The 144,179-nt window shown below is 45.1% G+C and overlaps 1 protein-coding gene and 1 long non-coding RNA gene across 2 annotated transcripts; both read right to left on the reverse strand.

The window, feature by feature from the left end:
- Positions 1-7,505: 7,505 nt before the first annotated feature.
- KLF7 (Kruppel like factor 7) lies at positions 7,506-93,002 on the reverse strand. Its single transcript, XM_033170178.1, has 4 exons — positions 92,722-93,002; positions 38,085-38,694; positions 17,858-17,981; positions 7,506-7,866 (listed from the first exon to the last, which is right to left on the reverse strand). Exons 1-4 carry the CDS (start codon positions 92,935-92,937, stop codon positions 7,815-7,817), a joined length of 1,002 nt encoding a protein of 333 aa, XP_033026069.1. The 5' UTR covers positions 92,938-93,002; the 3' UTR covers positions 7,506-7,814.
- A 15,136-nt stretch (positions 93,003-108,138) lies between these two features.
- Positions 108,139-109,132, reverse strand: LOC117061372. The gene is made up of 3 exons (XR_004428081.1): positions 109,034-109,132; positions 108,798-108,799; positions 108,139-108,168 (listed from the first exon to the last, which is right to left on the reverse strand). It is a non-coding gene; the product is annotated as an uncharacterized LOC117061372 (long non-coding RNA).
- Positions 109,133-144,179: the final 35,047 nt, after the last annotated feature.

The raw sequence follows: 144,179 nt of genomic DNA on the forward strand, positions 1-144,179 counted from the left end.
AGACATGGGGGCAGGGTCCAAGATGCTCAGATCACTGTTACCAGACCCTCCCAATTTGTGATGTAATTGTAATGTATGGAGGGGTGGTCTTGAGCTGGGGGGGGGGGGCAATTTCAAAAGTCTATATAGGAGCTTGCGCGCCTTTGTTTGTGGTCTTTTGCTTGCAAAACACCCTGCTGCAGCAGTTTCTAATAAACAAGGCCTTGCTTTGGGAGATTCTGTATCGTCTCTATTTATTCATAAGTGCTCTTGAGAGGAGGGGAGCCCTACTAAGGCTCTCCCCCGGGTTCGTGGACTCCCTTCTGGGGTTGAACCTAATTTTTATAACAATGGCAGTTAGGACCAGGGTCATCCCGGCAACTAGCAGTTACTGAAACAGGGACCTTCTGCACCCAAAGCAAGTGCTCTTATCGCTGAGGTAAAGCTTCTACCCTAAGGAAAAAGAGGCTAGGTGTGGTCTCTTGCCTTGTTGCTGCTGTCATGCAGGGTTGACCACCATTTTGCTCCCTGAGGCAGAGCAGCAAATGGCCTGCCCCCCCCCCCTCAAAAAAGCCTAGGTTTATAGTATCAAAGCCTGGTCATGCTATTGTGACTCTTGAGGCAGAATATCTCACAAACTTTCCCTCTCCTTTGCTGTGAAAAAAAATGCAGCGATAAATAAATATGTAAGATAATTTGCTGCACTGAAAAGTTGCTTTCTGGGGCACAGTAGAGACCACCACAAAAATGGCTGGCTCTACTATTAGGAAAGGAGGAAGTCAGTGCTTTTAATCTTCCAGAAGCTTCCGCTTGTGGTCTGAGCAGACATATCCCTGAATATAGGGCAGCAACTGCACACCTTTAGAAACGGTGCAACTTTTTCTTGTACTAAGAAATAAAAGGGTGGCAGGGATCCGGCCCTCTAATAAAAGTCTCAAGGAGTTTTATTTGAAAATGAATAAGGAGGGCTGCCTCTGAAATTCTGAATCAGCCTCCGAAGAAAATGTGAGGATGGTTGCTGCTAGGGCAAAACATCTGACAATTTTTGAGGCAAAAGGGTTTGGATAAGGTGACTGAAAATTTGTTAGGGCAGGTATTGTACATTCCTAGATTGTCATGGTATTTCAATTAAGAGTGAAATCTGAAGCAAAGTGGGGTGTTCTTGCTCAAACAAGCCACCCCAAAAAATTCTGGGAAGCAAAGTGGGACTACTGAGCTGCCCAAGGAGAGTTGAATTAGGGATGGCCAAATTCATATTCTCCTGGGTCCATATCACATGTTCCTTCACGAGTTCGTTTCCAACTCATTTCTGTATTAATCTGAATTTGTTGGCTTTTAATGGAAACTCCACGCGAAACCCTGCGTGTAAATACTTTGTGTGGACAGGACCTCACGCTATAGAGAATTTCTGGATTTGCCACCATGCATGTAGAAAGTTTGCATTCAGTTGGGCTTCACACTAGCACAAAGTTTGTAGCAGGGTGCCTGGCTCCCATTGGTCTACTTTTTGCATCCCAAGGATCTCCTGTTCCCCATACTCCCATGACAGCTGCAGCTGAGATTTGAGGGAATCACCTGTACTACTGTATTTTTCGCTCCATGGGGCGCACCTCATTTTTAGAGGAGGAAACAAGAAAAAAAAATATTTTTCTGGTTTTCCTCCTCTAAAAGCCCTGTTTTTTTTTTTGAGGGTCAGCTAAAAGTTTTGCAGCTATTTTTGCAAAGGGAAAAGCCCTGTTTTTTTTTGAGGATGAGCTAAAAGTTTTGCAGCTTTTTTGCAAAGGGAAAAGCCCTGTTTTTTTGAGGATGAGCTAAACGTTTTGCAGCTTTTTGCAAAGGGGGGAAAAGCCCCATTTTTATGGGGTTCAACTCACATTTCTGCAGCTTCTAAAGGAAAGGGAGCCTTTTCTACAGTTTCCAGACAGATAATCTAATCAGCCAGTCACATGTCGCTGGGGAAACAACCAACCTCCCTCTGCAGCACATTCAACAATGGAGGGCGGGGCTGAAAGGGAGCCGGGGACTCTTATCTCTCTCCCAATCTCTTGCTGTTCAGCTGCTGAGCGGGGTCCTTTCAACACCCCCTTTTCTCTTTGTAAAATAAAAAAGCATGATCCTCTTTTGGCCCCTGGGCAATTCAGCTCCAGGGACCACCATTTGCTCCATAAGATGCACACATATTTCCCCTTACTTTTTAGGAGGAAAAAAGTGCCTCTTATGGAGCGAAAAATACGGGAATAGGCATTTGGGGCTCAGCCAGCTGCCATTAAATGGTAGTGAAATGGTGAAATTCAAACGCTTAATCCTGTGTATATGAGTTTCTGCTACTTCACAGCTACCACCAAGATGCAACCTAGAAAACTGTACAGCATCACTCTTGTGTGACGTGGCCCCCACATCCTCTATTTCTATTTCCATCAGTTTTCTTTATGTCCCCAAAGGAGATTTCCAGCACACCTTAAGCCATTTCCAGGCCAAACACATTCTACTTTTTATTACACATATTACATTCTTAAATAAAAATGCGTCACATAACTTTTTTTTTTTTGCATAGATATCTTACAATATACCAATTTAAAAAAGAATTATGAAACAGACCAGTAACAAAAATAAATCTTCTTCATTAATAATCTTGGAACATTAACATACCACCATCATATAATACAAATAATATTTTTTTTAAATCTTAAGACTTTTGTACAGCCAAAAAAATTGACAAAGTAATATATTCATATATATATATTTATATATAAAAAGCTTAAAAAAAATAAAATGTCAACCGAAAAAAGGCAGAACCAAGGGCTACAGGATTGGGTACTTCCGCGATATACTAGAAATACCAGAGAAGGCCTGAGAGAACGAGACGGAAGGGTTCTCCAAATGCACTTGGCAAACTGGCGCAAGGGAAGCTGTAGTGCAAAATGAAAGTCCTTCAAGTGTTGTTGGTTGTTATGTGGGCATTGTTTCTCTTCTTCTTCTTTAAATGAATGACCAAGTTGGAACACACACGCAAAAAAGAAATTATATATAGATATAAGTATATACAAACGCACAGACACACACCCCCTTTATAACAAAACAGGGACTCAGGCGGGTTTACATGATTGCTAAAGGTGATGTGCAAAGCCTTTGCTTAGGAGAGAAATTGCTGGGGGGTGGGATACGCATATGCACCTTCTGATTTCTGGCTTGGTGCCTTCTAACATTATTCTTAAAATAAAAATATCCAAGGCCAGGAAATTGTCCCGGGAGATCAACTGATCCTAGCAGGCTCCTGAAATCTCAAAACCCATGTTGCTGTAGCTTAGGAGGCAACAGATCGTAAAGAACAGGCAAGTCAAACCCAATTATTATGACTCACTTGCTCTGACCCATTCCTGTTGCATGGAAGGAAAGCTGTTGGGGACACCAGTGTGTAGCAAAGGTAGTTGGGTGCAGAAATTTGGCCCCAATTCAAAATGCAGCAGGACGGGCACCCATTGCTTACATTCATGAAGCTCCCTCTGCGCTAAATCAATGCATGGAACACCCCCCACCCACCCAGAGTTGCCTGTCATCTCTATGGCAGGACAGCTGGCTTGTGGGGAAGCTTTGGGGAATCGCAGAGATCAGGGCCTGCAAATGCAAAATGGATAGTATGCTGGTCCTTAATTTGCTTGGGGTTTCACCAGCTTGTGCAATCTGGCGGTATGCACAATTAAAAATGCCAACGTAGTTTTAATTAAAAAACGAAACGACCAGGCCAATCTTACATTTCTGAATCGAAAAATGCCACGTATAAGCATTTAAAAGAAAGAAAACACAACACTACCTCCTGCATTTGCTATCAGAACAGGTAATAAATACATTCTTGATATGTTCTTCCTTCCATCCTGTTGGTTTTTTTTTGGGGGGGGGAGGGATGAAATTGCTCTTCTCCTCTTAAAAAGAAAAAAGAAAATAAAGAGAGAGAATGCCAGATTCTAAGTGGTAAAGGAAAAAATACGGTACAGGGAACCTCACTGTGCCCACTATAGGTTGGGAGGGAAAATAGAGAGTTGTCTTTCAAGTCAATTTTAACATGGGATCCACCAGAGACCAGCGGTCTTGCATACTGGCACACTGAGAATTGAGAGGCAGAAGCAATGAGAATGCTGCTGCCCCTTCTCCCAGCCTTGCTGCTCCTTAACTGTGTGCCTCTCTCTACCAGTGTGATTCAGGCAGTGCTCTGAAATATTGATGGCCAACCAGAATGCCATGAGTCCTCGCCTCAGCTGGGCCCTTCCTGTGTTTTTGCCTCCCATGCCTACTTGTGCCGGATCAGGAGACCAGGCGATGCCCAGCTCCTTCTCGTATTGAGAGCACTGCACAAAGAGCAGCCCCAGGACTAAAGACACCCACCATTGCCAACGAAGCAAGAAAGCCCTCTCCTTAAAGGAATAAATAAATAAATCCCAACTTCTACAGGACAGCGAAGCGAAGGTGAAATGGGGGCAAGTGTCGAAGTCAAGTTCTCAAACTATTTACAAACTCTCCGTTTCGATTTCTTCAGGATTTGTAATATGGAAAAAAGGGGACCCCCTCAAAAGCATGGTGAACTGTTGTGATGGCACAACCATCAGGCATGGTTCACAGGTGAAAAGGTCAGGGGTTGCAGCACCTAAGTGATGACCAAGGGGAGGGAGCAACCAGGTAGCCTCTGTGGCGGTGGTGGTGGTTGCAAAGTGATGGTGACGGCACGGGGCTCAGCTTCTGACTGACCAGCAGTAGTGTTTGAGCCACTGATGCCATGGGCCCATGTTGGGTGCAGTCTGCCAATTAACAGTTGCATGGGTGGAACCTAGAATCCCTCTTCCCTATCTTGTGATCCCCGCCATTCAAGTCACCCGGTTGCTCTTCTTTTTTTAAGTCACTGCCGAAGAGCAGCGACCACTTTCTTCCTTGCCCAACACTTGGGCTGGCTCTACATATTTACTCGGAAGCACATCTTGTTTATTTGAAGCAGGTCATACTCTCCAACGCGTGTGCTTTTTCAGACCACTGACTTTGTGAAGCCATTAGACAGGGGACCAGTTTAGGGTTCTGATCTGCTGCAAAAGGAAGGGGGTTGAAGATTTCACATTCTGAAGCAGAGATGTTAAGCGAAACCACAAATGACACCAGGGAAGTAAATCAACATTGTTCTTTTCCATACCCTTATTCATCCCCCCCCACCCACTCCCACCCACATTAAATTATTTAAAATACAGGCTTATATTAAATTTGTCATCAACTCTTATAGATGATCTCTAAGAATTCTAGAGGCAATAGGATTTAACAACATTTCCAGATGACGACAAGTCATGGATATTGGTACCCAATGATTACTGTGATGACAGATATGTGTGCAGATTATGTAGGATGCTACAAGAATAAATTTCTTGGGCAGTATAGATTTTTCAGCTAACACACTGTCTGGATGTTCTGTCATCCACCTCAGCCGATAGTCTAAAACTGCCGTACAATATTCAAATAACGAGCTACAGGGCTCTCAAATGCCCTGGGTGGAATAGAAAATATGTGAACACAGATACAGAGAACTACAAGATTGTCAGCAAGCAGTGCTCCAATATTTTCTAAATCATAGCTAACCATAAATCTTTGGAATAAAACTTAGATCTCTCCTCCCTCCATCCTTAAATGCTTTCGTTCTTTGCCCTCACACAGATGGTTAGGTTTTGGTCCTTTTCACATCCCGTCGCTAAAGGGCTGGGCCTTGTATCTGCACTGACAGCCACAGCGATGCAAAGAGAGTATTATTTGAAAACTCAGTTAAGTCTGACGAAATCAAACATGGAAAGAAAGCCAAGAAGGCCAAGTGCTAAGAATCCCTGTTGTCTGTACTTACATTATACAATTTTAGATATTCTGTATATAAAAAAGAACTTTTAAAGTTTTTGCATCCTAAACATAAATTAGGAAATTACTGAACAGTCGGCAAGTCAAAGAAACAGTCAAAAGGGAGGGCAGTGAGCTAGTTTAGAGAGTGGAAGAGCAGCAACCAAGGGAGACTCAACATGCCCATTTCATTTCTCGGCACATCTTGCATGGGTGGTCCTGCATTATTAACTACAGTATACACAACCATTCCCAATGACTAACTCTCCACCTGCATGAGAGATAGTTTGAAAAGGCAGTCTTTGGAATCAGTGCCAGCTCCAACTAACTAGAAGTAGACATCATGTATATATAGAATAGGGTGTGTATGTGTGTGTGTAAAGTACAGGGAAATTAATCCACTTTGAGTCACAACCATCAAATTATCTACAAGATTCAAAAGGTGAGCCTGATACCTCCCATTGATCACTAAATGGTTCAGCCACTGGTCAGTGTGTACCCATGTGTTTTCTATTTGCTATTTTTGCTTACACTTGTCATTTGGTAGGAAGTCAGTGCTCACCAAAAAGCCAATCCCTTTCATTTAACCTTATCATGTCAGAAGAGTGGGAAAGTTACATCACCTTGATAAACGGGAAAGGAGAACCTTAAGTAGGTTTCATCTTCAGAGCAAAAATGTTGCGTGGGCTTATTTTAACCTGAAGAGGTTCTCACTTTTCCATTCATGGTGATCATCGTATTTCTACAAATCTGCTCAACCCAAAATATACCTTTTTGCAGGTGCCAGACACACAAATCAGTAACCAGGCTTTTGACCGGGTAAAAGGGTCAAAACCGGCCAGAGCTGCTAACCAACCACCGTGGGTTGCAGCAAGCATGCTCCCCACGGTGCAGAAGGAAAATCTGAAGTCGTGCCTGAGTGACAGAATCCAAGACAGATATCCAGGTGAGTAAATGAGTTCTGATGAACATGGAGGAAAAAGGTTCAAAGCTTCCAGAGAAGCTGTTGTTCAAGTTTTCATTAGGCAATTAAATAGGAAGTCCAAACTATGGCAATGTGGTGGAGGCTCCAAAGATATACTGTGGTGCTGCTCAGGGACATTGCTGGCCAACCACTGTGAAGTAACATCAGTAGTTTTCACAGTCCCCTAGTGCACATGATGTGCAATAACAAAATATCGAAATTTAAGGAACGAAAAGCAAAGCCCAAACAAAAGAAAATATCCTTGACGGAGTCTATACCGTCTCAAGCGGGAAAAGTAGGCGTGTCCCAGGTGTCACTGCACAGTCTACTGCCAATTAAGGCCATTGGTATTGACTCGAAGGGATCTTGACAGCTCGGTTCTATAAAGAAGAACCATAACCAGAGCAGGTCAAAGTGTTTGTGAGGAGCCTTGACGCATCGTTGTACATAAGGGAGTCTCGAAAACAAAAAACAGAAAGGAACCAAGACATGAACGTTTTGGCTACCAAACTGGGATTTGGTTTTTCTAGGTCATTAGTTCCCCCTCCAAAATCCATTTAAAAAGAAAAAGTTAGTGCTACAAATATGCAACTCCAAAAGTCATGTTCCCCATGTTCAGTTGCGTCGAGAAGCAAGTTACATTTTCTTCTCTTGCCGCTGTTCATACCGGCAGGGAATCCTTCCCCATTTGCTTTCAATTCCATTGGCAATTAACAGGGAACAAAAATCCTACGGTCCTGAAGTGCTGAATGCACCATCGGTGTCTTGCTGACATCTTCTCGCACCCCCTTCCTCCTCCTCCTCCTCAGGTGTCACCTGCCTTCCAGTTGGGCAAGGTGTAGAGAACACACATATGTGATTAAGTATAGCTGGGTGCATGACAGCATTTAGTGCATGGTCGCGTACAGGTGATCAAGTTCTCTTCTTCTGAAAGGCAGCAAGAGACAGGCAGCTCCCCCTTCCCCCAGGATGCTTAGGTCTGACTGCATCTGGGCCATGCTGAGCGATCTGTTATTTAGATGTGTCTCTTCATATGCAGGGCAAGGTGATCAGATCTTGAAAAACACCTGCAGAAATAAATACAGAAATATATATATATATATATCAGGGTTGGACAATAGAAAACTTTTTCTCTACATACCAGATCATCGTCAAACAGGATGGAAAACTCTCCGCTTACAGCTGCACCATAAAAAGGCAGAATTTGCAAAGCACCTGGTACGTGTTGAACGCTCTAGAAATAATGTATGACTGTGAATCTTCCATGCACGCTTAAGCTCAGACTTAGCAAATAAAACAACAATCATGGATTTTGATGTGGGTGTCTTTCTGAAACTCACAAATATACATAGCTATGAGAAAAGGAATATAAGGGTTACTTCATTATATGGGATGTAACAAGCTGTGTTTGTCCTAAATATGCCAACTCCTTTGGCCTCAAAGTGGAGATGAGCGCCACACCCCATAGTTGAATTCGACTGGACTTAACCATCCAGGGGTCCTTTACCTTTTCACCTTTATATATGTTTTTAATTTTTTTAGTATATTTATAGTAATTAAAACATAGAGCACCAGAGGTGCAACCTTTTTATTGGGTCAGTAAACAGGAGTCCAGTATGCTTTCATATTCCAAGAACAGGAAGTACACCGCCTTCTTTGGCAGGAAGCAACAAAGCTGCATTATAACTCATGTTCTGGAGTAACTCGCTGTAGCTAGAATTTTCTATTAGCAGCAGCGTATCAAATAAGGCTAGGAGAAGCAATGCACCATGACCCGGTCTGTAAAATCCCGACAAAGCAACACAGTCTAGCTATTAGCAATGCCACAACAAACAGCAGTTTTGAATGGGTGCCAGGAAGACAGGTCCTAGTTGGCATTTCGGTACGACAATCCTGATGCAGAACTCCCTCCGCAAAATACAGCCTCTCATGTGCATAGCAGGAGGTGCTGCCTCTTCATACTAATCAAGTAAAGGCAATAAACAGCAGCGTTTTGAAAGCTCCCTTAGTATTGGCAGCCTAGTGTTAACAAACCACTCATTTTAGAGCTAAACTTTACTCCTCAGAAATAACATACTTGATTTTTCAATAGAGGCTAGTCATATTTATATCGGGTGGGTGGGGTGTGACCTTTGGCGCTCCCGAGGAGTCTGAACTACAACTCCCATCAGGCCTAGCCAACGGCAGGAGATTATGGGAGTTGTAGTTCAGCAACATCTGGAGGGCCCAGAGCTTCCCTACACCTGATTCATATGAAGAAGAGGAGTTTGGACTTGATATCCCACCTTTCACTCCCCTTAAGGAGTCTCAAAGTGGCTAACAATCTCCCTTTTCTCTTGCTCCCCCACAACAAACACTCTGTGATGTGAGTGAGGCTGAGAGACTTCAGAGAAGTGTGACTAGCCCAAGGTCACCCAGCAGCTGCATGTGGAGGAGCGGGGAAGCGAACCCGGTTCACCAGATTACAAGTCCACCGCTCTTAACCACTACACCACGCTGGCTCTCTTTTAAGGGGAAAATCCTGCTGTGTTTATGAATTTTATACTCATTCAGTCATTTTCATAGACCCATATAAGGCAGGAAACCTAAAAAAGGTAGACCCACACCTTTATTTCCAACAACAAGGCGCCATTTCTCAGTAAAATTGTAGTGCAGATCCCTGTAGGAAGTAGGTCTTTGGAACAGTCCAAATCCATCACAGTCCCCTGCAAACCAGTGTGATTTCAACAAGAATGTCAGGCTTGCTAAATCCCTGCAGCCCTGCACCTGCTCCTTGATCAGTAAGGAACAACCGAAAACTAGACTGCAGTCCATGGAGCATCTGCCTCAAAGGTTGGCTTGCAGCTCAACCGCTTGAACCCCGAACACACTGGCTGAGCACAAGCCCTGTGCCACAATCCATGCAGCTCCTGTGTTCCTTCCAATACAGCAGCTGACCTACTTCAACAGAAATACCAAGGGAAAGCTAGAAGCCAGCTTATTGAAAGGGCACCCAAGGGGTTCTCTTTTAGTCCCCTCTGGGGTCCACCTCTGCTCCCTTTCCTCTCAACCTAGCTGCCAAAACACACACACACACACACACACACCCATTTGCAGTACATATGCTGATGTTGCTAATCAGCATGACACTTTGCCAGCTTCCATCAATATGCCTCACCTGAGATGCAAGACACAGCTGGAACAACGAATTGGGGGCTGGGGCGAGCTGTGTGGGATTCTCTTTTTTCCCATTAGGAATAGGCAGTGCTATGAAGAATCACAGCACACAAACTGTGTGCTTGTGTGTATTACATACTCAAAGGTTAAAATTCTGGGGAAATAACATGCACCGGGCAAGAAAACTCCAGAAGCAGAGCGTTCAGGCGATGTGCTGGACCAATGTCTTGCCTCTGTAATGAACTGGGTTTGGTTTTTTTTAAAACGCATTTTATTGATTTCCCAAAGATAATAAAAAACACAAAAAACAAAAATGTATACATTCACAAAAATAATTTTTAAAAACCAAAACCAAAATACATTTGTGGGATTCCTAGAATCCCTTGACTTCACTCTAATCCCTTCCTTGGTTCTACTGTTTATCAACTTACTGCATGTCCGCCGTTAGATTTATCTCATATTTAAATCACCCCCTATCCATTCACGATAAAATTACAAGTGATCTTAAAACCCTACTAATGTATTAACCTGCGTACATTGCTTCTGTATATATGCAATTAAACATATTCCATTCTTACTTGAATTCATTGTCGTCCCTTCCTCTCGGTTTCATCGTCAATCTTGCCATTTCGGCATATTCCATCAATTTAACTGTAATGGATTGGATGAGAGCCAACAAACTGAATCTCAATCCAGATAAGACTGAGGCGCTTGTTTGTGGGTGGTTCCCTAGACCAGATGACCGGGAGGTTGCCTGCTCTTGAAGAAGTTACACTCCCACTGAAGGAGCAGGTATGTAGCTTGGAGGCACTCCGGAATCCTTTGCTGTTGGCTTGAGGCTCAGGTAGCCTTAGTGGTGCAAAGAACCTTCCGCCAGCTTTGACTGACTGGCCCAGCTGCACCCCATCTGGACCGCAATAGCCCAACTTCTGTTGTCTATGCTCTGGCAATCTCTAGGTTCTACCTGAAAGAGCATCAACACCCCCAGATGTTTTGAGACTACAACTCCCATCATTCCTGACCACTGGCCCTGTTAGCTAGGGATGATGGGAGTTGTAGTCCCAAAACATCTGGAGGACCGAGTTTGCCTATGCCTGCTATATACTCTTTTCAGTGCCTGCTAAGAACATTCTGCTTAGACAAGCCTTCCCAGATATTTAAAATGTTGATGCATGTTTAATCTGTCTTTAGTTTATTGTTGATTTACATTTTAAAAAATGTTTTAAATTACTATTGCTATTTTATTGAGAACTGTACTGGTTTTTTTTGGGGGGGGGTTGTAAATGGTTTGGAGGTGGTTTTATATATACACAATCAAGCCATGTATAAATTTTATGAAATTAATAAATATTTCATCTGCCTGTTCACTTAAGATGCACACCTTTACTGTATTCCAACGAGGAGGAAAACTACCAAGGTCATAGGCTCTCTGGTACAACCTGCTGGATGCCAATTTGCTGCATTGCACGGACAGGCAGAGTCCCCCAACCCCTAGGCGACCCCCGAGCGGAATAATGACACAAGACAACGTGCTATGGGATTAAAATTGGCCACAACTTTATTAAGATTCAGATGTAGGGAGACCTTGGCTCAGGCATTGGGCGTTTATCCTTCCCAGCCCCCAGCAGGGGGATCTGGGAAACTTCATGGTTATCCAGAATGTGTGGGGATTGGGCTAGCTCTGGAGAACATATGTTCAAGCAGATAGCCCGCCCTGCCCCCCGTTTCCTGCCATTGGTGGGGGAGAGCAATGACAATCTCTTGGCGTATGGCCAATGCCTCCCCCAATACCCCTTTAACGGGGAACCCTGGTATCGCTGCCGCACTGGGGGCGTGGAGTCACCGCCCCACGCACCCCCCCAGCTCCCATCAGCTATCATGGCCAAAGATCTGGTGTGGGAATACGTTTTAAGGTGCTCCTGCACCTGTTTTCTTTAAGGTAATCTTCCGCGCATAGCAAGTAAGGTAAAAGGATCCGGCAGAGGTTTGCTGCCTGGATCCCTCCGCGCTGGGGGCAAAGCGCGCCAATTTAGCCTCATTAATGATCAGTTGACAGTTTCCCGCCCAGAAACTAGCCTAGAAACAACGTTGTGATTGGTTGTTGATAATGTTATGACGATGTTTAATTTCCTAATAAATAGCCCCTGCTCTCTGTAGCGGGTGTGGAGAGCGCGCGAGACAAGCCAGAGAGAACATCAGTGCGAGACAAGCCAGAGAGAAACCGAAAGCAAACCAGCCGCACAGAGCAGTGGAGCGCTTCTTCACCATTGACTGCAGTCTCTTAGTATTTATTTCTTTTATTTCAAAAACGTTTATTTGGCCTTCTAAGTTTTGGCCACTATTTAGCCTTGCCTATCTTTCCTATCCGGAAACCTCCGGAATCTCCGGAACCTTCAGAAACCTTTGGAAACCTTCAGAACTCACGACAACTACCTTCAGGTTCATAGCCAGCGGACCCTTTCACGGCCAGTGGGAGCAGGAACTCTGGGATTACTGGTCGTCCCAGATGCTGGCTATCCCCACAATCTGGAATTATGGGAGCTGCAGTCCAACAACTTGTTGGGGGGGGGGCACAGGATCTCTATTCCTTGAATCCCTCCCATTTTGTCCTCACAACAACCCTTTGACTTTGGTTAGGCCAAGAGAGTGGCCGGCCCAGCTTCAAAGGGCGGCTTTGTGGCCAAGTGGAGATTTTTACAGCACTCCCTGTAACCATTACCGCACAATGACCCTGAGGCACAACACAAGGAGGACTCACTCAAAAAGCATCTTATAGCACGGAGCTGAAGCAAACCTCCTCCATTCTACTCTCTGAAGATGGACTGAAACTGTAGTGTGTATGTTTGTGTGTGTGTGTGTGTGTGTGTGTGTGAGAAAGGAAAAGGGAGAGAGACAGAAGCAATTCCAACCCCCCCCCCCAATCCCTCACATACATCAGGCTGAGTACTTCTGACACCCAAATCCAAAGAGACCACTATACCCAAAAAGCGACTTTAGGCAAGCCCAAGGCACTATGGAAAGCTCACACACCCGTTCTGTATCGTGTCCTCTCAGTTTCAAATGCAACTTGCCACAAGCCATGGGAGGGCTTCTGCTCAGGAAAGACAACCCTGTATCTGTCTTGGGCACGAAGGGCTAGTTGCGTTCGTCTTTGGAAACAAGCCAGGAGAAAACAGAGACATCAGCCTGTTCAATGGGCGGAATAATATTACGACAAGAGCCAAGCTGAAATTTCTCAGAACGCTTTTCTTCTGAAAAGATGAGGCATTTCCCCTCACCCTCTTATGAGGAGGCCAATTTGAAGAATTTCCCCATTTGGGGGGGGGGGCTACCATTTCCCCTTCACAATGTCATGGAACAATGCTAGTTAGATGATGCTAAATGATGGACAGATGATGCAAAACAGTTTTTGCTGCTGCAAGCTGTACACACATACAGGTGAAACTCGAAAAATTAGAATCTCGTCGAAATTTCAGTAATTCAGCTTAAAAGATGAAACTAATATATGAGATAGACTCATGACGTGCAAAGCGAGATATGCCAAGCCTTTATTTGTTATAATTGTGATGATTATGACGTACAGCTGATGAGAACCCCAAATTAACAATCTCAACTTTGGGGTTTTCATCAGCTGTACGCCATAATCATCGCAATTATAACAAACAAAGGCTTGACACATCTCGCTTTGCATGTCATGAGTCTATCTCCTATATTAAACTCCAGTAGCTAATGAAAACAATTGCTTACATAAATGGACTTTCCCACGATATTCTAATTTGTCGAGTTTCACCTGTACACACACTCTTAGGGGGGAAAGGAACGTCTTGGTTCTGCTCCTTCCGCTGCTAATGACGAGCCTCACCCCTGAGAAACCATTGGAAAATTCTTCCTCCCCCTGGGGAGATCTTGTGAAACGGTTCCTCCCAATTTCTCTGCCCACACAAATAATAAGGGCCGTTTGTGCACAGCTCTAAGCAAGACAAATAGCTAAGGTTGGGGGAAAGAGAGTTAAACTGCTGTACAGCACGAGACTCAACGCTGAAATGAAACGAACTGCTTCAGCCCAAGGTCAGAAACTTGTCAACTTCTCCTTAAAGATTACAAGAAAGCAGCAGTCTCACTCCAAGAAGACTCCAAGAAGACAATTTCCCCGACTGCGAAGAACTAAGCTAGTTCCAGTGACATCAATAGAACAACAATTGTTTCAGGAGTCTCCCACTTCCACCCAAGAATAGAGAACGCATCTTCCTTCGGTTGTCAAAAGGAACGCACAGGAAAGGCAAGACTCCAGAGATCTCCCTCTAAGTTATGTTATCCCGCATTCTGAAGAAACTAAAGCACAGCCAAATGTTCAGAAATAGAAAGGAAGGCAGCGCTGTCAGAGGAAAAACCAACTTGGTGGGATGAATGAGCGCAGCAGGAAGACAGAATGTGAAAAATGATAACATTTCTTCCCCATTAGAGAACAGGTATCCTCTTCTCTATACGTGAACCCCAGCAATCTAAATGTGTTCAGGAACTAGAGAGATATTTGACTGCATTAAAAGCATTTCCTTATTGCAACAGAAGTCCTGAGGGCTGCTTTAAAAGGACGGGTAATTTTCCAAAACCTGCTCTCAAAGTTACATGTATAAATAGGATTTCAGAAGATGGCATGGCCAGATGTAAGGATATTATTTGGTTATTGCCCCGGCAAGATCTCAGCTTTAGACTGCGCATGGCCAGTCTCTCAAATTAGGTGGTTTACTGCTTGGCAATGACAGTGCTATTTGGTTTTATTACTGGGAAGTGTGTTCATCTAAGATTTTATTTTGCCAATGCTATGCTAACAGTCAGATAGTCTAAAGAACACTGAGCCAAGTATTCCAGTCTGTAAAGGTAAAAGGACCCCTGACCATTAGGTCCAGTTGCGGACGACTCTGGGGTTGTGGCGCTCATCTCGCGTTAATGGTCAAGGGAGCCGGCGTACAGTTTCTGGGTCATGTGGCCAGCATGACTAAGCCGCTTCTGGCAAACCAGAACAGCGCACGGAAACGCCATTTACCTTCCCGTTGGAGCGGTACCTATTTATCTACTTGCATTTTGATGTGCTTTTGAACTGCTAGGTGGGCGGGAGCAGGGACTGAACAACAGGAGCTCAGCCCGTCGCGGGGATTCGAACCGCCGGCCTTCTGATCGGCAAGCCTTAGGCTCTGCGTCCCTATTCCAATCTGTAAGATCTGTTAAATCTTACAGCAAGTTTTCAAAAGTAACTAAGAGCTCCCATTAACTTCTAAGGAAGCTGATCGTAAAAAGCAACCACAAATAACGGCTGCCTATAAAGGTAAAAAGTGACTGTGCAGTTATGTGCCTTTATACAAATACACTGTAAGGAGGCTAAATAGCTTTAAAGTGCATTTTAGCTGCGCTTCCTTTAAGGCTGTGGTGACTACAGAAATCTTCATAAGCCCAACATAGAAGAATAAGAAGAAGAGTTTGGATTTGATATCCCGCTTTTCACTACCCGAAGGAGTCTCAAAGCGGCTACCATTCTCCTTTCCCTTCCTCCCCCCAACAAACACTCTGTGAGGTGAGTGGGGCTGAGAGATTTCAAAGAAGTGTGACTAGCCCAAGGTCACCCAGCAGCTGCATGTGGAGGAGCGGAGACGCGAACCCGGTTCACCAGATTACGAGTCTACTGCTCTTAACCACTACACCACACTGGCTCTCAATACCTGCAGTCCTCTCTGTTGCGTTTTATTTTTTACGTTTTATTTATTAGATGTGGGTGCTTTGTGACTTAACTATTCATTTTAGGCATGCTTTATGTTCTTCAAGCCGTTATTATTTTGTATTAATGGCTTAGAGTTGTTTTCATTCATGCTTTTATTTTTGTGATTGTGAATAACGACGATATAAAAAACTTTATGCCAAATATTTTGAAATGTGGTTTGCTCTTTTCTTCTTAAATGTATTTTTATTGTTATTTTCAAACAAAAACCGGGGGCGGGGGGCAGGGGCGGACCTCGCAGGCAATTGCAAGTATAAGAACAAGGACAGTGGCAGGAATTAGAAGGTTACATTGTAAAATCATCCATGTCCAAGCGTGACTATGCATGGCCAGTGGTTGCCACCATCTGTGCTAGTGAACTGGACAAAAGGGTAGCTGGGCCCTTGATGAGCATGAAAACCAAAACCAATAGCCCTCTTACATGTCTAATTAAATTGTCCTTATCTTAACACTGTTTAGAGGCTTGGCCTCTCTCTCTCTCTCTCTCTCTCTCTCTCCTTTTTCTTTTTTTCTTTGCTGACTCTCCAAAGACCCTCGCATGTCACCTTCTCAGGGTCATCCTAGGCAATATATATATGACAGGGGAGCCATGTTTGTTCTGTCTGGTGGCCCTCAGTTATGGACCTCCCTCCCCTCAGAGTTGCTCCTGGCACATTCGTCATATTCCCCCCCCCCAACAGGTAGCCAAGATAACACTTCTTTGCGCAGGCTTTGGGGAGCAGCCGAGTTATTTAAAACCGGGCTGGTCCTTCCCTGCTTCTGCACGGTAATAAACTTTGTATTTTAATTTTGGTTTTAAGGTTATTCAACATGTTTCATTGAATGTAGGCTCCCTGGTATGGTTCTTTGTCCGACAGCACCTGGTCGTTATCGGGTCCCAAGTCCCGCCCACCTGGCCTGGCCAGGTTTTCCAGGATTCAAATAAGCAGATGGTGGGGAAGCCCAGTGGCCGGCCTAGGAATTCCACAATGGCTGTGGTGTTACTTCCCAGCGGCAGGGTTTTGGTGTGGCGGGCCGCAATCGCTGCCCGCCCCGTGACCGGGCAAGCAGCCAATTTTGAACCTTGCGGTGGAGCTCAGGTAACAAATTCAAACAACCAAGCAAGCCTGCCCTACTCATGGGGTGTTTTTAAACAAAAATATGTGCTCAGATTGGGGGTGAAGGCCAGCCCCCCTCCCAATATCTCCCCTTTCCTCCTACTGCTCCCTTGTTTGTTTGTTTTTTGCTTCCAGTCTGTCTCTCATAATGGAAGCAAGCTGGGCTGGGAGGAAAAGTATGTCAAGCAATAGCAAACAGAGAGGAAGACGGGGGGAAAGTTTCATTTCCCTTACAGCACACATGCGTTCTATTGCAAATATTAACCCAGGCTCCAGCTTTAGACATGAGTAAGGAAGGGGGAAGGGGGAAAAACCACACATGGCTGTCCTCACCAAGCATCCGTGTTTGCTTATGAAAGAGGGCCGGCTGGCACCATTGCATTTCATCTGTACCTGTGCATTTTGCTGATGGTCTGCAGCAAATACCAAGAGATTGCCTAGCATGCACTTCCTGTAAATGAAAGCGTGTTCCACTTCCTTGGACTCCGGACAGATGCCCACCCTTACCCAGTGGGGTAAGCCAGTCTTGCTTAATAGGGAAAAAAATAAAATATTCACATCTGCGCGAGTAAAATATTTATATCTGCAACGGAATTATGGGCTTTTGAAATGCACACTCTGTTAATGTATCAGCAGTGAACAAGCCAAGCCACACGACTGTCTAAGCCAGTATTATCTGTGCTGATTGGCAGCAACTTTTGAATGTCTCCGGAAGAGATTTTTTTCCAGCTGTTAATATCCGAGACTGTTTCAACTGGAGATTCCAGAGACTGAACTGGAAACCTTGTTTGCTTACTGGGCAGGGCCTGTTTCCCTTTCTGTCCAAGGAAGTGGAATCAACATTGAAAGGTCTGGAGATGCGCGGCTGAAAGGTAACCCTGCAGCTCAATCACGGGGGCTCTTGTGTGACCGATTCCCCTTCCTCCAAAATAAGCAGCCAGCGTTGCATTAAGCAGTTTTTTTTAAAAAAGAAAATATTTCCCTCCAAGTTGCCTCGAGGGCAGCTCTTGAACCAATAGGTGGGATGCAAGTTACCTGTCGCAGTGGTTACACTTGAAAGGCTTTGCCCCCGTGTGTTTCCTGTAGTGTCGCGTGAGCTCGTCGCTTCGTGCAAAACGCCACTCGCACCCTTCCCACGAACACTTGTAAGGCTTCTCACCTGCAAAGAAGAGGAAAGAAGTTGTGTCAGTGTCAACCCAAAGCTGGAGTGTGGGGTCACCCATATCTCACACTCCAAAGAGGGAGGGTTGTGTTGCTGCCAGGGTATCGTGTCCTCTCCAAGTTGTCTATGTACCCTGAACAAAGCAGGAGATTTCAATTTCCAAGACCTCCTGATATCATCTCTCCTTCTGGGATCAAGGGATTGGGGGGGTGGGGTGCGATTGTGGTGGAGTTGGGCGGATTTTTTGGTGTGTGTCTTTTTTCAAAAAAAGCATTTTTCAAGGGCTTCCAGAAGTTTAGAGGGTATTTGCAGGCTTTTTCAATGGCGTTCCCAATATACGCAATTTCACTTAAATGCACAGCGCCGCAGAACACGACCCATGCATAAATAGGGAGTTGCCTGTAATAGGAAACTAGTGCAGGAACCAAGATATTCTGTAGCAGACCCTTAAAGCTGCCTTTGAAATCTGACACTGTGAAACTCTTACGACACTTATGAAAGTGGCTCATTTACTACAGGAAGCATTGCTTCCATTTTCAACGATTAGCACTGTAATTGATTTCTTCTTCTTCTTTTTTTACAAAAATAAAAAATCTGAACAACAGCCCAGTTTCATCTACTCTGGATGGGCCCATTCACACATCAAAGTTGCATTCACCTAGTACCCTATTTTTCGCTCCATAAGGCGCACCGGACCATAGGGCGCACCTCGTTTTTAGAGGAGGAAACAAGAAAAAAATTTTTTTTTCTGGTTTTCCTCCTCTAAATGCCCTTTTTTTTGAGGATCAGCTAAAACTTTTGCAGCTTTTTTTTGCAAAGGGAAAAGCCCTGGTTTTTTGAGGATCAGCTAAAAGTTTTGCAGCTTTTTTGCAAAGGGAAAAGCCCTGGGTTTTTTTGAAGATCAACTAAATGTTTTGCAGCTTTTTTGCAAAGGGGGAAAAGCAAAGCTCCTTTTGCAAAGGGGGAAAAGCAAAGAGGAAAAGCCCGTTGTTATCGAGTTCAACTCACATTTCTGCAGCTTCTAAAGGAAAGGGAGCCTTTTCTACTGTTTCCAGACAGGTAATCTAATCAGCCAGTCACATGTCTCGCTGAAGAGTCCTGGCTCCCTTTGGCCCCGCCCCCTTGCCCAGGCCTCCTTTGTTGAATGTGCTGCAGAGGGAGGTTGCTTGTTTCCCCAGCAACTGGTTGATTAGATTATCTGTCTGGAAACTGTAGAAATGGCTGTAGGACTAGAAGCTGCAGAACTGTGAGTTGGACCCCATAAAAACAGGGCTTTTCCTCTTTGCAAAAAAAGCTGCACCACTTTCAGCTGATCCTCAAAAAAGCAGGGCTATGTTCGTAGAACAAGGAGCAAATACAAATGTTGTAATGGGGAGGCTGAGAAGCAACCGGGGGGGGGGGGAATCTCCCAGGGAGGGGGGAAAGGGGAGTGAGTGTAAAAAGGATGTGAGTTGTATGTTTTTGTCTTTGTCTATGTAATTTTTGTATATTTTTTTTCCTATTTTTGACTCTGTAAGACTAAAAATAAAATAAAAGGTTTTTTTAAAAAACAAACCAACAACAAATATATAATTATTTGCACTAATATTTGAGCAGGTGGAATGGATTAGTAGACAGTCAACAGTACAGTGCTGATAACATGTATTTTTCTTTATTAATATGTACTGTGCAACATGTATTAAAATTGTCAATAATTCATTTCCAAAAAAGTAGGGCTTTTCCCCTTACAAAAAAAAAGCTGCACCACTTTGAGCTGATCCTCAAAAAAACAGGACTTTCCCCCCTTTCCTCCTCTAAAAACTAGGTGCATCTTATGTTCAGGTGCGTCTTATGGAGCGAAAAATATGGTAGGTCTTCTCCCTCCAATCTAGTTGTCATTCAGACAGCACCTAGTTGCAGACAGAGGACGGCTCCAATATCTGCGTATTTTAACACGAGAAAGAATCCCGATATTGAAACCAAACACACATAGTATTCAATGCGCAGCTACACATTCAGTATGCAGCTCAGCAAGAGCAAAATGTGGGCACAAGAGCAAAAGAGAGCACACAGTAAAAGAACAACAACAGTCTTCATTGTTGCTTCCTTAATAAGGAATTCTAAGCACCAGGGAAGAGGAAAATATTTTTTTAAATACTGGAAATCACCTTAAAGATGCCCTTTAAAGTTCATTGACAGCCACTGCCTTCAAGTGACAAGCTTCTTGAATCCTTAACACTGGTGTGTCTTCTGTGTTATTTATTATTAGCAAGAGCAAGGAGAGAAATGGAGATCTTGATTGCTTTACAGCCCAAATCTAGGAGAAACCACATGTTCAAGGAGGGGGCAAATGAAGACGGGAGAAAAGCTGAAACGGGCCCAAGTTAATCTCCAGTTTAGGCCCCCCAATTATAATGAAACTAACATAAGCATCACTCATCAGGGCCCAAGGAAGGCAAAAAAATAAAAGAGAGGCTTCTCTGTGGTTCGTCATTTACTAAACATTACTGATTGCAAGCTAGGCTCTGCTACTCCAAAGATAAAGTGGAAATCTGGCACAGGCAGATGAGGAGAATGGGCAGAGATATCTCCTACAGTTCAGCAACCAGAGCCTTTTATCCTCAGCTCAGATGGGTTTCCAAATGAAAAAGGGGAGAGAGTGATCTAAAACTGAAAGGCAGAGCAATGCAGAAAGGAAACTCTATATACAAAATTGAAGCAGGTGTAGCAAAGCCAAACACCCATTGATCCACCAGCCCATCAGTCAAGTCATCTTGTCTCTCAAGGCAATAAATGATAAAAGCAGGGTAGCCCGGACGTGAAGAGGAATGGGGGTCCTGCGCCTTCAAAGTTGTGGGGGACGTGGGGATTTCAGCAGGTGTAGCTTGTGACTCCAGCTGCACCTGCTGAAACCCTCACCCTTCCACACAACAGTTGATGATGCAGGAACCCTGTTCCATTTTGCATCCAGCTACCTTAAGGGAAGGGACACGGGTGGCACTGTGGGTTAAACCACAGAGCTTAGGGCTTCCTGATCAGAAGGTCGGCGGTTCGAATCCCCGCGACGGGGTGAGCTCCCGTTGCTCGGTCCCTGCTCCTGCCCACCTAGCAGTTCAAAAGAACGTCAAAGTGCAAGTAGATAAATAGGTACCATCCAGCGGGAAGGTAAACGGCGTTTCTGTGTGCTGCTCTGGTTCGCCAGAAGCGGCTTTGTCATGCTGGCCACATGACCCGGAAGCTGTACGCCAGCTCCCTCGGCCAGTAACGCGAGATGAGCGCCACAACCCCAGAGTCGGACACGACTGGACCTAATGGTCGGGGGTCCCTTTACCTTTACCTTAGGGGAAAGTGAGGGGGAAAGTGGGAGCGGGGGTTAGAGTTGGAGGTGTGTTGTTTTTTGTTTTAAAAGTGCAGTGTTTCATTTTGTATAACCTCTTGCAGCTCTCTCGAATTCAAGAGTTCCCAATGGCTCAAAACCGCTAAGACATGACAATACATATATGCTCATGAGTGCCTTTGAGCACGAGAAGGATGCCCTCCGCTCTGTACGGTAAAAGGCAGGTGTCTTAATGCGATTTAAAATAAAGCAGAGCAGCGAGGGCAAACAGATCACTCATTTCTAGGCCAGGCTTCACACCTTCCCAAATGTTGCGACACAGTTTTCATCTCAAAACACACTTTGAAATGCACATTTTAAGACAGAATATTCATTCATTCATTTATATTATTATTATTATTATTATTATTATTATTATTATTATTATTATTATTACCACCCTACCCACATCTGGCTGGGTTTCCAGTATTTTAAAATAGGTTTAAAAGTACACATAAGAATGCCAACTTTCATATCGGTTGAATAAAAAAGTAGCAGAATAATGTGGAAGTGGGGCACAAAGTGGAAACATCCCTACATGTGGGTAGAGGAGGAGGGCACAAATACAATTAGTAATACTATTTCCCCAGACCATTGTCACACCTAGTCCCATTTTTGGTAGAAATGCTCCATCCCTACTCTGCCAGAAGTCATTTCTCTCATAACTGGGCATGTGGCAGAATTCATTTGTTAGTCCCCATAGTTTATCTACTTGTGGTGGGACTCAGAGTGGCCAAGTACCTGTTTGCTCTCCCTTCCATTGCTCATGATCCCAACAATAAGGGCTGATGAAAAATCGATAAAAATGTCTGGGGAGAAACCCGGACGTATGTCAATCCATATCAGAAGTGTTGGGTTTTCTTTAGCGAACCTTTTTTTTTGGGGGGGGGGAGATTTTGCAAAGAAAAACCCTCAACAACTTTGTACCCCACCCCCCTCCAAGTTATATACCTTGCACAGCAAACACAACTGCTCCAGCAACAAGTTATTTGCTCCGGTGCCTTGTGCAACAAATGACCTGGCCAGGTGGCTCTCTGACACTTGTTTATAAAAGACTAGTACATTAACCCCGTTAAATTAACGGGCGCTAGAACATATGTGGTCAAACTGTTGCCCTAGCAACGTCGGGGACATGCGCAGAGCCGACTGAGCGGCTCTCGCTTATCTCGGTTTTTTTTCTAACAACGCGAGAGCCGCATGGCGTAGCCAGCTCTGCGCATAGCGTCCCTGTTGCCCTAGCAACATCGGGAACACGCGCAGAGCATCTCTGCGCTCCAACTCCCAACGGCTGTCTGTGGGGCACATGCGCAGTAGCGCAATCCCATGGACACAGGGACTGGACGCAGAGACACTTGCACTTTATTATAGGGGATGCACCTATTATGTAAACTAGATTTTATGCAGAAAACACCTGCTTAACTCCATGTATCCAGTAACAGCATCAGCTCCATGAAGCATGGACCTCCCTTTCAACTGCAAACCTGTGGAAGCAGGGAGATGCATGGCTTTATACCCTACTGTTCCCTGACCTGTTGGGATTGAGGACAGGCCACCCGTCAAAATAACAGAATGCATACCTATTCTCATGAAGACATGAATAAAAGCATCAGCTTTCATAAAGGGAAGGCGCTGGAGATAGCATTGTGTAGTTCCTGATGTTGTAAGAAAAAATCTGCCCTTATTCCCTTATGGGGTACACAAGAGCCCTTGCAAAGTCCTTTGCAGGTTCTCCATTGGTAGGAGTAAAAAACAGAGGCCAACCAGAGAAGATTGAGAAGCAAAGCAGCTAGTAAGCTTGATCTTTATTGAATATATATATATATATATATATATATATATATATATATATGAGAAAGACCTTAAAATTCTTATAACACTGACTAGGCCAGCTTAACAGACCCCATCTTATCAAGAAACTGAATCAACCCGGCTCCTAGCCATCTTCCTTCTAGGATAAAAGGATCCATCGTTTTCTACAGCAACTTGAGACTTTCCAACACTGATTTGCCACGGAAGTGAATAATTCCCTTGGTACCCAATTCAACGATCCAAGATCTAACGTAACAAACAAAATATCTTGCAGCCACTAATTGGGGTGGCCTTCAGCGATACCAGCTGAAAAATATGACCCAAGATGGATAGTCTTGACAGTGTACAGTAGTGCTGCATGAAAACCATTGCACAGAGGCTGTTGAAGCCTTCTGGAGTGTATTCTGACTTATCTCAGTGTCAGATATCCCTCTAACATCTATGATAGCTGAGCTCCGGGGGCATTCCAGAGTGGCTTTGCCAAGCACTGAGACCAGCCTTCTTTTCAGATTCTTTTCTTTTGTAACATGAGCTGCCTTGCTGCCAAATGTCAGACAGTGTCTCTTTGTGTTCCCAGGCACTGCACGCTTGCTTACTGTATGCAGTGCAGAGGACAAAACAGAAAGACAAAGGGAAACGTGACCTTTAAAAGCCACTGCCTTGACCCTCAGACCTCAGCCAAGATTCGGCTGCTCCCCTGCCCCTCTTGACAGCTAGTCAAAAACTTCAAAGCAAAATGCAGGGGAAGGGAACAGTGACCACCTCATTACATGAGAAAAAGAACACAAGAATACCTCGTTAATGCTTTCCTTTCCCTGCAAACAATTAAAGAAAGCATCACTTGGCTATCTCATCCTCTGTTAAGTGCAATGGCCTCAAGGAAAAAATAATAATCTAAATTTAAATTTCTTACGGCAAGGATTGCTTTTTCAAAGGCATGTTACAGTTGCATTCCACAGACTGCAATCTGGGTTTCGGAAGTGCTAAATCTTTCCCCATCACCAAAACAGAGAAGGTGGGACCTTCTCACATCATGCTGTGTTTTACAGTCAGGGAGCAGAAGAGATAAACATTTAAGGAACGAGTGCAGAAAACGGATTCTGAGAGGTAGCTTTATTGTATAGTCACAATACAGCCATTCTGTAGCATCTTGCAAAAGAAGCAGAAGGGCCTAGGTTGGATTCAAACTAGGAGCTGAACGTTCAACATCTATTCTTGCTTTTTCACATAGGTAAAGGTAAAGGTAAAGGTCCAGTTGCGGACGACTCTGGGGTTGCAGCGCTCATCTCGCTTTATTGGCCGAGGGAGCTGGCGTACAGCTTCCGGGTCATGTGGCCAGCATGACTAAGCCGCTTCTGGCGAACCAGTGCAGTGCACGGAAACGCCGTTTACCTTCCCGCCGGAGCGGTACCTATTTATCTACTTGCACTTTCATGTGCTTTCGAACTGCTAGCTTGGCAGAAACATACTGTACTACTTTTCTGAGATGTTGCGGGATAAAATCAGGAAGCTAAAAGAGGGCAAGTTACTTTCATGTAATACCCACCTACAGCCACCTGTTTAGAACTGAAGCGGCTCTGATCTATTTATAATTTCTGTGCTTTCAATTGAAAAAGAGCTTTGAAGATTGCGTTTGCCATCCCAACAACTCTGTAAAAGCAAGCTCGCCATTACTGCTATTCTACAGGTATTTTTTTTTCTAACTAACTGCCTGCTCAGCTTTCCACCTCTGCATGAGCGCAGCAGGACAAGCAAGGACACAAGTTTCCAAAAATCCAAGTCTCTTTGGGTATTTATTTAACAAAATTAAACAAATTATTTAAAAAGGGGGGAACCCTCTAAGTGGTTGTTTTCTATCCACATCCATACACAATCTGTAGTTTTCTGGTAGTAGTAGTAATAATAATAATAATAATAATAATAATAATAATAATAATAATAATAATAATAATAATAATAATAATAATTTATTTATACCCCGCCCTTGCCCGCCAAACCGGGCTCAGGGCGGCTAACACCAATAAAATCACAACAAAAACATAAAACAATTCATTAAAATACAGATTAAAATACAATTTAAAATTTAATCTAGACTGCAGCCTCATTTTTAAGTAGCCCACCAACCACACCAAAAGAATGAAGCATCAGGGTTAAACTGAAACCAACCCAAAGGCCAGGCGGAACAGCTCCGTCTTGCAGGCCCTGCGGAAAGATGCCAAATCCCGCAGGGCCCTGGTCTCTTGTGACAGACCGTTCCACCAAGTCGGGGCCAGTACTGAGAAGGCCCTGGCCCTAGTTGAAGCCAACCTAGTATCCTTGTGGCTCGGGACCTCCAAAAAGTTATTACAGTTATTAAAGTTATTAAGAACTTTAAGTTCAGAGCATATGCCTAGATTCAATCTCAGGTGTCTCCAGTTAGTCCGTAGGTAGCAGGTATGCTAGGAAAGACCCCCCCAACTAGATTTCTTGTACAGCCACTGCCGGTGCGAAAAATACTGAATTTGATGGTCTGATTCTGTATAAGGCAGCTCCATTCGTTCACAATTCAAGATTAATGCTGCTTTTTTTTCTAGCAGACAGTAAAGTGCCATGGAGACTCTGTGTTAAATAGCTCTTCCTTCTCCTCCACTCACCAGGCCAGACTCTATTTGGTGACAGATCAAGGGCACTTTTCAGATCAAAGTGATCTCGTAGCCTGGCCTGTAGGACTGAGTATCACACACACCTAAAAAAACCCACTATTTAGTCATTTATTTGCTACTGCTTTTGTTCAAGATAGTGAACAAAATACACCAACAAAGGTCACAAAAATAGCTAACATGTATACAAACAATCAATTAAAAGGAGGCATTAAAGAAGAGATAAAGTAACAGCAGAGATACAGAACGCCCCTCGTGATTCACTGTGATCTCAGCCGAGCATCACGTGGTGAAGTGTAACAGCAAAGACACTCAGCCAGCTAAGGCAATCTCAGTTTGAATCTCACTCAAGAACCCAACACAGCCCCTCTACCTGCAATGCAGAAATAAGACTGACCTACCTAATCGGTAAGAGTCGTGTTCATACATAGCAATAAACCAAAGTTTGTAATAAACCATAGTTTAATCATGAATGTGACCGCCCGCACAGTCCTTCGAATTCTTGGTTTATTTCTGGCTTTCTAGGTTTTGAAGCAAACCACAGTCCACTTTTGGATTACACAACAAGCCAAACTATGGCTTGTTTGAAGCATATACGTGCTACGTAGGCGTGGAGGGAAGCCTGCCTTTCAAATGTAACAAAATGGAAGCCCTACAAATTAAAATTGCTCCAAATTATCTTGAAGTATTAAGGTTCTTCTAGTTTGATGTGTCCCAGAATATACTTAACATTCATACTCATGACAGATTTGTATCTTGGCCCAAACCCTCTGAAGTGAGTTTTTGCCATAAATGGATTTCTAAACAAATTCACCAAACAGCTGAGTATTTAAAAATCTGGATGTATGCAGTTATAACCTTAGTGTTTTCCATTTCCAAAAGCTAGAAATGGAAATAATTTCACCTTTTCATAGTACTAGTAAATTAATGATTTACGATGCAATTATTCCCTCTAATATCCTGGATGTGAAATCCTCTGGGACCTGCATTTAATCTTAAAACACATTACAGTATGTAAAAGTAGGATTCAAAGATGGAATAAAACAAATTGTTGTGACAAAGAGAGAAAGAGTAAACAACCAACCAACCAAACAAACAAACAAACAAACAGATACAGCTGTTTAAAAGAGAGATTTTGGAGATAAAAAATCTAACCCAAGCATAAATTATGTGTGTCATTCTTGAACCAGTCGCAGTGAAACTAACAGAAAAATCTGTTTCTGTTTCTTTTAAGATTCTTTCATTTTTGAATGTGCCTCTAGTTGATTTCATCAGGTAAGAAAAAGTGCAATTCATTACTAAGGTGGCTGGGGTATTGCACCATTCCTATTTAGAGAGAGAAATGGTGCAAGGTACCATTTTGGCAAACACCATCAAAAGCAATCCACGCAAGCACATTAATTTGAAAAATGAAGAAGAGAAACATGGCAGAAGTGTGAGATGAAAAGCAGCACACCCCCACTGCAACCATCCTTTCTGTCAACCTATTTGCTCCCACACAGTTTTGTAGAATCAGAATGCCTACCTGAGATGGAATATCACACAGCCTGTATTTGAGAGACTTGACGGGCAGATCAATGGCACCTAAAGCCACAAAAATGCCCATTGCAGGCAGATTTAGCACCAACATCCCATGCTTAACACTGGCCTGAAAGGCTGTTGTGAATTCAAAGTTCCCAATGAATGGTATGGAGGGAATGACTATAAAACAGGAATGGTAATAACTCTGCATCATCCTGCATTATGAATCGAGCCCTCTGAATTCTGCTCCAGAAAATGCCTTTTCTCCTTTCAAGCATGCTACTTTGTGGAATCTTGCAATTTATACATGTGGCAGGAACATTGTAACCATAGAAAGCCAGGACTCCTTTTGGGGATGGGGGCAGGATCCCTATATAGTGGTACCTCGGGTTAAGAACTTAATTCGTTCTGGAGGTCCGTTCTTAACCTGAAACTGTTCTTAACCTAGTTCCAGTTACAGGTGGGTAGCCATGTTGGTCTGCCATAGTCGAAACAAAATAGAAAATTATTTCCAGTAGCACCTTAGAGACCAACTGAGTTTGTTCTTGGTATGAGCTTTCGTGTGCATGCAGTGTATCTGTGTATCTGAAGAAGTGTGCATGCACACGAAAGCTCATACCAAGAACAAACTCAGTTGGTCTCTAAGGTGCTACTGGAAATAATTTTCTATTTTGTTCTTAACCTGAGGTACCACTTTAGCTAATGGGGCCTCCCGCAGCCGCCACACGATTTCTGTTCTTATCCTGAAGCAAAGTTCTTAACCCGAGGTACTATTTCTGGGTTAGCGGAGTCTGTAACCTGAAGCGTCTGTAACCCGAGGTTCCACTGTGCAACACCTTCTCTGAGCCCTCAACACGGGTATGAAGCCTCGCTGCAGCCAATCTCGCCTTGACGTTTGGGGTTAATTCACACATTACTTGATTACCCAACATTTCAATGAATCAACTCCACTGAAAAACTCTACATAAGGGGACGGAATGTTATCCTTTCTGTGGGAATTGGATCTGTGAGACCTCGCAACACGCAAATCACTGCTTCGTGCATTTCTGAGTGGAGGCAGCAGGCGACCCCTTTTGTGGCAGCTACCGGTCATTCCCATTTAAGGAATGAAAAGGAGCTGCTTCAATCAATTTACCTACATCAACGGCGAATCACATCCCAAGTGGCTCTGCCATTAAAGCGTCCGTGACAACCTTCACATGTCATTCTGCATGTAATGTGAAGCATGAAAATAAGGGAAAATAGACTCTTCCCTCAACATCGGCAAAGAACGCTTCTTAGAAAGAGTAAAATGTCTCAGAGGGCTTAAGCTAGCCGCACTCAATTATCACACACCCTCGCAAGCCCATGTGCAGGAAAGCAACGATTCGTCGCATCTAGCCCACTGACACAACACATACTGAGAAAAGGTACATTATCCTTCCCCTGCTAGTCACTTCATGAAAGGGGCAAAGCTTCCTCAATTCCAATTCCGTTTTACAGCCTGTTCTTTTAAGCTTAGCAGAAAAAAAGAAGCTTGAGGCACCTGATGTGCGTTAAGAACAGAAGGATTTTGTTGGGGGGTGTGTGTGGAGGGAGAATTGGGAGACACAGGTGCCAGGCCTTCTGTAGAATGTGCACTTCTGCTCCATTAATTGCTGACATATCCTCTCCCCCCCCCCCACCCTCCAACTCAGCCCCTCGGGAGAACAGCAGAGCAGCAGGCCCAGACTGGTACCCGGCAGCAACACCAGCAGCAAAAGTAGACAATTAGGTGCCAGAAGAAAAGGGATGGGGGAGAGAAGATGCAGTTGCCTAGCAACCAGACAGCAGAAGCAGCTGTGTAGCAGGCCCAGGCTGGTACCCAGGCACTGACAAGCTAGCCAATTAGCACACTGTATTTAATGCTGATGTGGTTTCCTAGCAACAGGATGCAAAAGTCTGTCTGCGACACAATCTTTCCTCACATTTCTCTCCCCCCCCCCCAATCCCTCATTCAAACCATTACTTTCTTTTCTTTTTGCCCTAATTGACAACTCTCTGCTGCTTTAAATTGCCATTATTATTTTTTCTGTCCCTGGAGAGGTTAGGAGAACTTAAAAAAAGAAGAAGTAATAAGAGCTTTTAGTTTCGACTTCACTTTGGCACTAAGAGCTCCGGATATATGACAAGCCAACAGCTGCAAAACCAGCAAATAAGGAGCAGGGAGGCGTCAATATTTCAACCCACTGTATAAGCTTTTCTTAGAATATCATTCACAATATGGTAACGGCTAGCTTGGACCACCCCTCTTGCATTGTTTCGCTGTATGGCAAAAAACCTTCCTGTTTAGGCAAGCATCAGTTTTATTGGATAGTCAGTTGTCTCCCCAATTTCATTATAACACATTTGGGGAGGAATTTTATGGTATGTTGTGATGGGTTTCAATTGTTGTTAACTGCCCTGAGTAGCACCTAGGCACAAAAAAGGCCAGAATATAGATTTTTATATGATTTTGCATTTTTTAAATATTTTATCTAACAGAAATCTATTTACGACCTTGTCTGTTAGTACACAGTGCAGATACCAATATTTTGTGGATCTGTGTATTTTTTGGGGTGTGTGTGTGTGCAATCATCAGACCGAACACAAAAGACTAAATATTACCAATATGGTGAGGTGAGCTTGTATCCACTGTCACATATTGAACAGGCTAGATTGATCCACAGAATAATACACATAGCAGTAAACCTGTACAAATGTGGCTTCCCTAAAACATGAAGCGACTGTACGCTCCTCACCAGAGGAATCTTGACGCACTGCAGTTCAGAATCTTTGCCCCATTATTCTTGGCAGCCACTGGTATTCCCCAAGAGCTGGTTTTGGCCACATGTTTATATTCTCCCCAATCCAAAACTCTTGATCAGCTTTATTTGCCTAACACGGTCAGAGTAGGGTGCAATCTACACACAAATAAAAAAACGTTCTGAAAATGCTTCTTCTTTTTAAGTGTTATCTTTTAAAAAAACAAAAACAAATTTTCCATAAGACTCACCATCGCTATCTAACGTCACATTGTATATATTGTATTCAAAACACACTTTAAATGTTTTATTTGCAGCTGTGTAGCTGAGTCCTAGTTGTCTTTCTAGTCCAGTATTGTTTACTCAGCTCTCTAGGGTCTTGGGCAGAGAGAGCGCTCTCCCATCATCTGCTTTGTGCGCCTTTAAAAAAACTGGGGATGCCAAGAATTTAAGGTGAGGCCTTATGCACATGAAAGGTAAGCCCTACCAACAATGGTCCCTTCAAACCCCCCCCCCCCTCATTTTTGATGGACGTTTTGTTGGTGTGACCACCAACACATGCCCCTCTGAGCACTTAAGGAGGCAAGTGCCCTAGTGCAAAGATAAGGGTTTGCAGTGCATAAAATCCGCACAATGATTCTGCGTCGTTTTCCTGCATCCCATCAGTGATGCCTTTTCCTCGCAGCCATTTCAAAAGTGCATTGCGTTTGCACCAAAGTTTATTCGAATTAGTTATGCCGCTTGAGCCGCTGTGTGAGTTAAAATGAAGCAAAAAACCAAAACAACTCCAAGCCCCTTTCATCTTCAAGGAATCATAGATGTTGGCAACTGAGCCCAAGGCCTGGTTCCTTTGCATAATTTATGCTATTAATGTTTGTTACCACCCCTTTACTCTCTCTCTCTCTCTCTCTCTCTCTCTCATTTTACATCTTCAGGCGCCCATCCCCTGCTAGGACTCCCTAGGTGGCCACTCTGGATTCCAGATCCCAACAGGATAAGGCTCCTCATCAGCCATCTTGACAGGCGTGCCTCACCTGGGGCTCAGCTGACTGCTCTCCCCTGCCTGCCCCTCCTTGCTGCCATTAACTCTTTCTTGACCCAGTGTTTCTTCCCTGTTGCATCAGTCACACCACTCTTCCATCACATCGTGCTGTTTCTGAATAGCTGGAGTCTGTGCCCTAAGCTGGCTCCCCGTTCCATTTGTTTCTGCAACAAAAGCACGACAAGTCTCTACAAGGTGCTGGTCTAAGCATCATTTCAGGTTCGCATTGAGGCTCGAGCCAAACTAACCCTTCCATAGAAGGGTTTTCATCTAATTTTTAGGGCATTTGTTGTTGTTGTTGTTGTTGAGTCATTTAGTCGTGTCCGACTCTTCGTGACCCCATGGACCAGAGCACGCCAGGCACTCCTGTCTTCCACTGCCTCCCGCAGTTTGCTCAGACTCATGCCAGTCGCTTCAAGAACACTGTCCAACCATCTCATCCTCTGTCGTCCCCTTCTCCTTGTGCCCTCCACCTTTCCCAACATCAGGGTCTTTTCTAGGGAGTCTTCTCTTCTCATGAGGTGGCCAAAGTACTGGAGCCTCAGCTTCAGGATCTGTCCTTCCAGTGAGCACTCAGGGCTGATTTCCTTCAGAATGGATAGGTTTGTTCTTCTTGCAGTCCATGGGACTCTCAAGAGTCTCCTCCAGCACCATAATTCAAAAGCATCAATTCTTCGGCGATCAGCCTTCTTGATGGTCCAGCTCTCACTTCCATACATCACTACTGGGAAAACCATAGCTTGAACTATACAGACCTTTGTCGGCAAGGTGATGTCTCTGCTTTTTAAGATGCTGTCTAGGTTTGCCATTGCTTTTCTCCCAAGAAGCAGGCATCTTCTAATTTTGATATTTTCTAATTTTTTCCCATAAAAATACCTTGCTTCCCTTCTTAGACAATGGCACATTTATACTCTGTGAATTCCTTTTTTTTTTTGCTTTTGTTCAACCTAAATTAGCTCTCCTTCTGTCACTTGCTTCACTGGCATTTGCAGAGATGGAACTGGAAAATTCTCTCCCCCCCCCCGCACCCTCTAGAAGCCAAACTGTCACTGCTTGCAGAAGTATCTGCCATGCAATTAAAACAGGGGACAAATGTGTTAAAGCTAGATTTATGCCCCCAGTCAATTAAGCACCAGTTCTATTTCAGCTCCTCACACCCATGAAATAGGTGCTCTTTCTTCCAACTGCAGGCCTCACCTTCCCCTGCCACCCAGAGTGCTCTTTCGCACATATTTTCCCATATGACAAGCGACTTCTCCATTTTACTCCAGGCCAAAATCCGGTTCCACCTTTTTGCACGTTTGTCCTTAGCAACGTCTCCTTGGCGCAACATAAATTAGCACCACCACTTAAAAAAAAAAAAAAAACCCTTCAGTTTACTGAGACCAAAAAAATAATAATTAAAAAGAGGGATCTGTTTCTTGTTCTGCTCAGCTGAATTGAACTATTTTCCCTACACAGTGGCTCAACCAAACAGTTGCATTCCAAACTCTTCATATGCCAGAAATTACAATATTCAGAGGGAACTGCGCCTCGTGCCAAAGTCAGACCATGGATCCATCTGGCCCGTAGTGATTGGTAGTGGCACACCACAGTTTCAGACGTGAACCACTCGGAGCCCTGCCTGGCGGAATCAAGGACCTTGGACCCTTGGTTTGCAAAACATGATCTACCGTTGAGCTATGTGTGCCTGTGTTTTAACAGAGTGGAAGATTACGAGTCATGGGGGTGTGGAGAGGGCGTGTATGAACTTAACAGCGCTGAGTTTATGTTCTGATTGCTATTTCCTGAATGTTAACATTGCTTTATCTATATATATAAAAATGTTCCCATTGCGTGTGTGCGTGCGCGACACCACCTTGCTCCGTAACCACTGCACCAAACAGCATCAAATTAGGACAAAGCGTAACATGACCATCGAGGAAGGATCTAGCATAATAAAAATTAAAAACACACACGCCTGTCATGCCTAAAATATAGAATAAAGGCAAAAAAAATTGGCGCACACATTACGTGTCACCAGCAACAGAACTGAAGACTCCAACAGCATCCAATAGAAAGGCGGATTGCCTGTTGACGTCGTCAGACCTGCGCCCAAAAGAAAACCCCGTCCACCATTTAATAACTGCCATCTGTAAGCACCCAAGGACTTTCTGACACAAAACTGCTTAGTGGAAATGTGGAAAAAAGACGGAGCAGGAGGCAGGGCAGTTGCGGAAGAGAGGGGGGAGAGAAAAAATGCGGGAGCAAAATAAGGCTGCCTGAGAGGTCACAGTGAGTAAGACCGGCTCTGAGGGGATTTTGTCGCTGGGGTGCGTAATTTTGGGACTGGGGTGAGGGAGAATGCTCTTTTTAATGGCGTAGAGATGGGGCCAGTTAATTGTGAGGAGGGGGGTGTTTGTGTGTGGGGGGTGCGCTTTTACAGTAAAAAAAAAAAACAGAGCAAGGCCCGCAGTAGGCCTCCATAAAATGGCCAGTGCCCTCACTTAAAATGGCCGCCACAACTTCGCATGATGAACACACAGTCCCAAGTGATCAATACCACCGGACCAGCCCCTTGCTGACCCCTACTCTACAGGGACAGGGAAGAACGAAAACAGGAGCTTCCAGAATACTTTCGGGGTCATAATTTAAAAAAGAAAAAGAAAAAAAAACCACAGCAACGCGTGGCCGGGCAGCTAGTAGATTATAAATGCTGTGTTGGTTTGTTAAATCATATAATATGACTTTGGCTTTAATTGTGACGTTTAGCTTATTTTTTTAAAAAAAAATGTTAAGTGTTTTACAGATCGTTGTTGTTTCATTCCATATGGTTTATGCTGTATTTGCGATGTTTTACTGTTATCGTTCTTTGCTGTCAGTAAGCCGCTTTGAGATTCATTTGAACGAAAAGCGGCACAGAAATATAATGAATCAAATGAAATGAAAAACCCTCCCTTCTCCCTGTCCTCTCCCCTCTCCTTCTGCTTGCCTCAGTCCCCTCGACAGCTAGAGACCAGGTGTTTTGTGCTTTGGTTTGCTTTTTTTTTCCTGCACAGGGATTGTCAACTTTGCAGTCAGCGGAACGCATATGGATCTTCACGGGAAACACCAGGGTGCATTCTGTGGTCACCCCCAAGGCCGCCCCCTACAGCAAATCTCATCTGTCCACCAGAGTTTGCAACATGATGATTGCTTGAGACGCACCCGTTCCACTGAGTGGCTACTGCAAGAGACACTGCATGGGAGAAGAAACCCATCCACTAATGTTCAAGGAGAGAGAAGCCTTTGTCTTTCTGTTTTATTGTAGAGATGCGGAGCAATTACGCCACACAGAGCCTCCTCTTCTCCTGCACATGAGAGCGCTACCAGCAGCCAAAGGGGAAAATAATATCTCACAATCTTTTCAGACCTTCAGTTCAGCTGTCAACTGAGCCAAGTGGCTGGCAGCCATTGGCGCTGCCAAGCATGTTCACAATTGACAGTGTATTACGCTGATGATGGTTCCAAGAAGCCACGGCTGCGTGGAAAGACAAAGGGCCCGGCAAAATAACTGCTCCGCGGCTGTAATCTTGGGTACGTGCGCTTGGGATCCTTACAATACACCCCAAAATTTCCAAACCACACCCCTTTAATACTTCCTATTTTGGTTTTGGAGGCAATTTAGCTCTCTTCCTGCATAAGTAATGCTAGCCTTATTGTTAAGAGGGATCAGACAGTGCAGATTGAGAAAGGCAAGCCGTGTAAACATAAGCACAGCTGTTCTGGGTCAGACTTCTGGGCCCACCCAGCCCAGTATCTCATTTGCAATAGCGATCAGGTCCAGAAATGTAACTACACAAGAGAGGTGAGAGTGTGCTTCATTCTCCGTATCTAGCATGTGAAGGTGTCAGGGACAACACAGGTATAGGAGGGCTATATCCTGCACATAGCCACTGACCTTCTTTCTCTTTCCGATGAATTTGTTCAAGAGCTGGGGGAGTCAGAAGGTAGATTGGGATTCACTGGTAGATCTCTGGGTCATGTGCATTTGAATGTCAAGGGAAAATTCCCAACTGAAAGCTACACAAAAATCTCCCCTCGCTAAATTTAAAGAAGAAAGCTTAGAACAGGACCAGGAAAGATGGAGTTCAGTTCTGAAACTAAATACCAATTCTACATCTGAGTACAAGCTCAGTAGGAATCATGCCAGAACCTTAATTTCAAGGGTGTGTCCGCTCCCCGGTGTCATTCTTTTACACCTGGTTTCACCTTTTGTTCAAATAAGTTCTAGTCCTGCATGTCTGAAGTCTGCCAGCTGATGACCTAGAGCACGACACATATAAACTTTCTGCTGCTAGTCGACTGCTGCTAGGAAGTATCAATCTGACCAGTATCAGGTTTGAAAACTAGACTCACTGAGAGTCACCGACACGTGGACCAAATGTCCATGAAACCCAAGGCCCTTGCTCTTCCCACACCAGACCATTCAAATACCAGCCTAAGCTGATGGACAAAAGTGTGCCACAATCAGATAACAATGCTCATCTACACCTTATGATTAAACTCCTGCCAATGGCAGGAGAAGCACTAATACTAAACATGGATTATATAGCACTTTAGGGACTTTACGTTAGGAACACAGGAAGCTGCCTTTTATGGATTCAGACCATCGGTCCATCTAGTTCAGTCATCTACACCAGGGCTGAGGAACCTATAGCCCTTAGATGCTGTTGGACTACAACTCCCATAATGCCACCAACTCCCAGCTCCGTGATGAGCACTTTGATGTGATGTCCAAACTGACAAAACATAGTTATGAGCATCATTTTGCTAATAGTTTGGATTTTAAATTATTATTAAAGCAAACCATGGTTTGGTGTGCTGCTGGAACGGAACCCACAGTTTGCCCAGCACTGCATGGAAAGCATGTGGCCAAGGTGATCCTTGAACAAGGGATGATTTTAAGCCAGTAACAATGCAAAAACTCAACGGCACAGAGAATAGTTCAGTCTTTGAAAATCCTCCGCATAATATTAATTTCTACTGGTCCAGGAAATTTATCTTTATAAGGGTGGAAACCTATCTCTAGGAACTCTCTTTTATAAAGACATGTTAATGGCATAGTGGCATTATCATCAAAGACGGCATGTTCAACAGCAAAATTGAGGAAACTGACTCAGCAGTTCCTTTAGAAGCAAAAAATAGCACAGCAGCCATGGAGCTGCATCATCCTCATGAGGAAAGCTGAGAAAGAGAGCAGAGACATTAATCAATTGCAGAATTATTATTTTGAGAAATGTTCTGAGAGTAGAGAGAGTGTAGAGAAAGAAGACGGGAATAGCTCAACTCATGTAATCCGAATATTTAGATGGGAAAGAGCTTATGGAGTACTGGCTGTTTAAAAGCTCACTCATTTCAATTTTGACACGAGAGCTTTTGCAATCCACATTGTGCATACTAAGACTGTAGAGTTCAACTAGAGGTTTATACCGTGGGCCTCCTTGAATGTCTAAAATCATTTCTAACGTGATGTAGTTCACACAGCGAAAAGCTCTACAGGAAGAGAATACAATTTGCTAGAGAGAAAACTAAACTTTGACTGGGACACCTGGAATCAAACTTGCGGTCAGCCATAGATATCTGTGGCCTTGGGCAAAACACCTACGTCAGCTGCCACATCTGAGCATGGGAAAAAGCAACAACCTTGGCAAGATTACCCTGGAAAGAATTAAGGGGGTGGTAAGTGTGATGGCATGTTAACGATGATGATGCAAAACCAACAGCGCTCAACAAAATTATTCCCAGGAAAGGAAGTTTTGGGGTGTTTCTCTGCAATTATTTGAAACATTTTTTTAAAAAAAAGACTCTTAAGATACTGAGAGGAAGCGCCAGCTCATAGGCGTAGAAACACCACCGCCCAGAAAAAATTACTGTGTCATTTCAACTACCAGCCTAAGCACATATATGCACCTTTATAAATAATCACTATACAGTAGTTTAAACAGAAATACAGTATGTCTCAGCACAGTGGGAAATTCTGTGACCTGTATGTTTGCTCAGTCTGCTGTCCAGATGTCAACTGTTTGTGGGATGGGAACTAGGGTGCAGGGAAGGTCTTTTGAAGTTTACATTTCTTTTGACAATAGGACTAAAGCCGTTTCCTTCAAGGTTTTTTTTTTACAGAATCCTATTAGTTCAGACTTCACCGCTTGAAATGCATGCGACCATTACAAAGCTAAACTGATTAGAATCCAGCCCACTCTTCTGTCCACAACTCATTCCATCAAAGAACTGCCAGACTCATAAACCAGGTGTGAAAGAAAGGCAATTCACTCAACACCCCCCCCCCCCCCGAGCTAATAGCATTGACAGTGCATTAATCCAGCTACATTAATCCACATCATTCACGGAGAGAATATAAGATATACTTGGAGGTGCTTTCTGTGACCAAAATACCGGTATACAAATCTAGATGGTTCAAACAAATAGCAAAAAGCTTTTCACATCCGATGACCTGTGCATCACATTGGCCGTATTTGCATGTAACAAGTAATCCAGATTTCACAAAAATGTGCTCCCAACATGCTCTCACTTTGCCCCTCCCCTGGCACGAACGGGGTAAACAAACCAGTAAACCTTGGCTTTCCATTACCTACAAACTCAGGATCATGGTTGAAGCCCTGGTTGCTTTGTACGCTTGCGGATCGTGTCTTGCAAATGCTGCTTGCTCACAGTAAACCAGAAGATGTGGCATATACATGTGAGCACAGGCTTTGCATCTCCAATGTTTTGGGGGAATTCTGAAATGCGTACCAAATGCAGGGAAACCTGAGACTCTTTCAGGGGTCTTCCAGGCGAGTAAGGTCATCCTCAGATAGAAAATTCCCACCCCCACTTCAGAAACACATGGAAGACATTGCTCCAAGCCAACTCTCATCTAGGGACTTCAACTCTGAACGCAACAAACAAACAAAGGAGCAAGCATGAGACCCAAGCATCCAACATAAGTACCTGTGTGAGTCCTCTGGTGCGCTTTTAAGTGTGAGCTCTTTGTATAAACCTTCCGGCACCCATTAAACTGACAGCGATGAACCCTCTTCTTGTTTTCCGGCAAAGCATCTGTCCCTGTCCCTCCTTGCTCGCTGTCACTGAGCGCACACTTTGTCGTGCTAGCCGGTGCTACCACACCGACTTTTATAGAGCTGAGGGAGGTCTTCTTTGCAATTAACTTCAGCGTAACTGTGCCATCCACCGCGGAGACAGTCTGTGAGGTTTTTACAAGATGGCGACTGAGCTCAGGGGAGGAGGGAGGCGTTAGTGAGGTCACTGCGTTGAGTTGGGCCTGGTTAACGGCAGTATAGCCCTCTGTGGAGGAGCTGGTAGGCTGCAAGCTGAGGCAAGTCTCAGACAAGAGTTTGTCCCGCGAGACGATAACGTCCATGTTGGAACTCTTGTCGCAAGGACTCATGTCTACAGGTAACAAGAGGGGGTCCAGCTGCTGGATGCTGTCTTCTGTGTCTTGAGCCGAGGCAGTGTGGAGGAAACAGTCCAAATCATCACCAAAGCTCTCCGATATCTTCCTGGGTTCCGTCTGAAGGTAGCGTTCCAGCTCAAGGCATGTCTGCAGACAGAGAAGGAAGACGTCATTAGACCACCCAATCCAACAGTTGCCACTGCCGAGAAACAGAAGACACACACAGGGATAGGGAACCCATGGCCCTCCAGGTGCTGGTTGATTCCCATCATTGGCAAGGCCAATGGGAATGATGGGAAGTGTAGCTCAGCAATATCTGGAGGGCCACAGCTGCCCCATCCCTTCCCTAATGGGCGGAAACATATGGATAGGCCAAAACAGTCATAAGAAAAGAAAGGAGAAATAAATTGTCTGCTGTGCTATAGCTCAGTCTGTAGAGCATGAGACCTTTCGTCTCACGGTGGTTGGTTCAAAGACCCATGTTGGGTGAGAGATTCCTGCATTGCAGAGAGTTGGAGATGACCCTCAAGGTCCCTTCCAACTCCACAATTCTATGAATTTCCCCACAGAATAACAGCTACAAATGCCACTTCTCCTCCATGCTGGGAGGAAGACGGAGGCCCTTTTCCAGTTGCCGAGCAACCCCAGGAGCCACCACTTGTGAATCAGCCCCCAAACGTTAGGAGGCCGGGCCACAATCAGTCAAACTCCTTCCCCTCCCCGATCCACCCGAAATGTTTTCTTAGCACACAAGTAGACTATTTGCAGGCCGCAGTTGCAGTTTCTCTGGGGCACAAATACCAAACAAGGGAAGCTTTAGTTTTTGTGGGGTGGGAAGGCACAGGAACCGCTCCTCTGCAGTGCAAAACCAGGTTGGTTTCGGCCCAGTGGCTCATAGCTCCATTCAGCAGGGCAAGAGGAACCAGCACGGAAAGCTCCTTGAGGCTCTGCTCAGAACCGTTGGCTGTTGGTGTAAATGCCAGGCCACCGGGACAGAAAAGTGGGGTGTCTAAAGTGCTGTAACCATCCATTTATATAGGCCAGCCTTCTACATTTTAGCCTTTCCATGCAATGCTGAGGGTTCAATGAAAAACACCCAGAGAACAGGAGTTGCCAGGGGCGTAGCAAGGTAAATTGGTACCCGGGGGCAAAAAAAAATTGTCGCCCCCCCCCCAGGCATGGGAAGGTCAGGTGGTACCTGGTGCGGAAAATTTCCTGTCAACCCCCCCCCCATTGATTCCCCCCCGCAAAAAATGGTTTTACATTATTTCATATTTCTTACAAAAGAATAATAACTAATAATAATAATAATAATAATAATAATAATAAAACAACTTTTATTTATATCCCACCCTCCCTGGCCAAAGTCGGGCTCAGGGTGGCTAACATCAGATACATAACATTGGTATAAAATCAAATAATAATTAAATTACCTCCTAAAAACATCTCAAAATCAAATTAAAGTCTAATTAGATGGCTTTCCACAGGGTTAGGGTTGGGAACAACAGTAAAGTGTTCTCTGAACTGAAATTTCAGCCTTCACGACATAGGAAAACAGGCAAGTGAACAGCTATTTTGGTGGAGGAGGGTCAAGATATTAACCGATATGCATGAAATTTCATATATAGCTATATAATCCCTAGTATAGTAAGATAAGACCTTTGGAGCAGGCATTTTTAAAAAAATTCAAATTCCCCCCCCCCCAAAAAAATTCCCTTCATAATTTGTCACCCCCTCCATTATGGAACCCGGGGCGGCCCACCCCCCCTTTGCTACGCCCCTGGGAGTTGCTGTAACATACAAACAAGTGTAAGGTCCACTCCCCCCTGTAGAATTCAGTAAGTAACTGGTGCACATTTAACTTGTGGGCATTCAGCTTTACACGCTTGGCAAACAAAACAAAACAAAATTTAAAAGGGGGGAATGAGCTCAGGAGGGGGGGGGAGTCTTTGGCAATCCCACCCGCCATTGCACTCAATAGGGTTTGACTACACTTGATTTTGGCTTTAGGCGCAATCCCTGGAACGTAACCCCTGTGTAAGTTGAGGGCTTACTGAATTAGGAAGAGGAAGAAGAAGAAGAAGAAGAAGAAGAAGAAGAAGAAGAAGAAGAAGAAGAAGAGTTTGGATTTGATATCCCGCTTTATCACTACCCGAAGGAGTCTCAAAGCGGCTAACATTCTCCTTTCCCTTCCTCCCCCACGACAAACACTCTGTGAGGTGAGTGGGGCTGAGAGACTTCAAAGGAGTGTGACTAGCCCAAGGTCACCCAGCAGCTGCATGTGGAGGAGCGGGGACGCGAACCCGGTTCACCAGATTACGAGTCTGCCGCTCTTAACCACTACACCACACTGGGTGTTTCTTCTTTCTATCACAGGGCTGAAATATTTGCCTCTCTCTCTCTCTCACTTCCTGGCCTCGGTTTACTCTCTGCTGCTCAGAAAACCCTTAAGAGCACGTAATCCCTAGGTTAGCAAGCGTGGAGGCTGCTATGTCTACCGCCACTCGTATGAATTCTCCACTGCCTGGACATTAAAAGGATGGGTTCGGTCTCCGAACTTCCTGTGGAGCGGGGGGGGGGGGAAGAGCTGTCCCTTTAAGGCATTACTCCCCTTATGACAACCACAGTGGTCCTGACAGACTTCGAGCCTTGTCATTAATTTTCCATAAAGAACAGTTCTCCGCAAGCCCCCTTTGAGGAAAGGCCTGATGCTTCAGAAACCCGTAATTATTCTTGTCTCCCACCCCCTGTGGTCTTTGCACCTGTGTCCGTTCAAGATACCAGCTGGTCAAGCCTTGCCTTCTGCCTCTGAAACACAAAACCACCTCATCAAGGCCACCTCCCTTTAAAAGAAATAATAATTTTTTAAAAAATGGGGTGGTGGTGAGGGGGAGAGAACTCAAAATGTTGGACGGGTGGGGAGGAAAAAGGAAGGGGACAGAGTGAAAAAGATACAGCTTTCAACAACAGGAACCAAACCCCAACACACTCCATGGCTAGACAAGGTTCCGATAAGGCTGAGCGATAGATGGGTCTATTTTCAGGATACAGAAAGTACTGTATCCATTTTAAAATAAGTTTGTAAGAGGTTGCTTACATTTTAAAGCACAATGATAATCAAGCGGAGTTAGGAACGAAAGAAACCATTTGTTGCATTTTGATTGCTATGATTTCGAAGCTCATATATCAGTATTTTTTCCCCCAGGTGATGCCTGCGGCCTGTCCAGCTTTGGGGGAGAAGCTGCTATTTATTTATTTATTTTTTTATTTTTGGTGCAAATTATTATTATTTATTAAATTTGTATACTGTACTGCCCTTCACTCACAGAACTCAGGGTGGTTCGCATTATAAAACTGTAGCACAGGGGTTCCTGAACTAAGGCCCGGGGGCCGGATGCGGCCCAATCGCCTTCTAAATGCGGCCCGTGGACGGTCCGGGAATCAGCGTGTTTTTACATGAGTAGGATGTGTGCTTTTATTTAAAATGCATCTCTGGGTTATTTGTGGGGCATAGGAATCCGTTCATATATTATTATTTTTTCAAAATATAGTCCGGCCCCCCACAAGGTCTGCGGGACAGTGGACCGGCCCCCTGCTGAAAAAGTTTGCTGACCCTTGCTGTAGCATAAAAGCAAAAAATACACGGACTGAAACCCACTGAACACAGCAAGACAAAATTCTGAGTAAACCTGTGTGGGATTGTGCTGTAAGACTGTTGTGGAAGCAGCACAACCTGCCTGCCACATTCCCAAGGGTCACCTGCAAATTAATTATATGAAGCCAAACATGCGTTGTTATCTTTAGCCTTCCAGTTCCCAGAATTCTTCTGTCTTTAACACTTCGTCTGCGCCATTAGAGAAGAACTACAGATAAAATATTTGCAAAACAAAATGAGGAAGGGCCGTCCTCCTTTGAACCCCGATTCTCATCTGCCCGCTCTTTGCTACAAGTTGACGCTTTTTCATGCATTACAAGGATTCTTTCTTCACATGCAATTTTGCTGCTCCGGAAAACATCAAATACCTTACATAACCTTCTTCCTTCTCAGTCCGACATCATAAGCAAAAAAAAAAACAACACACAAAAACAGGATCTCCGGTTGCCAAGCTTATGTTATAAAACAAAATAAAAAAATAAAAAAATAAAATATGTCAACAACAAATATGTAAAACAAATACCAGATAAAGAGAGAAACGATCTAAATAATCCCACCACCATTGAAGAACGACATGATGCAATTAGTCGAAACAAAATAGAAAATTCCTTCCAGTAGCACCTTAGAGACCAACTAAGTTTGTTCTTGGTATGAGCTTTCGTGTGCATGCACACTTCTTCAGATACACTGAAACAGAAGTCACCAGACCCTTATATTTAGTGAGAGGGTGGGGAGGGGTATGACTCAGATGGGTGGTGGGAATGGGGGAGGGCAGAAGTGACCACAAAGGGGTATTAAAAAATGTAGGGCCTCCTTGAAGGTAATCCGGCCCCAAGTTGTTCAGAGTCCCAAATATGCTAATAGGAAGACCTTAAACCTGACGCACCATCTTACCCAGACCCTGTGGGACTCATGCATCTTTTTGGCTTGGTGATTTAATTTAACATGCTGCTATTATTTTCTGCAGTGTGTGTGTGTGAGAGATAGAGATAGAGAGAGATAGAGATAGAGAGAGATAGAGAGAGAGAGAGATAGAGAGAGAGAGAGAGAGATCTGTATTTTGCTTTATTCCTGGTGATTGCTACTCATTATTTTGTGTTTGCATTGCTTCATGCTATTATTAGTATTAAAAATATATATTCTCTCTCTCTCTCTCTCTCTCTCTCTCACACACACACACACACACACACACACACACACGAGATCCACCAGCATACTGGCAACCGGTGAAGCTCTTTCGGAACAAGTGTTAGTCACCTCCTTGAGCAGCCTTGCTGCCGTATTCTGTACTAGAAACTTTCTATTCTGCTGTAGAAACTTGCATTGCACAAAACATTCAGAAATGCATTAAGAATCACCTGTCCAGTTATACTCGTACCCAGTTGGCTTTGCCTGTTGCATTTCACTGCGCTATTCAAGAGGCCCACCTTTTTTGGGGTGTGCTAGTTAGCAATGTGGGGCAATTATCCCCCACCCCACCCCAGAAAACATTACTTGTAAAGCGTGCTTTATTTGTTTTTACGTGGAAATTTTTACTTCGTAAATTCATTAGTCACAATTAATGCATGCCAACTATAACATTAGACAAGCTTCAACATTCTAGCTCTGCTTGCTAAATACATGTAAACTGACACACAGCAAATTAAAGCACTCTTGGGCACCAGAAAGCTTTCCTATGCAAAGTATCCTAATTTGCATAGGAAAAATTTCCAAATCCCATTTTCCTAGGAAACCTGCTAGTGTTATAGGCCATATTCTCTCCATAACCACCAAAGCTATAAGCCTGTTATGAGTAGGGGAGCTGCTGATATGCTCAGGAAATGTATATTCCGTGCTAGATACTAGAACCAACATGGCTGTGCTCAGAAAACAGAAAGGTCCTGGTGATGGAATACAAGGATAAGTTCTGCCTAACAGATATTCACTGTGTCTGGAATGGGTTCGAAAGCACTAATGTATACCAGTGATCTGCACAAACAAAGTAACCTGGAATGGCGCAAAGTTCTTGGTCACTTTTCTTGCAGGTCTCTACGGGTGAAACTCGAAAAATTAGAATATCGCAGAAAGGTTCATTTCTTTCAGTAATTCAACTTAAAAGATGAAACTAATACATGAGATAGACTCATGTCATGCCAAGTGAGATATGTCAAGCCTTTTATTTGTTATAATTGTGATGATTATAACGTACAGCTGATGAGAACCCCAAAATAACAATCTCAACTTTGGGCTTTTCATCAGCTGAACGCCAAAATCATCGTAATTATAACAAGCAAAAAGCTTGACATATCTCGCTTTGCATGTCACGAGTCTATCTCATATATTGAACCCCAGTAGCTAATGAAAACAGTTGCTTACATAAATGGACTTTTCCATGATATTCTAATTTTTCGAGTTTCACCTGTATTACGCCAGTTCCTGCAATCTACTTGGAATTGCTGCCGGCAGCAACACCCAAGATAGTTAAGAGATTAGCCATATTTTTGGAGAAGGTTTTGTGGCTCGGTGCTTCAAAACAAAAGCCTTACTTAAAAAATACACTAAATCCAACTTGAGCCTTGGCTTTTTCCTAGCGAATATCACTGGTACCTCATACCAGTTAGATGGTGGGGAGGAAACACGGACAGCCTCTAGTAAAAAAAAAACAACCAAACCCTAGCTCCAGTTTACACTAGCACGCAGCAAGCTAAAAGAGGAGACGGATTTGTACTGTGAAGATTGATACCGAACAAAAGACACCTAAAGACAAATGATGTGGCACAGCTGCTACAAGATAAAGAGAAGTTGATAGATGTTATTCGTTGCCAGAGTCACTGCATGAAGTGATGGACAGGGTTTGAAGAAGAATGTGGTTCCTTAAAGAGAAATGTGAAGGAGGCACCTGATGGTTCCAGCTTACGGGAGGTGGGTAGAGATCCTATCTCTCTGAGGGAACCCTCGCCCAATTCCCCCTCTTCCCAGAAGTTAAAACTCAGTATCTTTGTAAAGGTAAAGGGACCCCTGACCATTAGGTCCAGTCGTGGACGACTCTGGGGTTGCGGCGCTCATCTCGCGTTACTGGCCGAGGGAGCCGGCGTACAGCTTCCGGGTCATGTGGCCAGCATGACTAAGCCGCTTCTGGCAAACCAGAGCAGCGCACGGAAACGCCGTTTACCTTCCCGCCGGAACGGTACCTATTTATCTACTTCCACTTTTGACGTGCTTTCGAACTGCTAGGTGGGCAGGAGCTGGGACCGAGCAACGGGAGCTCACCCCATCGCGGGGATTCGAACCGCCAACCTTCTGATCAGCAAGCCCTAGGCTCTGTGGTTTAGACCACAGCGCCACCCGCGCCCCGCCAGTATCTTTGAGGAAGATCCTTATCAGCCTTAGCTTCTTCTGCCTCCACTCCCCACCCCACCCCCACCCCAGTACGTAGGCCAGGTCTTCTGAGGCTCAGATCCTGAGATGGCTGGGGTGGAACCTCACAGAGCAGGGGGTGGAGTGTGATCGATAGGGGTGAAGTCTAAGACAAGGGTGGGGTTCTCCAAAAGTGTTGAACTTCAGCGTCCCAGCCAAACTGCCAATGGGCAGAGTTGATGTGATTTGACCTTTCATGGACTGAGCATGCTTAATCTGCACTGGGCTTTTCTTTGCAAGGGTTGCCCCTTCAGGTTTTTAAAAACGTGTTGCTGTTTTTACTTCTGCCTAACTCAAGGTTCATCCGAGCATCCTTATGCCTCCCCTCTTGTTTCTCAGCAGTGCCATTCAGTATCGCCAATCATTTTTTATCTCCAGTCAACCACCTGAGTTTCCTATTACAGGGGGCGGTGGGGGGGGGGAGGAAGATTCATGGTTAAGAGCAACAGAAGGAGCCTTTCATGGCCTCATGCAAAGAAGGAACCCAAAGATGGTAACACTTTGGCCTTTTGGGGTGGGGGTGGGGGGGTGTCAGTTTCACATCAGGCCTCAAACGGCTGCTTAAAACCAGCCACTATAAAAGCACTCTCTTAAATCTTTCTTATGGAGCCCAAACTGAAGGTCCAGACACATATAAGCAGCTGTAAACCTAGGCCTGCCTTGAAGAGTACCATTTATAGGGATCCACAAGCACTTGCTGTTTCCTCGTAAGTCTGTATGATACACATGATGTCTGGGAACAGGTGCTGGTCACATCCACCCATTCCACATTCATCCATTTTCGCAGCATGCTTAGCACATCTTGGGTATACACCTAGCAAGGAATTTAGTATTGCACTAAAACAAACGTTACAGCTGAGCAAGGATTTCTGCATTTCTGCTTGTCTAACAGAACAACCTCTGGGAGAAGTACCAGAGGATAGAAGAAATGTTTTCCTTTACTCATGTGCAGCCGCTAGAATGTTAATAGGACAACACTGGAAAGGAGAGGATGTTCCAAAACTACAAGAATGGCATGTAAAGCTGGTAGAGTTTATGAACTTGGCAAGAATGACAGCTGCAATTAGAAATATCTCAAATCAAAAAGTGACAGGAGAATGGAAATATGTAGAGGAATATTTGAAAAAAGAAGGAGTTGAAACAAAATTGGTGATCTGTCTGGAATGACTCTCGCACAGGAATAAGGTAAATATAGTTATAGTTTTTTTGAGGAAATATATGTATAAAACAGCATTGACATAAGTATATGTAAGGAACACGAAGTAGAACTTTAGGAAGCCTTTTAATTTGTAATTTTTACTTCTATTTATATCTTATTTCTATTTTGGGTAAATGGATGTGAGCAGTGTGAGGAAGTAGGGTAGCCTACTTTTGCTTTTGTATTTTTTATGATTTCTCTTTTGCACTTCTGTAACTTTTTTTCTGTTTTTTTCTGTTTTTTGTAATTTCCTAATTTCATTTGTAACAATGTATTAATGTGTGTATGATTATTTGACTATACTTTGGATTATATTTTTAAGAATATCTCAATAAAATTTACTTTTAACTATTAAAAAAAAAGAACTTCTCCTCCTCTCCTCCCCCTGCATGCTTTTTTTGGGGGGGGTGAGTATGGGCGAGGAGGGTGGCAAGTCCGGTTGCACTAGTGGGAGACCTTAGTTGGAATTACTTCATGGACTCTGGCCCCAAATGTTTTAAGCAAGCTGTTTAGGGATTTTTTTTTAATGTTTGATGCTTGATCGTGTTTTTAATATTCTGTTGGGAGCCGCCCAGTGTGGCTGGGGAATAAATGACGCAAACCGATCGGGTGTGTTTTATATCCCATTTCCAAGCGGTTATCGGTGCTGTCCGCTGAATGGGAGGTGGCCTTCAAGTGAAACGCACATGGGCAAGATGTTTAAAGGAAAGCGAGTTACAGGTGGGTATCCGTGTTGGTCTGCCATAGTCAAAACAAAACAAAATAAAAAATTCTTTCCAGTAGCACCTTAGAGACCAACTAAGTTAGTTCTTGTTATGAGCTTTCGTGTGCATGCACACTTCTTCAGATACCAAAAGCACATGAAAGCTCATACCAAGAACAAACTTAGAAGATTGGCAAATGAAGTTAATTGAATACATGGAACTCGCAGAACTGACCGCGAAACTCCGAGACCAGAGGGAGGAGAAGGTGCAAGAAGAGTGGAAGAAATTCAAAGAATATTTGCAACAACGTGAAAAGTTGGACATTTGAAGTGAAATCGGCGAATATAATAGGCGATAGCTGTATAATATTAGGTTAAAATAGTATATAAGAAGTTAAGATTGTGGTTTCTTTTTATGTTGTATATTATGGTTATGAATAAATTGATAGAGATAAGAGGTTAGATTAGGATTAAGAATAATTGTAAAATAGGAGTTAAAGTAGTTACAAAGTTACTATAGTAAATTGGAACTGAACGCAGAAGAGAGGATGTGAGGAAGTCCCCAAACTAAGATTTGAAATAAGGTTATAATAATTAAATTGGTGTGTTTCTGTGGTAGGTGGGTTGTTAGGTATGTATCTGTTTCTTTTGTTTGATTTTTGTAATTTGTAGTTTGTATGTATTTTTTGTATGTATGTTTTTGCTTTATTTGTTTTGTATTGAAATACCAATAATATTTTTTTTTAGTTGGTCTCTAAGGTGCTACTGGAAAGAATTTTTTATTTTATTTTGTTTTGTTTTGACTATGGCAGACCAACACGGCTACCCACCTGTAACTGGAACTATGGAAGGCACCACATTGAGCCGCATGAAATGGAAGTCCATCGACCTCACCAAGAAACTTGCACAGGTACAGACCGACATCTTCTTTCTAACTAAATGCAAGAACCTGGACATTATACCCAAGGGTCTTAGAATTAAGAACCCTCTACAATCCACTTATCCTACTGAATATGCAAGGAAACTATGCCACACTCTCTCTCCAAGAAGCTGCTCAAACATCTGATCGGCGTTCTGTACTCCAAACAGAAGCTAATAAAGGAGGAACTCTCTGTGGTATCTGAAGAAGTGTGCATGCACACGAAAGCTCATACCAAGAACAAACTTAGTTGGTCTCTAAGGTGCTACTGGAAAGAATTTTTTATTTTGTTTTGTTTTGACTAAAGGAAAGCTACACAGCCATGTGCTTCACCGTGACTGTCACACCAATCACTGCAAAAAAATAATAATCCCAGGTGATGACTTTCAATTGCAGCTTTCAGAAATCCAGCGAGAGATTTGCCTTACTCTTGTGGATGATGAAGGCAGAGACCACATGAGCACTAAGAAGCATAACACAAAGCCCTAGGAATCAGTGCTGCAATATTATCAGTTCTATTGCAATATCTGCTGTTTTTATTAATGCCCCAGGCACCAGGCAGGCAATTAGAAAAGAACCTCAGCTTTCATTAAAATAAAATAAAAAGTTACATTCTAGCTCTTGAGGTTACAAGAGAAATGTCTGAAAAACACGATTCCCAAAGGTTTGGGAGTACGGAAGCAATTAAAAAGAGCGCCGAATTCCTTTAAGAAGCATATATGACACACACACATATCCCTAAATTGGGAATGTTTCACGGAAAACATAAAGATCAAAACTTCAATAGACGAAGAGAATATGCAGACAGGAAGAAGGTGAGATGAAAACACAAGTTAGCGGATGAGGTCAAGGAAATTAAGCAATGTTTTTTGGTGGCCAAATGTGATTCCTTAGAAAGGCATCAAGGTCAGATAGTTTAAACCAGGGGTAGGCAACCTACAGCCTTTGTGCCGGATGCGGCCCAATCGCCTTCTCAATCCGGCCCCGGGTGGTCCGGGAATCAGCGGGGTTTTTTTTACATGAGTAGAATGTGTGCTTTTATTTAAAATGCATCTCTGGGTTATTTGTGGGGCATAGGAATCCGTTCATTTTTTTTCTTCAAACTATAGTCCGGCCCACCACATGGTCTGAGGGGTGGTGGACCGGCCCACGGCTGAAAAAGCTTGCTGACCCCTGGGTTTAAACTATTAGTGATTGCTAATTCAAATTCTTCTTCACATCATGCACATTCTCCAATTATGTCCACAGTGATACGGCGAAGTGCTGAACTCTTAGCATAAATACAAAGTTAAAAACCTCCAAGCAGAAATCTAAAAGGCTGAATTTAAAGTATATGGCTCTGTTAAAACGATTGCTTACTTTCGCATCAGCCTACTGAAAACTGTGAAATTATAAATGACTGTGCTTCGGCCACACCTAAATATCTCAGTAAAGTGACAAAAAGAAAATTTGGGGGGGGGGGGGGAGAAGGACACAATTGTACGTGGCTGGATCCTTGTTCATGACTGAACCTGTTGAAATCCTGTTATGCAGATTTGGCCTCGTAAAAGTGGGTGACCTGTTTGCTCATGCTTTGTGATGTGCAGTAGAGTGTACACACAGGAAACACACTTGTGATTTGCAATGGGCAAAAGTGCCCCAGATCTGCTATACTGTAGACCCTGTTTCCAATGTTAACCCCTTTTTAGATGCCGCATAAGAATGAATCAAACTTTCTACAGGGAAAACTCACTCCATCAGTTGGTTGGGTGAGAAATCCTCCGTTCATTTCATGAGAAATCCCCAACCATTTCCCATGAAATTCCTACAAACTGCAGAGGATGCCCAATGTACTGTATGCTCTACAGCTGCACAATCCATTCAAATGGGGCACGGATCAGGACACGGCTGAACCTCAAAGTCATGTGTGAGGGGCAGGAAGGGGCAGGGATGCTCCAAGGCAGAGCTTTCCAAACTTTTCATGCCGATGACACACTTTTCAGACATGCATCATTTCGTGATGCAGTAATTCAGTTTTAGTAGCAAACCGGAGGTTAAACTAACCCCCTTTCCAGCCCCAGGAGGAGCGCAGGGAGTGTCTGCACGACACACCTACACACTGCTGCCGACACACTAATGTGTCGCGACACAGTCTGGAAAGCCCTGTGTGGCGGAATAATGCCTGCTGATAGTTCAGGTTCATCATGGGTTAACCTATCACTCCCATGTTTAGGTAGGTGTTCCCTGGGAGCCGGAACTAGTTGGCATTCTAAAAGGAGGGGGAACAACTGTGGAAAGGCAGTTGGGGGTTTGGCAGTCGGGGGAGGAGAATTAGAGAGAGAAAATGGGAGGTTAGGCTTTGGGGAATGGGAGGAAAGGTCATTACCATTGCTAAAGGGATGCAGGAAATATTATAACAAAGCTGAATTACATGAGAAGAAGATTTGTACCAGTAATAACCCGAGACATCCATGTTTTCAAGTTTCCTAATAAAGTTAAATGTGCTTAAACGTTCGCTGACTGTGGCAGTGGATCAGTACCTTAAGAGGTGTGACTAAGGAGAGAACAAAGCTTTCCTGTGGAAGAGGAAACTGTTTGCTTATTCTCCTGTCATACAGAGGGCTGGACAGTGAAGCCAAGTGTGCCACTTATTTGCCTAAAGGGAAGGCAAACTGCAGTAGTTGGGAACCCTGGTAGGGAGATCCCATAGGTGGCAAGAGGTTTTCAAACGTAGAGCCCTGAGGTACCCCAGAGACAACTCCAATATGAACACTGAAGGATTCATCCTAGTTGTCAGTGAAACTTAGGGAGAGTCACTGTTGGGGAAGTATTGAAGGGGAGGGAATAGGATCCCTCACACCCTGCCCTAAGGGCACAGCTCCTGGCACACAGCCCACAATCGGCCCTGATCTAGGGGCACCCATGTGTTAGTGTGTCCATCTGCAAGGGGAGAGAGGGAAAGGGAGAGACTGACCGACAGGCAGCACAAACCATTGTTTGTGTGTCGGCTTCCTCAGTGCCTGGATTGCAACGTAACTGGGTATTCTGGTTGCATGGAAGCTTCTGTAAAAGCAGCTGTTTGTGCACAGGTATGAAAGGGGTATCAGGGGAGTACTGAGGAGCAGGGCTGTGTGCCTAGCCCACACTGCCAGGATTGGGCATGCTTCCTGGCCCCGCCTCTAGATATCCTTATGCTAGCAAGGTCTTCTGCAAAGAAAAAATCATTCCCGGGTACTAGCATAGCGGCCCCTTCATGCAATTTCCCCAGACTTGGGTTCCCATATGTTGTTCAACTACATCTCCCAATATCACTGGCCATGCAAACTGGAGGTATTTGGGGTTCCAGTGTTGGGGAAAGCTGCATTGGATTCACCACATTCCAGTCAAATAAGTCTGTGCATTTCACTAGAACCGTGCCAATTGCAGCACATTCTTCCACTGCATGCATTCATTCTTAACATTGCTACGGAACAAAAGAAAAGTATCTATATTATACAGTCGTACCTTGGAAGTTGAATAGAATCTGTTTGACTTCCAAAATGTTTGAAAAGTACGGCTTCTGATTGGCTGCAGGAAGCTCCTGCAGCCAATCGGAAGCCTCGGAAGCCCCGTCAGATGTTCGGCTTCCAAAAGAACATTCGAAAACTGGAACACTCACTTCCGGGTTTCGATCGTTTGGGAGCCAAAACGTTTCGAAAACTAGGCTGTTTGACTTCCAAGGTACGACTGTATATGAAAGGAGCTGTGAGACTGTTTTCCTTCACATTCAGGCAGTTGAGCACCTTGGACAGCTGCAAAATGTGCACTCTAAATTCACTCAATGTGTCTTTTGGGGAACCAGCATGTGCCAATACTTCAGTCATAGCCAGCCATGTTAACCTTGTCAGGACAGGGAAAGGAAACATTTTTCAGATCCCCAACATCAATAGGAAGATTCAGAAGCTGCTGGTGCTCACAATCAACCCAGATCTCCTGCTTTTCAGTCCTTTTCCGTTTCTCAAGACCTCTCCCATGCCACACCTCTGCAGACTTCAAAATACCGCAATAAAGGCTCGATACAACATCATTTTTGATCCTTCCAGTGTCAAGCCCAGATGATCCTGCAACAAGGAACGGTGGAGGACCGCCTCTCCTGGTATGCCCCACAGAAGACCTTAAGATCCACAAATAACAATAGTTTAAGGGTCCCAGGCCCAAAAGAAGCAAGATTATCCTCCACAAGGGCCAGGGCTTTTTCAGTGTTGGCTCTGACCTGGTGGAATACTCTGTCCCATGAGACTAGGGCCCTGCGGGACCTGACTTCCTTCCGCAGGGCCTGTAAGACAGAATTATTCCGCCTGGCCTTTAATCTAGCCTGATCCCCTATTCCCTTTCCCCTTCCCTTTTTTTTTGAAGAAACCCTTCTGGGTCTCCACATTAAAATTCCTCCCTGGTCTCCCTACTGGCCTAGCAAGACTAACCTGGCCAGTTAGCCCTGGTGATCCCACTGATGTTTGTTTTTTTATGCTGTTTTTTAGCTGTTTTTAAAGTTGTTTCAATCATTGTCTTATATTTGTTGTTAGTCGCCCTGAGTTCGGTTTTTGGATTGGGAAGGTTGGGGTAGAAATAAAAATGTATTATTATTATTATTATTATTATTATTATTATTATTATTATTATTATTATTCAAGAGTTTCCACCATTCTCAGTCTACAGTTCCTACCTACTGGACTCTACAAGTAAAGCAAATACAATAAACAATTCCATGGAGAGATCTGATGGTATTCCTACTGAGTTAACCAGTGGGGAGGAACTAATGAACCTAGAATGAACGGAGAACGATTTGAACATATATCTGAATTAAACAGCATCAAAACAACCTATTAAAAAAGGTAAACACTCACGTGCCTTTGCACACGCCCACCCAAATAAGAGTCTGAATGCATAAAATAAACGCTCTCTTTCCCTCTTTCTCCACCCCCAGTCTCTGCTTTTTATTTCTAGAGCTAATAGTTTGACTAAGGCAAACACTTAGGCCAATGAACAGCAGCACGAACATTTGCTCTTATGAGAAATGCCACAGAGTCATTAATTATGGAGGTAGATTACACGGCGTCTCCATTTGCAATGTCTCAGAGACCATCTTCCACACAGGCATTGACAAAATCTGCTTTAGTCTACCAATGAAGTCTAAAAGGGAATCAGCAGTCAGGGCCTTTTCAGGTTTGAAGCCTCATTTTAGGTAGCTCAAGCATTATGAAAATTACGTTAATTTTAAGTTGCCTCCCATGGCTTCTGTTGGCGGCCTCTGCTTAAAACCAGGCTTGTAAAATTATTCGCCTGGGCACACCTGAGAATCAGCTCAAAAAGCGCAGGAAATCTTTATAAACATGGCCTCTCTCTTAGGCCACAAAACAGGCTTCTGTGTATGAGCAGATTAGCTAGTAGCATGTGTGTTTTAATTTCAGAAGAGTCCAGCTGCAGCTGAATGCCTGAACTGGCAACTCAAAGCAAATCCCGCAGGGCTTGGAAAAGGACAACCATTGTGAAAATTGCCTCGGTATATATTTTCATGATGGATACTGCTTCTCACGGTCCACTCAGAATGCATCTTAACTGCCAGGTGAATCGTTTCAGCAAGGGCTTGGCGATACTGAAATTAAAGCCCTTTGTTTTTAGTTGGTTCTGTCCCATATTCACAACTTTAAAAAAAAAGCCACTCAAAGCTTTGGTCCTGTCCCTGACTGAAGAAAACTGTCAATAGACAGACAGTCATATGAAAATTATGGTGCTGGAGGAGACTCCCCCTTTTAGGCATGCTAAGGGAAAGTAATGGAGGCAGTGAGAGATTTTACTTTCTTGGGCTCCATGATCACTGCAGATGGTGACAGCTAGTCACGAAATTAAAAGACGCCTGCTTCTTGGGAGGATAGCAATGACAAACCTAGACAGCATCTTAAAAAGAGACATCACCTTGCCGACAAAAGTCCGTATAGTTCAAGCTATGGTTTTCCCAGTAGTAATGTATGGAAGTGAGAGCTGGACCATAAAGAAGACTGATCGCTGAAGAATGGATGCTTTTGAATTATGGTGCTGGAGGAGACTCTTGAGAGTCCCACGGACTGCAAAAAGATCAAACTTATCCACCCTTAAAGAAATCAGCCCTTGAGTGCTCACTGGAAGGGCAGATCCTGAAGCTGAGGCTCCAGTACTTTGGCCACCTCATGAGAAGAGAAGACTCCCTGGAAAAGACCCTGATGTTGGGAAAGATGGAGGGCACAAGGAGAAGGGGACAACAGAGGATGAGATGCAGTTACAGGTGGGTAGCCATGTTGGTTTGCCATAGTCAAAACAAAATAAAAAATTTCTTTCCAATAGCACCTTAGAGGCCAACTAAGTTTGTTCTTGGTATGAGCTTTCGTGTGGATGAGATGGTTGGGCAGTGAAAGACAGGCGTGCCTGGCGTGCTCTGGTCCATGGGGTCACGAAGAGTCGGACACGACTGAACGACATACGAAAAAGTTTTATCCACAGTTTTGTTATCAGTGCAGCTTCTCCGGTAGAGCAATCTGCCAAGCAAGGTCATGATCAGCAGCTTTTAAAATAAAATATTTTGAGCATTCTCTCACACACCATTCTGCTGCTGTTGTTCTGCTCACATTAACAAGAAGCCTCTCCTGTTCCCGTAAGGGCATGTTTATCCACATTCCAGCAGCAGAAAGCACTCACTAACTGCCTCCTTGAGGAGCTTCTCAAGGGCACGGAATCAGATCTTGTTATAATCATGTGTTAACCTTGATGCTTGACTAAATTCCAGTTCGGAAGTATACAGAAAGCACGTGGTACAGTCCTCACAGAACCGCTCCATTTCAGAATGCAGCTGGGAGAACTGTACCACCCGTGCACTTTTTTCTGAATGTTCGGAGGCGCTCTAAAGGAAATTCAAAGCAGGAAGTTCTCAGAGAAAGCACGCATAGAGGAGCAAAACTGGACATCTGAATTCTTATAAAAGGACTGCGCATTTTAACCCAACATGCTTTGTTTTAAAGGTAGATGGAAAATGCATTTTAAAACTGCACAAGCATTTAAACTAAAGAGAACTACACCTACTGCCTGAAAGCCTAGCTAAAATCAATACTGTATTATAGAGAAAAGGAGGAAAACCACTTTATAAGCTTTGCTGAGCCTGAGAGGAAGGGGGGGAAAGTGCATCTCTCTCTACCTCCACCCGCCACCCCACCGCCAAAAATTTGCCTGAGGGGTTGGGGGTTAGAAATAATTGTCTCTACAGAAACTGTTTCATCAGAGACATTTTCCCTGACACACTGGAAGTTAAGAAACCCAAGGATGAACAATTAAGAGAGCACGAGCCAGAGACTAGGAAAGACTCCAAACAGCCAATATCGGCACATTGGAGCTTAGTTATATAGAGGATCACTTAAAATGGTGGCACAGTTTATGAGCAGAATGAGAAATGCAGAAATATTCAAATGGGGAAGAATCCTGCCAGGAAAACACATATCCTGCTGAGGGTGGGCAGAGAGAATGATAAGAAAGAAAGAAACAGAGAGAGAGAAGAAAGAAAGAAAGAAAGAAAGAAAGAAAGAAAGAAAGAAAGAAAGAAAGAAAGAAAGCCCTGGTCAGTCTTTAGAAATTAAAAACCATGAAATGAAAGTGTTAATAGCTTGGAAAATTTGTACCCACCACCTGGCATACTCAAGGTTATTTCAAGGTGGCTCATTCAGAATATTTCTCCTGCTGCAACAATCCCTGTTTACACAAACAGACACTCCCACAGTAACGTCCTCTCCCTATTCACTCAGGCCGATCCCCACGTAACAGGAAACAGTAACCATTTTATCATTTAAAGCCAAGTGGTGATCATCAGAAGAGCTAAGATTAAGCCTGAGTCCTGAACACATATTCAACAACTCATTTCCCATTGTTAAAAATGAAGTAGGCACTCCGTGGACCTCTCTGGGGAGTGCATTCCATTAGCCGGGTGCCCCCACTGAGAAGGCCCCGTCCCGGGCGTGGATAATGGGGGCACCTGCAGATCCCTTATGGAGAGCTTAACATATGGGTAGCCAGGGATGCGGGTGGCACTGTGGTCTAAACCACCGAGCCTCTTGGACTTGCCAATCAGAAGGTCAGCGGTTCGAATCCCCGCGACGGGGTGAGCTCCCGTTGCTCTGCCCCAGCTAATGCCAACCTAGCAGTTCGAAAGCATACCAGTGCAAGTAGATAAATAGCTACTGCTGCGGCGGGAAGGTAAACAGCGTTTCCATGCACTCTGGCTTCCGTCATGGTGCACCAGAAGTGGGTTAGATATGCTGGCCCGGAAAAGCTGTCTGTGGACAAATGCCAGCTCCCTCGGCCTGAAAGCGGCGATGAGAGCTGCACCCCATAGTCACCTTTGACTGGACTTTACTGTCCAGGAGTCCTTTACCTATGGGTAGCCACATATGGAGAAAGGGGCACTTCAGGCATGCCAAAGCCATAAAGGGCATTAAAGTCAAAGCCAATTGGTGCAGCACTGCTGTGTTATGATCATAACACCCAGTCCTGGTTATTAATCCAGCTGCTGTATTCTGAACTACCTACATTCTAAGTTACGGATTGCCTGCCTTTTTTTATTCCCCCACTGAAACATATGTAGCAATGAGACTACGACTTCGCTCTCAGTAAGATTTTGCCTACAATTTAAATACTGAGTTACAGGTGAAACTCGAAAAATTAGAATATCGTGGAAAAGTCCATTTATGTAAGCAATTGTTTTCATTAGCTACTGGAGTTTAATATATGAGATAGGCTCATGACATGCAAAGCGAGATATGCCAAGCCTTTGCTTGTTATAATTGTGATGATTGTGGCGTACAGCTGACGAATACCCCCAAAGCTGAAATTGTTAATTTGGGGTTCTCATCAGCTGCATGCCATAATCATCACAATTATAACAAATAAAGGCTTGACATATCTCGCTTTGCATGTCATGAGCCTATCTCATATATTTGTTGTTGTTCAGTCGTTCAGTCGTGTCCGACTCTTCGTGACCCCATGGACCAGAGCACGCCAGGCACGCCTATCCTTCACTGCCTCTCGCAGTTTGGCCAAACTCATGCCAGTCGCTTCGAGAACACTGTCCAACCATCTCATCCTCTGTCATCCCCTTCTCCTTGTGCCCTCCATCTTTCCCAACATCAGGGTCTTTTCTAGGGAGTCTTCTCTTCTCATGAGGTGGCCAAAGTACTGGAGCCTCAACTTCAGGATCTGTCCTTCTAGTGAGCACTCAGGGCTGATTTCTTTGAGAATGGATAGGTTTGATCTTTTTGCAGTCCATGGGACTCTCAAGAGTCTCCTCCAGCACCATAATTCAAAAGCATCCATTCTTTGGCGATCAGCCTTCTTTATGATCCAGCTCACACTTCCGTACATTACTACTGGGAAAACCATAGCTTTAACTATACGGACCTTTGTTGGCAAGGTGATGTCTTTGCTCATATATTAGTTTCACCTTTTAAGTTGAATTACTGAAAGAAATGAACCTTTCCACGATATTCTAATTTTTTGAGTTTCACCTGTATACTGGGGGATTAGAGACTAAAGCAGATAGACTTTCTCATTACAGCCTACAGTACACAAGATGAGATAGTTGCACCCCCCTTTTTTAATAATAAAAAAGTCTCCTACATCTTGCCTGCCATCACACAATATCTTGTGTGATTTTGCTGTTCAGGAACTTTCTCTGGCGCCTTTATACAGCTTCTTGCCCCTATCCTATTTTCATGGCAGGTGCTTCGAAACTGTTTAGTCAGAAGCAACCCCCCATCCCACCCCACCCTCAAAACAACATCAACAACAAACCAATAACCACCCGGATTTACGAGAAAGGGCCACTGAAGTCTGAGAAGCTGTGTCAGTTTATGGCATTTTGAGCATCTGGTCCCATAAAAGCCCATAAAATCAAACACTGAAGTTTCAACAGCTGAATCAAAGCTGCTCACCAGAGGGTCTCTCATTACAAGCTCTGCCACACACTATTAGTGCAAGACCATAAAGCAAGGCTACCTCTCTCCAGCCAACCTCCCACCTCATAAACGTTTCCTTGATTATTAGAAATGCACGTTTAAAAGGGTTAGGAAAACGGCGCAGATAAACACCAGTTGAAAAGAAGCACGCGCATGCCATCAGACCCAGGGTGCTGAAGTACAGCAATCTCTAATGGCAGGTGCGTTCCCCAGAGGGGGAGAAACATCTACTGTTGGTCCAGGGCAATTAGATTCCAGGAAATGAAGCTAGAATCTACAAGGCCACAGGGACGGAGGAGAGCATCCATAGTAACTGTAACAGGCAAGAGGTTGCACAACTCTGTTTCTTCACCTCGCCGCCAATATACAGGTGAATCTCGAAAAATTAGAATATTGTGGAAAAGTCAATTTATGTAAGCAATTGTTTTCATTAGCTACCGGAGTTTAATGTACGAGATAGACTCATGACATGCAAAGCGAGATATGTCAAGCCTTTGCTTGTTATAACTGTGATGATTATGGCATACAGCTGATGAAAACCCCAAAGTTGAAATTGTTAATTTGGGGTTCTCATCAGCTGTACGCCATAATCATCACAACTGTAACAAATAAAGGCTTGACATATCTCGCTTTGCATGTCATGAGCCTATCTCATATATTAGTTTCACCTTTTAAGTTGAATTACTGAAAGAAATAAACCTTTCAACGATATTTTAATTTTTCGAGTTTCACCTGTATGCTCTGCTTGTCAAACGCCCCCTGCAAATGTACTTCTGAATAGCTGGGGGAAGGTTGGACAAGCCCTGAAAAAAATCTTTGCATTCAAGTACAGAAGCAAAGATAATAAATTTTAAATAGTTTGAAAGAAATCTAGAATGCATGTATGTTGAGTATGGAGTATGTGCCCTGCACACTCCAAAGGGTTAAGTGACCAGATCCTACATCTTGCGAAGAACAATCAGTCTGCTGCTAGAATTACAGGTCTCAGCCTGCTTAGAGTAATCAGGGGTGGCCAACTTCCAAGAGACTGCGATCTACTCACAGAGTTAAAAACTGGCAGTAATCTACCCCCTTTTGTGGGGTTCACGTAAAAGTTGTTGAGCTTCTTTTAGGGAAGAGGAAAGTGACACTGAGCTTTTTTTTTTTTAGGAAGGAAAGCCCTGTTTTGGGTGGTTCAGGTCATTTTAGGGGTGCAGGGCAAAGATGTTGAGCTTTTTTAAGGGGAACCAATTTTTTTTTACTTTCTTTGGGGGGGGAAGCCACTGATCTACCGGTGATCTACCACAGACGTCCAGAGTGATCTACCTGTTTGATATGCCTGGAGTAGATCATTGCTTCAACGGACCAAAATATGCAACTTTTTGCTCAAGCACTGATTTATGGCATCTTCTCTGACATGAACTTATGAGTAAGCATTTTTACTGCAGAAACTTTTAACATGAAATCTCAGCTACATTTGACGGAGCATGCATGGCCAGAAAATAAGCAGCAAAAAAGTGCCATTGATTAAGTTACACACACACACACACACAGAGAGAGAGAGAGAGAGAGAGAGAGAGAGAGAGAGAGAGAGAAACCCTAATTTAGAAATTGGTGGCAAACTCTTTTGATACATAAAATAACTTAAAGAATTGAGTACCGAATATGTGAATTACAAACAGGATTGCTTGTGATCACCTAAAATAACTGCAGATTTGGGCTACAACAGCCCTATAACCACTGACCTAGGAGTACCCAACGAACTCAGTGGAACTTATTTCTGAGTTAATGTAAAAGATGGAGCTGTAAATATTTACTACTTCCAGACCTTCACTGGCAACACACAGTGGTACCTCTGGTTGCGAACGGGATTCGTCCCGGAGGCCTGTTCGCAACATGAGCAGAGCGCAACCTGAAGTGCCGCGCCTGCGCATCTGCGTGGCACGATTTGGCGCTTCTGCACACGTGCGTGACGTCATTTTGTGTTTCTGCGCATGCACGTAGCACCAAACCTGGAAGTAACTCATTCTGGTACTTCCGGGTTCAGCACATTCATATCCCGTGACGAACGCAATCCGCAGCGATCGTAACATGAAGTATGACTGTACCCACAGGTGATGAAACCATCAACCGACAGAAAGTTGTTTACACCAAATGACTTTTGCAGCACCTAACAAGCCAAATGTTCATTGTTTAGAGAAAGTTATTTGTTATCGCACAATATGAAATGATGAAAATACAAACATCCGATGTAGATTTAGATTTGTTCCGTATGGAAAGGAAGACAAAAGAAGATGTTTAAGTTGCTCTACTATAGTGACCCAGCATAATATATGCAACACGTTGGCGACGCACAATAATCTCCAAGTCAATTATACATTCTTTATCATATATTAACCATCAAAGTTCTGAGAAGAATATATAAAGTCTTATACAAAAGCCACAAGGACTTATAACCTGACAAATCTGAAAACAGACTGTTGATATCTAATTACAATGTTGTTTTTTTTCGAATGTTTGATACCATCTAAATATCTAATTCTAGTATGTCTTCCAGATGTTAAACTCAGTCTTTAGATTTCCTTTAAATAAATTCCTGAAGATATCAACAAAGTTAAGTTCACTGTGGTTTCCAAAAGCGTGAGGTGTTGATGATATCACAAACAGACGTTTATTAATAAAGATGTACCTAAAGATGAAGAGACAGGGTGCTGGCGTTTTTCACCTGTTTCGCCCAGGCAATCCTGTAGTTTAGGAGGCCGTTATTCGCCCCCAATGGGGCCCTTTGATTGGGGCTTGCAGATGGCACACTCCCACGAAAATTTATGGGCGTCTTCAGTGGTTCTCAAGACTTGGATACATATACACTGATAATGCAAACCAAATCTTATTCGTGCTTGCTGTTGTTCAGTCGTTCAGTTGTGTCCGACTCTTCGTGACCCCATGGACCAGAGCACGCCAGGCACGCCTATCTTTCACTGCCTCCCGCAGTTTGGCCAAACTCATGCTAGTCACTTCGAGAACACTGTCCAACCATCTCATCCTCTGTCATCCCCTTCTCCTTGTGCCCTCCATCTTTCCCAACATCAAGGTCTTTTCTAGGGAGTCTTCTCTTCTCATGAGGTGGCCAAAGTACTGGAGCCTCAACTTCAGGATCTGCCCTTCCAGTGAGCACTCAGGGTTGATTTCTTTAAGAATGGATAAGTTTGATCTTTTTGCAGTCCATGGGACTCTCAAGAGTCTCCTCCAGCACCATAATTCAAAAGCATCAATTCTTCGGCGATCAGCCTTCTTGATGGTCCAGCTCTCACTTCCGTACATTACTACTGGGAAAACCATAGCTTTAACTATACGGACCTTTGTCGGCAAGGTGATGTCTCTGCTTTTTAAGATGCCGTCTAGGTTTGTCATTGCTTTTCTCCCAAGAAGCAGACGTCTTTTAATTTCATGAGTGCTGTCACCATCTGCAGTGATCATGGAGCCCAAGAAAGTGAAATCTCTCACTGCCTCCATTCCCCCCCCCCTTCTATTTGCCAGGAGGTGATGGGACCTTACAAATATGCAAACGTACACATCCGTTATATATGGCTTCAAGTTTTCTACTACTATAGTGACCAGCAGTCCTCAAAATCTTGCTTTGGGTACCAATGGATTATAAAAAGAAAAAAAAACCCATTGAATTCTATAAAGGCTCTATTAGGGCTCTCTTTTGATTGCTTAGAGCAGTGGTTTTCAACCAGTGTGCCGTGGCACCCTGGGGTGCCTTGAATGATGCTCAGGGGTGCCGCTGGCAACACTGGCCTCTGTCCCTCTTCCTGTGATGGTCTCTTGCATCTCTGCCTCCCAAAGGCTTGCGCAGCTGTTTGTTGCAGCAGCCCTTGCTACAAGCTGTGCAGGTGGATGGTGCCTCTGGGGCTGGGCAGGGGGTGCTTCCCAGGCCCCCGTGAGGCAGTATGAATAGGTAGGTGGCAGGTGCCTCTTTGGGGCAGGTGGGGAGCAGCTCAGAGACCAGGGGCAGCAGCTGCGGCTGCCCAGAAGACTCTCAAGGAATGGGGAGAAGAGAGGTCTTCGAGGGAAAATTCCACAAGCAGGGCCGTCTTAGCCATAGAGGCTAGTGGTGCAGGGAACCACGACGCCACGTTCTGGAGGGCGCCAGGGAAGAGGCGGAGGCTGGACGCGGCGCCTCCCAGCATCAGCTCGCCGCCCTCATCCGCCTCCGCCATGCCATGCTGCGCCCGGAGTCTCCTCCTTGCTGGAGGAGCCGCCCTCCAGCCTCCGCCCCACCGGAAGAGCCGCAAGGGGGAAAACGTGGGGGTGGGGGGCACTGGAGGGATCCTTGCACCACGGCGCCAGATGAGCTTAAAATGGCCCTGTCCACAAGGGAGGGTGTTCAGAAAAGGGTGAGGGGCTGCCAGCTCTGCTGGCAAAGGGTGACATAACTGGGCTCCTGAGCCCCACATGGATGCTGCTGCAGTAAGTATGTAGTTGGTTAAGGGAGCTGTGGACCCCAAAAGGTTGAAAACCTCTGGCTTAGAGAGAGGCCTATCCATAACTGCTAATTGCCAGTCATAAGGCAAAACTTACACATACGTTGCAGCAATGCCAGATTGTGATTCCCTGTTGGAAAAGAGGCTGTGGGTTTTAATAACGTTCCTTTTTGTATGCATGGACTACGAGTTCAAATTCAAGGGTGCCATTTCAGGAGAGTTTTCCAGTGTGGGTTCTGTGACAAGCTTCCAGAGAGCCCTCAATGTGGCAAGCCTTTTCACTTGGAAGGAGAAAGCTATTTCAGGTATTGAAGGAAGGATAAAAATACCCCAGGAGTTTATGTGCGGCTGTGCTCAGGTTGCTGAGCAGGCAGGAAAATGAATGGAGGAAATAAGATAAAGGGATTATAATGAAATACAGTCTGCATTTCTGGATTATAGGGAACTAAACAGAAATGACAATGCTGTGTCTTTTAAAGGTTTGTATAATGTTTGCAAGCTATGTGGTAATGCAGGTCCCTGAGTTTGCATGGAATTATACATTTGTACATGGAGTTACTGTACTGTAGAGCAGTATAGTTTATGAAACGTTTAAAAGGATTTCCTTTTTATTTTATTAAGGTCTGGTTCAGTGCCCTTCCACACATAAGAGTTTCCAGTAGCCTAAGAATCACAATCAGAACAAGCCCTACCACTAGGCAGTTGAGAAAGTGTTGCCTCAGGCATTAAGGCATCTCTATTTCTGAAATTTTAAGCTGTTTTAAACCATTTTTAATACTGTGTCTTAATTGCTGTAAGCTGCCCTGGGACCGGGGGGGGGGGTGCAGGGTGGTTAATAATAATAATAAATAATAATAATAATAATAATAATAATAATAATAATAATAGGCATGTTTTTATGGCGTTTACCTCCATGCTGAAGGACAGCAGTGTTCTGATTTTCTGTCCTCAGCAAACAGACCATCTCCAGACCCCCTAAGGAGTGACAGTCCCATCTTATGCTGAGAATTATGACCCCCCCTGTCAGGGAACTGTCCCCGGCGCAGCGCAAGGTGGTGGAAGGGCTCTTGGGATGCTACAGAGAGCCCCCGGCCCCACCTGACCAGCAGCACCTCCTCTGGCAGCGAAGGGAGCAGCGAGGCTTCCAGCGGGGAGGGGCATAGGACTCAGGGGACGGAGGGTAGCGGCTCTGAGGGTGCACTCCCCTAGCCCAAGGGGCGATGAAGGAGGCACGCATTTTCCGTCGCCCCACAGGCGTCAGGGGTGAAACGAAAGGATGGGAGGTGGGGTTTTCGTATACCGAAACTCTTTTGCTGGGGTCAGAACCGGAAGGGGCCATTCCCGGATTCTGCCGACGCTTGATACAGACATGAACTTGTTAGCTCTGCACTGTACATACATAGTTTGCACAATAAAAACTCTTAAAGGAAACTTGGAGTTTTGCCTGCTTACTCATGAGCAACTAACCGAAGAAGAAGAAGAAGAAGAAGAGTTTGGATTTGATATCCCGCTTTTCACTACCCGAAGGAGTCTCAAAGCGGCTCACATTCTCCTTTCCCTTCCTCCCCCACAACAAACACTCTGTGAGGTGACAGGTGGGTAGCCGTGTTGGTCTGCCATAGTCGAAACAAAATAGGAAACAAAATAGGAAATTCTTTCCAGTAGCACCTTAGAGACCAACTGAGTTTGTTCTTGGTATGAGCTTTCGTGTGCATGCACACTTCTTCAGATACCTGTGAGGTGAGTGGGGCTGAGAGACTTCAGAGAAGTGTGACTAGCCCAAGGTCACCCAGCAGCTGCATGTGGAGGAGCGGAGACACAAACCCGGTTCCCCAGATTACGAGTCTACCACTCTTAACCACTACACCACACTGGCTCTACACCCCATATATATATATATATATATATATATATATATATATATATATATATATATATATATATATATATTAATGCAACGCTCCCTGTAGCATTCACCTGATTCAGGGTTCCCTTGCACCATCTCTACTAATTATATTGCTATCCCTTTCAACCAGCCTCCAAAACCTGAAGCCTGGCTCTTTCCCTACTCGCGGCAAATTTGAAATGTGCAGAGACAGAGGACCAAAACCCCCTCGTCCGATGGGCCAGGTGTCTTCGCTGTAGTAAGCTCAACAGAACACTGTGCAGTCGAACTTCTAAAAGACAATTATTCACACTGCGTTTCACATCCAGCTTGGTTATCCCCTTTCTGGTCATTAGCAGCTAGCTGGTGTTACAGTTATTTACAATCCCCTTAGGCTCTCCGCTCCTCCCGCCAGATATTAAACGGAAATCAGTGCGGATTAGGGAAGGGGTGTTGTTAAGTCATGTGAGCAGCTCATGTGCTTTCAGCACTCTCCCGGTTCACATATCCCCATAAAGTGCTGCTTATTTAGCATTTGCAGTTAGCGATGGACTGACCACAGCCGGGATCATCGCGTCTGACAGGTAGCTCCCTCAGAGAGGTCATTTCTCGTACAGAGCAATGCCTATAGGAAATTCACGAAGAACTGGGCCTAGCCTTAGACCTGAGGAACCAAACCAAACTTCACCAACCTGGTGCCCTCCAGATGTTTTGGACTACAACAGATGGACATGCTGTCTGAGGCCTCTGGGAGAGTGCATGTCCAAAATGTCTGGAGGCCACCAGGTTGACAGGGCTGCTTTAGACGGTTCCAGATGGTCGGAGCATAAAGAATCAAGTTTGCTCCATGCATTCTAATAGCTTTTCTATAGATAACAGTGCCTTGTGGTGTTTTTTTAGGCTCAGTAATGCCATTCCTACAGTTTATGTGCAAGGTTTTTTTTTTAATGTTTAATCTTGTATTGTGTTTTTAGTATCTGGTTGAGAGCCGCCCAGAGTGGCTGGGGAAACCCAGCCAGATGGGTGGTGTGTGTATGTATGTATGTATGTATGTATGTATAAATAAATAGTGACAAGGGCCACATTCATACATTTAAAAGCACTAGGATACTCCAGTATTTTTATCTGTTTTATCTGTATTTTTAGTCGCAATGGCCTGTTGGCTACGTGAATAAAGTTTGATTTGATTTGATATTATAATCCAGAATATTTGGAGTTAAAGTGGCTCCTTGATTTCTGAAACCCCTCTGAGATTTCTCGGTTCTGCTAAAAAAAAAAAAAAAAGCACCAGGACCCCATTTTTTAACTGCCATGGCTCCCCCCAAAGAATTCTGGGGGCTACAATTTACTAAGGGTGTTTAGAGCTGTTAAAGTAAAGGTAAAGGGGCCCCTGACCATCAGGTCCAGTCGTGTCCAACTCTGGGGTTGCGGCGCTCATCTCGCTCTATAGTCCGAGGGAGCCGGCGTTTGTCCGCAGACAGCTTCCGGGTCATGTGGCCAGCATGACTAAGCCGCTTCGGGCGAACCAGAGCAGCGCACGGAAACGCCGTTTACCTTCCCGCCGGAGCGGTCCCTATTTATCTACTTGCACTTTGACGTGCTTTCGAACTGCTAGGTGGGCAGGAGCTGGGACCGAGCAACGGGAGCTCACCCCGTGGCAGGGATTCAAACCGCCGATCTTCTGATCTGCAGGCCCTAGGCTCTGTGGTTTAACCCACAGCGCCACCTGGGTCCCTGTTTAGAGCTGTTAGGAGACCCCTATTCCCTGCACAAAGCTAAAATTCCCGGAATTCCCTGGGAAGAGGGATTTGCTGTTAAACCACTCTGACAATTCCAATTCTGTGAGGGAAACAGGGGTCTCCTAAGAACTCACAGCATGCTTAACAAACCGCAGCTCCCAGAATTTTTTGGGGGGAAAGTCACACCTGCTGAAAGGGGCTTCGCAGCACTCTAAAATGTATGGTGAGGTTGCGGCCAAGAACATCTTTTGGGTGTGGAATGCACCACTTGTGAATACTTCTGTAGTGCAAGGCCTAAAGTTGGAGTTATCTCCTTTATAAATCAAGCATGCATAGAAATCGAACATTATTCCAAAGATGGTCTTGCTGCAACTAGGTTGCAAACTCAAGAAAGAGGAAATGAAAAAAAATTGAAATGTATCACGCCCCCCAAAAAATAAAACAAAAAACCTTCCCTGGATTTTGTGGTGCAGAGATAAATATACTAGGCAACAGACAATTACGGTATAGAACTTTAGAGTTGGAAGTGACACCCCGAGGGTCATCTAGTCCAACCCCCTGCAATGCAGGGGTGCTTGTGTGTGAGAGACGGAGAGAATTCACAAATATAGACAGAACTGGGGCATGTTGAATTTAAGGCTGAAAAAAATGACAAACAGAGAAACTGAAGTTCACGGGTTTGTCCATTCCCAATTCAAGAGCAATGAAAAAAGCAGAACCTTAGATAATAGAATAATACTGAAGACAATGGAAACTGATACCACACTATACTAGGGCAAAATGGCCACCGGTAATAGCACTATAAATCAGGTCCTCCTCTCCCTGCCTTTCCCTGCAATACTATACTTAGATTTGTGCACCTCATTGCAGAGCAAAGATCTTGACAAGCTGGCAAACCTCCAGGAAAGATCGACAGAAATCGCTGAGGTAAAGAAAACAGCTATTTATAGGCAAATATATATATATATTTAAAAACCGCAAAAGGGTTCAATATTCATCCTGTGGCAGTGCCTAGAGACCCAGCCACAGATCAAATCTTGACCATGTTAGATGTTGTCAGAAGCCCGACTGATTAGCCAAACTTAATTTCTCTCCAGGTTGCTCCTCAAACTCAGATACAACAAGACAAATATCTAGAAAAGTAAAGAAGTGTGCAATAGGTACACAAGCTACCTAACCAAAATAGGAACAAGCCAGTTAGAATACAGGACTGTACTTATGTGCAGAATCGGCACCTCCGGTTGCGAATTCCTCGGGATCCGACCAGAGCTCTGGAACGGATCCTGTTCGCAACCAGAGGCAACACTTTATTGGCATTCTTTTCAAACCCCCACCCCCCACCCCACTATTAGTGTTCCTGCTATAAGCAGACAAGTTTCAAGTCCTCCCAGTGGCGTAGCAAGGTAAATTGGTACCCGGGGCAAAATAAAAATAAAAAATGTCAAACCCCCCCCCCCAAGGCATGGGAAGGTCAGGTGGTACCTGGTGCGGAAAATTTCCTGTCAACCCCCCCATTGATTCCCCCCACCCCACAAAAATGGTTTTACGTTATTTCATATTTTCTTACAAAGGAATAATAACAAGTAATAATAATAATAAACTTTTATTTATATCCCGCCCTCCCCGGCCGAAGTCGGGCTCAGGGTGGCTAACATCAGATACATAACATTGGTATAAAATCAAACAATAATTAAATTACCTCCTAAAATCACCTCAAAATCAAATTAAAGTCTAATTAGATGGCTTTCCACAGGGTTAGGGTTGGGAACAGTAAGTGTTCTCTGAACTGAAATTTCAGCCTTCACGACATAGGAAAACAGGCAAGTGAACAGCTATTTTGGTGGAGGAGGGTCAAGGTATTAACCGATATGCATGAAATTTCATATATAGCAATATAATCCCTAGTATAGTAAGATAAGACCTTCGGAGCAGGCATTTTAAAAAAAATTCAAAAAAAAATTCCATTTTTTTTCCCAATAAAAATTGTTCCTTGATAATTTGTCACCCCCTCCATTACGGAAGCCGGGGCGAACCGCCCCCCGCCCCCCATTGCTACGCCCCTGAGACCTCCTTTTAAGGACATATTAGCAGTGGACATGAAGAGTCCTGTGCAACATAGTAGGAAGGGGGAAACCCCATTCCCTAAAAGCCAAGAGGACTAACCAGCATTTCTTTAAATCTCATACCAAGAAACGCTTTAGAAATCTCCAATGAAGGAGTACCAGCATGACTAACCTGCAGTATTCAGCCAATAACATTTTCCCCCAGCTGGTCTTAAAATCAGAGTTCCAGATTCATCACCGCAATAGATTCCATTCAGTCTGTTTAATGCTCAGGAATGCAACGATTGCCCTTTTAACAAGACAAATGTTGCCGTGGATGTTTTCATACTATGAAGTAAGAGATACAGTATGAACCAGCATTCGAGTTTGCCAATCCCTGATGAACTCCCAAAACGTTTGGAAACCAAAGTGCGGCTTCTGATTGGCTGCAGGAACTTCCTGCAGCCAATCAGAAGTTGCAGAAGCCCTGTCGGACGGTTGGGTTCCGAAGAACGTTTGCAAACCGGAACACTCACTTCTGGGTTTGCGACGTTCGGGAGCCAAAACGTCCGAGTATCAAGGCGTTCAGGATCCAAGGTACGACTGTATTTACCGCTCTTTCTAAATATTCTGATGCTTGTCAGGATAGGTGCGTTTCAAAGCTCTCCTGCTATGCACCATCACGTTTTTAAAAGGTCACATTCTTAGGGCACCATCCTGAGCTCAGAAATGCATGCTTCATGACAGAAGTACTTATCTCAGCCAGTTTGGGCCAACTTTATGAAACTCTTACGGACAACAAGAGCCTTCCTAGTCTTCTTGAGCATGGGATACTTATGCAAGAATCCCACCCATCTTTAATGAAAGCAAGACACCCATATTTACACAGATTTCAAAATGAAAGAACGAGAAACTAACTGGGTGTTAAAGAGCGGTTTTACAATGGTCTGGTTCAAATCTGAAGGCGGTGCATTCATGTTTTATTATCTGCTTTGGGGGAAAGCAGCGTTGCCTGCATAACTAGGCAGATTTATGGCCTGGATGCATTCAAGAGAGAATATAGATTAGCCGGCAAAGTTCTGAGTAAACGATCTTGCAAATCAAGGTGGAGGTCAGTAAAAGAAGAACTTGTGCTGTGTCACCTTGAAGTTATGTAAAGATAATTTCTATGTCTGAGGCTGCTGGTAGCTTTCCAAGATTATTCCGTTCACGGACTTTATAGCTGGTGGGCAGGCGGTGGTTCATCAATTCTCAGTTTTAAGGTTCCCCAGCTCAAGGCAGCCAACTCAGGCGGCATGAACCCAAGAGCTGGTGCCCCCATGGGTGCTCCTCCCACCAGATATGGGAGGCAGTGGCAGCAGAAGGGCAACACCCCTCGATTTAAGAAATACAAAACTGCCTGGAACCTCTCCAAATGTAACCAAGGCAAAGCCAAAACTGATTTAAGTTGCTGGTGGTTTTAATAAACGCCTAAGAAGGCCAGCTACGGCAAATGTGCAAAAGAAGAAGAGGAGTTTGGATTTGATATCCCGCTTTATCACTACCCGAAGGAGTGTCAAAGCGGCTAACATTCTCCTTTCCCTCCCCCCCCCAACAACAAACACTCTGTGAGGTAAGTGGGGCTGAGAGACTTCAGAGAAGTGTGACTAGCCCAAGGTCACCCAGCAGCTGCATGTGGAGGAGCGGGGAAGCGAACCCAGTTCACCAGATTACAAGTCTACTGCTATTAACCACTACACCACACTGGCTCTCATAACATCACATGCCGGCAAGCAATGGGAAGACATGAGCTTGGACTCACTGAGCTTCACATTAGCCTCTTCCTTGTCAAGATAATATCTTTCAAGGCCACTGAGGAGCAGCTGAAGGTTACTGTGTTGACAATCCTCCACCACAACCCACCTTCCCTACGATGCACAATTTGCAAAGAAAAAGTAAAGTGTGTTGTAACTTCGAGACTCCTCCTGCCCGCAGCATTACAATCGACACAAGGGCCCTGAGGTAGAAATTCAGAAGAGAGCATTGGCATTCTATGTCCAGGTCCAGTTAATAGGCCTCCTTATTTTTCCCAGATCCATTTTATATATATTTATGTAAAGCAAGAGGTAGGAGGAAAACAGAAGCAGTCTTTCCAATACTGTCTTACACCTTCTTAAGGATACTCACCTCCATGTCCCAGAACTACAGCCCTGAGGCATCTTCCTACGATACCCAGGCAGAATGGTAGCTGCTGAAAAGCCACCTGCCATGCGAGAGCAGCTGAAAAATCAAGGGCACATGGTCACTGTGCCACGCCTCTATATGCACTTGAACATTTAATGCTGGGGACTCGTGCGATTGCCCCTTATAAATACCGATATACAGAGTCTCAACCATACAAAGGTATTTTGGGGTGACTATCATATGATTATCATACGACAAAGGTCCGTATAGTTCAAGCTATGGTTTTCCCAGTAGTAATGTATGGAAGTGAGAGCTGGACCATAAAGAAGACTGATCGCAGAAGAACTGACGCTTCTGAATTCTGGTGCTGGAGGAGACTCTTGAGAGTCCCACGGACTGCAAAAAGATCAAACTTATCCGTCCTTAAAGAAATCAGCCCTGAGTGCTCACTGGAAGGACAGATCCTGAAGGTGAGGCTCAAGTACTTTGGCCACCTCATGAGAAGGGAAGACTCCCTGGAAAAGACTCTGATGTTGGGAAAGATGGAGGGCACAAGGAGAAGGGGACGACAGAGGATGAGATGGTTGGACAGTGTTCTCAAAGCGACTAGCATGAGTTTGGCCAAACTGCGGGAGGCAGTGAAAGATAGGCGTGCCTGGCGTGCTCTGGTCCATGGGGTCATGAAGAGTCGGACACGACTGAATGACTGAACAACAACAAAAAGGAATTATCTGGTGAACCTTATTGTCCCTTTCAGTACTCAGGTGATGTGTAAATTGAGTCCCGAATAAAGAAGCCACAATCAAGGCTTTCTTTAAAGAGCCGAGGTGCCTACACATGCCATTCTCAACCCACACCTTACACACACACACACACACACACAAAACAATAAAATCATCAGTTGGCTTTCAAGTGTCTGTTCTTCCAAGTCACAATGTATTGCATCCGTGTGCCTGCTCTCTCCTCCCCTCCTCTCTCTCTCTCTCATATTTTCTATGATAATATAGTAAGCATTTTATTTTCCTTGCGTTCAAACAACAGAACAAAACCTGAAACATCAAGATTATCTGCAAACAGGAACATCCAGCAGCAACAAATATTTTAGCAAGGAGGCCTGAAACATCATATCTACCATCACAGGGGATCAGTCAACACAGTAGTCTCAAAGCTGTCTCTGATAAGTAGGGAATTATGGATGAGAAATATGTCTACTCTGACTATTAACTGGCACGGCCGAACTCCCTGTAAAAAACAACATTTACTATGGCACCTTAGAGTCTAACAACCTGATCCTTTGTGCATATCCTTGCACACCTCATTGAATTCAAGGATACCTGGGTTCCACCTGCACCATGCAAGTAAAGGATATTATTCGTTGCTTCCTCCAAAGAACCCTGGAATCCGCAGTTTGTAAGGGAATCGGAGAGCCGTTAGAACATTAATAAACTACAGTTCCCTGCAGTGTTCGAAACCCCCATTGTTCTAAGTGCATTGCGCGACGGGGAATTTTATGAGTGCGAACGGATCTGAGCTCTGGGCGCAGTACTGTACCTAGGATTTCAGTTTGAAACTGCAGAGTGGAAAGAGGACCTTCTCCTGCCTCCCCACTTCCAGCTACTCTCTGAAGACTGGAGAAGAAACTTTCTTAGGAATATTAGGGGGTGGAGTGGGGAAGGACTAGACCGTGTGAAAAATGAACATAATGTTTTAGCGTCCATTCATTCATTTTCAGCTTTGTGTGCTTTAAAAAAAGTGTGCTGAGACATTTTGTTGTTGTGCCCATAACCTCGGTTTAAGGTGCCATTTAGCTCCTAGTTTTCGTATCTCAGTTTCTAACACTGGTTCCCTGGGTTAAAAGTGACTGTTAAAAGTGCTTTAAAACAAACAGGGCTGGATTCAACGAACCTGGGTTGCTAGGAGAAACCAGCAGACGGACTCCTGCTAGGGCAACAGGGCTTTCCCGCTACTCTCCTCCGCCTGCACATCCTTTGCGCCTTTCCCAAATCTGCTCTGGAGGGTCAAGAGAACCCCCAGAACAGCAAACGAGGGGTGGGGGAAGAAGAGTTTGGATTTGATATCCCGCTTTATCACTACCCGAAGGAGTCTCAAAGCGGCTAACATTCTCCTTTCCCTTCCTCCCCAACAACAAACACTCTGTGAGGTGAGTGGGGCTGAGAGACTTCAGAGAAGTGTGACTGGCCCAAGGTCACCCAGCAGCTGCATGTGGAGGAGCGGGGATGCAAACCCGGTTCACCAGATTATGAGCCCACCGCTCTTAACCTCTACACCACACTGGCTCTGGGAAAGGGAGATTGTTCCATCAGGAAAGCAGAAATGCTGGTAGAAAGGTTGCAATGGTGCAATGCTGAAGTGGCGTGGATGTGGCCTTGCTTTCAAACAAGCATACATCAACCAACCAACCACAGATCACACCTATAAACAGTCATTCGGGTGACCACCTGTGAGAATAAAGACAAGCTGTCGACCAGGTAAGATTTGCACACCCACGCACACAAAATTACCAACCGCTTTTTCCGTTTTAGTTGAAAATGACAAACGAGCAAGCAAACCAAAATGTCTGCATGGTTGGTCTAACAATCATGTGAACGCCCCAGACACCTTATGTCAGGGGTCAGCAACCTAAGGCCCATGGGCCAGAAGCGGCCCATGGAGGCTATTTAACCGGCCTACGAGCTACCCCTGAACCGAGCCACCCACTCGGTGAGTCCCTGCCCGCTGCACTAAACTGGTGCAGCACGGCGCAATGACTCTCTTCCGCGGCTCCAAAAATTGCTTCTGCGCATGCCCAGACGCCAGAAATCACTTCTGTGCAGGCGCGATTTTTGGCATCTGGGCCTGCACAGAAGTAATTTCCAGTGCTGCGGATATTCGCAGATCCGATTTCCAGAGTCGTGCTGCGCCGGCCCGGCCCACAGAGGATCTCCGCGGGAGTGATGCCGACCCCAGCCTTATGTTCTCCAGTAAGCACAGCCCAGTTAATATCAGACATCCAGTCTCCCACCCTTGTACAGCGAGAGCAGCCACTGCCGCCAGCCACTGGAGACTTCACGTCTTCCCATTTCCTCATTCTCGTCACACAACATGGAGACTCTGGCAGAAGAGGCTGGCACAGAGCCTTTAACACACTCCCAGACGTCTTTCGGGGCCCTAGCAAGGACACTGGAGTGGAACAGCCTTGCCCAGATAGGAATCCTGAAACAAACCGTAATAACGCACGAGTCTGCAAGTGCACACAGCATCCATAATTATTTAATGTTCAAATGCAGCATTTTTTGAAGGAAAAAAAAAAGGACGGCAGGTTTTCATCGCCATTCCAATCTGCTCAGCAACGTGCAAAATTTGTCCTAGGTGGCACTCCTCCAGGCTTCCATTAGACAGTTAGCACTTCTTTTCTAGCAGCTATATGTCAAAGACAAAGCAATATTTGAAAGATGCTTTCCCCCCCATCAAATGCTCCTTTGCACTCTCTCCTTCCCTTCTTGCTTCTCTGTACCAAGGAGTTCGATTCAGCAGCTCTTAGCGACTGGAATCTTTTCAGCACAATGTAAATTTTCCAGAGCAACTCTGAGATTAAATGACTACACGCACACACACACACAGAGAGAGGAGAGAGAGAGGAGACGAGTGAGAGAGAGAGAGAGAGAGAAACAGCACAAAAGACACATGACTAGCTGTGAGCCCTTCGAGGGAAAAAGCTGGTTTCGAAACAAGGCAAGAAAAAAGCTAAAGCGGTTGCCATGGTTCCAATCACACCTCGTTGAAGTCAATGACTAAACTGATTTTAATGGCTCTGAACTGGACGTCATGTTTGCAAGGTTTGCCCCTGTTTGCAGGTCCCATGCTGCTGCAGAAAAGTATCTCAACGTCATTGAGGACCACAGACTTAGGCAGACACAGTAAGTGCAGGGGCCAGCAAACTTTTTCAGCAGGGGGCCAGTCTGCTGTCCCTCAGACCTTGTGGGGGGCCGGACTATATATATTTTTGGGGAGTGGATGAACAATTCCTATGCTCCACAAATAACCCAGAGATGCATTTTAAATAAAAGCACACATTCTACTCATGTAAAAACACCAGGCAGGCCCCACAAATAACCCAGAGATGCATTTTAAATAAAGGACACATTCTACTCATGTAAAAACACCAGAAAGGCCCCACAAATAACCCAGAGATGCATTTTAATAAAAGGGCACATTCTATTCATGTAAAAACACCAGGCAGGCCCCACAAATAACCCAGAGATGCATTTCTAAATAAAAGGGCACATTCTATTCATGTAAAAACACGCTGATTCCCGGACCGTCCGCGGGCCGGATTTGAGAAGGCGATTGGGCCAGATCCGGCCCCTGGGCCTTAGTTTGCCTACCCATGCCATAGTGCAACCATCCACAATATATTGGACCTATAGAACCACATCTAATGAACTAACACATTCAATATTTGCTTGACAATTATGTGATACTCAACACCCCTCCCCCCCCCCAAAAAAACCCACACATGAAACCCTCTTTTAAAACTACATGTAGAACAACTTGGAGGGGAACTCTGCTTGCAACATTATCTCTCAGCTCTTTCAGTCCTTTTAATGTATTTTTAAAAACCCTTTAAATCTTACTAGGAATTACGATTCAAAGCCCTGTCTGAATGAAGATCTTGGATTTAGGAGAGCACAACATCACGTCGGGCAGAGTGTGTGGAGGTTGGGGAAGTGCCCAGAGATTCTGCACTTTGGGAATTTCCTTTCCTTTCAAAAATATTTTATGTAAGACGAAACAAACTCCTGACATTCCTCAGGTACTGCGGGGGTGGGTGGGGAGGGAATGCTTTAAAAAAAAAAAGTTAGCAATGTTTCAAAATTCACATCATGGAGGTTTTTCCACTTTGTAATCACTTTTGTTTCTCTTTCGCTGGAAAAATTAAGGATGTCCTTGAGCTACAGATTTTGAAGAGCAGAGCTGATTAAAATGGAATGTTTAAGGATCCTACTGCTTCTCTCTCCCTCCTCCCATAAACTGCCCATCTACAAAAGACTCACTTTTATCCCACAAAGTGCATCATTTGTTTCTTGAGTTAAATAAAGATTTGTGACACACAAAAACAAAATACAAGTCAACAGCACAACAGTTAGCCCAGCTAACAGTTAAGCAGCATGAGAGAACTGCACTACAACCAAGTTCGTCATGGATTGAAAACACCTGAGAATAAAACGGGGTTTGCTTCATACCAACAAGGTAGAAAAGTGGGCATAGCCAGGGCACCACCACCGAGAAGGCCTTCACTTCCAGTTCCAGGTGGCACCCAGAATTGGATTCTTATCTCATTATACATGATAAAGCTATCTTTAGCCATCTCACCCCTTGCTTTTTCCTGTAAGACCAATTGCAGTCGTTAACAGTCGCCAACAGGTTTACCACAGCTATCAGCCAATCCCCCCATTCCCACCATCCTTCTGAGTCATACCCCTCCTCACTCTCTCACTATATATAAAGGTCTGGTGACTTCTGTTTCAGTGTATCTCGAAGAAGTGTGCATGCACACGAAAGCTCATACCAAGAACAAGCTTAGTTGGTCTCTAAGGCAGTGTTTTTCAACCTTTTTTTGGGCAAAGGCACACTTGTTTCATGAAAAAAATCACGAGCACACCACCATTAGAAAATGTTAAAAATTTGACCTCTGTGCCTATATTGACTATATATAAAGTAATTCTCTTGAATTTTTCAATTTTTCCCACGGCACACCAGGCAACATCTCGCGGCACACTAGTGTGCCGCGGAAACAGTGGTTGAAAAACACTGCTCTAAGGTGCCACTGGAAGGAATTCTTCTATTTTTTTAATTTTGTTTTGACTATGGCAGACCAACACGGCTACCTACCTGTAACCATAGCTGTCAACCTTCCTTTTTTGCAGTGGGAAACGGCGCTGGATTAAGGGAATTTCCCGCAAAAAAAGGGAAAGTTGACAGCTATGCCTGTAACAGAAGCCAGAATACAGTACAAATAATAAATTATTATTTTCTATTATGATTATTATTACTTGTGACCAAGTGAAGATGCCTGGGCGCCAGGATGGTGCCTGACATCTCCACCCTCTGTAGAATTCTATCAGATATATTTCATCTGCACTATTGGAATGGATTTCAGGAACCCAAATGCTTTTTTCTGTGCATCCTGAGCAGAAGCAGTGAACAAAGTTATAATCAATTGTCTTCAGTTACCCCATCCCACTGTCCTGCCCACAGTTGTTGAGAAAATCGGTACATTATGAATGTTTCGTGTCACCATTAAGAAAACGAGGTTGGAATGGGTCGATATATACGTGGACTGTCCCCGGATCAAGTGACTTTCCTTCTTTAAGTTCTCAAAGTTCTTAACCTAGCTCAAGAAGTGTTTGGATTTGATATCCCGCTTTATCACTACCCGAAGGAGTCTCAAAGCGGCTCACATTCTCCTTTCCCTTCGTCCCCCACAACAAACACTCTGTGAGGTGAGTGGGGCTGAGAGACTTCAGAGAAGTGTGACTAGCCCATGGTCACCCAGCAGCTGCATGTGGAGGAGCGGGGATGCGAACCTGGTTCACCAGATTACAAGTCTACTGCTATTAACCACTACACCACACGGGCTCAAGGTTGTCATGCGAACTATCCAGACATTGAACTGATAATCAATCACAGCCTGTCCGTCATTTGAAAAACAAGGCTTTTAGAGCCGCCTGGCCCCAAAACGACAACTAGACACTCCATTTTTGTGACTTGCTTTAAGGAACCCTTTGGCACCTGATCTGAGTTTCAAATACTGATTATAGTATGTGGGAATGAAGACATGTCACCTATAGAACCCTGGAGAATCCACATCCCAGTGGCAATGTGGATTGCGAAGGCGGAGCAAGGATCCCATGCTGACCACTTACACATCCCTGCAATCTGCTCTGTACTGCTTGGGAAGATAAGGGACTGAGCCCCAGGACTTGCCAATGCAGGTAAAACTTGCTCCTGCCATCAGCACCACCAGCCCGGGGAACTGGCATGCATTTAACTGCTTGCCGTACATCATTAACCACCTTGGCCCAACGCCCCTCCATCTCTGCCCCTTTTAGCTACTGAGGTTAAATCAATTCCACCTACTTGTTTACACTCGCAAACGCAAACCAAGCAGTCGTGTACAATTTGCGAGGCAGAGAAGGAGCAAGGCAGGAGAAGATCGCGCCTCCTCCGTCTCCCACTCCAGGTAAAAGTTTCTTTTTTTTGCAATGCCTGCAGTTTGCAGAATGGGAGCTGTCCCGCAATTTCAGGAAAGGCGAGCCCAGAAAGGTGGCATGGGGAAACATAATAACGACGCACAACAAAAACAGTCCCGGGCTATGCTGTGGTATAATTAAACATATTGAAAGCAGATGGCACAAATGTGCTATAACTGTACAGTAATTCCCACATTCTGCCACAGCTCCAGAACTATTGCTCTGGAGGAGGGAAGGGAGGAATCACACTTTCGCAGTGACAAAAAAAAAACGTTGAGGTTTGAAATACAGGAAGAACGTGATTTTCCAGCAGCAGAAACTTTGCCTCAAGGGAAGATGCATGAAATCCTGACAAAAGCTGAACAACAAAGCAATCCCTGTATGCCTAGAAACACCAATATAGGATGTTTTGCTAATGCCACGCTGCTGACATTTGTTGCGCAAGTCCAATATCCTACCCGCTGAATTTTTTATTTTATTTTAGTTAAAACACATTAACTCATCGTTCTCATTAAAAACCAGGAACAAAGGAACATAACGAACAGGGAAAACATGGCAGCGTGTTGTTTTTTTTTTTGCATTTAAAATTAATCAGATTATCACAATCAAATGTATAACCCACCCTTCAGCAGCAAGCCCCAGAGCAGGGTACAATTTAAAAGTCAGAAATTAAAAACAATTAACACAAATTACAGTCAGGGGTTAATAGTGTGGGTCCCAGGTGAGCCTGAACAGGCAGCGTTATAACTACGGCACCAACACTAAGGAGGCTCTGCCTGAGCAGAACACCACAGGGGTGGGCAGCATGTTTTTCATAGAACTCCCAATATCCATTGACCACAGCAGTATGCAAAATATTGCCTGCACCCCCCCGAATGGTGTTCGAAATTAGCCAGGTGGCCAGGAGCATTTTGCACCCGACTTGTAACCAAGAGAAGATGCCCGGGAGCAAGGATGGTGCCGACATCCACCACCATCTGAAGCTGCATGCCTGGGGATCACTGGATCTCAACGTTTTACACACCAATACCACACATCCTGTAGAATTCAATCAATTATATATAATCTGCACAGTGAATTTCAGGAACCAAAACGCTTTTCCTGTGTAGCCTGAGCAGGAGCAGTGAACAACGTTTAACAGTCAATTGTTGGAGTTCGCCATCACTTTGCCCACCCCACAGTTGTGAAAAATGTCCCTACATTATGAATGGTCTGTATCACCCTTAAGAAAAGGAGGTGAGAATAGGTCAGTTTATGTGTAGACTGTCCCTGGATGAAGTGACTTTCTTCTCAAAGCTCTTCACTTAGCTCAAGGTTGTCATCTGAACTAGAAGAGAAGAGTTTGGATTTGATATCCCGCTTTATCACTACCCGAAGGAGTCTCAAAGCGGCTAACATTCTCCTTTCCCTTCCTCCCCACAACAAACACTCTGTGAGGTGAGTGGGGCTGAGAGACTTCAAGAAGTGTGACTAGCCCAAGGTCACCCAGCAGCTGCATGTGGAGGAGCGGAGACCAAACCCGGTTCCCCAGATTATGAGTCTACCACTCTTAACCACTACACCACACTAGCCAGATGTTCAACTGATAATCAATCACAGTCGGGCCCCAAAATGGCAACTAGACATTCCATTTTGGCCACTGTAACCTTGGTTTAAAGAGCCATTTGGTGCCTAGCTTATATATCTGAGTTTCTAACGCTGCCCCTGAGCAGACAATCTCCTTTGTCCGACAAAATATACAAATACAAATCCACAGTTTAGTTTGAACACAAATCCTGAAACAGGCGAGCAGACCTGCAGAGAGACCACCTAGTCAAAGGCAACCAACTAATATTCATACTTCACTGGAGAGGACCACAGAGTCAAATAAGTAATTCCCACAAGGCCAGCTTTGCTTTCTTTTTGCTTACTTGCAATTTTACTTGGAATTGTTAGGTAAATCATTGGGAGGCAGAAACCCCCACAGATCTACGGCAAACAACCAAGAGATCTACCAGTAGTTTCTGACCTACCTTTCACCCAGTTCTGATCTACAAGATCTAATAACGTGTCCAGAAGAGGGCAACCAAAATGGTCAAAGGCCTGGAAACTATGCCTTAGGAACGGCTTAGGGAGCTGGCTATGTTTAGCCTGGAGAAGAGAAGGTTAAGGGGTGATATGATAGCCATGTTCAAATATATAAAGGATGCCATATAGAAGAGGGAGAAAGGTTGTTTTCTGCTGCTCCAGAGAAGCGGACACGGGGCAATGGATTCAAACTACAAGAAAGAGATTCCACCTAAACATTAGGAAGAACTTCCTGACAGTGAGAGCTGTTCGGCAGTGGAATTTGCTACCAAGGAGTGTGGTGGAGTCTCCTTCTTTGGAGGTCTTTAAGCAGAGGCTTGACAGCCATCTGTCAGGAATGCTTTGATGGTGTTTCCTGCTTGGCGGGGGTTGGACTGGATGGCCCTTGTGGTCTCTTCCAACTCTATGATTCTATGATTCTAATAAGATTCCTAAAAAGACTGAATGGTGCACAACAAGCCCCCTCCTGTGGACCCCACAGTTCAAGCAAGCTTGCATGGGAGAGACTCCTACAAGTCTTTTAGCAAATGTATTTCAGCAATCCACAGGTCTGTTAGTGTATGGAGTTGCCTGCTTTGTGCACTCATGGCGGCTTGGAAACTTGTAACGCAGAGAAATCATAATTTGTAGCCAGGGTTTCTGCAGCCAAAACATGTCAAAGACAAATCACCATAAACCCCTTTTACTTTGCATCCTGCATTGTGTGCAAGTGTGGCAGGAAGTGTTTTAGCTTATTCAACAGCCATTTCCAATCCTCCGTAGCTCACAGGTGGCTGCTTAGTTCTTGGAAGTCAACTCTTCCTGCAAGCTATCCTCGCGGGGCATGATGTACAATAAGCACTTAGAAATGTGTTTTGCTGTGACTGGAACCAAGATGAAATAGCAATATTAAAGGAGATGAGTTTCGTTATGGAGTGGCCAATTGTGCCATTATTCTAGAACAATGGGGAATGGCAAGAAGGAAGGAATGTTCCGCCGCGTTGATTTATTCCTTTCCAGTAGCAGCGGAAAATTTTTCGACCGGACAGCAAAATGGCCCTGTCTGCCAAATATAAGTCAGCTTAATGGCTAACAGAGTTGTGCTAGATTAGTCCTGCCATTGTAATACTTCCATAGCCCCAGACGACCTCACAGCCTCTCTCATCACTTTACAGCAGGGGTCAGCAAACTTTTTTAGCCGGGGGCTGGTCTACTGTCCCTCAGACCTTGTGGGGGGCCGGAATATATTTTGAAAAAAAAATGAACGAATTCCTATGCCCCACAAATAACCCAGAGATGCATTTTAAATAAAAGGACACATCCTACTCATGTAAAAACATGCTGATTCCTGGACCATCCGCGGCCCGGATTTAGAAGGCGATTGGCCCACATCCGGCCCCTGGGTCTTAGTTTGGGGACCCCTGATTTACAGCAATACCTCAGGAGGGGGAAAGAGGAGCTGCCCTAAAATTATGACTGCCACTCCCAAACAGCCAATAGGACTGACAGGGGGGGAACCTTTGCACATTAACTCAGAAGCAAGTCCCACTGTGCTCAATAAGGCTTGTGCTCAAGGAAGTGTGCTTAAAACCTTTAGCCTACGTGACACGTGGAAAAGCATATTTTGAATTGCTTGTTCCAAAGGGCGATGTTAGCCTTCTGAAGTAAGGTAGAGCAGAGGCTCTTTCTTGACCTCTCTCTCTCTCTCTCTCCCTTCCCCTAAGTGAGTGTGTGTTCCCAAAGAGAGGGTGTTAATGTGGCCCAGTGTGTGAAGATAGGATGGTGCTCATGTTGTTTTTGGTTAACACAGAGAACCTACTAAGCCAGGGGTCAGCAAACTTACTAGCCTCGGGCCGGTGTCTCCAGCGATTCGCACAGTGGGCCGGAGGGCGGGGGAGTGGGCCCATACATGTGCACACACTATTTCTAATGCACTTCTGGGTCAGAAATAGCTTGTGCGCGGGCCTCCTCCGACCCGGATGTGCACCGGAAATAACGCATGTGCACAAGTTATTTCCAGTGCTCCTCCGACCGGGAGTGGGCAGTGCAGCGCTGGTAAGAGTGGGCGGCAGCAGCAGGGGTCGCCGCGGGCTGGATAAACAAGTCCCTGGGCCTTATCCAGCCATGGGTCTTGGTTTGGGGACGCCTGTACTAAGCAGACCATTTAAACAAAAAACCACCAACGCAATCCAGTGTGACGTTTTCTCAACAAGCCTCACTGAACTCAGGGAGAGCTCTGCAAAAGTACCATGCCATGTGAATGAAGCCAGCGAGTAGCTAACTTGACATAAAGTAAAGGGACCCTGACCGTTAGGTCCAGTCGCAGACGACTCTGGAGTTGTGGCACTCATCTCGCTTTATTGGCCGAGGGAGCCGGCTACAGCTTCCGGATCATGTGGCCAGCATGACTAAGCCGCTTCTGGTGAACCAGAAGCACACGGAAATGCCGTTTACCTTCCCGCCGGAGCGGTACCTATTTAACTACTTGCACTTTGACGTGCTTTCGAACTGCTAGGTTGGCAGGAGAACTTGACATACACCTAGTTATTTGGGAAATGTGTGTGCATAAAAACAGAAACAATCAGGAGATTAAAAATTGTTCTCTAAATGAAGGTCCATTCATGGGCTAGGGAACCTTTCGTCCTCCAGGTGCCACTGGGCTGCATCCCTCATCATCCCTGAATACTCTCCAGGGTGACTATAGTACAGTAAGTCTGAAAGAGACACAGGTCCAACCATTCCGGCCTACCACATACAAATCAAAACTAAGTCTGGCCAATGCAAAGGGTCCTCTCCTCCTTCCAACAAACATTTTTTTACTTAACAGGCCTTCCAGCACAATGTCTGAAAAATCATCTGCCTTAAAGTAAAGAGTAAAGGGACCCCTGACCATCAGGTCCAGTCGTGTCCGACTCTGGGGTTGCGGCGCTCATCTCGCTCTACAGGCCGAGGGAGCCGGCGTTTGTCGCAGACAGCTTCCGGGTCATGTGGCCAGCATGACAAAGCCGCTTCCGGCGAACCAGAGCAGTGCACAGAAACGCTGTTACCTTCCCGCGGAGCGGTCCCTATTTATCTACTTGCACTTTGACGTGCTTTCGAACTGCTAGGTGGCAGGAGCTGGGACCGACAACGGCAGCTCACCCCAGTGGCAGGGATTCGAACCGCCGACCTTCTGATCAGCAAGCCCTAGACTCTGTGGTTTAACCCACAGCGCCACCTGGGTCCCGCAGCAACAACCTGGAATTAGCTTGGTCCATTCATACTGTACCTCATTCCTCATGCTGGAGGTCCGGTGGTTTTGAATAGACCCAAGAAAAGATCATGCCACCTCAAGCCAGCCCAATGTGCTTCTCAACACAGTTCTAAATCCAAGAGTCTTTTCACACATTACAGAAATTATCACTTACACACCTGTATTACTAACTGTGCACATCATGATGTTGCCTATAATGTGCACATTGTATCCACTTTTCTCTATTTTTAACCACTTGCACATCTTACGGGGGATCAGTGCTTGACTGTGAGTCATCATGCCATGTACACTAGATGTAAAACAATGCACACAACTATGGCTGCAGCAAGTTACAAGATACACCACAGGTGCCTGTGTTATGCAAGGCATGTAGCTGCCCATTTGCACATGGTGCAAAATGGTTGCAAAGTGTCCACTGAAACCACATAATTGTGCATTAAACTTACCCTCTAACCCCAGGAGAAAAACAAACAAACAGACCTACAGTTGCACACGGTACTGCCAAAATTCTGTGCCAAGAGAAGCTGAATTTGGAACCCCTAACCTGTATAAAATATGCAGGCAGCAAATGGGCATATATTGGGTTTTGGTGGGTTTTTTTGCATGATTTATTCCAGGGGTCTGCAACCTTTAAGACACAAAGAGCCACTTGGACCCGTTTCCAAAGGGAAAAAAAAAACCTGGGAGCCGCAAAACCATTGCGACATTTAAAACAAATATAACGCTGCATATATTGTTTCTTACCTTAATGCAATAATAATAAATAACGTATAGGAGCCAATGCAAAGTATAATTAGTAAAAACAACAAGAATAAGTTCTTACTTTTTTGCATTGACTCAGGGGCGTACCCAGGATCAAAACTGGGGGGGGGGGCAAGCCATGGTCCTTCAGGTTGTGACATTTCAGCACGGAAAGGCGAATGAAACCAAAATTTTAGGGAAATTATATATAATTATAGCAGTGCTTTATTACAGTAGTTATTACAATTATTTGCTTGGTTTTTTAAAAATTTATTCTAGTTACATGTCTTATACCAGGGGTGGCCAACTCCAAGAAACTGTGATCTACTTTCAGCAGTGATCTACCCCGTTTTTTGGGGTTCAGCTCAAAGTTGTTTTGGGGGGGTGTGGTGGGTGGGAGAGAGGGCTTCCCCCTCTAAGATAGGTTGGCAAGCGAACTAAGAAAGAAAGAAAAGGGGGGTGGGAATGGAAAAGTGGGGTGGAAAAATATAAATTGGGGGGTGGTGGGTGGGAGAGAGGGCTTCCCCTCTAAGATAGGTTGGCAAGCGAATTAATAAAGAAAGAAAAAGGGGGGTGGGAATGGAAAAGTGGGGTGGAAAAATATAAATTGGGGTGTGGTGGGTGGGAGAGAGGGCTTCCCCCTCTAAGATAGGTTGGCAAGCGAACTAAGAAAGAAAGAAAAAGGGGGGTGGAATGGAAAAGTGGGGTGGAAAAATATAAATTGGGGGTGGGGTGGGGTGGGGAGAATATCTATTAAAAATATGTAGTAGTTTAAAAAATAAAAATAAAGGGGGAAAATCTTTTTCTTCTTTTTCCTTTTTTTGAAAACAAAAACAAAAGGGGAAGAGAAAAGAAAAAGGGGGGATAGAGGGAGAAAAGGGTAATAATAAAAATTCAAATAGAGTGGCTGCAGCAGCTGTGGGGGGTGTTTATTTATTTTTATTTTGGTATCTGAAGAAGTGTGCATGCACACGAAAGCTCATACCAGAAACAAACTCAGTTGGTCTCTAAGGTGCTACTAGAAAGAATTTTCGATTTTGTTTTGTTTATTTTCGTTTGTTTGTTGTTTTAAAAATGGGATTTCTCCCCTTGGATTAAAAAAGGAGGGGAGGAAAAAAAAGAGAGGGGGGGGGTGGGAGAGCAAGGCAAAAAGCCAAAAAGCAAAAAACAGGTTTTTTTGGGGGGGAATCGCGCCAGGCTCTGCAGCGCGCCGGCCTCGGGGCTCCGGGCCCCGAGCCGCCCTTGGGCCATCGTTGAGCATGTACACCGCCCGCAGCGAGCGCTGGCGAAGCACCAGTTGGCGGAGGTTTCAGAAGCAGCCCGGACGTTTTCGCTGGCGCCGCCCGGCCTTCCTGTTGCACGGTGGCGCAGGAAGGCTCCGAGTCCGGCCGGACCCCTGGGCGCCCCCGGATCCCGCTGCCAAAGAGGCGCCGGACGGCGAGGCGGAGCAGCAGCAAAGCCAGGCGGAGGCGGCAGCAGCACCATCCGGCGACCGACGGGAAGGTCCCCCGCCGCCTTCCCGGGGCCGGGGAAGGCGCAACGGAGCCAAGCCCCACAAGGACACCCAGCCACCCGCCAGGCCCGACACTCCAAGGAGGGAGGCGGGCAGGCGCGACGGGCGCAGCCCAGGCGGGCCAGGAGCGCAGCGCAGTGCCCCCACCACTCCGCGCCACCTCCGCGCCCCAGGCAGCCGCCCCGGAGCCGAAGGAGGAGCGCCTGTTGCGCGCTCACAGTGGCGGGCCACGGCGGGGACGGCCCCGCTCCGCTCCGCCAACTGCGCTGCCGCCGTCGCACCAGGCCCCGCCCCCGCGCCTCCCCCCGGCTGCCCCCTCCCTCCCTCTCTCTCTGCCCCCTGCAAACCGCCCCTCCATCGCAGGCAGGGCTGGCGCGTCTTCCCTCCGGCCGAGGAGTTCTCAGGCGCAGTGCCCCCACCACTCCGCGCCACCTCCACGCCCCAGGCAGCCGCCCGGAGCCGAAGGAGGAGCGCCTGTTGCGCGCTCACAGTGGCGGGCCGCGGCGGAGACGGCCCCGCTCCGCTCCGCCAACTGCGCTGCCGCCGTCGCACCAGGCCCGCCCCCCGCGCCTCCCCCCGGCTGCCCCCCTCCCTCTCTCTCTCCCCCCTGCAAACCGCCCCTCCATCGCGGGCAGGGCTGGCGCGTCTTCCCTCCGGCCGAGGAGTTCTCAGGCGCAGTGCCCCCACCACTCCGCGCCACCTCCGCGCCCCAGGCAGCCGCCCGGAGCCGCGGCAGGGCCACGAAAGAGCCGCATGCGGCTCCAGAGCCGCAGGTTCCTGACCCCCGATTTATTCTGTTGCTGCTCAGCCTGGTGAGGGACAAGAAGCAACACAAGAGCACTGACGCCCCCCATCGTATGAACCTGGCTCAGTGACAGAACACACACTTTGAATGTGGAAAGGTTCCTGGTTCATCCCCGGCCTCACCAGCTGGAAAAGGTTCTCAGGTAGCAGGGACAGGGAAAGACCTTAGAGCTGCTGCCCACTGGAGTAAGCATGACCAACTGCAACTCACCAAAGAGGCAAGGAGCAGAGAAACAGGATGTTCCCATGAGTAGCATGCAGGTTATATCTGGTTATCCTTTGTTGTTGTTGTTCAGTCGTTCAGTCGTGTCCGACTCTTCGTGACCCCATGGACCAGAGCACGCCAGGCACGCCTATCCTTCACTGCCTCCCGCAGTTTGGCCAAACTCATGCTAGTCACTTCGAGAACACTGTCCAACCATCTCGTCCTCTGTCGCCCCTTCTCCTTGTGCCCTCCATCTTTCCCAACATCAGGGTCTTTTCCAGGGAGTTCTCTTCTCATGAGGTGGCCAAAGTACTGGAGCGTCAACTTTGGGATCTGTCCTTCCAGTGAGCACTCGGGGCTGATTTCTTTAAGAATGGATAAGTTTGATCTTCTTGCAGTTCGTGGGACTCTCAAGAATCTCCTCCAGCACCATAATTCAAAAGCATCCATTCTTTGGCAATCAGTCTTCTTTATGGTCCAGCTCTCACTTCCATACATTACTACTGGGAAAACCATAGCTTGAACTATACGGACCTTTGTCGGCCAGGTGATGTCTCTGCTTTTTAAGATGCTGTCTAGGTTTGTCATTGCTTTCCTCCCAAGAAGCAGGCGTCTTTTAATTTCGTGACTAGCTGTCACCATCTGCAGTGGTCATGGAGCCCAAGAAAGTAAAATTTCTCACTGCCTCTATTTCTTCCCCTTAGCATGGCTAAAAGGGGGAGGGGGGAATGCTGCTGCCTGTGCAAAAGCCATCTCTTGTGTTTGTGAAATTCCATTATTACAAGAGATCCTCTTTCCACCCTTTCAGAACATACCAAACATAACAGTGCAGAACAGGAAGGACGGTATTGTTTTAAACATCCTCGAGAGGAGATATGATAGCCATCTTCAAGTATCTAAAAGGCTGTCATATGAAAGATGGAGCAAGCTTGTTTTCTCCTGCTCTGGAGGGAAGGACCCGAACCATTGTCTTCAAGCTGCAAGGCAGGAGGTTCCAACCAAACATCAGGAAGGAATTTCTGACAGATCAATGATATAACCAATGCAACCAATTTTCAGGTTATTGTGCTTTGAGTCTCACCCACATCACGGCACTATTAAAGATCTGCGCCGAGACCAGGAGTTAGAGCAAATAAGGAATTCAAATGAACAAATTGTAAGCTGCTCCCAACATATTATTCCACACCAGAGGCAACAATCTCACACTCCAGCCAAAATTTCACACATACACACACGCTCTTTTATAAATATTCCAAGCTTGCTTTCTGAACCCACCAACCAATTTTTAAAAAGCATGATCAGGCATGAGGCGAACCCAGCAGAACACACAGCCACAGGATAGCTGCAGATAACAAGCTGTTTCCTGCCCATGAAACATTCTTCTGCGTAGGTTCATTCAAGATCTTAGAGGTCTATATTTAATTCCATTCAAGCGATAACATTTGAGCCGAGTATCCTGTCCAACGCAGCCATTTGCTCTCTGCCCCACTCCCGTTTCTGTTGCAATGAGATGCTTCAGTCTTGCACAAGACTTTGACGATCTGCCTTGTGAACATCTGCACGAACAAAAATGCTGGCTCTTTTCAACAAACCTAACCTGAGGACAGACAGACTAAGGTGGCGGGGGGGGGGGGGGTGGGAGAGAATATGACCTGCTCAGAGCAACCAAGAGGAGAGATTTGAGAACTTTTGGACTTGGGTCTAGCATCTAGATTGTGGGCTTCCCATAGGTCTCTGACCAGGCTGCTGTGAGAACAGGAGGCTGGACTAGATGGGCCTTTCGGACTTAACCAGCAGAGCTCTATTTAAACTTAGGTTTTCCCAGCCAAAGTCAAACTCTAACTCTAATCTCTTAGCGCTGGCTCTTGGAGCATGCCCAAAGGATCCTTCCAACAACCCCCAAACTTGCTCACTCTGCAAGTGGTTAAGAATTCACATTTTCCATTCCGCTCCATAAGGAGCTGTGCTCTGCCAAATCCTATTGAAATAAAGCCATCAGTCCAATCTATGTTGCACCTTTTGCTATCAGGTATGGCACCAACGGCCCCTGCCAAAGTAATCTGGCTTAAAACCAGCGTGCAATGGACATCAATTCTCTTCCACCAAAGGAGTCTGCCTACTCCACATTTAACAAGTTATTCAGAAATTGCCTCATTGTAACTTTCCATGCAACTACTGATACATTCTCGGAAGCAGAGACCAAAGAACTTCCTCCTCCTTCAGCTACAGGGAATGGCCGTGTGTGTGTTTGTGTGTGTGTGTGTGTGTGTGTGTGTGAAAGGAGGGTGGGTGGCAGCCAGCGATTATTTAGCAACTGTCTTGGGTTATTGTGCAGACACAGTACTGTAGGGTTTTTAGGTTATTATGACAATTGTCAGCTACACCACATGCAACTTTTTCTGTTCTGCATTCACAAAGTTGCTGCAAAACAGTAGGCAGGCCAGCAGAGAGACAGAAGAAAGATACCGTTCTCCACAGCTGTCAATCTCAACCAAATGTCTACTGGGGTGCAGAAAGCTGCACCCCTTAGCATATTTTATTGAATGCAACTTACACAGATTTAAGTATTCTAAAGTCCCATGGATTTCAATGGGAGAGATTTAAGCAAGGGCTCAACTTCGCCTTTGCCAAGATCGTGCCTTTAGTATTTATACAGTGCTTTTCCTGGGTAGTCTAAGAGCAATTTCATACACACACTCTCAGTCATCCTGACAACATCTCTGTAATTGGATTTCATGTTTCCATGCCCATGTTGCAGACAGAAGCTGTGGCTTGCCCGTCAGAAAGATGCTGGACGAGATGGGCCTCTGGCCTGATCCATGCCCTTCTTTTGATCTTAAGACCTTAAGGTTCAATCCAGAGCCTTCCCTCATTCTATTACCTGCTGAAGGTTGAAGATTTCAGTCTAGCAAGAAGCTTCGTACAGCTGAATAATAATAATAATAAAAACACGGCCCTTCAATAACAGAACTGTGACCTTCCACCATTTAGGAACACGAAGATGGAAGAGCTGGACCAAACCAAGGATGGTGGGAATAATTTTTTTTTTTTTTGAAAGAGTTGCGCTTTGGGAATCCATGTCTGGAATCAATTGCAAACGTAACTTGACCCATATACCTGGGAGTAAGAAGTCCGTGGGGCTTACTTCTGAACAGAGTGGTAGAGGATGAATTCTAATCCCTGGAGCACCATTCTCAAAACGCTGCTGAGATCTGGCCAGGAAGAGGACAGCAGGAAGGGAAAAGGAAGCAGAGACCTGCCCCCACCTTCCTTCTCTCCTTTGCCCCCTCGGCTATGCGCCCACCTCCCACCCAGGTAGTTTTATTGAATGTTGGGGTTTTCTACTGCATTGTTAGCTGCCCTGGGCAGCCCACTGGGAGAAAGGTTGGGCCAGAAGCACATTTACGATATAAAATGAATAAGGGTTGTCCCAGAATAAATTCCAGTAAAACTGAAAGCAACTGTGGCAATTTTGCTGCACTCAAAACCCAGGGTTCCACGGCGGCGCTCCCTTCAAAAACAAAGCTATAATTATCTTTTTCAAACTGTTTATTTATCTTTTACTGGTATTATACAGAACAATAACATTCAAGCTCTCCACACACACACACACACAGAACAGATTAATACAAGCCCCCCGCTAAGGGATGTTAGCTAAAAGTATGAGTCCAAAATTTGCAGAGTCGTGATGGCCGATAGATAAAAAATCTGAGAAACTTGTTTGTCGTGATTTTTGTGGACACGCGTCTGGAAATCGCGGTGCCTGGGGGGAAGTGAGAAAGCAAAGCACGTGCCTAGACAAGAATGGGTCCATTTGGTGATCTCGGCTGTGGGCATGCTTGTCTCATGTCTCCCTCTTCTTTAGATGATAATGATACTACAAAATGTGATAAGAGAAGCCTGACCTGCTGCACTGGGGAGGGGTGCCCCCTGCTCAGGCTGCTGAATGGGCCACTGGACATCTGCCGCCACCCCCCAAATCCTGCCACCACGGCACCAATGTCTACAAATTATTTCTGTGCAGCTGAATCACTGTTCCCCTATGACACTTCCCATATACCCTGTACCCATCCTAAATTTTTGTGTGTGCCTTTGGTTGCAATCCAGTACCCACTTACCTGGGAGAAGGCCTGCTGAATTCAACGCAACTTACTTCTAAATAAACGTGCCTGGGACTACATGTTCAGTGGCATGAAATGCGGTGTCCCGAGTTCGAATCTCACTTCAGCTTTACTGAGGCCTTAGAGAAGCCACTATTCTCTAACTTGCCTCCCTCCCAAGACATACAATATTGTGCACTGGCCTGCTCTCGTGTTCTTTTTTCTTTTTCTTTTCGTGAAGTTTAATGAGATAACGTACAGGGGCACTTGGAAAACTCAAAAGATACTATACAGCGCGAGCTCGTGTAAGAAACAAAAAATGGTTTGATTGAAAGGTTCGTGTGATTATAAAACAAAGATTGACTAAAGGATGTAGGTCAAACACCTGAGTTCTTGAAATGCAAAGAACAAGCCACTCTCCTTTAAATGTAGCATTTGGCAGAAAACAGTCTGCTTCCTTTCAGTGCACTAGGACAACCTCACAAAGTGTAGCATACAGTATCTGCCTGAGGCATGCTGGCTATGTCAACAGATTATCTCGCATTGAACTGTCTAGACTGTTATTAATATGCAACTGATTCAACAGCAAGGGCACTGCTTGTTGGAAGCAAACTGGAAGAACTGTTAAGTGGGGCATTATTCGCCTCTCCAGCTGAATCAGTCCCTTAAAGGAGAAACATGTAGAAAACCAGATGTGACTCATCATCAATGACTATGCCTAGCAAGCAGGCAAACAAAAGGCTGCTCTTCCTTTAAGACTAAAACAGACCTGAACTGCCCCCCATTGCCTGGCAGTGCTATATTTTGCCAGAAAACCTTTCCCCTAAAGAAAGAAGGAACCCGAGGCTGATATGCTACTAGGGAGATCCCCCCCCCTACAATAATGCCAGAGCGACAATAAAAGTGGTTAACAATTCCACGGCAGTAATATCCAACAATAGATGCAGACAGCTAGGGCACGTGTACATCACCTTAAACACACACAAAACACACCTTTAAAAGTACGTTGTGGAATCACGCTAATCGATATCGTTTGGACAACTGGAAGATAAAATATGGCACCTCATTATCTCACTCACCCTACAGCTGTCATGGGGGGGGGCATGTACAGTATGCAAGTTACATTTGCAGCCACATGCTTCTTCATTTCTACACCTATCTCCTAAACTACACAGGCCAGGCTTCTCCCCCTCCCCAAATGAAGACACGTAGTTTGTACAATGGATAAATAATCATAGACTTGTAACCAAACCCAGCAGGGCAACTCGTAGCAGCGCTACTTTAGGTAATATTTCGCCCTAATGAAAAGACCCCTTCCAGCTACATCGACGATCCCAGCTGATGCATTTGATTTCTAGTCATTTCCTCTCCCCATCTTTGTACATATTTAGGCTAATCACAAGATTTCACACCCAGTCTCCTATCTCTCTCTCTCTCTGGATTCCCCATCGTTTGTCAATCAGTTTAACCTCATTACCCAATTTCCATCTCTGGTTGTTATTTCTTAACCCCTTTGCTGTCTAAACTCTCTTCTGGGTATGCTTGAACTGTCATGTCATTGTTCTAAGCGGAAAAACAAGCTTTCTTTTTTTTAAAGGAAGCGAAGTAACACAAAGGATTTTCTTTTTTCTTTTTTAGAAAAAAAATTGCAGTGTGTGCCTGGCTTCTGCAATCAAGTCTCTCCAATAAAGGAACTGATTTGCCCCGACACACCAATTACCTTGCAAAAAAATCTGAAAAATCTATTCAGCTTCCACCAGCTGTTAGTTGTTAACATGGTTGAAAGCAACCCCCCCCCCCGTTTCTTTTTAAAGGGAACAGCAATGAAAGGAGAAGCAACTTTTTTTATTTTGAAAAAAATAACAGAACCACAATGTAATATGAAAAAACACTCAAAAGAACAACTTCCACCGGACCTCAGATGCTCCCTGATTACTATATGATCTAGGATTTAATGCAAGCAGCATGGCTATCGATAACATTTATGACAGTGTTGCTTATTTTTTTTTTAATATTCACAGAAAATGAGAAACAATATCAGAAAAGCAGCTCTGATTCACCAGCGCTTGCATTTAAGAGATTCACAGGAGTAACGTAAATGGTTCACCTGCTGCCAGTTCTCCTCCAAGGATGGCAAAGCCGAGAAGTAACCGGTGTCGTGGACAAGCTGCAGTTCCTGGAATATACTATAACTAGCCAAAACATCCATGTTGCTGCTTCTGCTGCTGCTGCTGCTGCCGCTTCTGCTGAAAACAACAAACCCCGACCCTTTCCTTTTAGGTTTGTGTTTGCAATTTTGCGGTGGGCTTTTAGTTCTGTTCATTAAAAAGGGAAAGGGGGAAGAAGAGGAGGAGGAGGAAGAGGAGAAGCGGGGGAAAGAAGGACAGTTAAGAGCAATCAATCCAGCCGTCCTTGTCCTCTGTTTTGCTTTTGTTTGCGATATATGCATATGCTGCTGCTTGGAGTCACACTTTTCAGGGACGGACCCAAAGCAGGAACAGGAGCGGAGGAAAGCGGGGGGAGGAAGGAGCCCCATCAACGACCCAGAGAGAGAGAGATTGAGAGAGAGATTGAGAGACAGAGAGAGAGAGAAGGGATAAATGCTCCAGAACGTGTACAGTACAAGCCGTCAGCCAGAGAGGAGTGGGGGGGGGACACTTCTTCTCCACTTGTAGTAAAAAAAGCAATTGCCTTTCCAGGGCTCTGTTGCTGCTGACTCCAGCTCTTGCACCGGGGAAGGGGGGTTGGGGTTGGGGATGCAAACTCACTGACACGAGACTGCCATCTATTTCTGCATTGCTGCTCGCTGCTGAATGCAATCTTTGCTCTTTATTTTTGGGAGGTTGCATTTTCTGCCTGGCGCGCGCGCGCGCGCTCCCGCCAGGCGCGCTCCCATACTTTCCTCTATCTCTTTTTTTTCCCCGCTCCCTCCCTCCCTCCTCTCTCTCTCTCTCTCTCCTCCTCCTCCTCCTCCTCCCCAGCCCCTCCTCCCTCCGCGCAGCCGTGGGATCTTCAGAGGAAACTGTCCATTAAGGCAGCGCGTGACCATGTAAGGCAAGAGGGAGGTGGGCCGCGAGGGCCTCTCATGAAGTCACTGTCGCCCAATGGGGTCCCGGAGCGAGGCGGCGGAGGCGGGGCTCGGCACGGAAGAGCCGCGGCGATTGGTCCGAGGGCAGGATCCGACGTCCGCCTTATAAGGCAGTGTAAGGGGAGCTATTTTTAGAGGGCTATATAAAGGAGCCGGAGCGGCTGGTGCGCGGCGGAGTTTGCAGGAGAGAGAGAGAGAGAGAGCGCGCCGCCCCAGAAGCTGTGCGCGGCTCGCAGAGCGGACCTTGGTCCCCGGCCCGTTTGCAAAGGGGATCCCGTGTGATCAGAGGGTCTTTGCATTGCAGCAGCCAGCCAGCATTTAATATATATATTATTGCATGGCCAAGCGAAAAAAAAACCGAACCAGAAATGAGAAAGCAGGAATCTCCCGGTTTTTCAATGAGATATGGGGGGGGGGGGCGGCGCACAATTTCAGATCTGCTTCTCATTTCCCACTTTTAAAAAAAAGAGCAGCCAGAATCCCATGTGGAAAAGCAAAGGGGGTGGGTGGGTCGAGGAAAGCGTATTTATCCCGGGGGTTGGTGCTGTTCTGTGAACGCCGTTCGGGAAAGTTTCCGGCGGCTGTATTGCAGGCTTCACTCGCTGCAAAAAATGCGTGCATGGACTGGCGATTAAAAGCACGCGCGCACAAAACACGCGTTAAGTGTCTGTCTGTCCTATATACGCGCAATGAGGAGTAAGGCCCGTTGAACTCCGAGGGGCTGCTGGCTTCCGATAAAGCATGCGCAGATCAGGATCGGGCCCCGCAAAGTCTGCAGACCTTGCAAGCGCTGTCGCGGAGTTACCCCTGGGTATAGCCTTCTCTGTCCTCAGTTCCAAGTCTACCCGCCACCAAAAAGAGAAAAAGTCAGAAATGTTCTGTTGTGGCATGTGCGGTCGAGGAGCCTGGTGTTTAAAGCAGAGGATTAAAATCTGTGACAACACTGGGTGAATATAACCCTTTACGGGCATCTGAAAGCACGGGGGGTTTATACCAGAGGCCCATCCACTTGCATATTTCGTTGCCTACCAAGTTCTTTGTGCAAAGCAGTTTAGTGAGCGTTTCAGGCCGAGTTTTTCCATAAATGGTTCGTGCTTAGGCCACATCTTCCCCAGAGTGTGGTGGCTAAAAGGTAGTTTCACTTGGAATAAATGCCAGAGCTAAGGGTTTTGCTGCATGCAATGTGATTTGTTGAGTGGCAAACAGACAAGTACCGGTATGTGCTCCTTTTCTGTCGGTTTTTAAGGCTTGGCAGTAGCTCCAAACTCCCAGCCAGGGCTGGTCAGAATCCAGATGTGTGGGTTTCCTCATCCCCTCTGCCTTTTCTGAGGATGGGAGAGGGGGACTGTCACTTGCTATATAGATGCCACATAGTGTACAGTGTTTTGTAACAGTAAAAAGGTAAAGGGAACCCCTGACCATCAGGTCCAGTCGTGTCCGACTCTGGGGTTGCGGCGCTCATCTCGCTCTATAGGCCAAGGGAGCCGGCGTTTGTCCGCAGACAGCTTCCAGGTCATGTGGCCAGCATGACAAAGCCGCTTCTGGTGAACCAGAGCAGCGCACGGAAACGCCGTTTACCTTCCCACTGGAGCGGTCCCTATTTATCTACTTGCACTTTGATGTGCTTTCGAACTGCTAGGTGGGCAGGAGCTGGGACCAAGCAACGGGAGCTCACGCCGTGGCAGGGATTCGAACTGCTGACCTTCTGATCAGCAAGCCCCAGACTCTGTGGTTTAACGCACAGCGCCACCTGGGTCCCTTTTTTGTAACAGTAGCCCTGCCCTTTCCTGTATCTATTATAACAGCAGCCACGCAGAGAAGGAAAATTGCACATCCTTGTTGAAACAGCTGCATGCTGTCTTTGCTGCACTCAGAGGAGGGTTTAAGCTTCCCATTTGGATGGGCAGCAGGGGGGGGTGAACCCAGTGAGGTTTGCAAGAATGGGAGCAGGGCTGGTTGAGGCTGTTGGTGGGAGTTGTAGCCACCAAACATCTGGAGAGCACAGGTTGGCAAAGTGCTGGGATATTCAGTGGGAAAGAAGTTCCATTAAAGCAGGCATTTCATGACTTGGGATATGATCATTTTGAAGAAGAAGAAGAAGAGTTTGGATTGATATCCCGCTTTTCACTACCTGAAGGAGTCTCAAAGCGGCTAACATTCTCCTTTCCTTTCCTCCCCCCACAACAAACACTCTGTGAGGTGAGTGGGGCTGAGAGTGTGTGACTACCCCAAGGTCACCCAGCAGCTGCATGTGGAGGAGCGGGGAAGCGAACCCGGTTCACCAGATTACGAGTTTACCGCTCTTAACCACTACACCACACTGGCTCTCTCTGAATGCCAACAAGCAGGGAAAGAGTTGTCCCGACAGCATTGGGAAGGAAGGAAGAGCAGGTGTCTCCATTTAATAAGACATGCTGCCTAAAATCTATATCTTATTAAATAAACAAGACATAACCTCCTGGTCAAAGTAGCGTTTGCATACAAACAGATTGGCTCTGAATACTGTTTCTGATCTAGAATAACGGGGGCACACAGTCCAAAATTTGGCTGGATGTTTTGAAAATCTCCCCTATCTTTTCAGCCCTTTCCAGAGCTGAGCAAAAATTTCTCAAGACATTTTGCTGAGAAAACAGATAATTTGTCTCTTTCTGATTTTACCTAGATTTTACCTGATTTTACCTAAATTTTGTGAATGCATTTCTCCCCCCCCCCACTCCAAATATACTCCATCATTTTTATTCTAGCATGTGTGTTGGCCACCTTTCTTTCCTTCACCATCCATGCTCCAAGATGATGCTAGGTCCACTGTGGGAGATGCACAATGGCTAGGGAACAGCAGAAAGAAAGACAGAGAAAGAATAAAATGGGTTGGGTTTTTTTGAAGTTTATGGTGTTGAACATCCCTGGGGGGATTTACACTAGACTTTGCTGAGCCAGCGTTTGCTAGCCAGGGGGGGGGGGGAGGCACGTTACACTCACATATATTTGGTTCAGCCAGGGTAGGAGCCTTAGCACCTGCTGAGCCAGGAATCAGCTGGCTGAGCTGGAGATTGCATGCGCTCGCACCTGGTCACCTGCACGGACTTCTAGTATATTTCCTTTTTATATATATATAAAGAATTTATTGGCATTTCCACACTAAACAACAAATAAAAACATACAAGCTACAAAAATACAAATACAAATATAAAAACACTACAAATACAAATAACAAAAACAAAGACTTATACATACCTAACACCACACGAACACTGGAACACACAATTAATTATTATTTAAATCTTGTTTCAAATCTTACTTGGGGACTTCCTCCGTTCTCTCATCTGCGTTCAGTTCGAATTTACTTTAGTAACTTTGTAACTATTTTAACATTCATTCACCATTATCCTTAATCAAATCAAATAACATCTTAACTTATCTATATCAACTTATTACTAACCATAATATTTTGCATAAACAAATTAAAACACAATCTTAACTTCTATACTATTTTAACCTAACATTATATAACTAAAGCCTATTATATTCACTGGATTTCACTTCAAATGTCCAATTTTCACGTTGTTTTAAATATTCTTTAAATTTCTTCCACTCTTCTTGCACCTTCTCCTCCCTCTGGTCTCGGAGTTTCGCGGTCAGTTCTGCGAGTTCCATAAAGTCCATTAACTTCATCTGCCAATCTTCTACTGTCGGGAGCTCTTCACCTTTCCAGTTTTTTGCAATCAAAATTCTAGCAGCTGTTGTGGCATACATAAAAAAAACACTTTATCTTTCCTGGGTATCTCATGACTGGTCATGCCCAACAGGAAGGCCTCTGGTTTCTTAGTAAAAGTGATTTTCATCACTTTTTAAGTTCATTGTAAATTTTCTCCCAGAAGTCCTTTACCTTTGGGCATGTCCACCACATGTGATAGAAGGTACCTTCTACTTTTTTACATTTCCAGCATTCATTACTTAAGCCATGATACAACTTAGCTAATTTCACTGGTGTTAAATACCATCTATATACCGGACTTCTAGTATATTTTCAAGCCCAACTGCTATTGTTAACATGAGCAACTTGACCTGTGGAGCAGCAGCAGCAGCAGCAGCAAAAGCTTCCCGGAAACAGTATTGGTGCTGATTATTAGGAGTGGGGAGCTTGGGGCTGTGCAGATGCAGTGGTGTGGACCCAATCCAGCATTCCCACACATGGCGTTCACACAGCCCTGACCTTGCCATCGCTTCCCACTGTTGGCGTCCATCTGTCTTGAGAGGCAACGGAGTGTGCATCTAGGGGTGAAGTCAAACCTTTGTGTTAGCGCCGAAGTTACCTCCCCTGGCGGTAAGCCTGGGCAGGGTGTATGGAGGAGGTCCTGGGCTGCCCAGCAAAACAAAAACAAGAACGCTATCGGCCTCTGATGTGGTCCAAAGGAAAGCAGCTGGAACCAGCTTGGCTGCAGGAGTTGCCGGAAGGAGGTGTGTAATTCATCAAAGACTGGTTAAGTTACGAACTATCTGACAACAATTCGCAGTTGAATACGCTAATAGGATTTCAAGAAGCTTTGTAGTTAATGTGTAGAAATATTATTGTAATTATGGTAGATAAAGTGAGTAAGAGATGTATGATAATGTAAGCAATGGTAGATTTAAGAAGTATAATGTTAAGATATAATTCTGGATGCCATGTGGAGGTCTGAGGGGAAGTCATGGCTATGCTAGCCAAAACTGAAATGAATGTGAAGTATATTTTATATTTTTTGTAGTAATTTAGTATAAAACAATAAAAAAAATATATTTTTTAAAAAAAACTATATTACAATGCAAAAAAAGAAAAAAAGAAATCTGCAAAAATGTGAGGCATGCAAAAAGAGCTTCAGAAATGTCACTGGATGATTTCACAGGTCCCTAATTATAACCATCTACTGTCTTAAGTACAGGTAAAAAAGTAAAGGAATGTACCCCAGGATGGTTAGTGTCAGGGAACTATCCCCGACTCAACGCGGAGTGGTTTAAGGGCTCTCAGGAAACACTCCAGTTCCCACCTTGCCAGCAGTACCTCCTCTAGCAGCGGGAGGAGTGATGAGGCATCCAGCGAGGAGCGGGAGGTCTCTCAGGGGGAAAGGAGCCGAAGCTCTGGGGGTGCACAAGAGACCCAGCACTCACACAGTTCAGCGGGCGATACAGGGGGTGCGCAACTTCTGTCGCCCCAAAGGCGCCGTGGGGTGAAACGAAAAGATGGGAGGCGGGGTTTTCGTATCCCTAAGCTCTTTTGTTGGGGTCAGAACCGGAAGGGACCATTCCCGGATTCTGACACCGCTTGATACAGACATGAAACTTCTGCACTGCACATAGTTTGCACAATAAAAACCTTAAAGGAAACAGCGGAGTTCTGGCTGCTTACTCATGAGCAACTAACTGAGAACCTTACAGTTTAAGTTCAGTCAAAGGCGACTACGGGGTGTGGCACTCATCTCGCTTTTCAGGCTGAGGGAGCTGGCGAGCTGGCATTTGTCCGCAGACAGCTTTCCGGGTCATGTGGCCAGCATAACTAAACCATTTTGGGCACAATGGGACACTGTGACGGAAGCCAGAGCACATGGAAACGCTGTTTAGCTTCCCCGCCAGCAGCAGTACCTATTTATCTACTTGCGCTGGCCTGCTTTCGAACTGCTAGGTTGGCAGGAGCTGTGGGACAGAGCAATGGGAGTTCACCACTGTCGCAGGGATTCAAACCGCCGATCTTCTGATGGGCAAGCCCAAGAGGCTCAGCGGTTTAGACCACAGCGCCACCCGTGTCCCTACTGTCCTTAAGTATGCACAATTCTGTTAAGTGTAATGGGAACCGGGCCTTATAAATTATTCTCTTCTTTAACGAAGCCTCTATTTATTCCAGGAGAAGGCATTCCACCTCTTTGGATCTGATCTGAACAGACAACTAAAATCTCCACAAACAGTACAGTGCAATAAACGGCTCAATTTCCTTTCCTGGAACCAAGGCCTTTTCTTCAGGTCCTTGAAGTCCCTCTAATTTCCTCTTGTTTTGATAGCTTCCTCCTCAACCTCTCACCTTCTTGTGAAACTCAACCCCCCCCTCCACATTCCCGAAGTGACATTTTTTATTGAGAGAAACTATCTTCTTTCCCCTTAACCCTGAGGTATTTTACTGATGTGCTGGACACTCTTTTGCAGTAGCTTTTCTACAATGCTCTCTTAAACCTATTTCAAATACAAGCAACCATCCCCACCCCAGCTTATAAGAAACAGGAAAGGGGGAAAAAATCATAGGAATTTGCCGCCTTCTATCATTTCATCACTTGAGGTGTTAAAGAGGGAGAGGGAAAGGAGCCCCACAAGAAACCTAGTTTTCTAGGGCAAGGAAATCCTTGCAGGCCCATATTTTTAACCTTCCGCTTTTTAATTGAAGGGATGTCTCTGAGGTATTCCTCTTTAAATGTGCTTCTGCTCGCTAAGCCTTTCCGTCCTTGTACCAATCCGCAGAAAGTAGTTTGTGCAGCCAAGAATTTATGTTAGCTCCGCATTCTGCTTCAGAGTGTGTTCCCAAAAAATCTCACATGGCCGCTTACAGGCATGGTGGCAAGTCAGTTGAGTTTCCAATTTAGGATGAGATTCACAAACTGGTCACCATGGTCAAATGACTGACCTTCTGCTTGTGTCCAAAAATATATATGGACAGGAGCGTACCCAGGATCAAAACTAGGGGGGGGGGCAAGCCATGGTCGTTCAGGTTGTGACATTTCAGCACGGAGAGGCGAATGAAACCAAAATTTTGGGGAAATTATATATAATTATAGCAGTGCTTTATTATAGTAGTTATTACAATTATTTGCTTGAATTTTTATTTTATTTTTATTCTAGTTACATGTCTTATACCAGGGGTGGCCAACTCCCAAGAGTCTGTGATCTACTTTCAGCAGTGATCTACCCCCGTTTTTTTGGGTTCAGCTCAAAGTTGTTGACCTTTTTTGGGGATGAGGAATGCCCCGTTTTTAGGGGTTCAGTTCGTTTTTAGATTACTGACCATATTATGTAAACAGCAAACAAAAACAGCTTCAAAAAACAGAAAAACTCCCCCCCAAACAGAAAGCCCCCAAATGGCTGAAAAACTCAGTTTCCTAGGATCCTCAGCCATCACAACTCACCATGCAAGGGAACTGTTCCAAAGCTCCTTTGCCACGATCAGTCGGCGCAACACACACACACACACACACACACACACACAGTGGCCGGCTGCCGGTCAGCAGAGCTCAATTGTTATTTAGATTTGGGAGGGGGGGAAAGACCGGTAGTTGAGCTTTTTAGGAGAGCTTTTTTTTTCCTTTTAGGCTGCCGATAACCGTTTAATTATTATTATTATTGCTTCTGGGGGGGCAGGTGCCCCCTCCTGCCCCCACTTGGGGTACGCCCATGTATATGGAGCAGTTCAGTTCCTTTCCCTGTTCTCCTGTATACTTATTATTCATTCATTCATTTATTCGTATAGTAAGCTTAAATTCTCTTCCACCTTCAAGGGTGTGCGTAGATCTAGATGAGAAATATCACAGGAAAACACAAGTTTCCATGGGCCTCGGGTACTACCAGTGATGGCATTATTTGGGGGTTACTAATTACCGTATGAGATTGTATCCCACGTCATTGCAGGCGTGATGCCTCATCCAAACCCATGGGTGAGGAGAGAAGCTTGTCAATATTTTGGGGTGCCTGTTACGATGTCTTTATATTTTTCTAAAACCTACAGTCACGATTCAGCAAAAAAAGTCAGACACAACTAAGAGATAGCATTTTGGCTTAGTTAGCTACATGAAATCTTGTGCCTGGGCTAGATGACCCCGGGGTTCCTTCCAAGTCTACAATTCTATGATTCAGAATGAAGGTCGCTTATAAAAAAATAACTTTTACACTGTAGTCCTAAGCCCCCTTTTCATGGAAACTAACTGCTATTCTTTACACTATACAATACTTAATTTTTCAGCCCATTACCATAAGGGACACTGAAGCCAATGTCCTTATGAATGTAGTTTGAAATATTTCTGTAAAGGGTGGAGGTGGTGGTTTTTGTGTGTGCGTTATATCTTGAAAGTGAGTTTGAGAAGGGTAGTATCTTGGCTATCATCTACAGAACATTCTGAAGTCGCCCTAATCTTTTGAATGCATAGTTATAGCCTTCTAAAGTCTGCCTTTGCACATCAAATCTTAGGCTGTCTATATCTTATTGGATTATAAATACTTACCCTTTTGCATTTTGAGACTTGGTTCTTCATCAGTAGGTAATTAAAATATAGACACATGCCTTTCTGGATATTGTACTTCAAAAGCACCTGCTTTTACTAGAGGACTAAATACTGTATTGGTGTTGGTGCACATATTCAGATGTGGATTGGGGGCTATATTTGTTGTGCATTTTTAAATAAACACCCACAAGGACATTTGGCATAGCCATCTTCCAGGTTATATCCTACTTCCAAGTTGTATCATTTACCCAGTTCACAAGTAACACTAAGCCCAAACGATAGGCACTCAACAAGGAGACTGCAGCCATTTTATTCCTCCAGCCCTGCTGCTACTATGTTGTTGTGAGCTAAGCCATGGTTTGGCTCAGTGTGTCATCTGAACCTGGGCTCATGGTTTGTCTTGCTTGAGAGTCTAGACTAGCCATAGCCAAGATTTGGTCTATGGCTTACAGCTTGTGGTTTGTCTGGAGGAGACAAATCGTGTTCAGACAACACACTAAGCCCAAACCATGGTTTAGCTCACAGCAGCGGGACCAGAGAAGCCAAGTGGCCACAATCTTCTCTTTGGAAGCCTTGACGCTCACACATTTGTGCCTTTACACTTGCTCGCTTCCACTCCATTCCTACAGCATTCCTACAGGGTATATTTTTCCAACACTCCTCCTGATCTTCACCTTTGTCCGTGCAACAGGGGTAAGATAGAGGACTTTATTCACTTTTCTTTCACTGCTCTTTATATGACTCAATAAGACAGAGGCTCTTCCTATTAATTCCCACGTCCATCGTCTTGGAAGATGACTGTATGAAATACTTATTGGTGGATGCCAACCCCATGGTTACCCGCGGTGTGGCCATCTATATTTTGCAGGCCCTGAAACTCAGGGCCACCTCGATAGGTTAACTTTTTTTTTTGTAAATATTCTGAAATACCCATAGCCACATGATTTATTACTGCTTTTACCATATCTTGTTTTATCTACCATGATTTATATCTGTTGTTTAGCAAATGTATCTAACATGTCCTGTATAACTGCGGCAGGTTTCTGCCTGAATTCTTTTCTATGTGCTATGGCCAATTGGCTAACGCAATAAACTTTGATTTGATTTTGGCATAGCATGATGTGCAAACTCAGTCACTTTGTTCCTTGTCAGCCTATGGACTACTAGAGGGCTTTCTTGAGAAACATGGTTCAGACAACCTTGTTGGGGTTTCGCCCTAAACACGAATGAAGGAAATTCTAAAAAAAAAAAAAATACAGCCGTACGGCTGGAATCTGCCAGAGTCTGTTACCAAACTGTCTCTACGTCCTTGGGGATTTCTCTTCTCTTCTGTTCCTGATAACAAGCTGTTGAAAAGATGGCCTCTGAGTATACCAGAGATTTAATAAGGAAATTCTCTGAGAGTGGCAGAAGCAGCAAAGGTTCCTGCATGTTCTGTTCCAGGCCGACAGCCTTTAATGACATGACAAGGCTTATTTTGGCTCACTGGCGGCTGCTTAAAAATCAACCTGGTTTTGCTGTACAACTTGAGAGGAGCGCTGAACCCGTGCCATCCTTATTTGATGTATGAAAGTGTCCTGTCTTCTGTCGTAGGTGAAATCCCATCTGCTTAGACCCCCTCAGCCTTCTTCAACACTGCAGGTGGAAGATGTCTCACTCTGAAAGATGCTTGTGTGTGCTCAGGCTCTCAGCATCTCACCTGTTAAGTTGTGGGTGGACACAACAGACGACACAGCGATTTCCAAAACAGCTCTTATTTATTTGCAGGCTGGAACAGAACTGAGCTGGAGGCCTCAGCCACCAGCTTATATAGAGCTCAGCTACAATGTAACAGTAACAACATTCTGCAGCTAACCAATCCCTGAGTGTCAGTTTCTAATCCTTCATTTGCATAAGCTGACCTGAGTGAAAACCGCAGCAGAATAAACTATATACACACACCCCTGGTGGCCAAGGTGAGAACTTCAATACATAACACCCCTCCCCACCGAGATAAGGCATTAGGTTACAAGCATAGTGGTTCCATTATATACAGCAATATTCATTAAAACACATAGCATAACAATTCAATTTACGATGCAGCATTATGTGTGCAGATTGTGTGTAACATAGTCTTTTAGATATGCTGGGCGTTTGGGAACCCTACCTGACCGCCGTGGGCCAGTATCAGAGCCCGGTTGGCTGCCCGAGTCCCGTTGCGACTGCTGTGCTACCACTGGCGTCGTTGGGCCTGAGGTCTCCGGCTCCGCTGCTGTTGGAAGGCCTGTCACGATCGGACTTGGTGGACACTCAGGCAAGGCGGTGGTCGGCGTCTCAAGGGAGTCAGGCAAAACCCCTGCAGTGGCTCGGCTTGGCCCCATGTCCGCAGTTTGTGAAGGGGGTGTAGATGGAGCCTCGCCTTCCAATGGTGTCGGTTCTAGAGCTGAGGCTGCCGTTGAGGGTACTGCGGTATCGTCCAAAGTTCCAACCCGGCGCCTCAGTTGGTCTATGTGCCGGCGCCACAAACGCCCGTCCTCAAGTGCCACCTGATATGAGCGGGGCCCAGTGACTCCCACTATCGTGGCCGGCACCCAAGGAACGTCCCCCACGTAGTTTCTGGCAAAAACCTTATCCCCGGGAATAAAAGACCTTGGTGCGTTAGCACCGCCCGGGGGCTCGGCTACCCCGAAGTCTGGATGCAACCGGTCGAGCGGAGATCTGAGGCGACGGCCCATAAGCAGTTCAGCTGGACTCCGCCCTGTGGCTGCATGCGGGGTAATGTGTTGCACGAGCAAGTATTCCGTAACTCGCTCATGCCAGTCCTTCTGGTCCAGGCGTGCCAGTGCCTCTTTCGCTGAGCGCACCATTCGTTCTGCCTGTCCGTTGCTGGCCGGGTGGAATGGAGCTGTTAGGGCGTGGCGGATGCCCAGCCCCAAGAGGTACCTTTCAAAAGCGCCCGATGTGAACTGTGGCCCGTTGTCGGAGACGAGGACATCAGGACATCCATGCGTTGCGAATAGGCCCCGCAGCACCCGGACTATGGCTTCGGTAGTGGTGGAGGGCATCAGAGCCACCTCCAGCCATTTCGAATAAGCGTCCACCACTACCATAAAGGTCCGGCCGTGAAAAGGGCCAGCAAGGTCAATGTGCACCCTCGACCAGGGTGCCTTTGGCGTCTCCCAGGTGTTGCCCTTAGCTGCCGGTGGTGCAGGTCTCGATTCTTGACACGCTTGACAGGAGGCAACCCAGGAGGTGATGGCCTCGTCCATGTTAGGCCACCAGACGTAACACCGAGCCAACGCCTTCATTTTAACGATCCCTGGGTGGCCGATGTGCAGAGCCTCAAGGACGCGTTGGCGGAGTCTTTGGGGAACCACGACTCGGTCTCCCCACAGTAGGCAGCCGCGATGAGCCGAGAGCTCATGCTGTCTGGTCGCAAATGGCTGGAACTCAGATGTGAATGGCCCTTCTGGCCACCCCCTCCACACCCAGTTGAGCACACGTCTGATGGTGCGGTCCTGGGAAGATGCGGAGGCCACATCGGTAGCCGACACTGGTGCAGCTGGGAGGTCCTCAAGCAGGAGTACCGATGAAGCAGGAGCTGGATCTTCCACCAACGCCGGAAGGGGGCAACGACTGAGGGCATCAGCATGGCCCAGCGACTTTCCCGGGCGATGAATGAGCCGATAGCTGTATGCTGCCAGAAAAACAGTCCATCGCAGCATGCGTGGCGAGAGGATCGGCGGAGTAGGTCTGTCTCCTGCAAGGAGGCCCAGGAGCGGCTTGTGGTCAGTGATGAGGTCAAAGGTTCTCCCGTAGAGATATTCGTGGAACCTCTTCACTCCAGCCACAAGCGCCAGTGCCTCCTTGTCGAGCTGGCTGTAATTCCGTTCCGCCGGAGACAGCGTTCGAGAGAAGTAAGCAAGTGGTGCTTCCCTCCCATCCGGGAACCGGTGACTGAGGACTGCACCGATGCCAAAGGGCGAGGCGTCACAGGCGAGGACCAGTGGTCTGGCTTCACTGTACTGTACCAGCACACTGTCTGAGGAGAGGAGGGACTTGACTGCGTTGAAGGCCGCTGTCTCCCGATGACCCCAGGACCATGGCGCCTTTGTGCTGAGCAGGCGGTGGAGAGGCTCAGCTAGCGTTGCCTTGTGGGGCAGGAACATATTGTAGAAGTTCAGCAGCCCCAGGAACGCCTGCAATTCAGTCTTGTTCTTTGGAATCGGGGCCTCCTGAATGGCCCGGATTTTGGATGCCGTTGGGTGAAGGCCAGAGGCGTTGATGAGGTAGCCCAGGAACTCCACCTGTGGAACGGCAATCAGACACTTTTCCTTCTTCACCTTGAGTCCGGCCTCCTAGAACCTGGTCAGCACAGCGCGGAGGCGCTCGAACAGCTGCTGATTTGAGTCTGCGGATACCAGTACATCATCGAAATATGGTACCACGCCTGGCAGTCCCTGCAGAAGGCGCTCCATGAGGCTTTGAAAGATGCCGGGAGCCACGCTCACCCCGAACTGTAGTCGGCGGCATCGGAACGCTCCTCGGTGGGTGACGATCGTCTGAGCTTCAGCGGTGGCGTCGTCAACAGGCAGTTGTTGATAGGCTTGGGCAAGGTCCAGCTTAGCAAAGACCTTGCCTTCGCCCAAAGAATGCAGCAGGTGTTGGACGACGGGAACTGGATACGCGTGCTGCTGAAGCGCCTTGTTGATCGTGCACTTGTAGTCTGCGCATATCCTCACCGACCCATCCGGCTTGACAGGTGTGACGATAGGCGTTTCCCACTTGGCATGGTCGACCGGCTCCAAAACCCCTTGCGCGATTAATTTGTCCAGTTGTTCGTCCACCTTAGCCTTGAGGGCGAACGGAACCCGGCGTGGCTTTAGCTTGAGTGGAGCTACTTGTGGATCAAGGCTAAAGGAGATGGGTGTGCCTGTATATTGGCCCAAAGTGCCATCGAAAACCTCGGCAAATTCTTTAGTTAACTTTTCCACTTCCGCGTTGGAGATGCAGTTGATGCCGGTGACTTCCAGACCGAGGGCGCCAAACCATTCTAGCCCTAGGAGGCTGGGCCGCGGGTCTTCAACTACCACGAGTCGGAGTGGGCCCGAGAAGTTTTTGAACTTGACCTGGAACTGGCCGACGCCCGTCACGGGAATGTCGTTCCCCTGGTAGTCCCTCAGGTGTACACGATGTCGGTCAAGCTGCCTCTTAGACAGCTTGGGCACAAGTCTTTTGATAGTGCTCCAGGACACAACGGACAGGGCAGACCCGGTGTCGATCTCCATGTCACACGGAGCTCCTTCGATGAGCACCGTGATGTGTAGTTTGCGTCGCGTAGGCGAGTCGGTTTGTCCAATCGTGGTTCCGGATGAGCAGCAACAGTTGGTGAGAGCAAAACAGTTACTGTTTGCGGACCGGGTTGACGACTTGGACTTGCGAGATGGTGAAGAGGCTGTGTTTGATGGCGTAGATCGGCAGACCTTGGCGATGTGACCCTTTCTGGAGCACTGCCGGCAGATGGCGTCTCTGAATCGGCATTTGACGCGGGGGTGGTCGCCTCCACAGCCGGCGCATTCTGATTGGCCCTTGGACTTCTGTTTGAACTTCCCGCGTTCCCGCTTCGTCTGGTGCACGTCATCGTCTTCGCTGGTTGATGCCTCGTCGCTGCTAGCCTCTTCATGGTGTACGGCGATTGGCTTTTTTGTAGGTCGTGGGCTGCTGGCCTTGCGGATCTCCTGGGCGGAGAGTTCAGCCGCTTCTGAGGCCGCAGCCTCCTCGATGGCCTTCTGCAGCGTGAGGTCTGGCTTGGCAAGGAGGCGCCGTTGCAGACAGTTGTCCCAGACCCCGCAGACGATCCGATCCATCATGGCATCGTCTAAGTCTCGGAACTCGCAGGTTAATGCGGCCTTTCGGAGAGCGGCGACGTAGTCGTTGATCAACTCCCCCTCTGCCTGGTTCCGGTGGTAAAAGGCGTGGCGGGCCACAATTTTGGACGGCTTATTTATTTGCAGGCTGGAACAGAACTGAGCTGGAGGCCTCAGCCACCAGCTTATATAGAGCCCAGCTACAATGTAACAGTAACAACATTCTGCAGCTAACCAATCCCTGAGTGTCAGTTTCTAATCCTTCATTTGCATAAGCTGACCTGAGTGAAAACCGCAGCAGAATAAACTATATACACACACCCCTGGTGGCCAAGGTGAGAACTTCAATACATAACATCACCGAAAAGCTCCTGTGCCTCACAGAGGAGCTTTGAGGAGAGCAAGGAAGGAAGATTTGATACACACGTCGGCAGTTTAAGCATAGATCCCACCTTCCATCGTTTCCCTCTGTTTTTTAATGTGACTTTAATGCTGGACTGTCCATTTGTTGTTGTTGTTCAGTCGTTCAGTCGTGTCCGACTCTTCGTGACCCCATGGACCAGAGCACGCCAGGCATGCCTATCCTTCACTGCCTCCCGCAGTTTGGTCAGACTCATGTTGGTAGCTTCGAGAACACTGTCCAACCATCTCATCCTCTGTCGTCCCCTTCTCCTTGTGCCCTCCATCTTTCCCCACATCAGGGTCTTTTCCAGGGAGTCTTCTCTTCTCATGAGGTGGCCAAAGTACTGGAGCCTCAACTTCAGGACCTGTCCTTCTAGTGAGCACTCAGGGCTGATTTCTTTGAGAATGGATAGGTTTGATCTTCTTGCAGTCCATGGGACTCTCAAGAGTCTCCTCCAGCACCATACTGTCCATACCCTGCACTAAAACCATCAAAACTAGTGCACAAATAGTAATCTGGATTCTCTGCCAACTTTACAACCCACATAATTTATGGGAGGAAAGTAAAGGGGTAGGGATATATACATTCCCTCATCCGGTCCCCAGCTTCTGAGACTTCTTTGCCAGGTCAGAACATTTTCAAGCCCATTTTTCATAGCTGTTTGGGCTAGTAACATTCTTTTAAAAATAAAAAAATAAAAGAATTAAGCTTTCATATGGACCAGCTTTCATCATTTCTGCTGGAGGACTACAACCATCTTTTCTTGGTTTTGAAGTTATTTTCCTTGATCTGTTCTACAAACCTTCTTACAGACGACCACAAACAATGTAAACAGAAAGGTCCATTTATACCATTTTCTTCATTGAGGGGGATATGACTGTCACGGGGACTGTAGGATTTCGTGGAATAAGAGCCAGTTCTTCGTATTTCCTCTTTGTGCAAGGAAATTCAAAGTGCATTTTTTTTTAGTATGAAAGCAATTTGTTGGAAAGAACAGGTGTACAATTGGAGATTCAGTCTCTCTCTCTCTCTCTCTCTCTCTCTCTCTCTCTCTCTGTGTGTGTGTGTGTGTGTGTGTGTACCTTTAGGAAGCATGTGTTGCTATTAAGACACTGACATAACAGAATGTGTATTGAGCACATGTACGGTATCTGCTCATGCGCCCATGTAATATAATGCTTGTGTGCATTTTATTAAGACTCCGTGGGTTCCCTCCCGCCCCCCAGAGAGACATGTGGAAAAGAGATGGACCAGTGGGTTCACCCCCGGTCTCCCCACTGCATAATGGTAATGGAGGGGGGCACAAAGATAGGGCTAAAGATTGACCCCACTTGTCTGTTATGCTCACCAGTGAGAGCCAGTGTGGTGTAATGGTTAAGAGTGGTAGACTCATAATCTGGTGAACCGGGTTCGCGTCTACGCTCCTCCACATTCAGCTGCTGGGTGACCTTGGGCTAGTCACACTTCTCTGAAGTCTCTCAGCCTCACTCACCTCACAGAGTGTATGTTGTGGGGGAGGAAGGGAAAGGAGAATGTTAGCCGCTTTGAGACTCCTTCGGGTAGTGAAAAGCAGGATATCAAATCCAAACTCTTCTTCACGAGAATGAAGATGCTTCTGTGCAAAAATGTCACATTAATTGCCATGAAAATAAAATGAATGGCCATTTCTTTAAGTTCACACTTAAAGTGGGTTTGTTCTTTTTTTAAAATGGTCGATTTCAGAATAGAGAGTTGAATTTTTGGATTGGGATTCATTCATTCTGAAATCCAGCCATGATACTTAAGGCGGGGGGGGGGGGTTCGCATTTCAGCAGCAACTCTTAATTCATTTGTGCACCTTAATCATTCATGATTCCGCTAGAAACCCAGCATTGGCTCAGCATATCCGTGTGTGGCTTGTGAATGTAAATCTTTCCCCAGCTCAGATTTCATCCTGGTATGACTTGTAAGAACACAGACACGAGTAAAACGCTGTAATGTTGAAAACAGCCCTTTAAGATCAGACTATTGAAAGATCACAAAATCCTTCCATGACTAATGTTCAGGGAACTATTTGATGAGATATTAATGAGAAAATAAAAGCAAGGTGCTTTGTTTTATTATCGAAAAGCTTTCATTATATATTGGAACTCACGCTATTATTTGTCCTTGACTAACCCACTGATGAGGGACGCGGGTGGCGCTGTGGTCTAAACCACAGAGCCTAGGGCTTGCTGAGCAGAAGGTCGACGGTTCGAATCCCCGCATCTTCATAAGCACCACCAGCACAAACACTGTTAATGTTCATTTGAATATTGTTTCAGCTGGGCTGGTTGAATAAATATTTCAAACTAGGCTCTCACAAAATTTCCCTGATCTCACATGGAAAACAGAAAAATAAATTCCATTACAAATCCACAGGTTTTATGCTCTATGTTCCTATGTATCCGTGTGTGTGTGTGTCTTATTGGACCTTTAGCTAGCACCCATCTAGTAGTAACTGCACTGGAAGAGTACCTGTGGTAAAACATAAACAGTTACCCTATGTGTGATATCATGAAATTATAACAATTCTACCTAATCACGCTGTTGCTGTTGTTTTTTAAGGAGAAGTGCAAACCTTAAATGGATATCTAACTACCATAGAACTATTTCGGAATCTTTAGTTGTGTCTTCCTTTAATTAATGCGGATTAATTTGGCCAAACCGCGGGAGGCAGTGGAGGATAGGGGTGCCTGGCGTGCTCTGGTCCATGGGGTCACGAAGAGTCAGACACGACTGAACGACTGAACAACAACAATAATGTGGTGCTCAAATTACAACTGTCTTTTAAAAAGAAAAGAAAAAAAGAAGTATAGATATAAACAAGTAACATTCGCTGAATAATAAGAGAACCTGTAAATAATATAGCAGAGTTAAGTGGTTTCTCATACATGTTCTCTGCTGGGAAAATGAATTTTGGAAGCAAAAGGGAGAAGATAGCACATTCTGTTGCAAACATACCCTCCAACATTTCTCCAATAAAAACAGGGACTTCCCATTCCATAATGATAGTTTTACTATTTGTACCCCACACATCCTGCTAAATTGCCCCAGCTTCCAACATATATAAAAACATAATAAAACATTAAAAATTAAAAGAACTTCCACCAACGATTGATGAGTGGCAGACGAAGATGGTGGAATATGCTGAACTTGCAAAACTGACCGGCAGGGTCAGAAACCAGGATGATTCAAGGTTTCAAAGAGATTGGAGTAAATTTGTGGATTATCTAAGATTGAACCGAGGAAGTTTGAAAACACTGGTAGGATTGGAATAAACCTTTGACATTGTTTAATAGATTTAAATAATAAAAACTGCATGACAGGATTGGACCAGAAAACCTGCGGTTGAGAGGGAGGGGAGTCGTAGCTCGGCAGAGTAAAGATTCAAATGTGTTTGTTTTTAAATATTTTATTTGATGTAATTTGAATTAATTGGAAAATAATAAAATTGTTTATTTAAAAAAATAGATTGCCCCAGCTACTCTGGGCAGCTTCCAACATATATAAAAACATAATAAAACATTAAAAATTAAAAGAACTTCCATGTATAGGATTGCCTTCAGACGGCTCTGGGGTTGGATAACTCCATGCCCTCCAACATTTCTCCATTGAAAATAGGGACATCCTTAGGAAAAGCGTGGGATTCCGGGATCAAATCAGAAACCAGAACGGCTTCTCTAAATCAGGGATGCCCCTGGGAAACAGAGACACTTGGAGGGTCTGCACAAAGTGTGTTTTACTTATTTCCTCCCTAAATTGTTGGTACAAGTTTAAAATTATATTTGGGAGTATTTTGAATTCTTGCACTGCCGCGATAACAATAGCACCAATATAGACTATATGGTTCACAAAGGAGGGAATCCACAATAGCTTGTCCTATAAATTTCGTCTTGTGAAACTTTGTCTTGTTTGCACATGTGCACTGGAAATCTTCATGGATTGTTCATGGTATTGTTACTGCTGAAGGGAGGTTTATACATCCTGTCCTTCAAGAATTTCAGAGTGACTTATATGGGGTTTTATTTTCACTTTAATTTTTTTATTTTAATAAGAATTTATTGGATTTTAATAATAAACATACACAAAATACAAATACAAACACTACAAAAACTACAAAACAAAATACACACAAACAAAACACTTATTTATCCATCCTTATCCTTTTTATAATCTTTAGTTTGGGACTTCCTCACGTCCGCTCTTCTGCGTTCATTTCTAATCTTCTTTAGTAACTTTGTAACCTTGTAAAATCTTCTTTCTTACACCTAATCTTAATCTTACAATCAAATCAGCATATCTCAAATCTTATTCTTATCAAACTAAACATTACATTACACATCTCAACTTCTTATATCCTCTCTTAACTTTACTTCTAATACTGTAGCCTATATCTCTTCTGATTCCAATTTCAAATATTAATAAATCACATCTTATCAAATACCTATATGTTTCTTCCAGTTCTCATACAACGTTTTCCCTCTGGTTTCGGAGTTCTGTGGTCAGCCTTTTTAATATCCCCTTTAAATATTCATCCTTTACCCCACACCCCTCCTGTCCATCCCAGCCCTTCCCATTACCCTTCCCATCCCCCACAGCCCTCCCCCCCAAAGTCCACCCTTTCCAGCTCCTTCTTCTCTTATTTCCATCATGTCCAATTTTGGACTTAGTATTGTTCGTTGTAACTTCTTCTCCAGATTGTAACTTTCTTCTTGGTAGATAGTTGCTCTAGCATCGTCATAAAATATCTCTCCTCCACTCTCAGCTACATATTGGATTTTCCATGATTGTTGTTCTTGAGCCCTTGGGCTCTCACCCCTAGAACTCTCTATACTGTCCAGTCTGTGGGCTCCCAGCCTCTCACACCTAGGGAGCCTTTCATGTTTTTCAATTTGTATGTCCTCCTCTTCAGAAAACTCCTCTGGATCTACATCCTTTAAATAACCCATGGATGAGGGGGTACCATTTTTTGGTAAAGAAGCAGAAAGGGTGGCAGTGATGGTTTACAACATATTCAAAGGTAGATTATTGGATATGTTTAGGAGCAAGGCCGTGGTCTTGTGCACACTGACTTAGAAGAAGTGGACTTTTTGAAAGCAGTTTATTTTATTTTTTACAGAAAGAGTTTTGCTAAGAAAGGGGAGACAGAGTTTTCCTAGGGAATAATCACATGTGTTCTGATATTTGCGGTATATTAGGCTGAGAGTTAGAGCAGATTGAGGTTTATGATGAAATTGGTGCTGCTCATGTACACATTTTTAAAATGTTCATATGATGTCATCATCAAAATACTAACCTGTACTTTTTAAATTTGGATTTCTTCATACTGTGGTCTACTAAGACCCCTAGATCTTTTTCACATGTACCACTGGCAAGCCAAGTGTCCCCCATCTTATATTTCTGCAGCGGGTTCTTCCTGCCCAAGTGCAGAATCTTACCATTGTCATTTTGTTAGTTTGGGCCCAGTTCTCCAATCTGTTAAAGTCATCTTGAATCCCAATTCTGTCTTCTGCGGCATTCGCTACCCCTCCCGGTGTCACCTGCAAATTCGATGAGCACCCCCTCAATTCCTTCATCCTCTGAGTCATTTATAATGACATTGAACAACGGGGCCAGGACAGAACCAGGCAGCACCCCACTTGTCACTTCCCCCCAGGATGACGAGGAACCATTAATGAGTACTCTTTGGGTTTGGTCAGTTGACCACCTACAAATCCTAGCAGTTACCTCGTTTAACCCACATTTTACCAGCTTCTTTACAATAATATTATGGAGAAGGATTAGCTGTGCTTCAGATTTTTGCTGCTTTGAGCTTTCTTTCTTCAGAGAGCCAGTGTGGTGTAGTGGTTAAGATTGGTAGACTCAAAATCTGGTGAACCGGGTTCGCATCCCTGCTCCTCCACATGCAGCTGCTGGGTGACCTTGGGCTAGTCACACTTCTCAGAAGTCTCTCAGCCCCACTTGCCTCACAGAGTGTTTGTTGTGGGGGAGGAAGGGAAAGGGGAATGTTAGCCGCTTTGAGACTCCTTCGGGTAGTGATAAAGCGGGATATCAAATCCAAACTCTTCTTCTTCTTCTTCTTCTTCTTCTTCTTCTTCTTCTTCTTCTTCTTCTTCTTCTTCTCAAATGCTAACAGCTCTCTCTCTCCCCCCCCCATCACTATTCACAACCCCATATGCAGATTCTTTTTTCTTTCTATATTACCTAGAACGGGGGTCAGCAACCTGCGGCTCCGGAGCCGCATGCGGCTCTCTGACAGGTCTCCCGCGGCTCCGGCATGCCCCCTTTCAATGCCCTTTCAATAATAATTAAATGGTTATCGGCAAAAAAAAGGGCCAAAAAACCATGAATAATCCGCATCAACGTTGAACAGCTGGGCGGTCTTTCTCAGCCTTCTCGGGGTTCCCGAGGACAGACCCAAGATTGATGTCCACCTTGACCACTCCCAGAGAGAGGAAGCGACTTCTTCACACCAATAAGCGTGTGGGGAGGGCTGAGCTTTTACCACCTCGGCGTGCCGATTGGCAGGACAGATCGCTTGCCTTGGCACATAGGCTCGGAGCCGGGGCCTTACCGCCGAGGTAGCCACTGAGGATGAAGGCGGGAGGCAGGCACGGGAGAGCGACGCTTCGTCCGGCCAATGAGCCGCCGGGATGCCTGTTCCTGTTTGAGGGGAACGTGCCAATGAGGGTGGCGTTAGGGCGGGGAGAAGAAGGAGCTGGGCTTTGCGAGTTATCGAGAGAGAGAGAGAAAAGAGTCGGGATAATAAAGGCAGCGGGAGGTGGCGGCGATGGCGATTGGAGCGGCCCCTGTTCTGAGCGGCCCCTGTCGGGCGGAATCCTTTTCAAAGCGGCCGCGCGGAGGGCGGAGCAGGCGGGCCAGGCGTCGCCGTGACGGGAGGGCGGTGATGGTCGCCGACAGGATGAAGTAGAGCTGCTTTGGGGCGGGGGCGGCGAAAACGTCCGGGCTGCTTCTGAAACCTCCGCCAACCGGTGCTTCGCCAGTGCTCGCTGCGGGTGGTGTACATGCTCAACGACGGCCCCAAGGGCGGCTCGGGGGCCCGGAGCCCCGAGGCCGGCGCGCTGCAGTGCCTGGCGCGATTCCCCCCCTCAAACCTGTTTTTTTGCTTTTTGGCTTTTTGCCTTGCTCTCCCACCCCCTCTCTTTTTCTTCCTCCCCTCCTTTTTTAATCCAAGGGGAGAAATCCCATTTTTAAAACAAACAAACAAACGAAAAACAAACAAACACCCCCCACAGCTGCTGCAGCCACTCTATTTGAATTTTTATTATTACCCTTTTCTCCCTCTATCCCCCCTTTTTCTTTTCTCTTCCCCCTTTGTTTTTGTTTTCAAAAAAAGGAAAAAGAAAAAGATTTCCCCCCTTTATTTTTATTTTTTAAACTACTACATATTTTTAATAGATATCCTCCCCACGACACCCCACCCCCAATTTATATTTTTCCACCCCACTTTTCCATTCCCACCCCCCTTTTTCTTTCTCTATTAGTTCACTTGCCAACCTATCTTAGAGGGGGAAGCCCTCTCTCCCACCCACCACACCCCCCCAAAAACAACTTTGAGCTGAACCCCAAAAAACGGGGGTAGATCACTGCTGAAAGTAGATCACAGTTTCTTGGGAGTTGGCCACCCCTGGTATAAGATATGTAACTAGAATAAAAATTTAAAAAACCAAGCAAATAATTGTAATAACTATTGTAATAAAGCACTGCTATAATTATATATAATTTCCCTAAAATTTTGGTTTCATTTGCCTTTCCGTGCTGAAATGTCACAATCTGAACGACCATGGCTTGCCCCCCCCCCCAGTTTTGATCCTGGGTACGCCCCTGAGTCAATGCAAAAAAGTAAGAACTTATTCTTGTTGTTTTTACTAATTATACTTTGCATTGGCTCCTATACGTTATTTATTATTATTGCATTAAGGTAAGAAACAATATATGCAGCGTTATATTTGTTTTAAATGTCACAATGGTTTTGCGGCTCCCAGTTGTTGTTTTTTCCTTTGGAAACGGGTCCAAGTGGCTCTTTGTGTCTTAAAGGTTGCAGACCCCTGACCTAGAATAATCTCCAATTACACTCCCCTAATTAACTACAAAACTATAACAGCATGTAGGGGGGGGAACAGTTTCTACCCCCAGGGAGCATTCAACCACTCTTCCAAAATTATACCATCACCATTCTGAAATGGCTTTCCTGTTTATTTAGGGAAGTAGTTTGCTGCTCTAAAAGGCACACTTTGGGAATCTTGCGTCCAGAATGGAGAATGATCCCTTATATTCTAGTGTGCAAATATCTGGTGGGGTTATTTTTAAAGGGCAGCACCTACATTATCCCTTCGAATCAATACCTGACAGCTGCTATGGGGATGGCTGTTGCCATGGGTTACAGAAAGGCACATGGCAACGATGGCTTTTCACGTCACATCCTCCACAGAGATGGTGTCTCTCAGGAGAGCTGACCTTTTCTTTCCCCTCCCCCCTCCCCATCCCATTAGTGTACACTTACAAGATTCACGGTATCATAGAATTGCCCTGTTACACATTGAATTCACAAGCAGGTATATTTTGGCAACGGCTGCAAATGATAGCTCCTTGTTTCTTGCAATTAAAGCCAGCACAACGCTCATATTTACTTCTAACCTAGTGGAACGTTTTTAAAATTAGAGCGCCACAAACAAGCAACCTACACATGTTGCCTTGTGCCTGAATTGTGAGTTTTCCTTTTAGGGGGTGGGAAGTGTAAAGCCAAATGAAAGACGAGGAAGCCAGGGTGAGGTGAGGGTGGTGTTTAGTATGCCAACAATCACCATCAACTTTTAATTTGCCTTACAGTAATAACGCATGACAGCTGCCTTTTACCAAGGGTCCTGTGAATTCTCCCCTGCTTCCTCCATGGGCTGTATTTATTGATGCAATCAATAATTCAGAGAAATCTTATTTTAAAATACCTAGAGCAGAATTTTGCCCACAGGTTTTTTTTCCAAAGGAAACCTCATTGCTGACGAGGCAGTACGGCGAAAAACCCACAGGCTGACATGTACAAACAAATATTAAATTTGCCCTGATAATATTTGTTCCTCCAAGTCCTACCATCTAAGAAGAAGTCCTTTTAGGCTGCAGTCCTGCAAACACTTTCCCTGGGAGGAAGCCCCACTGAAACCAAAGGGACTTAATTCTGAGTAGACATGTATGGAATTGCAACATTGGGAATAAGCAGCAGACCGTTTTGTGGAACCTTAAGATGATTCAAAGATGTTTTTGCTGCAACAGACTAACATGCCTCCCGTTTTGGAAACTGTTAAGAATGTTAGCAAAATAATCGCTATAGGGACTATGAACTACAATGGGGACAATCTCTGCCAGTCGAAGCTACTGATCCAATGTGTGCAATTTCTGTAGGTGCTTCATCCCATGTGCTCTGTAGAGTTTTCTGATCAGAAGGTCGGCGGTTCGAATCCCCGCGATGAGGTGAACTCCCGTTGCTCGGTCCCAGCTCCTGCCCACCTAGCAGTTTGAAAGCACATTAAAGTTGAGGCTCCAGTACTTTGGCCACCTCATGAGAAGAGAAGACTCCCTGGAAAAGACCCTGATGTTGGGAAAGATGGAGGGTACAAGGAGAAGGGGACGACAGAGGATGAGATGGTTGGACAGTGTTCTCGAAGCTACTAACATGAGTTTGGCCAAACTGCGAGAGGCAATGAAGGATAGGCGTGCCTGGCGTGCTCTGGTCCATGGGGTCATGAAGAGTTGGACACGACTGAACGACTGAACAACAACAACAAAGATAAATAGGTACCGCTCCGGCGGGAAGGTAAAACAGCGTTTCCGTGCGCTGCTCTGGTTCGTCAGAAGCGGCTTTGTCATGCTGGCCACATGACCCGGAAGCTGTACGCCGGCTCCCTCGGCCAGTAACACGAGATGAGCGCCGCAACCCCAGAGTCTGACACGACTGGACCTAATGGTCAGGGGTCCCTTTACCATTCACACTGCACCATCTCACGTCTGAGCTATCAGCGGCCGTGTCACAGCGATGTGGATTGCCACTGATAATTGAGAACAAAATGTAAATGGGGTTGAGATGATTAAGATACACACAGATGGCAACTGGGAGAGCATTGAGCAATGTGTGATGTAAAGCAATGACACATCAATGACCTTTGTACCCCAAATCATGCCAAACCGCAAGCAAGCTTTAACACTACGATTCTCTTCCTCCTGGAGTTTTTCATACACTCCTCTCCATCTCCTTGCTGCTGGTTATATAAAACAAATGTGTATATCAAAATGGCAACAACAGATTAAATGGGCATTTTCAAAAGATGGGATATTGGTTTGCATTGCTATAGGTTTTGGGCGTCAGAGTTCATGGGTGCAAGGCGCCCATACTTCCTAGATTTAGTAAATGTTAGATTTTAACACGAAATTAGAAGACGCCTGCTTCTTGGGAGGAAAGCAATGACAAACCTAGACAGCATCTTAAAAAGCAGAGATATCACCTTGCTGACAAAGGTCTGTATAGTTAAAGCTATGGTTTCCCCAGTAGTAATGTACGGAAGTGAGAGCTGGACCATCAAGAAGGCTGATCGCCGAAGAATTGATGCTTTTGAATTATGGTGCTGGAGGAGACTCTTGAGAGTCCCATGGACTGCAAAAAGATCAAACCTATCCATTCTTAAAGAAATCAGCCCTGAGTGCTCACTAGAAGGACAGATCCTGAAGTTGAGGCTCCAGTACTTTGGCCACCTCATGAGAAGAGAAGACTCCCTGGAAAAGACCCTGATGTTGGGAAAGATGGAGGGCACAAGGAGAAGGGGACGACAGAGGACGAGATGGTTGGACAGTGTTCTCGAAGCTACCAACATGAGTTTGGCCAAACTGCGGGAGGCATTGAAGGATAGGCGTGCCTGGCGTGCTCTGGTCCATGGGGTCACGAAGAGTCGGACACGACTGAACGACTGAACAACAACAAGATTTTAACCAATATTTGGAGTACTAAGAGAGGGTGCTGAATGTTTGATTTAGCAGTGTCAAAATACAGGCTAAACTTGTGTGTTTCCCCCCCCCCCCTGACCAGGGAATTGCCTGGAGATAAGCCATTAAGAAACAAAGTCAGAATCACCAAGAGGGGCCAACAGCAAAGTAAAGGCTGTGCCAGCCACAAAACAGGGGATAGTTTGTAAGACAAAAGATGTGGGGTTGTGATCCACATTTGAGGGCTCCAGCCTAGGGAAGGTTGCCTTAGAGCAGGGTTTCCCGAACTCGGGTCTTCAGCGGCTTTTGGACTACAGGTACCATCATCCCTGACCATTGGTCCTGCTAGCTAGGGGTGATGGGAGTTGTTCGGCTGGAGACCCAAGTTCGGCAAACCCTGCCTTAGAGCATTCACAGCAGTTCATAAACATAGCAGTAAGTGTCATGACAACCTAGTAATGTAGGCTGCTATTATAAGCCCCATATTATTAGTGGATGAGGTTGTGCCATTGTGGTTGGCCATTGTCAACGCTTTATTTGTGGCAGGGCTGAGGTTTCTCCCAGGCAGTTCCCACGACTGATGCACTTATCCTCTAGGCTGTACTAACTCTATCAAACCACCCAAAAGAATTCAGAAAAAAATACGACGAGAATTAACATTCACCCAGTCAGCTAAGGAACTGTATGTACGCTATTGCTTTCCCTAGACCCAAGACTGCAACAACACTGGATCCAGTCTTTGGAGTTCCAACCTACGGCATCTTGTGAGTTCATATTTCTCTTCGCAAGTTCTTATCGTTTCTTCCTGCTGCCCTGCACGGAGAGATTTTGGGAGGGAAATTAGGAAGTCGGAACTCAAAAGTGTTTTGCATGGATAGAAGTATGATAATGAAAATATAGATTAAGAATAAGATTAGATATAAATGATGGTTTTATAATGTTAAGAAATTACTAATGATGATATACAGTGAACGCAGAAGGAGAGGATGTGAGGAAGTCAATTAACAATGTTAAGGAATAAGATGTATACTGTAAATGTTATATTTTTCTTTTTTGTATTGTGTTTCCTTTTTTGTATTTTTTTGTTAGTGTTTATAGTGTTTATTTGTAATGTTTGTGTTTTTTATTGTTTGAAAGTTTAATAAATTCTTTCAAAAAACAAAAAAACAAAACAAAAGTGTTTTGCATGGACAGGCAGAGTCCCCCAAACCCTAGGCGACCCCCGAGCGGAATAATGACACAAGACAACGTGCTATGGGATTAAAATTGGCCACGACTTTATTAAGATTCAGATGTAGGGAGACCTTGGCTCAGGCATTGGGCGTTTATCCTTCCCAGCCCCCAGCCGGGGATGTGGGAAACGGCAGGGTTATCCAGAATGTGGGGGATTGGGCTGGCTCTGGAGAACATATGTTCAAGCAGAGAGCCCGCCTCCCGTTTTGCCGCCACTGGTGGGGGAGAGGAATGACAACCTCTCAGCGTATGGACAATACCTCCCCCCAATACCCCTTTAACGGGGAACCCTGTTATCACTGCCGCACTGGGGGCGTGGAGTCACCGCCCCACACACACCCTCCATTTAGGAAGATGACTAAGGGATTCCACCCAAGGCCTGAAACCGCCAAAGTTGTGACGAATTGCTACGGGAAAGGCGAAACCTGCCAGTGCAGGGAAATTCCTTTCCGGCCCTTCAACAGCGGCCTTGGCATAGCAGCGCCTGCGTACCTGTGAAGAAGAGGTTAACCTGCAAAATCAAGAGTTAATTGAGGCAGTGGAGGGTGGGAGAAGCTCTGGAGCCGACTGCTGCTTCTCAGGTAAGCCACACTCTGTATTGTGTGGGCTGGGTAGTCTCTCCCCTTACCTGGCCAATCCCTTGGCAACGCCTCCCCCAGGCGGGATTGGGCGGTTAACTGGGGTAGGCGGAGACCCCAGGTATCCCTTCTGGGGGAAGGCAAAGCCAGTCCGAACTACCAGGTGTCGCCCAGGAATTCAGGGGGCTGCGTGCAACCACGCAAATGTCGCCCCCCCCCCATTTGAAGTGGGGAGCGGTCGTTCTGCATTTTTTTAAAAAAATATGCTGATTTATTCTGAGCATTATTTGTTTATTATGATGGGCCTTTATTACTGCGTTCTCTCATGGTATTACATGCACGATCCAACAGTAGTTAAGAAGTTTTAAGCCTCGTTCATTTCACTGGGAGAGATTTCAGCATTTGCTTAACTCGCTTATTGAAATTGGACTCGGAAGGAGCGCTGCTGGACTCTGCGGCTTCAGTATATGCAGCCTGACAAACACTCTATATCGTATGTTTCCTTCTCCCTTCTTAGCTGCTTTATATTATTTTAATCTGGGGCTTCTACTGAAGGAACGGTGGGATAAAGCTTTTATAACGAAATAATATATAAAAGTGAGGACGAAATCCTTAGCACATTGAAGCAGCTAGTATGCTGACATTAATATTGCTAAAAACCCAGATCTCTCCAATATATTTATACGGTTTGCCGGCCTGCTATCGGTGATTTTACTGTGGCAATGGGCCCATCATTCAAGACACTCTTAAAAGAACGTGTCTAAACTTTCTGATGTTCACATTCGGTTACGACTAAATAAAATGGCGAGATGCCGTTTTACGGCAATTCCAGAGGATACAGCTGCAAACTCCCTCAAGAGTACAGGTTCCTTTGTTGCATCTACCCATCCTGTTTACATAGCCAATCGCCATAGTTTTCTAAGCTGTCCTATTGTAAATCAAATTGCTTTATGTTTAGAACAGTATTTAATAACACACACCATGAACACTTTTAAAGTTAACATTTTGTGTTCAGAGTGATTAATAGCACCATATTGTATTTCAATTACTACAAGATAGGTCCTGGTAATAAACAGTGGCAATAATATTCACATTAAGCCAATAAAAAAAAAAGCATCTGCAACGTGTAACGTATAAGAGCTGTTATCACAGCATAATTTGATGGCACCATACAATGAATTATCGGCATGGTTACAGGGAAGATTCTGGCAGAAAGTGGTACATTTTGGTCCTGATCATCAGGCCGTTGAATCTGTAACCCTTATTTTCACTAATTTATCCTCACACACTGCAAAGGAATATTATAGCTAAGCCCATGCGAGATACAAAAGGAGTGCTAAGCCATTAATTCATGATTTACAGCTCGGTTCTATGCATACCAACCCAGAGGTCCCTCTGAGTAGGGATTAGGATCGTATAACTTCTGCACTTTTCTAGTGAGATTTGAATGGGTACGTTCTTCTACAGATCAATGGATTGCATGGACGTGGTCAGGATCTATTTGGGGGGGCAGGCTTTATGTTTTGGGGGGCAGTTCCGAGTTATCTGCGATGCAATTGGTCAGTTAGTTAAGTATTTTTTATTTATTTACTTGATTTAGGTTGCAGGTGCCCCCTGATTGATTGATGCCCATGATTGATTGGAACCCGCATATTTTTTCTCCATCCATATTTTGTATCTTTCCATCTCGTCCATAATATTTGTTACATTACAGCTGTTACTAAAATCCTGCTAGTGTTTTCACTTGTTTACAGTGATCTCCTAGATCATGGGTACGCAAAATAAGGCCCAGGGGCCAGATCCAGCCCACGGACAGTCCGGGAATCAGCATGTTTTTACATGAGTAGAATGTGTCCTTTTATTTAAAATGCATCTCTGGGTTATTTGTGGGGCATCAGAATTTGTTCACCCCCAATATAGTCCGGCCCCCCACAAGGTCTGAGGGACAGTGGACTGGCCCCCTGCTAAAAAAAATTGCTGACCCCTGTCCTAGATAAATTATATATTTTTCCCCCATTCTTTATTGAAGTTTAGGTCTTCAGGGTTCCTGAGTCTTCCAGTCAGTTTTGCCATTTCCGCATATTCCAACAGCTTGATTTGCCATTCCTCTCTGGTAGGGACTTTAGATTATTTTCATCTCTGGGCTAGTAACATCTGTGCAGCTGTTGTCACATACGTAAAATGTCTTTTCTGTTCCTGTTAAAAAACCCAAACCAAACCCATGTGCTCCTAGAGCCTTCAGTATTCATTTACTTTAGCCTTCACTAGTTCACTGCGTCCTAGATATAGGGAATTCATATAATTTCCTATATCTAGGATGCAGTGAACTAGTAGCTGGATAGATGTGTGTACACAGACACAAAATTAGGTGTCTTGCTCCCGCTATATCCTGCCCCAACGTCCTCATTCCTGACATGAAAATGATGTCATCTTTCTTAGTGGTTGGCTGGCCTTGCTATATCTGCCCCCTGCAGAGCGACAACCAGCAGGAGGCAGCTTGGGGGACTCTAGCTGTGTAAATAAATGATGACCCACTGGATAGAGGGAGGCAGCCCAGTCCTGCTCAGGACACATTAAAGCTATTAGCCAGAAGAAAGAAAGAGAGACGGGGGGGGGGGGAGAAACAGGTGGGGGCACCGTGTCTAATCTCAAAATCAACAAAATCCATTGGATGAAGGGCATATGGACAGTCAAAAGACCCAAACAGCCACATGTCACCAACAGGTATGTCATTAGCGAGCATCTCTGGGAAAAGTAAAAGCGAGAAATGTTTAAGATAATGTGCAGCAGCTGCGTGCCTGGTGGCTGGAGGGCATGCGGATGGAAGCATTTGGCTTTTGAAACAGGCACCAGGCCCCTGCCGCGTTTTCCTGTCTGCTTGTCGCCAGCCTCTTGGGTGTCTTGAAGATGCTTGTCTGCGGTGCACCCCCTGCGCGCTCCCTCCCTCCCCTCTCTCAACTCCAACCAGGCACTGAGACACCTTGCACAAAGCAAAGGAAGGACAGCACAAAAATAAAGGCATTGTTCTTCGCTCCTCATTTTTACAGTTTGGGAGATCTCTGACCTTCCTTCCATTGTACAGTTTAAAAACCAGGAAGTTTTTCAACGAGGCTGCGCATATTCCAATCAGCCACAGCCAGTGCCAGATTTACATATAAGCTAAACAAGCTATACAGTGGTGCCTCGCAAGACGAAATTAATTCGTTCTGCGAGTGTTGTCGTATAGCGGAAATTTCGTCTTGCGAAGCATGGTCGGAGGAAGCGCAGTTTTATGGGGGGGGAATCGCAAAACGTTTTCGTTTTGTGAGTCATGGCCATAGGAAAATTCGTCTTGTGGGTCACCCTTTTGTTAGCGAATGCCTTTCGTCTAGCGAGTTTTTCGTCCAGCGAGGCATTCGTCTTGCGAGGTACCACTGTAGTTTAGGGCCCCACAAGTGGCTGAGGAATCCTCTCCGACACCCAGGGCGGCGCAGCCAGTAAAAAACAAAATAAAACCTACATAAAACCTACATACAGCAACAGTGTTTTGTTTTGTGTTGTGTAGGCTCCTATGATGTAAGTAATGGGCCCAGCCTGCTGGCCTGCTCCCCAAAATATCACTGGTTTGCTCATTTCTATATATAGGGTGCCTACATTCTGCATGTGCAAATGGCTTTAGATACCTATTAGGTCCATAAATTACCATATAGCATATACAGGTGAAACTCGAAAAATTTGAATATCGTGGAAAAGTCCATTTATGGAAGCAATTGTTTTCATTAGCTACTGGAGTTTAATATAGGAGATAGGCTCATGACATGCAAAGCGAGATGTGTCAAGCCTTTGCTTGTTATAATTGTGATGATTATGGCGTACAGCTGATGAAAACCCCAAAGTTGAGATTGTGAATTTGGGGTTCTCATCAGCTGTACGCCATAATCATCACAATTATAACAAATAAAGGCTTGACATATCTCGCTTTGCATGTCGTGAGTCTATCTCATATATTAGTTTCACCTTTTAAGTTGAATTACTGAAAGAAATGAACCTTTCCATGATATTCTAATTTTTCGAGTTTCACCTGTATTCAACACAAAAAACAGTGACAATTTGTTGTTGACAAAGGACAGCTGGAGATATAAAGGGCCCCATCACCTTCAGTAGCTGAGGGCCTCATCAAACCTAAATCCGGCCCTGGCCACAGCTTAGAGGAGAGTGAGGCACAAGGCTTGCATCTCATTTACAATGGAAAAGATCTTTTTTTTAATAGTAATCTTTATTGGTTTTATTTACAGACATTAAAAAATATTTACAGTCTCATCAATACAAATAAAAAAAAGAAGAAAAAGAAAAAGAAAACAAAGAAAACGAAAAAGAAAAACACGAAAAGAAGGTTAAAATTGGTTTACATCAGTGTTTTTCAACCACTGTTCCGCGGCACACTAGTGTGCCGCGAGATGTTGCCTGGTGTGCCGTGGGAAAAAATGAAAAATTACTTTATATATAGTCAATATAGGCACAGAGTTAATTTTTTTAACATTTTCTAATGGTGGTGTGCCTCGTGATTTTTTTCATGAAACAAGTGTGCCTTTGCCCAAAAAAGGTTGAAAAACACTGGTTTACATAACCACACTTCTCACATACATACAAATCTTCCGATCTTTCTTAATGTACTTTCATTACATCATTGTTTGTCTGCAAAGTTTTGATCTTCATTTCTCGTTCCTTTATCTTCAATAGTATTCAATATTTGTTTAATTACAAGTATCACTCTAGTTCTGCTAATATGGCCTTATTATTGCAATATATTCTTATGTATTCTTTACATATTTTCCATTCACCAAAAGTTTTCTGCATCATTCCTACAATGGAAAAGATCTTAACATAGAATCATAGAGTTGGAAAGGGCCCTGAGGATAATCTAGTCCAACCCGCTGCAAAGCAGGAATCTCAGTTTAAGCATCCATGACAGATGGCCATCCAAGCTCTTCTCTAAAACATCCAAGAGAGGAGTCTGTTCTCTGTGAAGTGCTTCCTTGTGTGTCTTCCGCTACTGCAGAACAACATTACCAAACAACAGGGGTGGAGTGTGTGTGTGTGTGTGCTCTCTCTTTGTATAGAAATTAAGCCCCAAGAGACAAGATGGCTGATATTTGTTCAACCTCAGGCTGCCCAGTCTCCATCCCCTTTCTCAGGGCAACTTCAAAACCACCCACTCTCCCCATGTTGTGTTTGTAATTTTCGTGATGCGATGTCAGTGACTGGGCTGACCCAGACCTGCACACGCTCTTGCCATGTCTGCTAGGAAGGGCACTTGCGAGGGGTGAGGGGAGCTTCTGAGAGCCAGTGTGGTGTAGTGGTTAAGAGCGGTAGACTCGTAACCTGGTGAACCGGGTTCGTGTCTCCGCTCCTCCACATGCAGCTGCTGGGTGACCTTGGGCTAGTCCCACTTCTCTGAAGTCTCTCAGCCCCACTCACCTCACAGAGTGTTTGTTGTGGGGGAGGGAGGGAAAGGAGAATGTTAGCCGCTTTGAGACTCCTTCGGGTAGTGAAAAGCAGGATATCAAATCCAAACTCTTCTTCTTCTTCTTCTTCTTCTTCTTCTTCTTCTTCTGCCTCCTAAGCTGCCCCCCAGTGGGGATGACCACCTCTTGAGAGCCCTGCATTGCAGAGAGCTGGGCTAGATGACCCTCAGGATCCCTCCCAACCCTGCAATCCTATGATTCCTTGCAAGATACTGCTTTGTCTAGTTTAAAATGCATTGGGGGAAGGCACTGAAGCTGCCCTTACTTAAATCCAGAAGATTACACTAAACACGGGCACGAGCTTTTAAACACGTGCAATCCCATTTAACGATTAAGTCTACCTATATCTGATTACATCTCTATCCTGAACACATTTTTATCCCATTGATTTAAATGGGATTGAAAGCGCAGGGGACGACAGAGCAGCTTCAAAGGCAGAGACGTCTCCAGAAGCATCTAAGGTGTTGCCGCCTCCTCTCCTTTCCCTTTTTTTAACCATCAAAGAGACTATGGGGACATGGAGGTCTGCCTTGCATCTCGGCTGCTATTTTTAAGGCCGAGAGAGAGAGAGAGAGAGCCCTGTTCAACTCACTAGATCATGCTGGCTCTTTTCAGTTTCTACTCCAATGGAATCCGAGGTGACAAGTTCAATTCTCTGCTCTCTCAAACCTACTTTCCATGACCTACTTTTCCACTCTGCGGTGCTGGAGCAATGCCTTGCTGCATTCCTCCTTGCTCAGATCTGCATGTGCACAGGAGCCTAGTTGGTTGCCAATACTGGATTGCACTTCCTCTTACTCTTTTGCAGAGTACAGCCAAGTCTTCCTATTAAAACACTGTGAGCGCACCTTGCAATCAGAAAGGAAAGCAGGCTCAATCCTCCAGTGTATACTTTCGCTTCTTGATAATACTTTTTTTAAAAAAGCAAAGAAACCGACAACACCCTGTTCTTGCACTTTTGCTGTCTCAGATAGCTTGCTAAACGTTATCACAAATTCTCATTCAAAATCTACTCTGTACTTTGGAAAGTTTGTTAGCTGTGCGCTTGGGCGCCTTTTAAGGTACTCCAACTACGCTTTGCATGATGGTTCCTGCGATCAAGGAACAAATTCGCATCGATGTTTGGATATGATCGGCTGCCATTTTGAATCAAGGTCATGCACTGAACCTTTAAATACTGCACTTTTTTTTGTTTCTTAGAATTCCCAAGCATTTCCAAGTACCAGTCTGACTAGTAACGGATAATTATTTTTTTTAATGTATTGAAGTTCAAAATCCTGATTGGTTGCTATTTGCAAATAGCCACAAGTCACCTAGGGACATGGGTGGCAATGTGGTCTAAAGCACAGAGCCTAGGGCTTGCCGATCAGAAGGTCGGCGGTTCAAATCCCCGCGATTGGGTGAGCTCCCATTGCTCGGTCCCTGCTCCTGCCCACCTAGCAGTTCGAAAGCACGTCAAAGTGCAAGTAGATAAATAGGTACCACTCTGGTGGGAAGGTAAACGGTGTTTCCGTGCGCTGCTCTGGCTCGCCAGAAGCGGCTTAGTCATGCTGGCCACATGACCCGGAAGCTGTATGCCAGCTCCCTCGGCCAGTAAAGTGAGATGAGCGCCGCAACCCCAGAGTCATCCACGACTTGACCTAACCGTCAGGGGTCCCTTTACCTTTACCTTTACAAGTCACCTAGCATTGCACCAAGTTCAAAACAGGTAAGAGGAAGTGAATCAAGGATATATTAGAAGAAGAAGAAGAAGAAGAAGAAGAAGAAGAAGAAGAAGAAGAAGAAGAAGAAGAAGAAGAGGAGGAGGAGGAGGAGGAGTAGTTTGGATTTGATATCCCGCTTTATCACTACCCAAAGGAGTCTCAAAGCGGCTAACATTCTCCTTTCCCTTCCTCCCCCACAACAAACACTCTGTGAGGTGAGTGGGGCTGAGAGACTTCAGAGAAGTGTGACTAGCCCAAGGTCACCCAGCAGCTGCATGTGGAGGAGCGGGGACGCGAACCCGGTTCACCAGATTACGAGTCTACCGCTCTTAACCACTACACCACACTGGGCTGCTTCACTTCTTACTGTTTTCTACTTGTATGCCTGAGACCTGCGGGTCTTTCAAAAGTGTTGTAGTCCAGCAACATCTGGAGAGCACCAGGTTGCCAAAGGCTGGCTCGCATTTTTCTTGCACACATTAGCTTTGATGTAGGGAAAGAAAGAAAAGGTTTAGGTGAGAAAACTCTCCATTATCACACTGTCACAGGACTGTGGACAAAACGGTCTCCGTACAATAGCCCCGTCTGCAACGTTACAGAACCTTTGGCTTAATTAACCCCTGCAATATTCTCCTTTGGCAGAATTCACTTGAAACTCAAGGGCAGTGAACCCAGGCTTGGCACCCCTGTCATTTTCAGAGAGTCAGCCAAACGTCAAGAGGGATCTCTAGGCTTTTATCGCAGAGGAGGAGGGACTGCATGTCACGCTTTTTTGCCCAGCCTTGCATGGCGATGCTTAACTCACACTCATTACTGCTGAAAATAAAGGGAATGGAGGGGGCGAGTTGGGAAATGTTTGTGAAAACTGGGCACCATTGATTCATTTTGTAAACGGTGTAATTTGGATGTGAATCTATATAAATCATTTAAAATTTGGTAAGGAAGCAACATTTATACATGCTGTTGAAAAGAAACATTGCCAGGGATGGGAGATGTTTTTAATATGTTTTCTGCTGTGCATGGACTATTTACAAAAATAAGTATGATGGTCTTGGGGAAACATTATTATGTTCTTTATGGTAATTATATGCACTTTAAATCACAGTGTATAATTTTCAAGGTCAAACTGCAAACCGATGGTATGCATGACTTGGATTTGAACTTTGTGATGGTTTATACATACTGTGAAGAGTATTAACCTGTTTGGGATTTGTGTCCAAATCAACTGAATATAAGACTCCATATTAAGGTATTTTATCAATTAATTGATTTGCAGCAGTCCCTTTTCATATAAGAATGTACAATAGACACTGTATCACATTGTAGTTTATTAAAACATCGTTAGCAATTTAAATATTCATACAAATCATTTCTGCATATTTTGAAAACAGTGGTTGCTTTCCATAGATATTGTCGTCATTCCTGTTGAGGTCACTTGCATCGCATTACTGTGAAATAATTGTTCACTGTTCCTCCATACTTCTGTCATGAATGCCATATTTTCCCTTTCAAACAATTCTCTTATTTAGTGTCCTTCTCCTAAAAAATGCAACACACACACACACACACACACACACACACACAGTATCAAGGCAACGTGCCCATAGAACGAAACGGCACACATTCTGTTAAAGAGACTCACAGTTCACGTGCTGACTGTAAATGTGCAAAACTTTATAATAAAACTACTTTGCACTCATACGGCATTCTAGAGTATCTAGTTCACATTCATTGCACTGCAATCCTAACAATATGTCTGTAAGGCGGGTCAGAATTATTACCAGCCCACTGAAGATGTGTTGGCTGCAGCTAGGAGAAAATGATTTGTCTAAGCACTTAGCCTTGTTGGCATCCATCTGCCTCTAGAGACAACGGAATGTGGCTCTGGGGGCAAAGTCAAACTGCCGGAGAATTCACAGCACCTGCTGTGGCTGCAGAGATCGGTAACTCACAGCTGCTGCTTCCTGTGTTGTTTTTGCTGCATTCGCAGTGATGAAGTAACCTCTCCGGGGCACAAGCCCTGAGCAGTGCGTTTCAAGGGCTGCCTAGACAACAGACGACGACAAGAGGCCCCTTTCAGCCTCACTGACATGGTCCAAAGCACAGTAAGACTTTGCCCCTTGGGCTCCCCTATTCTCATTCCATTTGAGTTTGTGTTGGTGTGTGTGTTGGTGTTGTCATGATACAAGATAAAACCTGGGTTTTTGTTGTTGTTGAGAAAACAAGCTCTAAATTAGTTTTTAACTTCTTAGTAACAGCACAAACTATTTCACACCTTTTCGATACCACTTGTTTGCTGTATCCTTAACATCCTTTATTCTTAAATCATTTAATTCCTGGCATTCATACTAAAGCTTCTGGTACCTTTACCTTTACATAACCCATTATGTAAGCTAACACGGTCCCTGCATGGAGGAAGAGTGAGGAGGAAGATCACAGCATTTCTCTGGCCTGGCCCTGACATCCTCTCCACCAATTGCAGGAGGGCAGAGCCTAGGGCTTGCCGATCAGAAGGTCGGCGGTTCGAATCCCCGCGACGGGGTGAGCTCCCGTTGTTCGGTCCCTGCTCCTGCCAACCTAGCAGTTCGAAAGCACGAAGTGCAAGTAGATAAATAGGTACCACTCCGGCGGGAAGGTAAACGGCGTTTCCGTGCGCTGCTCTGGTTCGCCAGAAGCAGCTTAGTCATGCTGGCCACATGACCCGGAAGCTGTACGCCGGCTCCTTCGGCCAATAAAGCGAGATGAGCACCGCAACCCCAGAGTCGTCTGCGACTGGACCTAACGGTCAGGGGTCCCTTTACCTTTATGCACCTGCTCTGTCCCACCCCAAATGCACTACCTAATACGGAAAGCTGCCCAGAGCACTGGCTGTCAAAAATCACTATGTAGACAAACCGAAAGAGAGAATTGGCATTGATGCTTTGGGGGGGGGGGCTCTTCCTCATTCTCCCAAAGGAGACATCAATGAGATTTTGAACACTTTTAAAGAGCTGGTTTTCTCTAATATGTGCTGACAACTAGGTACAGGTATGCTTCCTGTTTCATTTTGTTTTGCTTTAATACCCAGAATACTCCCTCTTGGTATAATGAAAAACAGAGAAGGAGACTTTGCTGGGCAGCTACAGTTCGTTCAGCTCTGTGCTACAGACAGGGCAAGCTTACATTAATAACAAGCTTATACCATTGCCTTGTGGGACAAGAGAGGAAATCTTTCCCAGCCTCCATTTATTGGAATTAATTTAGGGAAGAGTCCATCCGCACAGTGTGACCTTCAGTTTCCTAGATCTTACTACAGCCTATTTTCCATAATGATTGTGTTTGGACACATTAGCATTGCTTCTGTAAATATAGTTTCCACCGTCTCTGGTTTTATTAAACTATTAAAGAATTTATTCCCTATTTCTCCATCTTTGAAGGTCAAAGCAGCTAACCATTTTTAAAGGAGCAATACGATATAATCCATATTTTCAAAACTGCTGATAAATGGATACTACCATGCCCTTTAAAAGAAAAAAAAAGCCAAAGGCTGAAAGATGTAAAATAGTTTTCAAACTCACCCCTTGAAAAGCAAGCAAATGGGGAGCCAGTCAAATGGACCTCCCTCAGGGGGGAGGCACCATAACTGAAAGGTCCCAGCACGAACAATTCTGCAGTAAGTAAAACTTTTTCTTTCTTCCTCTTTCTTTCTTTCTTTCTTTCTTTCTTTCTTTTTCTTTTCTACAAACAGGTTAGTGTTCACATCTAAGTCGGCTGACATGATACAGTCCCCTGGGTCTGTCAATATGACAGCTGATATTTCTGGTCCAATAATTAATTTCATTGTTTTACCTCTCTAAAGTATACTTAAACTAGCACTGAGAGGAGGCAGTGAAATAATAACTGACTATGCTTGTATGATTATCACTGCAGATGGTGACAGCAGCCACGAAATCAGAAGACGCCTGCTTCTTGGAAGAAAAGCAATGACAAACCTAGACAGCATCTTAAAAAGCGGAGACGTCACCTTGCCGACAAAGGTCCGTATAGTTAAAGCTATGGTTTTCCCAGTAGTGATGTCTGGAAGTGAGAGCTGGACCATAAAGAAGGCTGATCGCCGAAGAATGGATGCTTTTGAATTATGGTGCTGGAGGAGACTCTTGAGAGTCCCATGGACTGCAAGAAGATCAAACTTATCCATTCTGAAGGAAATCCGCCCTGAGTGCTCACTGGAAGGACAGATCCTGAAGTTGAGGCTCCAGTACTTCGGCCACCTCATGAGAAGAGAAGACTCCCTGGAAAAGACCCTGATGTTGGGAAAGATGGAGGGCACAAGGAGAAGGGGACGACAGAGGACGAGATGGTTGGACAGTGTTCTCAAAGCGACTAGCATGACTTTGACCAAACTGCGGCAGGCAGCAGAAGATAGGCATGCCTGGTGTGCTCTGGTCCATGGGGTCACCAAGAGACGGACACGACTAAACGACTAAACAACAACAAAATGCCTGTATATGTGATGTCTTTCCTATGGACCAGCTCTGCATCAGCAATTCAATTAGGATGGAAACAGATATTCCTTTCTTTCTCTGTATCTGTGGTGTGTGTGTGTGTGTGTGTGTTGAGCTCTGCTCTGTCTGCTGAAGCAGCACTTTTGTGAAGGCCCTTTTCAAAAACTGGACATTTTCATAATGCTGGGCAAAGTTATTTCAGAGTGCTGATGGAGCAGGGGTCTAACTTCAGGCTTCACCTATATGAGTCAATGTGCTGATGCTGAACCTTGAAGTATACAATTTCTACTATGCAACAGGACTTGCACCACTTGGCCTTGGTGTGTGATGTATCCTTTGGGTCCCCCTTGTGCTGCATCAGATGAGCCATTGGGGTCCTTGAGAGCAACAGAGGCTAAGGGAGGAGTGGGAAACTGTTCCCCCCCTTCAGTCCAAAGATTCTCTTTCCAACCTTGGCTCCCCAGGTGTTGTTGGACTACAATTCCCATCATCCCTACCAACCAGTGGTCAAGGATGATGGGAGTTGTAGTCCAACAGCATCTGGGGACCCAAGTTTGAGAAAGGCAGCACTGGGAGGTCACAAAGGTGACCCACGGCAGAGCTGGGGAACTCGTGGTCCTTCCAGCTGTCATTGGATTCCATCTGCTCCTCCTGGAAATGGTTATGGGAGGATGAGAATTGGAATCCAGCACCCACATCTGGAAGGTCACAGGTTCCCTAGCATCGCCCTGGGGGCGGGGGATAACTTGTCAGGTGCGCCATGTTGGTGAGGCTGATGCCAGGGTGGGCAGGGGCAGAGAAGACCTTTTCCCCCATGAACGTACCCTACCTAGTGTTTTGCTTAATCCCACTCCAGTTTGTGTCCAGTTAAGTAATATTCAGAGTAGTCCCAATGCATTCAATTGACTTAAGTTAGTCAAGTCCGTTGGCTTCAATGAGTCCACTCTGAGTATTCCTTAGCTGGATTCAACCCTATGTGTCTATACGTGGTCCTCCCAGCACCCCATTTTATCCTCAAAGGAACCTACCAGGATCAATTGAAGCCACAGGCTAACCCCCACCCCCCCACCCCCCCGCTGGAGCCAATGTATATGCTGCCAAAGCCATTTTCTAGATTTATCTCCTCCCAGTAACTGGGCATCTGTGATTTTATTTCTCTTGTCCCAGCCAATTTGTCCTTTCCCCCCCATTTCATCCATGTTATTTTCTTTGACGGAACACATATCTCTTGGGAACTTTCTGAATGCATCCTTCTTAATCCAGAAACTATTTTTAAACCAGAATATTAAGCCTATAAGAGACCAGGAAGCATTTCCTTTATGGGGGCGGAATACAGGATAATAAAATGTTAAAACACTAATTATAGACATTGGTTTACGATTTTTTTAAATGCAAATCTCAATAATTACTGACAGCACAATCCTAACCATGTTTACTCAGCAGTAAGCGATATTGAATCCAATGGGGCTTACTCCCAGGTAAGCATAGTTAGCCCTAGCAATTCTCCAATTTAGCTTTGCGCACCTTGAGTCTGGTGAAACTCCCCCCCCCCCAATATATCAAAGCAGGTTTCTCAATCTCTATTATCTTATTGAACACTTCCCTTTCCCAGCAAGACTTTTAAGTGGAGATCCGTATCTTAGTCTGTATCTGCGTTGTATTTGAAATTGTTTTTACGTGCGGAATTGGTTTTAAATGTTTTTTTTGTCTATGATGCTCCTGCTGTGTAATTGCTGTGAGATTTTTACATATGGAATGCGGCTCATAAATGGCATCAAATAAATAAATATAACCTCCTCCGAAATGTGTGCATCCAGTCAGCTGTTTCATTCATCTTTCACATTTCTCCTCCTCCTATTTCTTTCTCTTCTTGGCTCTCTATGAGGCATCTTTTTAAACAGTGCTCGTTCATCCCCCAGGGAGAAAAGGAGAGAGAGAGAGAGAGAGAGAGAGAGAGAGAGAGAGAGAGAGAGAGAGAGATATGCCTCTAAGAAACCTGCTCTGTCTTTCCCCAAAACCTAATCTTTCGCTTGATTCACAGAAATGGAAGAGCAAACCAGCAGATCTGCATAAGCAATTCATATAACAGCAAACAGCCCCCCACCTGCAAGCTCTCCTTCCTGGGTTTTCGGTGCTAAAAGCCACAGCGGCAAGGATGGGAGGGAGCAGCAGAGCTCCCCTAATACCCAGAGACCAACCAGTCACAATTAATAAAGAGCTACTGGGGGACATTAAAAAACATAGTGGCAATATATTGCTATCTGTCGCGGTGTTATTGGGAAAATCAGGGTTCAGGGTAAAAATAATGGAAGCAAAGGGCCCAGTGGAGCAGGCAGCATGCTCAAGAGGATACGATGCGCTGCAATATCTCTCCGTTCTGAAATACTCCTTCTAGCTGCGGCTATTAGCGAGGGAAGCTGGTTTCCCTAAGGGGGCAGGAACAATTGTCAGGTGTTAGTGAGGAGCTGGTGTTTGGTTTGGCCTTGGAGATGGAGCAGTTCTCCGGATGTAATGCACATTCTATTTGCATTTTGCATCTGCAGAGGCTTCATTAGGCTACTGGGTTATTGGTTTTGCCTCTGCCTGAGACCCCCGGAAAACCACTGCCAGTTGGAATAGACTTAGGGTTACAGGACTGGCGGAGGTTAGCCTTTGTGTCATCTTGGGGGGCCCAGCCAAATAAGTCCTTGGGCTTATATATTTGCTTTATTTAATAAACTTTACATACCACTTGATTGTACAAACAACAACAACAACAACACCAAACCTCAAAGCAGTTCACAAAGAAGATAAAACAATAAAACTGTCGCCAAAATAATAATAATTACAGCCGTAGTTTTAAACCCACAGAAGGTTAAGATCAAAATAATCTATGAAATTAAAGCCAGTAGGCTACATCTGGCCTAACAATGACTGCTGAGGATTCCTTATTTTCTTCTCCTCTCCTTTTTGTCTTGTATGTTGTAGAGTTATTATATACACAGGTGGTTTGTATGTTTTTGTTTTTGTTTTATATATGCCAATAAAGGTGTTGATTGATTGATTGATTGATTGATGGATGGATCAAAATAGAATAAATTAAAACAGTTCATCCCAGTTCAGGAAAGGCCGTAGCTGTCAAACCAGTTGCAGTTGGTAAAAGGCACTTCTAGTCACTCAGGCTACCTCAGGCTTGTCCACATTTGAACATTATTTAGCTGTGTCCAGTCGTACCACGGAATCCGTTCCAGAAGTCCGTTTGGCTACCTCAGGTTACCTCAGGCTTGTCCACATTTGAACATTATTTAGCTGTGTCCAGTCGTACCTCGGAATCCGTTCCGGAAGTCCGTTCGGCTTCCAAAATGTTTGGAAACCAAAGCGCAGCTGCCAATTGGCTGCAGGAAGCTCCTGCAAGCCAATCGGAAGCCGCGCCAGACGTTCTGGTTCCAAAGAACGTTCAGAAACCAAAATACTCACTTCCGGGTTTGCAGCGTTCAGGAGCCAAAACATTTGAGTCACAAGGCGTTGGACTTCCGAGGTACGACTGTATCTACTTTCCCCCCATTTGAGTTAAGCCAGATAAGTCCACATGTATTTGAATTTGTATATGATGAGCAACATTGGCCTTTCTTATTCAGACCGTTAGGCGTTTCCCTTTCTAATTTGTTGGTTCTGTTATGCCAGATAAGTGCAGCAGGGCACGCATGCAGATAGCTGCTTGTGCACCTTGTTTGGTTCTTGAAAAAGAATTTGCTGCCCTGGAAGTGCGCAAGAGCACACACGGTCAGGCAGCCGCAAATTCTCAGCACACAGCTTTGCAGTTTTCTCTTTTTGTGCAAATCCAAGGCAACAAAAGAAATCCTATCCGAAAACAGCGACAGCTGTGTGGCCGTTCACCAATGACACCAGGAGCGCTGCATGGAAAGTGCCAAGACACACCTACGACTGCAGTCCGGACAGCAGATTAAACAACAGCTCAATAAACATAAGGAAGAAATACAGTTTCCCTTTAACGGTAGTGCAGTTTTCCCAAGTGTGAAAGGTTGTCTGAATGCAGGCACTTGGATCCTATGTAAGAAATCAGTACCAACCACAGTTTGAGTATTCTATTACTGTATCTGGGAAGGCCTGGCATGTGCAGGTGTATCTTGGAGCATTATGGACCAGACCAAAGGCTGGTCTAGCCCAGGGTTTGGCTTCTATCAGTGGCCAGCTAAATGCTGCCTGTGATTTGGTCAAGGCATCCATTACGCAGGGAAATACTGCTTCAGCACATAGAGGTTCCTATTATCTGCTGTGACTATTGCAGAGAGAGTTTTGCCCTTTTTGAATTTGTCTCTTTTTCCAAAGCCATCACACCGTCATATTTTCTGGCAGAGAATTCCAAATATGAAAACTATGGCCTAGAAGACAGAAGAGGCACAAATTCCTCCTTGCCTCTTTCACCTTTACAGCAGATTGTTCTGAGTACAACTTTGAGGGTCCTGGAAGAATTCTGCCTAATTGTTTTCCAAGACTTACGTTCCTCTGGCTTTGTATAAGAGAGGGGAGTGAGCGGGGCAGGCAAACCTTATTCACACCTATCAGCTGATCACCCATTCCCACCATCCTTCTGAGTAATACCCCTCCCCACTTCCTCACTATATTTAAGGATCTGGTGACTTCCGTTTCAGTGTATCTGAAGAAGTGTGCATGCACACGAAAGCTCATACCAAGAACAAACTTAGTTGGTCCTCTAAGGTGCTAATTCCATAGTAATGTACGGAAGTGAGAGCTGGACCATAAAAAGGCTGATCGCCGAAGAATTGATGTTTTTGAATTATGGTGCTGGAGGAGACTCTTGAGAGTCCCATGGACTGCAAGAAGATCAAACCTATCCATTCTTAAAGAAATCAGCCCTGAGTGCTCACTAGAAGGACAGATCCTGAAGTTGAGGCTCCAGTACTTTGGCCACCTCATGAGAAGAGAAGACTCCCTGGAAAAGACCCTGATGTTGGGAAAGATGGAGGGCACAAGGAGAAGGGGACGACAGAGGATGAGATGGTTGGACAGTGTTCTCGAAGCTACTAACATGAGTTTGGCCAAACTGCGGGAGGCAGTGAAGGATAGGGGTGCCTGGCGTGCTCTGGTCCATGGGGTCACGAAGAGTTGGACACAACTGAACGACTGAACAACAACAAGGTGCTACTGGAAGGAATTTTTCATTTTATTTTGTTTTGACTATGGCAGGCCAACACGGCTACCTACCTGTAACTTATTCACCTATGCAGCCTTAGACGACTGTGGTGTGGAAATCCCGACCTCTGGAACGAGCTCAAAAGCTTTGCCCTCTCCGTAAGTGAAGATTGCTAGTTGACCAAGTTTGGAAATGGATGGGTGTGTGTGCTGCCTCTTTAAAAGTGTGGGTTTGAAGGGGGGGTGTCTCTCTTTCTGCTTGTGGGCATAGTGTAGAATGCAGAGTTCCAGTGCATAAATAATGCAAATGCCACGAAAGGGTTTCTATCCCCCCTCTCTTCCTCTTTCCATCCGCTCCCTGGCTTATAACAAATGTTAATTTAATCAATTGGCAGTAAATCTGGTCAATGCTGACTCATGCCAGACAGTGTCTCTTGGGGACTGTACAGAGCTTTTGCTGTCTCATTTAGAAATGAACAATGCAGAACAGTGCAGTTCCATCTTCACCTTCTCATTTTGAGAGATTTTTTTAAGGGGGTGTACAACAGCAAGAAAACTGCCAAGTGTTTGCAGGTTTATGAAACGGAGAAGTCGGGCAATTAAAAAAAAATTTTTTTCCTTAAGGATTCTGATATAAGTTACATCCTTTGCAACTTTTGCTAACAGGGAATGAATATGAAATGGAAAAGTAAAACAGTAGGCAAAGATACATTTTAAAACCATATTGGTTGCCCGGTATTAAAGCAGATTACGACTGAAATGCTAAGTGGATTGAAGCCATTTCTTCTTCTTTGTAAGACATTTAATTAATTTTACAAATAAAAAAAAATACAGATGAACTCATATCAATAAAGTAACGCGATATGTGGAGATTCTCTGAATCGCACGACTCCCCCCCCCCCATCCCATTCATGGAGTCTTGTTTTAAAACATCTACAACTGCATATTAGTCTGTACTCCAGTTATTATATCCAACCATATTATCCATAATATTTTTTACACTACAAGTGTGTCAAAATCCTGCTCTGTTTCCATATGCTTGCAGTGATCTCCTAAATAACTTGCAAAAATTTCCCGTTCTTTATAAAGTTTTATCCTCTTGGTTTCTGAGTTTTCCAGTCTGCTTTGCCATCTCACCGTAGCTTGCCATTCTTCTATGGTAGGGACTTTTATCATCTTTCCAACTCTGGGCCAATAACATCCGCACGGCTCTTGTTCCATACATAAAAAGTCTTTTGTGTAGATTGAAGCCATTTCTTTATTCCTTTCCTAGTTGTGCTACTCTAGAATTTGTCTTTGTTATTTAAATCCTGTTAAAGGGTTCAATTGTTTACAGTGGTCTTCCAAGTACAATATAAATTTGCCCCAATCTTTATTAAAATTTTGCTCTTCCTGGTTTCTGATTTTCCCGGTCAGCGAAATTTAATTGATTGATTAATTGATTAAATTGAGGGGAGGTCCTTTTATCAATTGGTAATTGGCTAAAGAAGCGGAGAGTGGGAAGAAATGGACAGTTCACAATGGACTGATGTAAGAAATACCATCCTGAAGTATCTGTATTAAGACTAGTGCTTTTTTAACCGGTCCGAAATTGAGCTAGAGTTGTGCTAGATCCATGCGCCTTGCTTCATTCTGCAGACGTCAAGAGTGGTATGCTTTATATCTGCATCACCATCTGCCAGGGGACAGAATCCTGATTTGATAGGGAGTAGAGTCAATTATCTAATACATCCACCCCATCACTTGCTGTTAAGTTCCTTTCGTGTACAAAAACCATCTGCCTACTGACTGCCCATCCCCAGAGAAGAATGACCAATGAGCATTCATACCGGTTTATACAGTGGCTGGAAACTTCAGGAGCAGAGAGTGCTCTGGTACTTGGGTCCTGCTTGTGGGTTTGCTACAGGCATCTGGTTGGCCACTGTGAGAACAGGATGCTGGGCCAGATTGGCAATTTGCCTGATCCCGCAGTCTCTTCTTGTAAGATGTTTCTCTAAATAACAATAACAATAACAATAACAATAATAATAATAATTTAGTTATACCCCACCCATCTGGCTGGGTTTCCCCAGCCACTCTGGGCAGCTCCCAACTGAATACAGTGATACCCCGGGTTACATACTTAATCCGTTCCGGGTTACAGTGTGGCGTATTTAAAACTGAGTAACTGTGCCTATCCTTTGGCCAAACTGCGGGAGGCAGTGAAGGATAGGCGTGCTTGCGTGCTCTGGTCCATGGGGTCATGAAGAGTCGGACACGACTGAATGACTGAACGACAACAACAAACTGCGCAACAAAAGGCATTCTGAGGAGACTGCAAAGTATAATTAGGAGTTGTTTTAATTAAAGAAAAATAACAGAAGTTACATTAACTACAAGAACGTTACAGAAACATGACCCATCCAGTGACCTACCACCCAGGGTACTGAGAGAGGTACGCAGACCTTACAGACTGTATCCGATTGCTGATTGTGGGAATACACTCCGTGGGTTCCTTTGAACCCGCGATTATTTGTTTAAGTTAAATGTTATTATTATGCACTATTTTATGTATTCTTCCATGCAAAAGTGAAAGCGAAAGCAGGGCTCAGTAGGCAACTTGCCACTGAGATCCCTCCGCCTAGACTTTTAGCTCCAGAGGTTTGAATTTGTTAATAATCAGTTAATCTGCTTCCCGCCTTTGGGGGCAGCAACAGCGTTCCTATTGGTAAATATATCGATCATGACGTTGCACTTGGTTGTCAATAAAGGCTGCGGCTCCCCGTTTAGGTTGACAGTCAGAGTTAGGGTTCGACTAATACAGATGTAGATAGTTGGGGTTTCGGGAAACGGGTTGGTTGGGTTGGCTGGGTTGGAAGCGCGTGCAGGAGGTAGAGAGGTTAGCTTGCGGAAGAATTGGCGGTTTAGGCTTAGTTAGCTTTAGTCTTAGGTAGCCTAGAACTTGCGGAAGAATTGGCGGTTCAGGGTCGGTTAGCCTAGGGCAGTGTTTTTCAACCTTTTTTGGGCAAAGGCACACTTGTTTCATGAAAAAAATCACGAGGCACCCACCATTAGAAAATGTTAAAAAAAATTAACTCTGTGCCTATATTGACTATATATAAAGTAATTTTTCCCACGGCACACCAGGCAACATCTCGCGGCACACTAGTGTGCCGCGGAACAGTGGTTGAAAAACACTGGCCTAGGGAATGTTAGATTAGGTTAGGCATAGAGAAAAGGTAATAGCCTATGCGGGCCAGCCAAAGCCATCTAAAAGAAACTGTGATTGTCTGTCATTATTTCGTCTCGGTTTTATTTTTCGTAGTCTATGGGCGCTTTTGCCTGGCCGTAGTTTTTGGCCACCTTTTATTTGGGTACATTAATTAAGGGAACAACTTAGGAGGTAGCAAGCTCTCACAGGTACTTTTACGAGGCACTCTTTTTCTTTTGAAACGACTCACGCACCTTCAGATTTAGCCTGGCGGACAGGCACGGTGTGAGTTTAAGCTCCGGATTATCGTCTGTCCCGTTCGCAGGCTTGGCCGGCGCCCGTGCGGAAACGCATGTGAGGTGCTGGCTGCAGACCCCCGCAACTGGAATCCCGTGTGCAGTTGACCTAGTCCTGCATGCGGGAGGCTCCAGCAAAGAATCCCCGCAGCTGATATGCCTTAAATCAATACAAACGTAACATCACTTGCTGTACTGCCCCACAGTTGCAAAACTAGGTCATTCCATTTCCTTCTTTCTTTAAAGAGATACACATTTCTGTGGAACAATAATGACCTTAAACTGTAACCACTCAACATACAGTACGTAACCAAAAAGGACGTAACCGAACAATTCGTTCTGTGCATGCTCAGACTGAAAAAAACCCGGAAAAAACCGAAAACCCCCCGCGAAAAATGCTCTGCACATGCGCAAATTGCACGCCGCGTCGGGTTGCGCTTCCGGGTTAGCAAAGTTCGTAACCTGAAAAGTACGCAACCCGAAGCGTACATAACCCGAGGTACGACTGTATAACACAATACAGCATTAAACATTAAATCTTCCCTAAACAGGGCTGCCTTCAGGTGTCCTTTTAAAAGTCAGGTAGTTGTTTTATTTCCTTGACATCTGATGGGAGGGCGTTCCACAGGGCGGGCCCACCACCGAGAAGGCTCTCTGCCTGGTTCCCTGTAACCTCACTTCTCGCAGTGAGGGGACCGCCAGAAGGCCCTCGGCGCTGGACCTCAGTGTCCGGGCTGAACGATGGCATGCCCGGATGGTCTGAAATAAAAATGCACGAGAATCGCTTTAAATGGTCACTATCATGAAAGGATAGTGGGCGTGCAATCCTGGGCCCTCTAACCTTTTTAGGGCAACCCATAGGAGCTTGCTGCGTAGCAAGATGGGAAGATGACATTAAAAAAAACAACTGGCAATTGTCCATCTAAACTTTAAGAGGCAGGTTAGGGAGAGAAGGAACCGGTGCTGCAGTTCAGTGTGGGCTTCCAAACTTCGTGTGCAAGAAGCGACATTTTCAGTGTCTGGCATCTCCAGGTCGAACTGGGAAATGCTCTGGTCTGAAACCCCTGCAAAACCAGTGCCAGACACTGGTTCTCGATGGTACGTGGAGTTAAGGCAGTTATTGTTGCTATCACTTTAGTTGGTTAACTGTTGTTAGCTGGCTCAAACCATTTTTTTATGGAAAGGCAGGGTGCAAATGTTTTACATAAATACATTTGAATATGTTCTGCAAGCTCTTGACAAGGTTGTTTGTCTCAGATCTTTAACTAGGAAAATGAGACATTTGCAACCCAGGGTAGGGGGCTGATTAGACAGCAGCCTCACAAGAGAGATTGGCTGAGAGGATCCCACCCATTTTTTCCTTCTTTATCTGGCTTTTATCCACATTGATTGAACCTGCCCTCCTGTAAAATTGTATTAAAGTAAGTTATGAAAAATCGTGTTTGTTATTTCTTTCTTTCTTTTTAAATAAAAGGTGACTGGTGTGTAGCTGTCTTTACTGTTGCTGATTTTTAGGTTTTTAATTGCATCATTTACAGGTGGGTAGCCGTGTTGGTCTGCCATAAACCCAGATGCCAACTTTGCTGCCACATAAACCCAGACAACACCATTACTGGTCCCAACAACATCAAACATACCATCTCAGGACTATTTAATTGCTCATCTTCCAACATTGTGTATGCAATCAAATGCCAACAGTGCCTTTAAGCTCTCTATATTGGACAAACAGGCCAAACCCTACGCCAAAGGATAAATGGACATAAATCTGATATCAGGAATCACAAGAAAGAGAAACCAGTAGGAGAACACTTCAGTCTCCCAGGACATTCTATACAAGATCTCAAAGTAGCTGTCTTGATACAAAGAAATTTCAGAAATAGACTGGAAAGAGAAGTGGCTGAATTGCAACTAATCACCAAACTTAAAACCATGGAGAAACCTGGTCTGAACAAAGACATTGGATTCTTATCTCATTATACATAACAAAGCTATCTTTAGCCATCTCACCCCTTGCCTTTCCCTGCAAGACTAATTGCAGCCTTTAAGAGTCGTCAACAGATTTTCCACACCTATCAGCTGATCCCCCATTCCCACCACCCTTCGGAGTAATACCCCTCCCCACTCCCTCACTATATTTAAGGATCTGGTGACTTCTGTTTCAGTGTATCTGAAGAAGTGTGCATGCAACACAAAAGCTCATACCAAGAACAAACTCAGTTGGTCTCTAAGGGCTACTGGAAAGAATTTTCTATTTTGTTTCGACTAATTGCATCATGTCGTTCTTCAATGGTGGTGGGATTATTTAGATCGTTTCTCTCTTTATCTGGTATTTGTTTTACATATTGTTGTTGACATATTTGATTATTCTTCTGGGTTAGCTGTTGCTGGTGAATAGAAGCGAGGAGCAAAAAGTCCTATAAATTGGTCTGTGATTTCACGGTCTTTTTAAAATTTAATTTTATTTGGTCATTCTAAGGAGACCATATTGTTTCATTTATGTGATTTTAAAGGCAATGTGCCAACAAGTTTGGGAACGTTATTAGACCCATAGTACAGTATTTAAGAACTGCAAGGCTCCTGCCATTCTGTCAGTTTCAAGAAAGTCTAATTCAACTTTCTTCCTTGCTGTAACACTTTAATGTCAAGTTTCATTCCCATCTGACATGTGAGTCATGAGGCTTTAAGCTGATTGACCTCAAAGCATGATGATGAAAAATAACAGCAGCACAACTGTAAGCAGGAGGTTGGCTGGCTGCATGAGTAAAGCTTAGGCGGAGACCTCTGGCAGCGAGACCAACGGGAGAGGAAATCGGAGCTAACGGCAGGCACGGCCAACTACTTCTGT

Source organism: Lacerta agilis, chromosome 1, assembly GCF_009819535.1.
Source record: "Lacerta agilis isolate rLacAgi1 chromosome 1, rLacAgi1.pri, whole genome shotgun sequence".
NCBI lineage: Eukaryota > Metazoa > Chordata > Lepidosauria > Squamata > Lacertidae > Lacerta > Lacerta agilis.

Bases quoted from the DNA above. Each gene is read 5' to 3' on its own strand.
- KLF7 (XM_033170178.1), bottom strand. From the start codon at position 92,937: ATGAACAGAACTAAAAGCCCACCGCAAAATTGCAAACACAAACCTAAA. The intron at 38,695-92,721 runs GTGAACCATTTA...CTCTGTCTGCAG, and splicing joins TGGAGGAGAACTGGCAGCAG to ACATGCCTTGAGCTGGAACG. The intron at 7,867-17,857 runs GTAACTTGCATC...TTATTTCTGCAG, and splicing joins AAGTGTAACCACTGCGACAG to GTGTTTTTCAAGATCTGATC.